Below are 102,347 nucleotides of genomic sequence, written 5' to 3'. Positions count from 1 at the left end.
TAAACTTATAACTTTTAAGAATATATTTATTAATTATTGCCGAACATTAAAAGGAGCCAACAGTGGGTGAGAAATGGATGTTCATTTCCCATTTTCCTAACAAGTGCTTGCTTTATTTGCTATCTTCGACCATATATATCTTGCATTCATCACTTTATATATGAATTTTCTAACATTATCTTATTAAATTTCAATAAAGTATAGGCATGTCTAAAAATAAAAATTTAGTAGCCTTTAAATTTTTTTTTAGTCTCTTGTATATTTCATCATACCTTCAACATGATATACTTGAACAACAAATTTATAACTTTAGTTTCCTATGTATACATATGTTTGATGTAAAAATATAATGATGCAGATAAGTATCATTAAAGAAATTTAGTAACGATAATAATGGGGTTATACTAAGGGATATGAAAAGTTGAAGCAATATCAATTGTTTTGTTTGAGAGCATGTAGACATAATTAATTCTCTCACTCTTTTTAATGTAAAAACAACGAATAACTAAAATCTAATGTAAATTTAGTATAATTACTCCTACAATTCAAGAAGGCAACCTAACAAAAGGCAAAGTATTATATTTAAATTAGCACCGTAATTACAAGCCTACAACAAATTAAAAGAATAAAAATATAACAATGACTAAAGAAAAAATACATATAACTTTTTTCTTTTGTTGTTTTCCGAATGTGGCCACCTATTAGAAACTCATAGTTATTTTTAAAAAAAAAAGACTAAGGAAATTTACCACAAGAAAACAAAACTTGAGAGCATGTGTTTTGCAATTTTTCACTATCTCGTGTGATTTACCCTCCGGCTCAACCTACAATCATTTTCATTCACATAAAAAAGTACATAAATTTGGGATTTTCAAAAACGAAATCAATTAGTACATGAAAAATCTAACTATAATCGGTTTAGAAGAATTGAAGATAGATGTACTAAAAAGAAGAAGGCGTAATATGGCAAAAAATCCAATAACGGGGAAAAGGGAGACAAAATAAGAAGAAAAATCTTTCTGTGCAAAGATTTTAAAATGAGAAGAGGAAAATGCTACTATTTATAGGCCATATAAACAAAGGTAATACAACAGAAAGAGGAACATTAATTATCACAAACATTTATTGCAATCAATTTATATACTAAAAGGAAGTTTTGGGAATGTTAAACTTAGAAAACTTAAGATTGGAATATGAAAAGACTCCATTCTACAATGGAAAATGAACTTATGCAATAGAAAAGGCATTTATGCAATTTAATGGCCCATCATAATGTCAATTAAACATTGTAACCACTGAGCACACGTTCATTAGTTTGAATTGTTCACGTTCATTAAAGTATTTTACAAGAAAGATTGTGGAAAATGAGAGAAAAGTCCAAAAAAAGGAGAAAAAAGATAAATGGCTTGCTTGCCACATCACCTATCTTCGACCATAGCTTTATAATATATATATTTCCCACATAAAGTTTCTGGTCATTTTTTCATTAAGAGATGGACCATCAAAATCGAGAATAAATGCCTAGTACCATGGGCAATTAAAGATCAGAATATTAAAATTTCAACTGCATACACCTCATGAAAAAACATGACCAAAGTTGCTTTTGGTTCCCTAATTGAAATGACAAGACATTTTAATGTTGATTTTTCAACTAAAGAAAACCTTTTTAAAACATCACATAATTCAAAATGGTATCAAAACTCGTAGAGATCCTAGTCATGTCTCACCAACACTCAATCCAAAACTAATTTCACATGCTCCGTGGAAAAGAATCAAGCTCAATCGTGATTGACATAAGATAAAGACACAAGACCATAAAAAAAGTGGACTCTTATCTGACAGAACTTCTAGATGCACAAACATGCAACGATAGGCCATGGGGGACTCATGCAGCAGCTCACATATTCATGTCTTTCAGATTAATAACACCAACAAATTACGAAAGTACCACGGCTAGCAAGATGTCGCAAACTGTCAATCTTACAGAAAGCACATTGAACACGAAGAGCAACTCAAAATATCCATACAGAAACTAACACAATGTTCCACTGATATTGTCCTCAGCACTACTATGAAGAAACAAATACAAAACAAAGGTACTTATACACACAGGCTATCAAATCCCGACGACTCTATGCAAAGATGCTAAGAGGTCCTGCCTGGTTTGAAGAATCTAGACCACGCTCAGCAGTTGCGAGACCAGTGAACCATTTCCTGAAATACAACATTGCAAGTCATTAATCACAAAGCAGAAAATAGATACAAAATGTTCCTTGCAAAATCTGAACAATTAGGAACAGGTCAGACTATTTACTTTCAAAATTATCATACTTTGCCGCTTTAAGGAGTTAGCTATAGTATGTTTCACATAGTCGCCTCCAAAGGAAGAGTATGATTTACAATTACCTTTTAATACCGCTGCTTGAGTTCATCAGAATGGTCAGTCTTCTTGCACTCTTAACAAAGTCGCTGAGAAACAAGTCCAAGAGAAAGGATCATTAAGTTTCAAATAAACAATGGGCACACGCATGTATACACTCACACCTGCTTTCACTGGAAATATCATCAAAATTAATTAATTATCAAAAGCAGAGGGTACTGAAAAAAAATAGGCACCTGAATGGTTCATCTCCAGTGTGTTTAACAACACCTGTTGCATCATGATAGAGCACACGGGTCAGCATATCTGATCTTTCTAGTCCAAACATGCTTGCGAGTCTTCTGTACAGTTCTTCGTAGGATCCCAGAACTGACAGATCAAGTGTACGGCCAACATCCTCTGACTCGAGGAATACTTTGCAGTGACCAATATCGACACCAAGTTCAGCTGCATGATAACCTCGATTCCAGAAAAATGTGGAATTTGATAGATAGTCTTGAACGCCTTTCTGCTCAGGAGAAAATCTTTCATTTTTCAGTTGTATCCTGCCCAAGTCCTTTCCTATTTGGACTACTGGAGCATTGACAGAACAGCCATTAGAGATTTGCTGCTCAGTCAGAATTGGCTGACCAAAGAGTAAGAACCGAGGTGTGTTCACACTATCAGTTTTCTCCAATATCTTATTTGGAGTACCCATGGTAAGCAAGCAAGAGATGTTATCATTTCTGTCATTTTGGCACTTACTAATGCCATTAGGAAGTTGTAAGTCAGCTGCAACTCGCTGGAAACTTGGTGGTAACAGTCCTGACTGTACTTTGTTGCTAAGATGAAGATCCAATAAAGGTACTCCAAATTGAGCATGCCTGGCTCCCTGTATGCCTGCAGTAATGTTGTCAGATAGACAACAGAAAGGACTGCTGGACCTGAGGGGGTTACCTGAAAAAGATGGTAACTGAAATTGGCTGTCAAGCGAGAAATCTGGTGGAAGGCGCAGCTTTTTTCTTGGTGGTGAGAAGGGTGAGAGGTGAATAACTGGCATATTTGAGACCGATTCGACAAGCCAAGGGCTGACATGTTTTACGTTTTGCAGTAAATCAGGTTCATCCCATGTCACCTGCAGTACATAATGGAATAAAGTTTACCACAATAAACTCAGACTAAAAGGTAAGCAGAGCCATAGCTGCACATTGCATTTTGAATTTGAGGACATCAAATAGCGTGTGGATAGAGTTTCTCCTACAACAGAATCATTTAAGAAAGTCCAAATTCGGGAAAAAAAAAATCACAGAGAAATCCCATGTGGATCAGCTAAAACCCCAATTGTGCTCATCGATTCAAAATTCTGGGAGTATAGACCATTCGTCATTTAAGTACCAGACTATAGTCAGTGGCAGCTTTTTCTTGAGCCGAAGGTCTTACAGAAACAGCCTCCCTACCTAAGGTAGGGATAAGGTCTGCGTACAATCTACCCTCCCCAGACCCCACATTGTGGGACTCACTGGGTATGTTGTTGTTGTTGTACTATAGTCAGTGGCAAGATTTGAACTTGTGAGGCGTGTCTAACCCACAATCCATGCCCTTTGTTCTTACCACTGAACCAAAGGCTGGAGCATGTCCAAATTCAAATATTATAATTCGAAAACCATGAGATGGAACAAATGTATCAACTATTTACTAATGACATAGTTTGCCAATGAAATAGCGGTGTCATTTTTTCTTAAGTTCCCAATATATGACACGAGATTATGAGAACATCTCTTGGACAGATCCCTAAAACTCATAACCCTTATGCCTACGAAAGCAATGATGGATAGAGAAAGAAAGTAAACCCTTGAGAATTATAGGGAATCAAGAAGAAGTTACACGGACTATTTATAGAATGATCTTGCAATAAAAGGAAATGTTTTATCTACATTCAGTAAACATGAATAAGGAAAAAGCAGATCTTCCTGGCATTGGGATGTTTTAAAGTAATATGAGCTAACAAAAACATGAGGCAAATCCTAAAACATACTGAGACATTGTAGTCTTACTCAAGCAATCAATTGAAAACCTTGGAAAAGCTCTAAGAAAGTTATGCAAAATGACATCTCACAACACCTTAGAAGTATGGAAGGTAGGCCGAAATAATAATGGGTGGACTGTTGACTCGCTATATGATGTTCAGCTATCAACTAAAGAGCCGATGCCCAAGAATATCAGAAAGACATTAATAAACAACAACACAAACTTTGGCCCCAAATAGAGAACTGAAAGTAGCTGAATTACCTGAAGAAGCCGCCATGGCGAATTGGGCCAGCGGACGGGATCAGCAACCTGAATGGAGGATATAGTTCCCATGAACCAACTGATTCGAGAAGAATCCTCCGTTTCAAAAGCCATTTTGAACCTCATCCCTGAGCACCATTGAATCCTCAGTGCAGTATTCACAGAAGATGCCCTAACACAGAATTCTGGAGTGTTTGCACGGGGATAATAAACAACGTCAAAAGGCTGCCCACCAGCAGCAAGATATGCAGCTTCAACAACTGATTCAGGCCTCACCCTTCCCTTTCCCCTGAAGCTCCCCACAGAAGAAATCAGATTTCCATTCTTGTTCATGTCTTCCCTCAAAAATGCAGAAAATCCACCATAGTTTCCAGCGCCAGAGTTCCATCCAGTTGGGGTTTCAGGCCCACCAATACCGCCCCGTTTTGCTCTACGGATTCCCACACAAAGGTCACCATTTTCTGCCCTCAAAAACACAATGGAATCTCCAGCAACAAGCTTCTTCTGATTCACAAAAGTACTCCAACCAGTTGTTAACAAATGCCTCCTAGGAGTCCCCCTATAAATGTGCCTAAACTTCCAAGTTTCACCATGAACATCTTTGGCTATCACAGTCTGCACAGGCGGGTCAGCTGTGTAATCCAACCTAGGAAATATCGTCTCTGCGCAGTACCTTGGCACAGAGAATCCACCCCCATTATTCGCATCCGATTGAGTCAATGTCTTGGCAAACGAATTGGGCTTTTCAGTTGTTCCTGACTCATTACTACCCAAAATGTCGTCATCATCAAGGTCATTCCCCTTGTTCCCAACTGGGACAAGCCTAATCCTAGCATAAACCTCGTCCGTTTCAGGATCCGCTAAGAACTTCACAGCAGCTACCCTACATAGAAACAACGCAGGGCTTCTCGGTAAAGCCGAGAAATCCACGTTTGTAAGAGTATGCTCAGCATGCCCTTGCGGAAAATAGTAGACTTTCGAGTTGACCAGAGGGATTTGCACCATTCCTCCGGCACAGGCGTGCCATAGCTGCGAATCCACACATTTCTCCAAAACCTCCTTCATTTCGCCTATCCAACACTTCTTTTCCCTTCTCCTTTGTGATGCTTTAGTTGAAAACAATTAAAGGACAGCAATTTCAGAAAAGCTTAAATGCTGCGTACCACAAATAAATAAACTTCAGTAATAAATTCAAGTAAAAGGTACAAAAATGAGAAAAAACGTACAGAAACTAATAAATTTGGATAACATATTCAAGTAAAAGGTACAGAAAGGAGACTCTTTTTTTTATTTTTTTATTTACAGAAATCAGTAAATTTCAACAACAATTTCAATTAGCAGGTCCAAAACAGAGAAAACTAATACAGAAACCAGCCAGGCTCAACCAGTTCAATTAAAAGGTCAAAAAAAGAGGGAATAAATACAGAAACAGGTAAATTTCTAGAAACAAATCCTAGAAAAAGGTCAAAAAAAGATTAAATACTGTGTACCACAAATAAACAAATTTCAGTAATAAATTCAAGTAAAAAGTACAAAAACCAATAAATTTCAACAACATATTCAAGTAAAAGGTACAGAAAAAGAGAAAAAAAAACAGTGAATTTCAACAACAAAGTCAAATAGCAGGTCCAAAAAACCAGCAAATCTCAACAAGTTCAATTAAAAGGTCCAAAACAAGGAAATAAATACAGAAACAGGTAAATTCCTAACAACAAATACTAGTAAAAGGTCAAAAAAAGAGAAAATAAATACAAAAACCAGCAAGTCTCAACCAGTTCAATTAAAATGCCCAAAAAAAGGAAATAAAAAACAGAAACAGGTAAATTTCTTACAACAAATCCTAGTAAAAGGTTCAAAAAAGGAGAATAAATACATAAACTAGTAAATCTCACCAAGTTCAATTAAAATGTCCAAAAAAAAAATAATAATAAAGAAATAAAAACAGAAACTAGTAAAAGGTCAAATTACAGAAACAAGTAAATTTCTAATAACATATCCTAATAAAAGGTCCAAAAGGAAAAAATAAAACATAAACAGGTCAAATTCCTAACAACAAATTCTAGTAAAGGTCAAAAAAAGAGAAAATACATACAAAGACAGGTAAAATTTCTAACAATAAATCCTAATAAAGGTCAAAAAAATAGAAAATAAATACATAAACAGGTAAATTTCTAACAACAAATCCTAGTAAAAGGTCCAAAAAAGAGAAAATAAATACAGAAACAGGGAATATTCTAACAACAAATTCTAATTAAAGGTACAAAAACGAGAAAAATAAATACAGAAACCAGTACTGCAGTAAATAACCTTATACAGTGATTCAGAGTACGAACACACAAAACACATTTACACTCAATAAAAAACGGATCTGATGAAATTAACCTTATTAAAGCCCATCAAAATGGAAATGAAATTATCATTTTTAAAAACTGAAATTAAAGCCTAAAAAAAAACTGTAAAAATTACTCATACGGCATCATCAATACTCTCTGTTAAATCAAATCCCAAACCGAAAGCGCAAGCTCTTATTTCCTTTTTTTCCTACTTATATCAATATGAATAAATGCTTCGCAAAATCAGTAAAAAAAAAATGAAAAAAACAAATAAATGATGAACTTCAGATTACTGGCCTTACTGACCTTTTCAGCTTCAAAATCTCTCACACATTTACACCTCCAACGTAAAAATCGTAAACAACAGAGCCGGCTCAAGGATAAGGCTACTAAAGCATTTGATTTAATTTTGAGGAGCTCCAAAAAATTTAGAACACTACGTTAAAAAAAAAAAAAACAAGTATGAAAAAACAAAAAAAGACAACACTAATCGTTTTGTGTGTGTATATATATATATATATTTAAATCAAAAAAAAAAAAAAAAAAAAAAAAAGGCAACACTAAATTTTTTGTGTATGTGTATATATTTAAGGCCTCATATTAAAATTTGACTTTAAACCCCTAATCATCGATCTCTTTTCAGTGGAGAGACAGAACAAGTACTGATGTGTTATTTTGCGTGTCTGCGTGTACAACAACCTATACAGCATAAATGCATTAAAGTGAATGTCAATGTTCCGTACATTTTTTCCCCTACTCGGATAGAAGCGATTCACCAAAAAAAAACAACATAGAAAAGTTGGATCTTATCAGCTAAATGACGAAAGCAACATGGACTTGTCGCCGGCGTTATACTTGACGGAATACACACTACTTTGTGATCATCTCCGTTACCGTCACCGTCACCGTCACCGTCACCGTCACCGTTGCCGTTTTCTTCTGCAATGAAGAAATGTGTGAATTTTACTACTAGTGGTTATTATTATGCTGCTACACCTATACTACTGTCTGAACCTTTTTTACACATTGTTTGGATGGTTGTTACATTTTTATAATGTATCGTTCCGTCTCAATTTATGCGGCACCATTTGATTAAGCATGGAGTTTAAGAAAGAAATAAAAAATTATGAAATTTATGGTCCAAAATAAGCTGTAGATTTTTGTGTGACTATAAATCATCTGATAAAGTTAAATTGTATCTAAATGTAGAAATATGACATTCTTCTTTGGACAAACTAAAATGAAAAATGTGTCATATAAATTGAGACAGAGGGAGTATATTGTATTATATTATTTTGATGAATATAACATTTGAATAGATTGTACACCCTCGGCCCTAAAAAGATTATGTTAGTTTGATTTGGCTTGGAGTTTAAAAAATAAAGGAAGACTATTAAAATATGTGGGTTTAAAACAAGTCTAAGACAATCTTTTTGTTATGGAGAGAGTATCATTTTTTGTCCTTATATAATGTCACACATCAATAATTTGAAGGATAAATCTATAAAAAATTTAGGGTAAAGATAAAGTTGGTATAAAAAGATAAGATAAAGGATAAAATAAAATTATTTGATAATAAGTAAAAATAAAATGAAAAGAACAAAAGTAACGACGCAATCACCCCAAATCCGTTGTTACATAAAATGAGACTTTTCGTCATTAGCTAATCATGAATTTAACATACGATACAATAAAATTTAAGTTATAATTAAAATAAATAATGTATTTAAACTAATAACACAATACAAATAAAATAGGCAACAACCATCCAAACAAGGGGTTAGAATGTCTTTGTAGTTGTCTATCTATTTTGTTTCTCCTTGCTCAGATCTGAAACCAAATATCTGAAGATAAGAACAAACAAAGAGGTTAAATGTTGTGATTAAATTCATTAAGATTGATGTAATAAGTAGTAATGACATTTGGTGGTTGATAAGATATCGTATCGCGAGGGAAGAGACGTTAAGAAAACGCGAGAAATAAGGGGCACAGTCTTTTTACTGCGAGTGTAGTTCTGAGCAGAACAGTTAATATTAACTTTTGACAAAATTAACCATAGTTAAAAAACAAGTACCGTAAAAGTAACTGACATAAATAATATTTTATTTGTTTCAATTTATGTAGACCTATTTTTTTTTAATTCGTATAAAAATGAATGATCTCTTTTCTAATTTGAAAATAAATTTACTTTATAAAATAATTTACAATCACACAATTACTCATAAATATTATGTCCAATTAAATGGATTCACATAAATTGAAACGAAAGGGGTTGTTTTTACTTTGTCAGTACTATGCCGACGATTCTTGCGTGTTTGTAGTGGATAAAGTTATGGTAGAGTCAATTGAAAAATTATCTCCACTTTACATTAATAAAAGGAGTTTGTAATTTTTTGGTAAATGCATGTCTTAACTCTTACCTCATTAAAAAAAAAAATCCTTCTCTCACTTCTAATATTGCATCATTTTAGTTGTAGCTTTTCTTTTTTATAATTATCTTGTTTAAAAATGACCAACACGTGATAGAGGTTAAACTTGTTTAACTTAAACATTGTACGTATGATTTAGAAGTGTATCGTTCCTTTCTAAAAGGGTTAATATGTCATGTAAACTCAAATGAAAACTGTATTACTCTAAATATAGTTGGTGTAGCAACCGCTCTATTGTCTAAAATTTGTTTTATCTTATATGGCCCAGCAAAGGTAGATTAAAATTTTGAAAATACTATTTAGAGTTTGGATTTTTACCACTCCACCGGTTATGAGATCTAATATTATTCATTTAGTAAAAAATATTACTCCGTTCGTTTCGATTCATTTATCTTAATTTGACTTCACATCGAATTTAAAAAAAAAAAAAAGACTTTTAAATTTTATAGTCTTAAAAAACTAAAAATGTGCGCAATGTATGAAAATGTCCTTTAAATCATGTAGTCTTAAATATGCCGTTTACAATGTTGGGTATAAAGATTTACCAAATATAAAAATGTGACATTTTTTTTAAACAGACTAGAAAAGAGGGTAAGACAGGCAAATTGAAACGCAGTGGGTAACATATAAATTAAAAGTCCTAAATTCAGATAAACCAATAGCTATGTACTACATTCGCCTTGTGGCCAATGGTTTCAGTGATAGTTTTTTATTATCAGCAGTTATGACGGAATGATAAATATTTCTTTACCTTTAATGATAAGTGTCAAGTTTGAACCTTAAGTATGAATTATGAAGTCGCCTTTTGTCGGGAGGCATTTACCCTTCAATGTGAGATTGTTTTTATGTAGTCTAAATTAATCCGGCTCCAAAATAAGTACTAGTACTAAATACCGAATGAAAATAGAAAACGTATTTAATCTTTTCTGGGAAATATTTAATAAAATCAAAATGCAAAGTTCAGAAATCCGTAGTCTTGGTATTGCTACTATCGTGATGCACACGCTCTAAATAGAAGCGTGAGGCAATTAATAGTTCGTCATCTTCTGACCGGCTATAAGATGTAAATACGTAATAGTGACATAAAAGTAGTTTCCTTTTATAGGATCTGTCCCATCAAATCCACAGTTCCTTTTAGTATCTTTTTTATTTACAGTAATTAAATTTAATTTGCTTGTTCTCTTTTCCTTTTCTTTTTCTCTGTCTCTAACAAAGAAAAAGACTGTACTTCTGAGTTGCTCAGATTCTACCAAAGCACTATTCAATTTGTGCTAAATTTACTTGGTTTCTGTTATTTTCCCCTTAGACATGGTTATTTACTGAAAAATATTATTCTCTCCGTTCCAAAAAGATTATCCTAGTTTGACTTAACATAAAATTTAAAAAATAAAGAAAAACTTTTAAAATGTGTGGTTCAAAATAAACCTTAGATATTTATGTGAGTGTAAATCATCTCATAAAGTTAATTTATTTCCAAATATAAAAAGGTGTCAATCTTTCTGGGATAAATTAATAAGGAAAGTAGGACAATCTTTTTTAGGGCAGAGGGAGTAGTAAATACTCCTTTTTTATAATCCATTCTTGGGGACCACCTTTTATTGAGTCGTGTGAATGTCTAATTTAAAAGTTTAAGTTAAAAAAAAGGGCAAAAGACATAAATTGACCCTTAAACTATACCCCAAAAGTAATTTTCACACTTAAACTATTCTGACGACTCATTACACACTTAATATATTAAAAATGATGTTTTTTACTCCCTAATATATTATGACCAGTTGCACTAGGGGAGAGTGTACACACTCTCTTCCCACATCAATGCCACGTCAGTGTCATGTCAAGGAATTTTAAATTTTAAATTATTTTTCTTTTCTTTTAGCTAAAATTTTATTTATAACCCCCCCCCCCCCCCCGCCCCGGCTCTTCCCTTCTTCTCGTGCAATTTCTTCATTGTTGTTGCCTTGTTCTCCAGTCCATTTGAAGGGTAGTTCGTGCAATTTCTTCATTCTCCAGTCCATTTGAAGGGCAGTTGGTGCAATTTTGTTCACTGTTTAACAACAATGAAGAAAATTTCTCCATCCCGTTCAGTAATTTTCTTCATTGTTTAACAACAACGAAGAAAATTTCCCATTTGAAGGGTAGTTCGTGCAATTTCTTCATTGTTGTTAAAAGTCCATTTGAAGGGCAATTCGTGTAATTTCTTCATTGTAGTTACGTATTGTTTCTTAAACTTGGACGAATTTGAGTGTAAATGGGATGATTTGGTGGGGAAGTGGATGATTTTTGGGGTGGCGGTGGTGGGTGTGGGTGTGGATGGTTGGAGTTGGGGATGAAGAAGAAGAGTTGGAGAAGAAGAGGGTGGGGTGAGAATTAATTTTTTATTGTAATTAAAATTTATTTTGGCTTTAATTTTATTCTCACTCTCCTATTATTTAATTATAATTTTTTGTGTGCCACATCAGCTCGAAAGGTGGAATTAATATCATTTTTTTTATATATTATGTGTGTAATAGGTCACTACTAAAGTTTAAGTGTGATATCGACTTTTAGGGTATAGTTTAGGGATCAATTTAAGTCGTTTGCCCCAAAAAATAAAATAATAAGGTACTACTTCCTCCATCCAATTTTACTTGTCCTCTATACTAAAAATATATGTCAACTTTTATTTGTTTCAGTTTAGAAAATTAAGACATAATTTAACACTTAATTCCTAAATTACCCTTATTATTTACTATAATCACTTATTAATGTATTTCTCAAAACATTGTATCTATTATATTTAAATGGTGATATGGTAAAATTAACATTCTATTTTTAGCTTATTTATAGACATGTCAAGTCAATACATGACAAGTAAAAATAGATGGAGGAATACTTCATTTAATTTAAGTTTTCAAAACGCTCACACATGCACTAGTTTTTTTTTTTCTCCAGGTGATGGTGAGATTTGTACTGTCATAACCTCGGATTCATTTTGTTAAATTGAGTTACACGTCTATATGCCCCTTGAGAAAACATACATTAGGAGGGCTTTTTGGACTATTCTACCCCTATTTATATTTTAAGATATTATCTCTATTGAATATTTACGCTATTTATATGTCATCTTTCCATAATTGAGGTATTTGTAGTCTTCAAGAATAATTACTATTAAGTTTAAAATTGGGGGAAAATCACTAATTTTGCTTGAACTACTAAAATGACAAATTTTTTGAGACTCTACTTTTAGAAATCACAACAGATAATTTGAGACGGAGGGAGTAATATTATGAAATTTCACATGTGAATTTGAAACTCAGCTATTTATGAATTTAACCCACCTTCGTCACTTTTTTTTTCTATCAATTACATCATCTTTTATTGTTCTTAATTTCCCTGAGCTTTTAAAATTACAAAAGAAATATAGAAGAAAGAGCTAAAATAAATGAAGTCATGGAAATTGGAGAAGACATTTGAATGAAGCCATGGAAAATAGAAAAGTGACCTTGATTTCAGCCTGCACACGAGCATAAGTTACCCCACTTGTTGCAAAATGACATAAAGCTCTTTGTTTGAGTTCATTAATTAATTTTTTCCGGTTTTGAGTTCATTAGTTTAGATCAAGATCATTAACATGTCATTTATTAGTAATTTCCTAGTTTAAACTCCTGTATGGTTATAAAGTAGGCTTGTACAAAAGGACAGACTACACAAGTTGAGTTGGCACAACAACTAAGAATGTCACTGCAAAACAATAGTGGAACTAATGCAATTTAAGGGATTTTGTACGGCCAAATCTCTTTATAACGACATCGTTTGTCTGAATAATTTTTGGTTATTATAGTGAAATACGATTATAAAAAAACATATAATATAACATAATATAAACATCGGTTCCAAAAATAAAAAGTTGACATTTATAATAAAATATTATCGTAGAGGATGATTGACCATGGTACTTCTACGAATTAGATTATTCGTTAAGAAAATAAACTATTTCGTCCGTGATACATCCTCTGGCAAAAGAATTGTTGACAAAGAGAAAAGTCAAGTATGAAGTATAATTATGATTCTGTGAAGTGCAAAACCTATTCTCGAAATATATACTTCCTCCATCCCATAATAAATATCATCTTAATCAAAAAAAATTATCTCATAATAAGTATTATTTTAAAAAATTAAGACATAATTTGACTAGTATTTTTTTTCAATTTTACCTTTAGACAATAAAGTAACATCTAAATGATGATTGGAAAAGTCACATAGTAACTTGATAATATTAGATTTCCAATGTCAAAAGTTTCTTATGTATGCTCTAATCAAAAGGCAAAGTAATTTATTTTTATTATATAGGGGTAATTTGGTAAACTTTACATTGCATTATTGACTTTTTAATATGCTTATTTTTTATTAAGATGACACTTATTATGAATTGGAGAGAGTATAATGAATTATTGATTTATTTCCCTTCTTCTTCTTTTTTTTTACCACAAGGGGTGAATGCTTGTACCATTAACACGTTGTGAAATGTCAAAAAGGTACAAAATGAACACATTTCTAAGCTCCCGCTAGGCCATAGATTTTGGAAGAGTATTTTGAAGATTTGTTTTCAAATTTTTGTTTGGCCATAAAATTTTGAAAGATTTTGAAAACAAATCTTCAAATTCTCAAATTCTGGCTCAAACCTGTTTTTGAGCAAAGATCTATATTTTGGCCTTTTAAAAACTACCCCAAAATTTTATATTTATATAAAAAAAAAACTCCATCTATTTATGACCCAACTAATTTTATCTATCATGTTCCTCCATTAAAGCCGTGTCTACTATGTTTTCATAATTAAAGCAATCTTTTCTATAAAGTGAAGATTGTTCGTACAATGTGGGATATATATTAAAGAACAGCCAGTTACTACCTTTGTTTTTTTTTTCCTTACACGGATGGATCTTTATATTTTAATTTGAATTGTAGTAGCTAGTAAGTGTATTATTAGCAATTGTTATTAGAATATCATATTCTGCATAATTAGAGGTTAGCAAGTAGGCAGGTTTTGTATGGTTGGGTATTCTTGATAGTTTTTAAAACTTACGAGTATAAGTAATGTTTTATGTTTTCCAAAACAAAAAGTGAAATATGTTTTGAAAATCTATGAACAAACATATTTTCAAAACTTGAATAACTTCACCCAAATCAATTTTTTCAAGATTTTTTTTTGAAATTTATGGCTAAACGCTAGCTAAGAAAGGTGTATCGTTGGCTCATAATATAGCATATGCAAAGCATTACGCGCAAGGACAATAACACATTATTTTTTAAAAATAAAATAAAAACATGATACGACAAGGAAAATGACTTCTCTTAATTTAACCCTCTAGTAATCAAAACTTATCCGGTCTAACTAATTCAGATTTTCATTGCGTAGGGTTCATTTAAGGAGAAGAACGCCATATCATAAATAGTGTTTTAAAAAAAAATAAGCGGGCGTACCAAAAATGCCCCGGGCGACGGGTCGGGGCGAAAGTCCCCAAAGGCGTACGAATCGGGGCGTACGCCCGGCGTTTAAAGTAGTTTTTTTTTGTTGGGGCGTGTTAGGGCTTAAGCCCAGAAAACTTCTTCAAACTAAAACGAAATTTTTTAAATAAGTCCTTAATATAATGCCCAAATTCTCAAAAGTCAACATGCAATTACTCAAATGTTTTAAAAAGGAACTGAAGCATTAAATTTAAAAGTCAAGACCTTTTTTTATTGCTAGAATGCCTAATATATATTCTTTTCCAATTATTTATCTTGTCTTTCTACTATCTCAAAAAAGTAACGAGCAACTTGTACTTGTAAGTGATAATAGAATGTTCTAATTAATTTTTTGGTGAGGGTGGAGCGCATATATATATATATATATATATATATCACTTATTTATATTTTTCTTTAATTTTTTACGCTATTTCACCTATTTAAAAGTATTTATTATAATTATATCATTTTATAAAATACTAAAAAATAAAACCCCATGGGGCTTACGCCGTGCCCTCGTGGCTTACGCTCGAACGTAAAACGCCCCGCCTTACGCCCTCGCCTTTTAAAACATTGATCATAAATTTCTTCATTTTCAAGCTCGAACTTAAAATGTCTGATTGAAGGTCTTGATGGCAACAAAATACTTCTCAAAATATATATTTTTCACCTTGTGTCTGGCACATGTATAGTGTCCCGATGAATCCGTATTACAACGACATAAAGCCCATTAAAAAGGAGAGGCATTTCTCCTACCAATTTTTTTTAAATATTGAGAACTTGAATTCGAAATCTGAACGATACTTTATGGTGACTTCTCAAAATATGCAAAATGACAAGTGGTTGAGAGGTAAGAAAACAACATTGTAACAGACATACCACATCAAGCCAACAGCAAAATGAACTTTAAGAAGCATTAAATGTGATCCCATTACTCTTTCTATATTTCACTTTAACAATTTATCTACCATACTCTACTTCTCCTTTGTTCTGATTATAGGTCTTGTCACAAAACCATGCCTATGCCTACTACTATTCAACAATAGGGTTGAGGAATTGTTCCAGCTATTTGTTTTTGTCGTCAATTTAGGTGGTCCTTCTCAGTTCTCCATTAATGAACTTTTCCTGGTGGACCATATCCTATAGTTTTATGACCGAACACCAAAATGTCAATCAGTTATTAGAAGCACATTCAAAAGTTTATATTAAAGAAGCAAGTTTCTTTATGTAACTACAACTACCAGTTCTGTATTATTGTGTGAAAATATCTATGTTATTCGTTAAAAGTTTAACTCATCCATATTCTGGCTTTTACGAATTTAGCTTCATTCTTGAAATTGCCCTTAATTAGTCACTAGTATATTTTGGCAATCATAATCCTATTATGATTGCACATAATCTCTTAATTTCTAATTTAACCCATCGTTTAATTAGACATTACATCAGTATATCTACACATAAAAGTCATACTTTATGAGTTGTCTGAGGCTCATTTAACTTTAAACCTTAACCGTTTACTTTTAATTTAGATCAACTTTTTAATGATAGCCAACATCTATGTAATTATCATTATACACACACTTATTAATAATTGCCCGTGAAAAAAGGGGTTTGTCAGAGAAATTTGGCTATAAGCTATTAAACCTTTTGGTTGGATATTTTTTATGGGATCTCGTAACAGTACACTTTGTGTTTGAATTAGTGCTAAATTGATGCTATAATTGTCCTTATCGAAGGAGCTACTTCAAAGCTTAGTTCAATCATTTGTTTGTTTCATCTCCAATAATTGTTTGATATGTATTATTCTGTTCTGAAATAATATTGGCAACTATCCAACAAAACGAATTGTTTAATTAAGGAGCCAGCTAACAGAACTTAGTACGGTATTTTAGAAGAATTTGAGGTGGACTCATTCTTTATTTTGCAACTATATCAATGGTTGTTTCTACGACAGAACATTATATTTGGTGGTTAAGTATATTTGAGGGACAAAGTTGGAGGTCAAAACTTATTTGACAGACACATGATTCTTTTTTTTTTTTAAATTTGAGGTGACATTAAATATAATCTTCTAAGTAATCCCTAAAATATTCTTCTAAGTAATTTTGGTCCTTTAAATTTTTTTAAATATGAGCACTTTTGATCTACGTTAAATATTAACAATCCTTCTTGATAGGAACCGCAGAAATAGGTATTTGAAATAGCGGGAACTCACAATTGTCTGCTCAATTTTTCTAATTTCTTCTATTTCTAAAGTTTGGTGTAGCTTTACAAATTCTTCTATATTTTATTTATATTTTGTATTTAGTGCAATTTTTTGTGTTGTTTCTAAGATTTAATAGGACTTGACACTTCTACTTAAACCTTTTTTTTTTTTTTTTAGTTCCCTCAAATCTAACCGATTGAGTTTATTAAAATATTTAATGTCTGGTAAAAATCAAACGTAATTTAAGAGATTGAAATTACTGGTAATACATATTTGAAAAATTACATTTTTTAAATCTATCACAAGCATAAGTAATTATTGTTGTCATTTTCTCTGCTTTTACCTAGAATCTAACTTTAAACCATGCACGAATCACGACTCTATCCAGTCATGTAAAAGCTTTTGCAGTTCAGTGTAATAAAAGACAAAAAGCAAAAAGAAAGAAGAACAAGAAATAAAAGAAAGGATAAAGCTAACTGGAAGTTAAGAGTAAGATAAAGAGACACAAAATCCAAAAAGCTCAGCAGCAGTAACAGCAACAGCAACAGCAACGTAAGAGCAATATAGCATCAATGTCATAGCTCTGACAATTTTTTCAGCTTATCCCACCTTTGCTTTTTGGCCCTTTTCAGCTAACTTATGAGCCTGCTGGCTTTTGCTATCATCAGCTACTTTACTGTTTAGTTCTTCTTTCATTATTCCACGTGCCACTTGCCCCTCATTTTTAGTTTACCAATTCACTCAAGAGTAAATTAGATTAGACTCATAACTGGTTGGGATAAAATAATGATATAACTAATTTTGAAATTAGTTATTCTGAGATTATAGTGTTATTTTATCTCTATGTGAGGATGGAATAACTAATTCCATGATAACTTATCCTGGGATAACTTGTTTTCAACCAAAAGACCCCTTATAGTATAAATTTTGTCTTAATTATTTATGGGTGGGTTTTACAGGTGCTAAAAGTACAATACTCGTTTCACGGTTTTGAATTAATTTTTACAATTAAATTGAAAAAACTAACAAAAAGATTCAATTCTGATTTCATTGAGTCGGTGTTGTTGTTGATTGCGTGTAGGATCGTCCCCCATTTGAAGGGGATTGGGAAAACCTAACAACTTTCGCTTGGCCTCCGTATTTATATTAAGAATTCATTACATATATAAAAATAAAAAAATCGCTGTGAACTCAGTATAAAAACGGGTTGTTGGTTCAACAGCAAAGGTGGAACCTTGCTAAGCTTTGTTGTGCCCTCCTTGACAAGGATTTGAATCCTCTTGGCACCTTTATTAACCTATTGTTTGTGTTATCTTTTACAAAAGCCCATACAACCCTTTGTTTTGTCTTTCTAAGTCTTTTTAATGTGAGATAATTGAAAACCAATAAATTTTAAATCCTGAATTCGCTTCCGCTCTATCACCGTTCCAAGGTCTTTAAGAGAGGCTTTTGCTTTTGAAACTGATGACAATGTTTTGCCGACGCCTCGAATCAAGAGTTTGCTTCTGTAATACTTCTTTTGTTTGGTTTATATGTCTCTTGGTATCATGAATATACATTTTAAAAAAATTCGTTGAAAAGATTTATGCAGTATGTTAAATTGTATTTTATAGTCTAAATTTTCTCTTTTTAATATAATATTATTACATAAATTACTTATTTATTTACTTCTTTAAACGTTTAGTAAAAAAATTGTGGACGCCATTGATGATATATCTCTTGATAGCTAGCACACGTTTATTGTGTTTTTGAAAAATCAACAAAGTCTATAATCATGAAATCAGAGATTAAGCTACATATTGAATCGTTGACAAAGTACACGTAGGCCATAATGTTTTAAAGGATATATTTGTCCCACGTCGATTCTGTAGATTTTTTGGCAACAGATTGTAATAATCCAAAGTTTTAATTTGGATGTTAAACTTTCATTTTCAGTATAACAGAAAGTTGAATGAAAAGATCCCAGTTTGAGTATGGACCAGGTGGACTATTGGACTAGGCCCAGTGCAGCGGACTCAAAATGAGTACTAAACACTATTCACACACACCAATAATTTTGTAGGCTTTTCAGTAAGAAATGATCACATGGGATAACACAGCAAATAATAATTGAGGGGACCAAATGACATTTAATGGATGCGCCATCAGCCAAAGTGGTGATTTCCCTGTTCTTTCCTGCTCACTCTTATATTTTATTTTTAGTAACACCTTGAAATACAAGCAAGACATCTTAACTAATTTTAATTTTTTATTCTATACGGGCCACGCATGACGCAATAGCTCTTGTTTAAATTCTGTTTTTGTGTTAAAAAAGCTATTCAACATGTATAAATAGTCGACGGTGAATCCATTAATTATTGTATATTAACTTGAAGTCAATGTAGAAACTTATAAATTCTAATGCCAGGTAACTCTATCTGTTGTACAGATTGTTAGAACTCACCTGTTATTTTGCCTCTACTGAAAATTAAATCTGAAACCTTATGATTCTCAATCCAGCCACTACGCCAAACCCTTTGGTGCAATTTTTGTAAGTTTATTTTCAATACTTTTGTATATCTGCATTATAGTGTTGTGGGAAGTATAAATTATCTACCTTGTCCAGTATTTGACCTTCATTGAAAAGCTATCTTTTTATAACGGTGGGCACAAGCTTAGTCAATAGAGCTGATGACTCGCGCTTATTAAGAATTTTGTGTTGAGATCAACAATTGGAATAATCATCTTTATCACCATGAAAATTTCAAAAACTATTCGTATTTGTCGGTCAAAATTATATACTCGTTGAATACTTAGTGTAGTGTGTGTCCGGTCCAGAACATCTATCTATAAAGAGCTTCATGTATGAGAACAATTTTTACCTGGGACCAGATCGAGTTGATTATCAAATCATTTCGGTTAGGTCCTCCATCAAAATAATTTATTGATTAAGATATTACTTTTTGAATCGAATCTTATTGGCTATAGCTATAGCTCGCATTATGAAATCTGAAAAACGAATAAGACCTTATTGACAGATAATAGGCATGACCTTAAAGATTTGACCCACATAATAATACTGATGATTACTTTAGTAGGTAATGGAGACATACGATGTGTCAAGTGTATTAAAATAACTTTACTTATTTAGATTATGACCTGTATAAAAGAATTCATCAACTTCATTAAGTGTGTCATTAGACTTGACGTATGCCGTACTTATACATAGTACTATACTATGTTTTGGATCGTGTGAGAATGAGTACTGCTCTTTGCACGTTATACTTAGCTAGAATAGATGAGTGAACTTCATTTTCAAACCTAGACACTGAATTATTATATAACTTGCAAATACTCGCCTACTTATTTTGCTTTGTATCAAATCAATAAGTGCATGGTTTATAATTCAATATATATAAACTTAATTACGAACTCACGGTCGGCTATCATGTGCTATATATTACATCAATACACATAACATAAATTTACTTCATTTGGTGGTCTAAGTAAGTACAAGAGTATACAAAAAATAATTGCAAGAGTTCAGGTAATATGAGGGGGTCATAGTATAGGGAGAAATTCCTCTATAATTGAAAAATAGCTATTGTCATAGAGTTTCAACTACTACAAAGTAAATTTACAGGATGAATACTATTTTTCAAAAACAGGGCCGAAAAAGGACCAGTTAGAACTATTATACTATTGGACAAGGTATTCAACTGAATCCCGAAGAAATTGCACTGTTTGTCTTTCAAAATGGGCTGGTCTTTAATTTTTGTCATTCAAAAACAAACTTATGCCTAGCAGGGTATAAATTCTTTGAGGGCCCAGGACATAACTTGTGAGATATTATGCTCCAGAAATATAAATTTATGCTCGGCAAAAAAAGTTATTTCTATTGAGGGACAAAATTTAGACCAGCACAAAATACGGACAAAAGTGCAAAAGGGAATCTTTCATTGTTGCTTCGGACTGCCGTAATGGACCCCCAAAGAGGAAAGGCCCAGTACAGGGGTAGGTTCCCTATTCAGGGTTCTTATTGGGCCGAGTCCTTTCACTGTGATGGGCTGTTACAATTTGTGGCCCTTCCTTTGGCCCACTAACATTTGGACATGGGCCTAAAGGACTGTTAAAAGGTTTTTATTTTTATTTTTGGGAACTCAGTTGGTTATTCCTAAAAAATTATACCATCCCAATTCTTTGATTATTTTATAATGTATAACCAAAACATTTTTTAAAACCATCCCAATCATGTCGGTTTTTCTTCGGTATCGATACAGTTCGGTTAATTTTCAATTATTTTAATTTTAATGTGTCACCTCTCAAAATACACCATTATTAAAATGTAATGATGCAGACTTTCATAAATCTATTTATTGTACCATCAAATAAAGCTTCTATCTAAACTGAAATATCAACTATCAAAGTAGCAAGGCAATAAATTGAAGTATCTAGTTTCAAACTTTTGATAGGAGTGCGATAGTAATAGAAAAAGTTAAGTTTGGCCGTCAACTAATTGCTTGGTTACTTGGTATATGAGTATGGGCAATTCGCATGAATGCCCCTAATTCGGGGTGGCCTTTAATTTTGCCCCTCAAATTGCAGGTTTTTAATTTTTGCTCTTCGCTTAGAATACCCTGAGGTTCTGGGTTGGAACCCCGGCTCAGGCATAAAAATAAAAATAAAAATTGCAAGGCAAGGCTTTGGAAAAATCTGCCTTATGCGGTATAGGTTGCCTTAAGGCATAACTAATGAGGTTGCCTTATAAGACAGACTTTTTTAGTTATAGGTTGTCTTAAAGCATAACTAAAGTTATGCCTTAAGACAACCTATCTTTGCATAAGGCAGACTTCTCCCAAAGCCTTGTTTTGTGATTTTTTTTTTTTTTTTTTTTATTGAGCGGGGGTTCGAATCCAGAACCTCAGGATATTTTTGGCCACTTTTTTAAGCGAAGGGTAAAAATTAAAGACCGCCCCAAAAGAAGGGAAATCTGCGCAAAAAAAATGTATGAATATGAGACATTCTTTTGAAACTAAATCCAATCCACTAAAGGCCCAAAGTTTAGTGGCCAAAATTCATTTTTATATTTGAAACGTAACATATAAGATATATTTAACATATTTGTTAATAAATAAAATATATGTCATACATGTAAGGCTATTTGGTTCGGTTTGGGAATTTTTTTCGGTTTTTTATAAATTAAAAAGACCGCCCTAATTGTTCGGGATGGTTATAATCTAAAATTAATTCCATGATTTTATTGAAAAAGCCCTATAAATGGGATCGGTATGATTAGGTTCGGTTCGATCGGTCGGTTTTTCATACTTTTTTGACACCCCCAGGTGTATGCCACTGTTTGCTGAATTTTTGTTTAATTCGCAGTAAACATTGGAACTAAAGTAAACACACTAACATAACTAAAACATAATCCCCACAATTGGTATTGGTAAAGAAGTCAAAATCAAAAAAGAATCTAATGCCCTAGTCGAATTGAAGAATTTCAAAGCTCATGCTAATTGAAAGAGCTTTCAACATGGAGTGGAAACTCCATAACGTACGCAAAGAGTTAGCGATCTATGAATATCATCCCAATTCAAGTTTTGCTCTGCACTTAAATGGATAACTCAAACCCTTGCCTTGACCAGTTTGTAGAGGTAAGACTGCGTATACACCACCTCCCCAAACTCCACTTGTGGAATTACACAAGGTACGTTGTTGTAGTAGGGCTGCATTGGACTGAGACAGACTTAAACAGAGCGACATGGACAATGAGAATTAAACTAGCCGATCTCAACTTTGTTTGTGAATAGGGAATTGTTGTTTTTTTTTCTTTTTGGGAAAGGTGTGAGGCTGTGAGCAAATGAAAAGTGGATTGGGAAGCAGAAACGTGGAAGAGGCTTAGTAAAATTGAACTTTGCAACGTTTGAGTATAGATTGAAGTTGCTACTGTTAGGCCTGTAATGCAATTCCAATCCCTAAAATGAATCAAGAATTGGCTGCAAATAAGCAAAATTCAAGAATCCAAAAGCTACAACTCTAGGGACACCAAGACTCATAAAAATATATTGAAGGTCAAACCCAGGGGCTACCAATGAAACCTAACCATCTAATATATCTAGTTCAGTTTTTACATTAGAGGAACTTGCTTCATCAAACAAATGACTCAAAGCTTTTCCTTCTAAACCTCCAATCAAATTACCTAACCTAGACACCTAAAGATTCAACATTTGTACATTAACCTCTTAAAGCAGGAGTAGTAACCATACCACCAGAACCACCCCTGCCCCCATCGAAAATAAAACAATAAACTAAATTAAGCTCCTAACTAAAAGTATAATCATCTCTTCAGTATACACCAAATAAATAACTACTCATAGGAACAAACTCTGGCGCCGGTGACATTGGAGGGCCTTCGATAACATTTGGTTCTGGCAAAATTTCTCTCTTTCTTCCCATCATCACCTTGTAAGGTTCTTCAACTTCAGCTGCTCCATACAGAGATTTTTTTCTCATCTCTACGACTTTCCTGTGAGAGTTTGAGTGCACAGTTGGAACAAACGTAGGACTAGCAGCCGGTCGATATTCCGGGAATAGACGCCCTGAACGGTAGCGGACCCCACAAGCATTGCATAGTGTCTTTGGCCCAAGTGGTCCCTCTCTCCACTGAGGTGTCTTTGTGACTTCACAATGTGTGCATTTTTTGACAAAACCACACTGCTGAACAGAGTTTTTCATGGATTCCTTGGCACTTGATAGGAGTGAAATTCTTCGCTTCTTCTCTTTACCCTTTCTGGCATCGGAAATCTTCTTGGATGCAATTCTTGTAGAAGATATGGGAGCCATCAAAATCCAAGGATTAACAGCTGAAGGTCGCGCACGCTTGGAACGAGGACGAACGGGAATACTCTTTCCACCAGAGCTGGAATTGCTGCTTTCAAGAACTGAAACTGGGCTCTGTGTCTGGAAAGTACCAGTCCCCTGGGCCTCGGTAAATTTAATCTGATAGGATAGCACTAAATTAGGAATTAATGTGATCTAAGTAAAAAGCATTTCTGCACTCTACCACTCTTTTAAGAGTTGATCACAAGAATTTAACAGAAAAAACTGTGCGAAACAAAAGAACTACAAAGTTCCATGAGTTCAGTTTCTAAAACTTCTAATATGCGCATGAATATCCATGCAATACAACAAGTCGTCGGGTTGCTGGTTAGAGTTATGCAAGGTTAGTTATACAGGGTTTACTATTTCATGTATCAGTTAGTCTTCTACCCTGCATAAAATAATAAATTTCATTCCCTCATAACTTATACATGTATTAGTTATGCGGAATTGTAAACTTGTAACCAAACACCGTATTTGGTGTGCTGATATTTACTCATAGCAACTAAAATGCTACCAAACATGGGTACTAGTTATGCTGGTTTTAATACATGAATAAATCATTTCCTAACCAGCAACCAAACGACCCCTTAAAAGAAACTGCTTTCGCAATATATCTTGATGGGCTTGCATGGTAACATAAGAAATGCTACAAGATGAAAATGTTCTACAGACATGACTGGCTCACCAGGTGAATATGCCACAAAAATACATTTCAGATTTTTATGTCACTCAGATGAAATAGTGAGTTAAGACAAAGTTCATAACCCTTTGATCTCATGAATCCTGTTATTAGGCGGACTTATACCTACGAATTTGCTTTCTAATACTCCTCAACGCAACAGATTACCTTGTTTTGTTCACAGAAGCAAGACTACTGTGCTTTAAGAATAATCTTCTCTTTTCTTAATCTTTATGGTCACCGATTCAAGCGCCTTCACAAAGGTTCAATGTCCTCTTATATGAAGCATACAACAAGTTACTCATCATTGAAAGATCAAAACTTCCTATAACAGAAGCGTTACGAAGAAAAAGGAACAGCTACCCGTAACCCAATCTTCTATTGTAGCTTCTACATTGGAACACTTACCTTTTATATGCTGCCAATTTAAGTAAGAATTAAATATGTATTTCATCCTTCCGTTTCAATCCTGTAACATTTTGGAAGCTGATACAGGATATTCCATTTTATCTTTCAGGTTTAGAACTCCATTAACAGGTTCTGGCCTTCACTCATGAAGTTTTTTACAAATGAGAAAGTAGGAGGAATAAAAAAACACAAACAAATAAAATTGAAAAAAGACAGAGAAGAAGAAGAAAGTCTGTTTTTTTCCTTCCAGAACAGTTGTCATACATTAACACTACATTGACGGTTCTTTGTCTATCAAACCTTGGGATTTCCAAAGAGAATGACATTGCTTTGATATAATAATTCCATAATTGACAACTGTAGAGGCTATGCCAGGAACAAGAAGATAAAAGGGTATGTCCGAGTAAAGCCAAATACACTCTATCACATTGCTTTCATATATGAGAAAACTGTAGAGACTTCAGGAACAAGAAGATAAAGGGTATGCGCGACTAAATCCAAATTCACTCTACGTCATTGCTTTCATATGTGAGAAAATTGTAGAGGCTTGGCAGGAACATGAATAAAGGGCATATGCAAGTAAAGCCAAATTCACTCATCAGGAAGCAAGGAGCATTAACAAAAAAGTCTCAAGTTTCAAAATTTGACATTGTCATTGGTTTATAGGCTCCAAATCAAAAACATAGTTCACCCCCCCCCCCCTTTTTTTTTTTTTTTTTTTTTCTAGAACCATGGTGTCGATGGTCAGCTTTCGCACACCTAGACATTCCACGGAATACCTGCCACCTCCAACCAGAAACGGGTACCGGTAACTCTGTCCACCAAGGCTAGGACAAAAGGGAAGAAATCACCTAGTGTTTTTGACCCTTTATTATCAGCAACAAAATAAACCATTTAAAAAAAAGAACTAAACCCCACAACCATAAGCTTGCACCGACTTCATATTTAGTTGCTCCCTTTGTCCCAATTTATGTGAAGGTAACTGGAGTGCAAGGGTCAACACACTTACTTTTGACTATGAATTCGGTTAAAATACTTTAAAAAAGAATTGAGAAAATAATAGTCAAAGAAAAAACTGTTTGACTCCCCCCAAACAGTAACACCTTTAGGTAAAACAGGGACGGAGGGAGTACAACACAACTAAATCGAAAAACATACATGGTTACACAGAGCATTCATACATACAAACAAGCTTTACGAGAAAACTTAAAAACTCACAGGAGGATGAGAATTTGCCACTGCATTCACCCGACCGTTACCAATGTTGCCTTGAGGCATGGGCGGAAAAGCCATAAGAGCATCGGTAGGAATCGGTCCAAGAAACTTGGATTCACTAGCATCCCATTCTACACCTAGTCCATCATCTTCCAAACTTTCCAATGGAAAATCCAAAAAATCGAATAATTCATCGAAGTCTTCATCAACAATAGGCCCACTCGGAATTCCATCAATATAATTTCCATTTTCAACCATAGTCATCTTCTGAGGTACAAAAAACAAAAAAAGATTGTAACTTTGTAACACCAAAAGTTGTAACAATGAACAAAAGTATTCATGCACAAAATTTATACATGTAAACTCACCATATAGATTATTTTTTTGCCAAAATTATCTGTCACTATTTAAGTAAAAAGAATAAGAGTCACGTTATCTATAAGGTTGGATTAATATTACCTATTCAAATTTTATCCATATAAGGTGTACACGAGTTTTTATTTTGCTTATACAAAACCTTAGTAGGTAAGAAAGAAAGTTAATAGAGACATATTAGTATTAGGTTAAATGTACTAGTAAAAATTATACCAAAAATAGGATTCTAATTAGAATCTGATTATATGCTAAAATACTAATTATCAGACTAATAATAAAAATTAAAAATACCCCATTATACTAATTATTCAATATATGGAAATATATCTTTTAATATATAAAATCAAGGGATTGTGCAGAACAGAATCTTTTCATCCAAATAGTAATCCATGACCAAATTAGAAAAAAACACTAATAATTAAAAAAAACATGTGTTTTTATTAATTAATTAATAAAGAGAAAAAAATAATTTTACACCTAATTAAAAACGACAAGGTATTATTAGTCACTTTCCTAAAGTGTAACATCAACCTAGCATGACCACAAAAACTTTTGCCCTAGAAAACAAACACAAACATGTCGGCTAAAAAAATGAAACAAAAAATGCTAAAAAAAATCAACAACTCAGCATTTTCAGTGACCCATTAATCCAAATTAACCGAAAAAAAAAAAACCTAGAAACTCCAAATTTCTTTTTACAAATTTTGGTAAAATAATGAAAAATGGAAAAAAAATTAATTAGAAGGAGAAAAAAATCAAGAACTCAGCATTTTCAGCGACCTATTAAGCCAAATTAGCCATTTGTACCCACAAAAAAAAAAGTAGCTAGAAACTCCATTTTTTTTTTTTTACAAACTTTGGTAAAATAGTGAAAAAATGGGAAAAAAATTAATTAAAAGGAAAAAAACTCAAGAACTCAGTATTTTCATTGACCCATTAAGCCAAATTAGCCATTTGTACCCACAAAAAAAAAAAAGTAGCTAGAAACTCCATTTTTTTTTTTTTTTACAAATTTTGGTAGAATAGTGAAAAAATGGGAAAAGATTAATTAAAAGGAAAAAAAACTCAAGAACTCAGCACTTTCAGTGACCCATTAAGCTAAATTAGCCATTTGTACATTAAAAAAAAAAAAGTAGCTAAAAACTCCAATTTTTTTTACCCAAAGATTGAAAAAATAAAACAAAAAAGGCATAATCATTACAAAGATTAAAAAAAAACTCAAGAAAACTGCATTTTCAGTGACCCATTAAGCCAAATTAACCATTTGTACCAATAAAACTAGCTAAAAACCCCATTTTTTAAAACCATTTGTACCAAAAAATAGCTAAAAACTCCATTATTTTTTTTTTTTTACTATTTGGGGTGGGGGGGGGGTGTTTTCTAAAAAAGATTGAATATTTTGGTAAAATAATGAAATGGGTATGTGAAAAAAGTAACAAATTTTATGTTTTTTGCATGTAGAAAAGAAAGTGTACTTACCTGTGGAAAAACAAAACCCTTAAACCCTTGAGAAAGCCATTGAAGTCAAAGAGGAGTTTCTTTTGTAGAAGAGACGAATAACAAAAAGATAGGGTAAGAAAAGAGGATATAGATATGAGGGGGAAAAACAATTAGATTTTTTTATTTTTTTTTTATTTTTATTAGTAGGGGAAAAAAAGGTTTTTTTTTTTTTTTTTGAAAATGTTTTATGTCTGAATGGTGGGTATTTGGAATTTCAATTTTTGAGACTTTAGGTTTTCGTGCTAAAGGGGTAACTGTCTGTTTCAAAATAAATGTCGTTTTAACTCATTTTGTGCCTCTTATAAAAAATAATAAATATAAGGTACAGTTTATTAAATTATCTCTAATTATTAACAATTTTTTTATAATTAAACACTATTAAGAAAAAATAATATTTAATATATAGGTATAATTGAAAATAATTTCTATTTTTTAACTTGAATTTTTAAATCGACACTTATTTTGAAATAAACTCTTTTGCTACAAGTGACACTTATAGATAGAAGGGAAACAAACAAATAGATTTTTTTTAAAAAATTTATTAAAAAAAAAAAAAACTTTTCTCTTTTTTTAATTTTTTTTTTCCTGGAAATGTTTTATGTCTGAATGGTGGGTATTTGGAGTTTGGAATTTCAATTTTTTTTTTTTAAAGAATTTAGGTTTTCGTGCAAAAAGGTTAAATTATTGAAATAATGGAATCTGATAAGAGGAGGAGCATGGAAGTAAAAATGGTCGGCGGATCATGTGATTGTTTTGGAGGGAGAGACATTTGATATTATTGACATGCCGTAAAATGTAAATTATTCGCCCGGTATGAATTCGGATTAATCGAATCTCATTGCGCTATAGAACATCAAATGAAAAGTCAAAGAAAAAAACAGTCACGGCGAATTCGGATTAGTCGAATCTCACCGTGCTACAGGACATCAATGAAAAGTCAAACAAAAAAAAGTTACTTGTCAAATTTAAAATCAAAAAAAGTTATTTATCAAATTTAAATTTAAAGTACGAATATATATCACTTGATTATAATTAAAATTTTCAATTATATTTATGATCTTTTATTTATTGATAAATTAAATTTTTATTCTTATGATATATGAATAATAATATTTAATTTTAAATTAATTAAATATTCACTTTTGATCTCTTTGCTTGTAGATATTCATAAATTTACCATGATCATTAACTGTTTCACCACTTAAGTATTCATGTGTTATGTTAAATTTGTATTGTTGTTCCATATTTAACGGTAATAACATTTCTAGAAAAAGATAAAAAACATAGGTCTCGTATAAAAGGGCCAGAAAACCCACATTTTGATTCTTTGAAGATTAAACGTCCTAAGTCATATATGTATCACAAAAACTAAAATCAATATTTATTAATAGTTGAGGGATCAAAAGTATTATTATTCCTAATTATAATTCTATTAATTAATATTTATGTAAAGGACATGTATCTTATATTTATAGGTTTGATTTAATACCAAGTACGAATAAATTTTTCAAATAGTTTTGATGGCATGGGACCTAAGTTGGAGTAAATGTTAGTTTCTGATTACGGAAAAAGGGCCAAAATTAACTCTGAACTTTAAAAAATAGTTTATTCATACCCTTTGTTATACTATTAGGCCAATTATGCCCTTACCGTTATACTATGATCCAAATTTACTCCTAATCTAAACGAACTACCACGTGTCCTAATCCTAGACGCCCAACCGATTTCCCCCCAATAATTTTTTACCCCACCCAAATAAACCCAACTCGACCCGCATGAAATTATTTCATCCAACCCGTTAACAATAAACATGATATTTATGATCTTTTTATTTATTGATAAATTTAGATTTTAATTCTTATGATATATGAATAATCATATTTAATTTTAAATTAATTAAATATTCACTTTTGATCTCTTTGCTTGTAGATATTCATAATTTTACCATAATCATTAAATGTTTCACCACTTAAGTATTCATGTGTTATGTTAAATTTATATTGTTATTTCATATTTAATGGTAATATCATTTCTAGAAAAAGTTAATAACATAGGTCCGGTAAAACACACATTATGATTCTTTAAAAATTACACGTCCTGAGTCATATATGTATCACAAGAACTAAAATCAATATTTATTACTCCCTCCGTCCCAATTTGTTTGACACTTTTCACTTTTCGAGAGTCAAACGTGTTATTCTTTGACCATAATTTTTTCATATGTCTTTTAAATTATTAATTATGGAACCTTATAGTACTTTTTACGTAATTTTCAAATATGTAAATTTTATTTCGGGAAATTTAAAGATTTTATATTTAAACACAAAAATAAAGTTATGGAAGAAATGGGTTTGTTAAAATTAAGAAATTCAAAAAGACTTTCATAAAGTTATGGAAAAAGCGTAAAACAAATTGGGATGGGTTTGCTAGAAAGAGGGAGTAATAGTTGAGGGATGAAAATTATTATTATTCCTAATTATAATTTAATTAATTAATTTTTATGTAAAGATCATGTATCTTATATTTATTGCTTTAATTTAATACCAAGTACGAATAATTTTTTCAAATAATGTTGATGGTATGGGACCTAAGTTGGAGTAAATGTTAGTTTCTGATTATTGCTGAGCTGTTGAGTAGGGTCCAAAATTGGTGATTGTCTTTCTGATCAAAGGGTAGACCAGTATTATTCCATTTCTTAAAAAGAATTTTATCTTTTTGGTGTCTCTTTTTCTTTGACCCCATCAAAAAAAAATTCTGACACTCATAATTTGATGGTGTGACAATCCAATAATGCACATGGTTTAATGTTACTGTGTGCCGATTGGACAGTTTTCTATGTTGAAATGCTTTCTAATACAGTATATTTTTTGTTTGTTTTAAAGCATTATTGTGGGAATAAGTTTTAGAAAATAATTGTGACTTGATTGAATTGCGCACACATATATGATATTTGTTGACCTGTAAAAACGTATCATAGAATACCACGAATAATCCTATATGATGGATGCTAGAAATAAATAGTAGTTCACATCAAATATAAATGTTATAAAAGCATTATATGAAAACATCATCACAAATATATTGTACAAGGAATCTATGTTGTATTTGTACTTGTTTATCAAGTTATGAAGGAACTAACTAATAATATACAGAATGAAGTCATAAAGTGCATGTTATTTGTAGCTAACAAGGGTATTGATAAAAAAACTGTGGGTTGTTTTGAAAGTAAGTTTGAATTGGTCTATTTAAAAAGAAAAAAAACCGAAAGATTTTTAAAACAAATTTGTTTGGCAAGTAAAAACATATTTTTATACAAATATCTGCCCTAGGTATTATCAATTGGGAGTTATGATTAGTTTAGTCACTTTAAGTAAAATCTAAGGGATGAGAGAATTCCCTTTTCTTTTATTCCAAGACAAATAGGGGTTACACTCAAAAAGAGATAAAGAGAAGAAGAAAAGAAAAAAAGACTTTGAGGTTCAAAGTTGTATCATCATCTTTTTTTTTTCCCCCTTGTATATCACGGTATTCGGATCAGCTTGTACGCACTTTGATTAATTTCAGGGATACTTGTAATCTCCCATCAACACAAATACCGAATAACTCTATCTATCAACCATTGAACAAATGGAAAAAAAATCACCTCATATTTTTTGCTTTTGTTGAGAATTAAACTTGAAACCTCATAATTCTCAACATACTTCGTTAACTACTAAGTCACACCCTTGAATGCTCAAATTATACCATCACTTTTCTAGTCATGTAGCTTAACTATATTAAACCCCCTTCCCCTATACTGTTTAATTGTTTTTTCATTTTCAATTTTTAAACTCTTCCATGATTTTATTATCATATTATTGCTCCTGCTGGGTGCTAGCATGTTCACTGGAGTAAATATTATGTAACATAAACAAACAAGTACTAATATAAGCATCTACATCCATTTTGTGAGAATGACAAAAATAAACTCTTATTTTTGGAGATAGGTTCACAATGATCTCTCGTAAATATATAATTGAGCAGTTCTGAAACTCTAAATTTCCCAAAAGTGAATTTTATCTCCACCAAATTCCATATTAATTAAAATTTTGCATTGAATGCTCAAATTTTTTCAAGTTTGAACTTTTAGCAAGTTTGTTATCTCGTCAATCACTCAGATGTATAATCCATGTACAAATTCTGGAATTGAGAAAGAAGAAAAGAGGTGGCCATATTAAGGCAATTGCCTCTAGTTTCTGTTCCATTTTGATCAGAGGCCTTTTATATTTTTTTATACAAATAAATGAATAAAGGCAGACGACGACAACAACAACAACATACACAGTGCAATCCCACAAGTGGGGTATGAGGAGGGTAGGATGTACACAGACCGTACATCTACCTTCAGAGGCTGTTTCCGATAGACCAAAAAAATCATCTACAAATGAAGAAAACTGAAACTGACATAGGAAGCATAAAAATTTTCATTGAACTTTTGCTTTTACCCACAAAATTGCATGGTGAGTGTAGTTACCTCCACTAATGAAGGCTTGAGAATCTTACATGCTACCTGAGCTATCTTTTTAGTCTTCCTATTCAATTTTCTTTTTTCCTTTTCTATGGGGTCATTAATGTAGGCGATATCATAACTTAACTTTCGATCTTCTACTTTTTGAGGTTACAAATAGGACAGCGAATAGAAGCACAAAGAGTGCGGCAATGGCAATAAAAATGGCTTCCCAAGAATAAGCACTATATGAATCGTCAAACCAGTTGTCCAGCTCTTCCTGCAAAATAACACAACTGGTTAAGCCTGAAATATTGTTAGATAGAATGCTCTCGTTGAAAACACGTATATTTCATTTCGAATAAGAATAGGGGGTTAAAAAAGCACTCGAAAAGTTAAAGTGTGTAACCGAGTTTTCAGGATAGCTTTAGGGGGTAACTTATGTATTTTCCCTTGGTAATAATTTATTGCATTCAGCATCAAGGGCATGGACCACACTAAAAACTAATTGGGTAACATGGGCACTTACTGTGATAACTTTGTTCTGTAACATGCGTTTGTGTTGATTTGCAAAGATCGTCTGTGCATATTTATAAAGCTCCACGTCGAGGCTGTTTAATGATGTGATCTCCTGAAGCAGTGCTTCAGACACCTGACGACGTCCCTATTAAATTTGAAACTATGGATGTTTAGATACGAGGATAGAGCCCTTGAAAAATCTGAAACGACATATGTAGAACTGTGTGGGCAAACACAATGTACTTGGTTTCATTCTTAAAAGTTTATCAACGCTTGTCAAGGAAAATGTAAATTGCAGGATATTGGAAAACAGAATGCAGTTTGGCTACAATACCTCCTTGGTAAAATTTGCTGGAGAAATTTTCTTTAGAGAATTTACACGTCTTTCAGACTGGCTCTTCCTTAAGTTAGAAATACAGCTCTCATATGCATCCATGAGCTTTCCTGCGGTCATCTATTGTGGCGGCAGAAAAGTTGACAGTTTGGAAGTTAATAAAAAATAATTATTATGTCTCACAAAACTGACACTAATTGTGCGAGGCACTTTTTTGTCTCACGAAAAAGTAGACCCAAATTTTGTGGACCCACAGTTGTAATGATTTAGATCCACTTTTTCGTGAGATAAAAAGATATCTCACACAACTAATGTGAGTTGTGTGAGGCACATAATAAAGTTTTTCGAAGTTTTCATATATTGCAGTTAGAACAGAAACATATCGTTTTGGATTTCATAGCAATGGGCTTACCTTTTCCTTTGTTGCTTCACCTCGTTCAGATGATAAAATTTGACTGGTCTTTTGGTATGAGCTGTTGCTCTGAAGTTTAGGCAAAATAACGGATTAAGATCACAGCTTAATTTGATATTCAAATAGGCACTTAATAAAGCCAATAGGGCAGTTTATTATCACATATCAAGAGAGACAGAGAGCTGACCTGGTGATAATTTGCATCAAAATCAGATTCTACCAGTGAAGAGCTCTGTTCTGTGCAAAACCAAATCATGTAACCGTCAAAACTACAACTAAGCGTCCAACACACCAACTTGAACAACACAAGAATCTAGCAGAAAATGTTTCACTCTTGAAAAATCCATTGTTGAAACATTTCTATAAACTCAACTTTTAAAACATTTCCAAAACTCACCAATTCTGGAATTTTTTATGAAGAAACAGTTTTTTTTTTTTTTTTTTTAAAGTGGGACCAAGTGACGGGTTCAAAACAACCCCCCCCCCCCCCCCCCCACACACACACACACACCGAAACCCCCAAATCAAGAAGAAATAAATATAGAAAAAAAAGTGTATAGCACAGTCACTGCTTGGTTGTTCAAATTGATACTCATCCATTGACATTACAAGAAACAAGGCAATATTTCAAGCCAAGGCATCAATTCAATTCAGTTATATAAGTAGAGCTTCTAACTGACCAGAGTTGTTTTTAGCAGCATGATCTTCATGTGATTTTGATCCACTGAACTGTGAAATTGCCTGAGTACCAACTACATTTGCAAACATGGTGGCTGATTCTTTGTGGTTATCTGTGAGTCCAACATACAACATATCGTCCAACCTCTTCTGCAAAATTTTTACAAGTATCTATCATAATTCCAATCATCATCAAGAAACGGATATAGCAGGGTATATCACAGAGAGTTGAATTTAATTCAGTGTGGATTGGTTACCTTTGCAACCTTAAGCACATAATCTCCAAGAGATTGATACTTCAGTACACAGTGACGAACGTCATGTGCCTCTGTCAGATAAGAGTTGTTTGTAAGTCCTGCGACCTATAAATTAGACACTATCAGGAAGATGAAACAACTTCAAGAGCGTTTGTATGTTATTAACATACTAGGTATGCCAAGTTGTGGTAAATAGATCATGGTTATCATGACATACTAATTGTGACATTGTGAGCAAAGACAATTATAAATGTGGGCACTAAAACAATTATGCAGAAACAGCGTAAAGTTTGTACAGGGTCATCTAATTGTAAACACCAAACAGCTTAACACGCGACAACCCCCTGAATTTACATACTCGACTTCTAAAAACTTAGACATTACATACATATGGGTACATTAGACGCAATCCCCTTGCAATCTGGGTCCAGAAAAAAAATAAAAAAATAAATAAAAAGCATCCAACATCACTCTTGCATACAATAATATTTTTTTTTTCTTTTTTCCCAATCTCTAAGAAAGACTCCCTCCTTTCCTACACCCAAAGAAATGATAAAGAGCCTCGCCTTATATCATTGTTACTTCTGCATTTTCGGCGTTAATTGAATAATCTGTTTTGCAGAGACTTCTCAAAACAATGAATTTCTTATGGTAAGAGACTGTTTCATGATACAGCATCTAACACGCAAGGCAGTATCTGAGACCGGTCTAGGGTCAAGATATTCAAAGTTGAAATCAATTTGCAATTTCATTTCAGTTTGCCAATGTCTTCTGAAAAAAGAAAACAAAAAAGAACCCCAACCACAGTTCCAGTAACCAGTTAAACAATAGTTAACCAATCAAACAGAAGAACAACCTGAAATTTATAGTAAAATACCAACATAAGCATGTTGGTTACCTTCCTCCCATAAGTTCCGAGTTCCTAATTTAAGGTCTTGTACAACTCCAAACAATAAAATGCAGAAAAAGAAAAGGAGGACGGAAGGTTTCAAGTTGTAAATATAAAACCAGGCAATACCTGAAATGTGGCTCCGTTGTGAAGGATGTCCCGAGCAATAGGGTTCTTGATATACTCATGTAGAGGCATCACCATCTCCTCCATATCATACGGATTAATGCTTGTAACATCAGAATGACCATTTTGTTTTCTTGCTTCCCTCTGCAGTCCAGAGATATGCGACACATTAATGATTATGCAAGATGGGAAAACCCAGTAGAAGATAACTCCCTCAATTTCAATTTGTTGTCTTAGTCTGACTGGGCACAGAACTTAAGAAAATAATGAAAACTTTTGAATCTTGTGGTCTTAATTAAAGATATGTATAGTGTACCAAAATGCCCTTTAATCTTGTGGTCTTAAACATATGTGGGCTGTTAAAATTAAAGAGTCGCCAAATTAGGAAAGAGGCATTCTTTTTGAAACAGACTAGAAAGGAAAGTAAGACAAACTAATTGAAACAGAGGGAGTATAATCATTCTAATTGTGTTTTGTAAATTTAAAAAAACTGTTCTGCATCCTGATATTTCGCTGAGATATGATTCCTATGGTGCTAATTAGTTTTATGATAAATTCTCCGAAGTTGACATTCTTTTTGGTTATTTGAAAAGAAATTCTCTAAAGTTGATACCTTTGACAGTGCTAGAAGGATAAGAATACTTCCACTTATAATCTCAATACCGTCTATTGATTGAACACCATTATCAATCACAAATAGACTTTAATTGATAGGACGCAATAAGCTTCCTATATAATCAGAAAACGACTTCATACATAGTGGAAACATAAAATGTCTCTAAATAGACTAAGTAATTTTTTTGGACTAATTGTTGTATAGAAAGAGGAATTATTTAAAATTATTAGCACAAGCATCTGGTACTTAGTTTTGTCTTCCAATGGCAAGGAAGCAGTGAATGATCAGTAAAGGAACCCATTCAATAACATGGACTAGTAAGGAACTATCTGATAAGCATAGTGGCACTGGCAGAGCTAAATACAGTTGGAGCAAGAGGAGGGAAAACTAGATAAGACAATTATGCTTTTCAGGTTGATATATTTGGTTGAATAAGGTTTTTACATATATAAGCTATAATTTGTTATTATAGAGGAAAATTAAGATAGTAAAGCTCAGTGGACTAGATGATGAATCGATAAATGCTGGTAAAAATACATACTCGAGCAAATAGATCTTCTCTCATCCAAGGGACCAAATACTTCCATGGCCAGATATCTAGAGTGCTTATTGTATTCTTTGAATGCAGCCGTCCAGACATTTTAGTGGCGGATGTTAAGTTAGGGTGCACCAAAAACCTAGCTGCCACCTCTATAGAAAACTCATAAGCGCTAAAAACACGGTCAATTGGATTCCTAAGGATTGTCACCACAGAAGTTTCATCCTTGGGAAGTTTGGACATCATGCTGTAGTCGTCATGAGTAACTAAAATCCTGATATTTCGCTGAGATATGATTCGTATGGTGCTAATTAGTTTTACGGTAAATTATCTGAAGTTGACACTCTTTGGTTATTTGAAAAGAAATTCTCTAAAGTTGATACCTTTGACAGCGCTAGAAGGATAAGAATACTTCCACTTATCATCTCAATTCCGTCTATTGATTGGACACCATCATCAATCACAAATAGACTTTAATTGATAGGACACAATAAGGTTCCTATATAATCAGAAAAAGACTTCATACATAGTGGAAACATAAAACGTCTCTAAATAGACAAGGTAATTGTTTTTGGACTAATTGTTGTATAGAAAGAGAAATTACTTAAAATTATTAGCACAAGCATCTGGTACTTCATTTCGTCTTCCAATGGCAAGGAAGCAGTGAATGATCAGTAAAGGAACCCATTCAACAATGTGGACTAGTAAGGAACTATCTGATAAGCATATTGGCACTGGCAGAGTCTAAATACAGTTGGAGGAAGAAGAGGGAAAACTAGATAAGACAATTATGCTTTTCAGGTTGATATATTTGGTTGAATAAGGTTTTTACATATGTAAGCTATAATTTGTTATTATAGAGGAAAATTAAGATAGTAAAGCTCACTGGACTAGATGATAAATCGACAAATGCTGGAAAAAATACATACTCGAGCAAATAGATCTTCTCTCATCCAAGGGACCAAATACTTCCATGGCCAGATATCTAGAGTGCTTATTGCATTCTTTGAACGCAGCCGTCCAGACATTTTAGTGGCAGATGTTAAGTTAGGGTGCACCAAAAACCTAGCTGCCACCTCTATAGAAAACTCATAAGCGCTAAAAACACGGTCAATTGGATTCCTAAGGATTGTCACCACAGAAGTTTCGTCCTTGGGAAGTTTGGACATCATGCTGTAGTCGTCATGAGTAACTAACAAGCGGCATTTTGGTTTTCTGCACCAGCAAAGGAGAAATAGTAAAATTGAGATCAACTATTAATAAATTTTCTGAAATGAAAAAGGTAAGGAAAAGAGGAAGCAAAGAAAATAGATAGAACAAATTGTACAATAGCGCATTAGTCCTCGTGCACACTTCAAGATGATTGATATGATAGCTTCTACCTTGGATACTTTCAAACAACCAGACCTTATAAAATCTGTATTTAAGCTTGGCAATCCATTTATTTCATCTAAATAAAGCTAAATACTTTGATACACATAATTCTCTTATTAACTCTAACTTCCAAAATACACAAACAGGAGTACAACAAATAACCAAATAGATAGAAGTGACCTTATCATCAGCAGTGTTTACTTTTTTTTTAAGACAGCAACATCAGTATTCAGAGGCTCTACTGGAATGCCTAAAGCAATTTGTCATTTCAACCGAAGTTATAAGTTTGCTTTGGTGATGCTCCACTACTACCAGACGTTAATTTCCAGGAAACTGTCTTCTTCTAGCTTCTAACAGAACATCTAACAACTTTGAAAATAGTAATGTCCAATATTTGCTGAACGATTTAATGCATAAAGAATGAAGAAATCTATTACCTTGGATCAAACCTTAACTTATCATACGAACGTGGACACTCCAAAGAACTAGCATAAAGCTTTTTAAGAAAACTGCACAAACACGACAATACCATTAGCTAATATGCAGATCATATTATAAAATAATCCATAGAAACAGTTCTTTTACCAATGAAAATATGTTCGCCCTCCAGTCCTGGGAACATGAAGAAAAAAGAGCAAGTTCTGCAAGACATGTTTGTCATCTTTGACTTTCAAGTCAAGTGAAGAAGACGCCCACTGCTTGACTATGTGTTCACACCGATTGAAGCTATCTTTGCTCTCAGATGCCTTTGTTATGGTAGAAACTGGGCACCAAATAACATTATCAATTTCCAGATAAGTCTAAATCCCCATTCCCCTAAAGTGAGCTCCCATCACATGCTTATGAGCAAATCTTTATGAACTTCATATGATTTGAAGGCATAATGCTTCACTTACAAAACTTCATAGATATCTTTTATATCATCATCATGACAAGTTGACAACATTTAAAACATCAATGTTATGAAACATCCAGCTTTCGATCAGAAGAAGAAAATTTTGAAATCACAACAAGGCCTCAAGAACTCATCTTCACCCTATTCCAAGGTCAAACTTTATGCAAATTGCTTCAAAGGAGAACTTCTTTTTGCTGTTCAAATTTTCTAAACATGACGTTCAAAGACTCAAATAGCTTGTTTTAACACGAGATGAATGTGCTATACTACAATGTCCATGGTATACTGCTAGTACTAGAAATTTAAACAAGTAGATAGTCAGAAAACATACATTTATTCAGGACATTAAAGCCAAAATCTTTCATCCATAACATTAAGTACAAAAAATAATCAATCTATAAAGAGACATACCTGAGAGCAGAAACACCAAGATCACAAGAACCTCAAATATATGAACCTTCTGCCTCATTCCCACCTCCAACCTATCCCAAAAATCAAACTGAAACAACCCAGAGAAAAACTTTTTACAATCAGAATCCTCTCATGAAGTGAACACTCATAATTATTCAACAATTAAAGTAAAGATTCAAACTTCAGCACTTGATGAACAGGCATTACTCCAAATTTTAACACCCACCCAAGTACAAAATCCACAATAAAAGGAGGTGAAAGTGTTCTTCAACATTCAACTAGCTGAATCCACAGGGCATATACATAATAACACACACACACACACACTCATAACTATTCAAAATCCAAGTAAACATTCAAACTTAAGTCGAAATTTTAACACAGCCAAGTATAAAGTGGGACTGTTCTTTAACATTCAACTAGCTGAATTCACAGGACATATACATAATACACACACACACTCTCATAGCTATTCAAGAATCCATGTAAACATTCAAACATTAGTTTAAATTTTAATACCCACCTAAGTATAAAGTCTCCAATAAAAGGAGGGCTGGAGTGACCTTTAACATCCAACTAGCAGGGCATATACATAACACACACACACTCATAAGTATTCAAGAATCCAAGCAAACTGGTAACACCCACCCAGCTATGAAAACAGCAACCAAAACTTGAAACCTTTTTTTTCTCTTTTTTCCCTCGGGGCGGGGGTGGGGGAAGAGGGTTAATTACCTTTAAACAAGCTCAATCCGCTCAAACAAACAAAAAACAAATATATAGAGAAAGAATGCATGAAAAAAAAAAAGAAGAGAATTGATGGTAAATGGGGCTAGCTGAATTCACTGGGCGTGTACATAACATACATACGCACACACTCTCTCATAACTATTCAAGAATCAAAGTTAGACATTCAGAATTTAGCAATCTTAACCATAAAAATGAGCAGTTTCAAAAATATAAACACCAACAACAACCCAGCTATGAAAACACCAACCAGAACTGTGAAAGTTTTTTTTTTCTCTTTTTTTCGTAATTACCTTTAAAATCCAACAAGCTGAATCCACTCATACACATACACAAAAAAAAAAAAAAAAAAAAAAAACACACACACACACACACACATATATATATAGAAGAATGCATGAAAAAAGAAAGAGAGATCTGAGGGAAAATGGGGCTAGCTGAATTCAAGCAAACATTCAAAAGTTAGCATTTTTACCACTATAACTATTCAAGAATCCAAGTAAAGATTCAAACTTTAGCTTTTTAACCATAAAAAATGAGCAGTTATAAAAAAAAAAAAATTAATACCCACCAAAACCCAGCTATGAAAACACCAACAAAAACTTGAAAGTTTTTTCCTTTCTCTGCTTCTATACATAAAATATATAGACACACACAGTCATAACTATTCAAGAATCAAAGTAAAGATTGAAACTTTAGCATTTTCAAAAAAAAAGAGCTTTCATCAAATTTTAACACCCATCAAAACTTTCTCTTTTTTTCTCTCTAATTACCTTTAAAATCCAATGACCTGAATCCACTCATACAAAAAAAAAAAAAAAAAAAAAAAACATATATATATATATATAGAAGAATGCATTAAAAAAAGAGAATAGAGGGAAAATGGGGCTAACCTGTTTATGTAATTTCGATACACACACTCTATAACCAGTCAAGAATCAAAGTAAAAATTCAAACTTTAGTATTTTTAAACATAAAAAAAAAATGAGCAGTTACAAAAAAACTTAATACCCACCAAAACCCAACTATGAAAACACCAAGAAAAATTGAAACCTTATAAATAAACACACACACACACACATATATATAGATAAAAGTGCATTAAAAAAGAGAATAGAGGGGGAAAAGGGGCATACCTATTTATAGAATTTCGAGATCTTGTGCTCATAAATATGTATCTGTGAACCTATTTATAGAATTGGTGGGGTCCACTTCACCGCCGGCAATCGGAAAATTGGAACACTGTTTTGCCGATCGGTGTAAGTAAGGGATTTATGCTATTATTATGTGTGTGTCTTAATTAAAATAAAATGACATTTATTATAATGTCTTTGTAGTAACCGAAGTTAACAGAATTACTCCCTCCGTTCACTTTTACTTGTTCACTTTTAACTTTACACGTCACTTAAAAATTAATAAATAAAATATGTATTTTACTATAATCTATTAATTGGTGTATAATCTCATTGAACTTAGAGAATAATTTAAAAATGAGTAATTAATGTTAAGGTAAAATAAGAAAAAAATTTATCTTTTTTAGATATCTTTAAAAGTGACAAGTAAAAGTAAAAATCTATTTTTAGAAGACGTGTCAGGTAAAAGTGAGTGGAGGGAGTAATAAAATTAGCTATTAGAATATTTATATGGAATTATGGTGTTTTATTATCTTGTTGCTTTTAATGTCTTTTTAGTACTGATGCATTTTCATCTTTTCTTGAGGCGAGGGTTTATCGGAAACCGCCTCTCTATCTTTACAAGGTAGGTAGAGGTAAGGTTTGCGTACACCCAATCCTCCTCAGACCCACCTGGTGGGATTATATTGGGTATGTTGTTGTTGTTGTTTAATTAAAAGGGAAAATGAAGGAGGTCAATATTTATATAGAAAATTATTTTTTTGAAAAATAAATCATGTTAACCATAAATAATAAAATTAGCAATTAGAGAATGTTTGTTAATAGTTAAATTTTAGTTAGAGTAAATTTATTTGATATTTGCAGTAGAGATAGTTATTAGGAAAATAAATTTTGAAAAAAGTTGTTTTATACTTATAATGGAATTGTTTTCTTTGAAGAACCAAACATTTGTTGGATATGAAATGGTAAAATTTAAAAAAGAGCTTTTATGTTTGCGTTATAGACATGGCTTCAAATTGCGGTAAGATGACACATTAATTCTTAAAAAATAAATATTACTTTCAATATTCAAATAGTGAAGGCAGTATTTGTAGATACAATTTTAGCTATTAGCATTTGCAAGTAATACAGTAATCAAATAGTATAACAAGTGAAACAATACTTCTAAATTTTAAAAATATTTAAAAAGCTAGAAAAGGAACACTTTAAATCACAAATTTTTAACTTTCACTAAGAAAAACTTTTAAAAATTAGTTGTAAAATTTACTTCTAAAGACATCTTTTAACTTTCAATTTTTTATTCATTTCAATCAAATAATATTCAAACATCTACAGAGTGGAGTTTCATACTTTGGTTTTAGACTAGCAGTGGCAAGGTCCCACCACTTATGCAGTGGAGTATTTCTTTTTCTATTTTTTCAGGCGACTAATCCTTTAAGGGTCTGTTTGGAAAGTCACTCCGGTAATTAGAATTAGGTGTAATTACACAATTTAACTTATTTATTTGATCAAATAATTATAAAGTTAGGTGAAAATTGGGTATAATTGAGAGCGTGTAATTACACTCTCTAATTCTCAAGGGGGATTGAGAATTGGATGTAATTACACCCAGTAATTACAGAGTTACTTTTTAATTCTTTCTTTTTTTGTTTTGTTTTAATTTCTTTTCTTTTTAAATTTATTTTGTTTTTATTTTTTAATATATTTATCTTTCATTTCCTTTCTTTTCATTCCAACCTTTACTTCTTGTGGTTCCATGTAATTCTTTCGTATTTTTTTATTTTCTTATTTTATTCATTTTGCATAACTGTGTTATTATTCTAATTTTTGAAACTACACCTCTTAATAGTAGAAAGAATGAGTCATTAACAAACTTGACATACAATGAGTGACGTTATTAAAGTAGAATTTCGTTGTGAATGAGGTTATAAACTTATATTTTTTCTTTCGTTTGAATTATATTTACTTAAGTTGGAACTTACTTGTGTAATATTGGAATTTGATATAAGAGTATTATGTTATCAATTTTAATTTTTCAATAAATAATGTTTACTAGTATTTGAAAATTGGAAAAGTAATCCTCGACTCAATTACAAGAGTCTTTTTCTTTTTCGTCATGCAGATTACAAAAGTTGGGTATAAAACTTCAATTTTGTTCTCAATACTCTTTCCTTTTGTTCTCAACACTCTTTCCTTTTCTGATTTGTAAAACTTTAATCCTATGTCTTTTTGTAATTGCATAGCAGTTGTTAGATTATCCATATGCTGGGTCTATCCTATAACTTTTCTTTTTTCTTTTTTGAAAAAAAGGTGTTTTGAAACTTGTGAAAATTATATCATTAAGGATAAAGTGAGAAAATTTTGAGTTAAAATATTTCTAAAATACAAAAGTTGTTGGTCTTTTTTAACAGATTAGAGAGAATATCGCATAGAATGAGACAGAGGTAATAATAGTAATTCGTGGAGGACTCTGCTAGGCTAATAAGTCATAACTTCAAGTAGTATATAAAACTCTATCCTCGAAAAGCATTTTGGTATAAAATGAGCTTAAGACTTGGTGGATAAGGTTACATAGTATATGTGCTGGTAGAAGATAACATGTACTCAATTGATTGAAGTGTCAAATAAACCAAACACTAAAGTTATTTTAGGATAAATTCACAAATAATCACTTTTCAGTTATTGTAATTGAAAAATAGTCACTGTCATAAGTTTCGATATGTAGGGTAAAGATGCCATATAATACCCCTGTAGTAAAATCTTCAGCGGAAGAGCTTAGTAACGCACCTGAACTGTCCTTTTTTGTCATAATTTTCAAATTCCACATGTGAAATTCCAGAAAAAAAAAAAATTCAAACTCCACGTACCTGTCGAATTTAAAACTACATGACAACGAACTTATTTTCATTTCCAAAGTCGAAAAGTGATCGGTCAACTTCTACTTAGAAAAAGAGCATAGAGGTACAGAAGTCCAATGCCTGATGAACTCAGAACACAAGACAAAAGGGCCAACATCCCCACAAGAACAGTTCCCTAGGGTCAAAGCCATCCTTTATCTCTTTCATAGTTACTATTCTTGAAGCTTTCCTCTTTGAGCACATGCATACAACTCATTTTCCCCAACACCCCCATTTGGTTCCTTTGTAAAGAGAAAACATGCATTTAAAAAAGAGAAGCATGTTCCCCACACAATAACTAGAAACAGCACACTTTTGTTGACTATACAAATAACACTAATGCAGCACTCTGCTGATGTGGCTTTTGATTGAATCAAAGAATTGGACAACATTCACTAGTCACTTTACAACAGTTTTCATATAGTGTCATACTGTCATTCATGTTTCCTGTGCAAATGAATAACCCTAACTTCCTGTAAGCATATGGACTAACCTAACAATACACTGAGAATGTTTAAAAACCAGCTGAGATTATACAAAGATCACGGTTTCACTTGAGCGGCTTTGGAGACGTCCAGATGGTTGAGACGGCAAGTCCCTAGAAGATATTCAGGGAGTTCTTCGGGCGTGTTGGCCTGTGAAGAAAAGATAGTAAATGCGCTTTAGTAACCATATCGACAGACTATGATCATCAAACATGCACACTGATAGAATATGAGGACATGAAATTTTACCTGGACAAGAAAAGCCATCTCAATGACTAGATTGTTTAGGTAACCAACAACAAGGCTAACAACACCTCTTGCCACAGTAGATGAGCCAATATCGATACCGAGCTGAAATTACAACATAAATTTTCAGGTTCACATAGTGATGTTTGTCAATATTAGTTTCAGGTTCCACTTATTGTTCTTAAGATAGTTAGCCTATTTGGCCAAGCTTCTGGGAAGCCAAAAATCTTCTATTTTCTTGAAAAAGTGCTTATTTTAGAAAGTGGAGGTGTTTGCCCTAGCTTTTAGGGAAAAAAAGTGTTTTTGAGTAGTAGTAGAAGCTGGAAAGTGTAGCTTTTCCCAGGAAGCACTTGTGAAACAGGCTATACGTATACTACTTTTTTCCAAGAGAACAAAAACTATTCAACTTTTACCACACTGGTAATATTCAGAAATCATTAGACTCAACAACACTATGCATCATTTAGTGCCAAAATACTCTTGTACTTTACCTCTATGTAGTTCTTTCCACGAAAATAATTGATCTCTAGCGCTTGACCTATAAGACAAGCTTTCTTCCCAACACTCTGCTTGACTATCCATGATCCCTGAAAAGTGAATGCTCAAGTAAATACAACCACTGTACTTTAATTGATGGAATACTTCAAAGCATCCCAACAGTTGAGACAAAAATGGATGAGATATGTCTAAAGTGCCACCAGAAATGCTAACAAAAGAACACTGTACAACCAAAAAGCAAACAACTACCAGAACAAGTTACAATCTTCTGCATGGAAAGCAGGACTCTAGGTTAGATGGACTTCTGAATAATAACCTAAGCATGCAGCATCCTTGTGTCTTCCTAGACGACCTTTCTGCAGTTCTCTAGGCCCGAAAAGAATTTTTTTGAAACTGATCCTTTGTACTCCCTCCATCCCAATTTATGCGATACTCTTTCCTTTTTAGTCAGTCCCAAAAAGAATGACACCTTTCTATATTTAGTAACAATTTAACTTTGAACTTTTCATTTTACCCTTAATGAGTAGCCACACAAAAATTTAGGGTTTATTTTGGACCCACAAGTTTCAAGTCTTTTTTTCATTCTTAAACTCCATGCCAGTCAAATACCTTCATACACCTTCACATAAATTTGGACGGAGGGGGTAATATATAATATAGACCCTTGGAATTGAAAGATTTGTTAATATTCATTGCTGTTATTTCTAAGTATAGCTACATTGGCAGAAAACAAATTAATCAATTGAGAATCTAGTTGTAGATTTGCTCAATTTGAGCCCTTGAGAACTGAAAGGATAGCTTTAGTGGGAATAAGGGGGTATTAAATTTGCTTGCTTAAAGAGTTCCTACGATAAATAAGAACCCATTTAAACAGATTTCTGTTTCTTTCAAAGTTGCCTATCATTTTCTTAGAACGAGGACCGAATTGTGGCCTTGTGGGTAACATAATGTTGGTTGCCTTTAAAATCTTTATGGAACCTATGTGTTAAGATACACACACACACACACACACACACATATAGAGAGAGAGATAGAGAGAATCAGCTTTTGCTAAAACATGAGCACAATACCTACTATATGAATGTTGATGTGCCATAACCTTTTGCTAAATGGACTAAGCAACTTACAGAAAAATATGTTAAACCTTATATAAAAAGTAATTTTGTTCACTCCCAATGAGCGAAAGCCAAACCTTGGATATGTATGGTATGAGCTTGAACCTTGAGTTTCTATAAGCATCATCTCCTTTGACAAAACTCTCCAGCAAAGGTGAATCCTCTAAAGGGGTATTCATCATATAGTAGAGAGCAAGAGTGTATGTTGTTAAACCTGGGACCTGAATACAAGTGACACACCAGCAAAATGAAGCATTTTGATAGAAGCTACATAAGAAATCAAAGTATATGAAGGAAATAAGAGATTGCATACCTGTATGTTCACAATGAAGAAGAATTCTGGACCACCCTTTGCTGCATATTTCTGCAGAGAAAAGATAGTGAACAGTAGGCTCATAGGCATTAAACAATATGATCGCTCTATTTTCATTGAATAACAGAAGAAACCTGAACAATTCCTCCAGGTCGACCACCAAGATCATCTTCTCGTTTGTCAGACTTCAACCAATCCGCACCCACCATTTGCATCAAGGTGCCTTTTGCCTTAATCTGTATAACAGAGACAATGATAAACGGCATGGTAACACGAGAAAGTATCTAGACTCTAAAATACAGTAGCATACTGAAAAATAAGTGGCTTTCATAATTAGTTTCTTGTGTTTGGCACATAGAAAAAATAGTATCACAAAAGCATTTATATATAATCTACGCAAACACTATGGCAGGTGAGATGGGGGTAGGATTGCGGTGATGGTGGGGATGGGGATATGAGGTGGGGTGGGGTGGGGGTGGTATGTGATGGAGGGTCGGGAAGAGATAATCAATGCTATGATACTTGTGGAACTTGTTTTCGCTACTTCCACTAGGGAAGTCATTTTCCTCATTTTTAAGGAACTTGTTTTCCTAGAGAAAATGATTTCCAAAGACTTTGACCAACCAAGCATGGAAAAATTGAAAAACATTTTCTACAAAATGTTTTCCTCCATACCAAACACACCCTAGAAATTAACTTCCTGACAGTTGTTTCTGACATCTCCAGAAAAAACTGTTTTGACTCTACTTGACCAGACATGGCATATCCTTTAATCATCAAATTGGCGATGATCAATCAATTACGCGACGGAGACCACAAAAATTGAACCAGCACATGTTTACAGTAAGCTAAGCATGAAAGCTGAATCAACAACGGGACTTCACCTTCTTACGATCATCCAGGTACGTCTCACTACGAATAAGAAAAGTAGAAGGATCTGTTTCAGTATAACTGCAAGGCAAACTACAAGTTGAATCTTTTGGTAGGGTGGATCCAAAGTGGCAAGATGATGTATCTTCCTTCGCCATCTCATGCAGATCTACATAACCCTTCTTCTGAACTGCAGCATTAAAAGAAATATTATGTCCTTAGAACTTCAACATGCAGATTAATAGAGTTCTCTACCATAGCAACAAACATCAAACTTGCCTGCAAGATCATGCAGCTTTTTCACGAAAACTGCAGCAGTTGACATTTTGGGATGACGTGCATCCTGTAAAGTCAAAACCAGCATACAAATGAGGAAATAGGAAGAAACATATCTATAAAAGTAAAGATCTGCAACTAGATGATAAAAAGAAGAAGAAGATGAACAACAACAACAACAATTTAACGTTAAATTTCCAATGACCGTTAGTGCCATGATTTTGTAGACACACAAATGTCTAGCCTGTTTTAAACCACAGGTTTCAAAAGTCTTTCTAACTTTCTTAAACTTTGTCCCCATCAAACGCTGTCACATTAAATGGGATGGAGAGAGTACGGTAGAAAATATGATTCTTTTGGTGGGTGTTCAAGAAATGAAGATGTATTAACATTATTGACAACTAAGATCTGGAGCTTCCTAGGATATTTCATATATCCTTAGTTCAGTCTATATACCGCAGACCAGGCTAAAGACTCTTAGGGGCCATTTGGTCAAGGGAGTAGGTTGGCTATTCCGATTTAAATTTTGGGATTACATTTACCCCATATTTGGTTGGAGGTATTAGATAAAAGTGATATTATTTTTAAACCTAAATCTTGGTATAACTTATATCCAAAATAGAAGGTGGAATAAGTTATCCATGTTATAGTCCCAGTTTTAAACCAAACAACTCCTTATTGTTAGAAGACAGAAAAAAACATGAAGCCTCTATTTAAATAGATAATCACTTGAACCAAAGTGTGATATTGATTCATTACTAGAAGGCAATCGACAAACAGGATTTCACTAAGGAAGTCATGCATCGTGCAGACTCCTGATTTTGTAGGATGCTAACTGTTTATAGAGCAATTCCCTAAGCTTATGGATTAAGCAGGTAATACCTGAGAGTATATCTCTGGGCCAAAATCAGCAGACCAGCCATTTTCTGATTGGTCATAATCCAGTGGCTCACAGACATCAAAGAACTCATCGGCCGCATCATTTAAACCCATCAGGCTCGAAGGTGTTTTAGGTACTTCTTCCTCCGGATCTGCCACATTGTTTCCATTTTCTAACCGGGTTTGCACTTCAAGCTTAATTTCTTCTTCAACTTGACGTAATCTTTTGCTTTTGACAAGCTCCCCTGAGACATCAGAGGGCAAGTAATTTCCTATTTTTGCACTGAAAAGCTCCCGCAAAGCTGCAAATGCAGTAGAAAAAAGTAGTCTATTTGCGTCTGGTAAATGGTCATAAAATGCACATTTGGACAAATCAACTGATGAATTTGACAGAAATAGGAATCACATAGAGAGCACACCAGCTAGTCTCCCTAGCATGCGTATCGTTATAGATCTGGCTGCAGATGTTCGTACATATGACTTCCAGAATTTCCAGTCGATAGCAAGCATATGCTTTACTACTGACCCCTTCCCTTGATTCACAGGTGATATAACATATCCTCCACCTGCAAGGATTTAGGGGATGTTAATGTACTAGAAAATCTGGCATCTAAGCACATAAGTAATTTGTCATTTGTAGTTCATCCATGATCCAAATAGACATCTGGTTCATAATAGCGACAACAAAAAACTATGTGCTTATAATAACTCTACTTTGCAGGCGTACATTACTTTTAAGGCAGGCACGAACATAGCCCTTTTGAGGTGGACACTTCTGGTGAAACACTGAATGGTACAGAATAACTGCAAGAAAGTAACAATTGGTTATGGTGGATTTAGCTTCCTAACTCCGAAGAAGTAGCTATAGACCAATCCTCAATAGAGTTGGTACCGTAGGTTCCGTCGTCCTCCCTTCTCCAATAACGCTGCAAAAGAAGGTCTCTTCTTGTCATGCCCCTGCAAAGTCTTATGTCAATTCTAATACAGAAACAACAAACTTTCTTCAGAATTAAAATATGAATCGTACGCACCAAGGTAGCCAATCCCGATTTAGAAGCTTATGAACTATATCAGTGTGACCATCAAGATGTTCAATCACACTGCCCTTGTAGAAACAGAAATCCCATCTGCAACATAAAATACAATATCTTTTAGTCACAACATAAGAGGAATCAACAAGATGAGAAGCATATCACTGCAGCTTAAATAACTTGCAGATGATAAATTGTAAAGAATTTCCTTTTGGGATTAGTATACGTTATGCCATCTACTTGACCTCTAAGCTATATGATCTATATTAAGTAGTGAACACGATGGAAAGCTTTATAACTTTAAAGGTGCCCATGCAGAAACTCATGGAACTCTTCCGCAGATCCCAAAAGAAAATGTTCAGATAAAACATTATATTTCTGTAAACAGATAAAAAATTTACTAGCAGTGAAGTCTTCACTATAAAAAAAAAATTGTACGTATGGTGACTTTTGCTACGGATGCCCACCCACCTTTTTTTTTTTTGTGGGGCCGGGGGATAAATGAAATTTACCATGGATTTCGCAACTTACTCTGATCTTGAAGGACCAAGTGACATGAGTGTCTGAAAAATGGCCTCTGAAGTTCCATCGACTACACCAACAGCCATTATTGCGGGGTGATCGTCCCACTGCAAAGCATAGAACAAGTTCAGCGGCATTATATATTTAACTGCGATAGTTGCTGGAGAACATCACTTACCTTTCCAAGAGATTCCCTATCTTTAGCTTCCTTAAAGAGCCTAAGACCTGCATGCCCAAGTGATTCAAGACAATTGGCAAACAACAATTACAAAAACATAACATCAAATACAAATGAAACATTCAAGGGTGTCTCAACATAAAGCCAATCATGTTTCTTACTAAAAGCTAATACTCAGTTAAGTAATAAAGCATGACTTGCAAACATTGTCAAAGAAACTATAGACTGACACCCTCAAGAAGAAAACTAAATTGCAGAATATACTTCATAAATCCACATTAAATAGTTCCGAAATTTCCTAAGCAGATGTGAATTGGTATATGAAGGGGGAATTAGAAATGTAATTTAAGCCATTCTAAAATACAACTATAAAATCACAACCTACCATTATCACAACCAAAGATTGTCCAAGGCGAGGGTGCAACAACATCAGACGTCATAGCATCTGTAACTGAGGATGAACAGACAGTCCAATCAATCGAATTCAGACGATAAGACTTGTTGGAACAATTTAACCTGTGTGCAAAACAAAAATGAAAAAAAGTTAAATAATAATAATGATAATTACAGTCCTATCATGGAGCTTAATTTGGAACCTTTTCTTTTTTAGAAAGGTAATACTTTATTGGAAACGTTTTTGCACGACTAGAAAAGAAGCCAACATCTATCCCTAAAAGTAACTTCTACTCCTCTATTCCATTTTTTATGACACTCTTTCCTTTTCAGTTTGTTCCGAAAAAACAACCTTTCAGTTTAGAAACTAGTTAGCTTTAAAATTCCCAATGTTTAATAGTCATAAAATGGCATGGCATGTTTAAGACCACAAGTTCTAAGGGTACTTTTGTTATGTGCCAAAAGACTTTCTTTCTTTCTTAAACTTCGTGCTCGGTCAAACACCGCCATATAACAAAAGGAGTAAATTACTTCTAGGTTATATCCTGAGCAAAAAAAGGGGTAATGCATCAACTAAATGTACCTCAAAGACTGTGAACCCCTGCTTGGAAAATCAACTTCATTTCCTCTGTTCATGTCTGCCTAAATTTACTCATTATGGTGAGTTGCCAACAAGAACAATATAACAGCTCATATTGACCAGTATGTACCTTTAAAGCTGCTTCCTGAAATGCCTGGATCCACTTTGCAGCTTCCTCAGGACTGCTTGCTCCTAACTGTGTTCATGGCTTTCATTTATTCACTGTGCTGCCCAGAAAAAACAAAAACTGAATGGAGGGGGATGATTTCCGTACCTTCAGCTGATCATTATGATTTGAGGTGTTATAAAGTGTGAAAATGAAAAAGACCTGGAAAATGTAAAAGCAAGTTTCAGCATAAAGTCTCAGTAAAGAAACAAGTGCATTTAATCAGAATAATATAGTGTGAGTAAACACTGGAATGAAGATCATACTTTTCTTTGAATGCTCTCTCTGCCATTGTCTGTTACACGAATGCAGGAATCAACAACTGCACTTCTAATAGGATCCTAACAAAAGAGCCAACATGACATATTGCAATGAGTCCTGGTAATATGGAAAATGTGTAATTCCAAGAAGTGAAAGGCAGAAGAACTTCATAAACAGACATATCTCCCACTTAAGGGACCTTGAAACCCTTTGATATCAGAATAAAATGAACATGAATAAGAGTTCACCACTTACAATAAAACTTGGTAGCAGAAACACAACAAAACACTGAATATTTGTTTAATCAACTAAAACGCACATGCGTAAGAGTTTACTACTTACAATACGACTAGGTAGGAGAAACACAACAAATTACTGAACATTAGTTTATAACTCAACCAATTCATGCTATCTGCCAGACATCTCCCAATCAATAAGAAGTCAGATGCCGATCAACATGAGAAGTGCAGAAGACTCTGACCCGCGAGGAGTGCAATGATGACTAGTGAACGGATATACTCACTGATAAAGATCTATGTGCGCACAGTTGAGCACGAGGTATCTTCAGCACAGGGATTAGGCAATCCAGGATTATGCTATAGAGAATCAACCATATAACCAGGAATTTGGGTTCCAAACAAGTGAGCACCTTCAGCTCATAGGCTGTGGAAATTTTCCATTCCTCGCTAATCAAGTAAACTGATCACTTAGGAAATAATATCCAACAAGAGGATTTTCCGGCAATCAAGAAGGAAGTATTTGAACGAGAGGAAACCAATAGTACGAATATCAGCATAAATCAACAGTAAATGCTAAAGTCCCTGAGGTCATTTTTGATTGATGAAAAAGCAATATTTTAGCCTGTTTAATGTGTATCACTTAAGAAACCGAATACTAAGATACTCCAAACACCGATCATTTGCAGAATTTGGACAAAAACAAAGATATGGAATGAGGGGTATAGTTGCCAAAATCATAAATCACAAGATTCCGTACTGAGGCCTTGAGCACATAGCATCAGGATGTTCATAGTTAGACCGCAATATCCTTTACTATACGTCGATGTTAGTCGGACTCTTCACTTTCGGTGCCGCACCCGTGTCGACACGACATGGGTGTGGGATCCGTACCCGATCTGGTCAACTGATTTTGGATACTTTGACCAAAATTGACATAGAAATTCGGGACAGATTCAATGATTTCTTTAATCAAGACTAAAGCTAAGGTGAAATTGAAGAAAATGGAATACCTTGTATATAAAAATTTCTACGTCACTCTGTTCTCTTTTATCTCCTTCGGGGATTCTCCTCTTGATCAATAGTTTTTCCTCAAGTTTTCCACATAATAACCATAATTTAGTTTTTATAATTCTATTTTTAGATATTTGAAGTTTTTTAGCCGAATACCCGCAACCGTATCCATAACTGGATCTGTATCCCCGAATCTTAAAATTTAGATCATGAAGGATCCGACATCAAGATCCACACCCGTATCGGACACCCGCATCCGAGTCCGAATAACTTAGCTATACACAGGGGCAGAGCCACATTTATAGTTACGGGTTCAAAAGCCACCCAGTACGGCAGTAACTTTTGACTCAAAACTTGTACTTGTGTTAAAAAGTTCATTTAATACATATCAACAATTTGAACTCAGTAACCAAAAAGAACTGCGGTCTAGAACCCATAAACTAAAAAATCCAGGCCTCGCCTCTGACTATACAAGCCTCAGCTAGCTTCATGCAAATCCTTTGGGAATCAAAATGAATAAACTACATCTTTTGGGTTAAAGCCAACAAATAAACTGAAATAAAATCTCCAATTTCTCACAACTCCAACTCAGAGAAACTGCAAAAAATTTAAGGATCCATTTGGCCATGAGAATTATTCACTTTTTTTCCGGAATAATTTTTCATTTAATTGCAAAATCAGTGTTTGGGCATGAAAATTCCAAATCTAACTTCGGAGTCCAAATTTGAAAAACAACTTATAACTTGGTTTCCAACTCCGTCTTCGTAATTCCAAATCCAACTTCAGAGTCGAAATTTGAAAAACAACTTATAACCTGGTTTCCAACTCCGTCTTTGTAATTCCAAATAAAATGCTCTATTCTCTCTTTGCAAAAAGTATAACCAAACACAACTCCAACTTCATAAATTCCAAATAAAGTGAAAAATATTTGGAATCTATGCCCAAACGCCTACTTAGTCCCCGTTTGGCCACGGATAGTTTTCACCTTTTTTGGAATTTTTATTCCGGAAACTATTTAGGCATAGAATTGTTACAATTTTCCCCGGAATTCAAAAAACTCCAAAAAGTCATTTTTCACAATTTTCGCTCCAAATCACTCACAAAAATTCAAAAACTACTCAAATTTGTATACATTTCCAAACACAACTTCAATTTCCAAATACCATTTTCAACTTGAAAACAAATAATACTACTACAACATTTTTTCCAAATTTCACAATTCTTAGTACAAGCACAAGAAACAATTCATTAAACAAAAATCAATATCCAAATCACAAATTACCATTTCCCAACCAAGAGATAACATATGTCCATTTACTAGCAAACACTTAAGAAAATAATTACCCAAATACTTTCCTTTTTAGTCCGCTTTTTTGGCAACTCTTTAATTTCAACTTTCCATATGGCAACTTTAAGACCACAAATTAAAGGACATTTCCGTACATTCATTTAATTAACAAGTACAAGATTCAAAAGCCTTTCTTTAATTTCAACTTTCCATATTACAAGTTTAAAACCACAAATTAAAGGTCATTTTGGTACATTCTACGTATCTTTAATTAACAGGCACAAGATTCAAAATTCTTTTTTAAACTCCGTGACAAGTTAAAACCAGACAAATGAACACTTAAAATAAATGATATAATTACCTCATTTTGGGGAGCAGGGACAGATTTGTAACTCTTAAGAACATGATCTTGAAGAATAAAGTATCTCTTTCTTGAATACTGAAGTCCAAATCTATTTGAACGAATTAAATATAACCAACCTTCCATTCTACTACCATCATTCTCTGAAACATTCATTTTCCACCCCCACAAATTACTACTTGTAAAACAAGAAATTGCTGTAAATTTCTGATCCCCAAAGAAAAATGTTCAATGGGAATCAGAGATTTACTTTGTTGTGATCGATTTGTTGGTATAGACAGAGAATTTTTTTTTTTACTCCTGGTTTTTTTCTTTTGTGTGTGTAAAAAATGGTGGTTATATTTGTATTTTACTTGGAAAAAAGCAAACTGAATATGTGCATACGTGACGTGAGACAAAAGTTTGGCTGGCAAATGATGTAAAAGCTCCATTTTGACTATTTTACCCCGAGAAAACGAGACAAATCGTCCCTTAATTATGATAGGTTAAGTTCAAAATCGTCCCTCCGTAAGGGAAAGTGTCCAAGTAATATGAGACGGAGGGAGTAACAGTTTTGGTGCTTTAAGTTTCGCCAAAAGTTAATACTTTTAGTCTCTGATAAAATATTCATCGAACTCTGTTTGTTAGATTTGACGTGAATTATGAAAGAAAAGGGGGAAATTAGAGAGAGCTCACATTTAAAGGTATACATTACTTTAAAAAAAAAAGGGCCAAATACCTCGGGACAAAACTAGCGGACGTCCATCGGTTGTAATGCAAAACCGAGAAAAAACCAATAAACTTGATAATGTCAGAAAATAGTGTCTCAGAACACAAAAACCGACAGACTCTATCGGTTAAGAGAGAGGGAGTCCATCGGCTAGGTAACCAATAGAGTCCGGTGTATTTTACTTAGCCGATGGACTCCTCAATTTTAACCGACACAGTCTGTTGGTTTTTATGTTCAGAGACACTATTTTCTGACATTATCAAATCTGTTTGTTTTTCTTCGATTTTTTCCTATACCCGACAAACGTCCGTCAGTTTTATCCCGAGGTATTTGGTCTTTAGTGATGTGTACATCTAAATGTAAGTTCTCGCTAATTTTTTCTTTTTTTCATATTTCTAGTCAAATCTAAAAAACAGAGTTTGATGAATATTTTGTCAGAGACTAAAAATGATAACTTTTGGCAAACTTAAAGTACCAAAACTGTTAAGTGCATACTTAAGGGACTATTTTTTAATCTACCCCCATAGTCAAGTCACCATTTTTGTTAACTTATGGTTAATTTAAAGAATCAAAACAGCTAATTGCATAATTAAGGGACTATTTTGAAATTTGAATCTACCCTTATAGTTAAGTAACCATTAAATGTCGTTTTCTCCTTTTACCCCTTTGGTTTTGAAAAAAATGTGATTGGTAGTTACCGCAAAACCAATCTGGAAAGTTACAAGTACAGATTTAGAAATCGAGTATGCCATTTGAAGGTAGCTTGAATTTGTCTAACTCTTTACTTATTGGATCTCAATTATTTTAATGTTAAATTTCAGAAATCAGAATCCTAATTCTCAATGCTAATGTTTGAATTAAAAATATTCTTTCTTTTAATAAAATTTTGAAAATGTATATGTATAGCTCTAATTAAATAGATGACACTAATTATTATTCTCAAATGGCGTGACTTTTTTTTTTTCCAGCGATCACGCACCTTACTAAAATTGTGTGATGTTTTAGCATATGTAGTTTAAAAAAAATTATAATATAAAGGAGTAAGCAAACCAAGAAGCTGAGGGAGTCGACATCTACTATATATACATAAAAAATAATTTTAACCCTATATATAGAGGGTATTTTTTCTCTGAAGGGTGTTCGGGTGAACTCCTCTCTAACCACCATCTGGTTTCGACCCTCACTAGACAGAAGGGAGGAGGAAAAAAAAAAACAATATTAATCTTCAGCTATTTTACATTGGACTCAATTTTCTTGCTACAAATTGGTGAATCCTTACATATTTTGGATAACGTACTGGTGTATTCGTAAAACTATTTGTTGCTTTACTATAACCTAACAAAAAAGATTCAAAAGATTAAGATAAGCATTAATTTCCCTAGACTTTAAGGTTTGAGGTAACCAAGTAACTGGTGTACCTACAAGTTGGCCTATTATCTATGGCATTTACGACCTTAGTTTTTTTTCAAATATTGTATACCTTTGCTATTTCAATTAGTGAAGTATTACTTAAATAAAACATCTAAGAAGAGATTAAAAGAAACCTAGATAACTACTCTCATGATTAAGGTTATTACATGTCTTCCAAAAATCTTAAAAACAATAATACTATGTGCTGAAGGCAGTACTGCGTAATAAGTTATATTGCTCTAGATGTGGAACTGAAATCCTATATTAAGTTGTTGTGATATTCAAGGAATATGTATTGGATTTAGTCAACTCAAGTCCAAATCATTACAAATCAAGCCCTTGTATTCAGCTGACTAACACATGAATAAGGAACAACTGATATTCTATACCAAAAAAGAAAAAAATCACTATGCATTACCAGTCTTTGTTTATTCAACTTGCTGCAAAACTAAAATAAAATATAGACAGAAAGGAGAAGACTTTGTTCATAAATATCTCTTTTTGTTTACTTGTAAGATCATACCTACTACATTCAGGTTGGAGACGTTGATTATTATTATAAATAATAAAACAAATCATTAAGTATTCTGTCGTGTGACATAATTAGTTAATAATATTTTCTACGTCCTAATTACTTATAAAGTATGGATCTGAAATTAGTGATCCACAAACACGTTAGATGTTGCAAGTTACTGATTAATTTCTTATAGTGTCATGGTAATTTTCACCCTTTTCCATAGATGATCATCTTATGTCCAGAAATTTTAATTTAATAAAAGAGGTAAGTTTTACATAACATGAAACCAATTAATGGAAAGGGAATAACAATTTTCGCTTCATTATTTTTTTCAAATTTGTTTTTTAAGAATATAGGATTACATATAAAGTCATGATTGAAAAAACAGCTTTATTTATTCATTAACATATGAATCTACTTTAAGACCTGTACATCTTTTATCTTACTTTTTATGATATACTATACAATTATATTTTTCTTTACGTCTTTCTTTTTCAAATTAAAATTGATGTAGGGAAATTCCAACAACCTCCCAACATATGTCCCCTCAATATCCAATAGTTTAATCTTATATATTTATTTCTCTTTAGAAGTAAACAAATTGTATAATGTGACCTTTCACATTTCTTTGCACCACCTAGGTAATTTTACGCCCTTGACAGAAGTTGAATCAGATCATCTAACATGCTCTTATTATTTTCTACTCTTTTTAACAAAAACAAAAAAATGTCGTTCTTGTAATTTTGTTATTCTTTCAAAAGAAACTGTTCATTTTAGCCATGTAATATCTGATATTATTAAATTATGCAAATTTGTTCTCCCTTACACTGGGTTAATTCATATCTTTACCGCTGACAAATCGTGTAGTATTTAATGGCGTATGAGGAATTTTTTGTAAGCAATATCATATTTGAGTAGTTTTTCATACTTAGAATTTTTCTATCTTGTCAATAATACCAGCTTTCAAACAAGGGTGACTCGACTCCTACTTATAGTGGTATATAAAGGGCGGGTCCACAACGTTTTCAACGTTCACTCTCCCTTTTATCCTTTCTAGTTTTCTAAAATGTAATAAAAACACTACTAAAAATTAGGAATTAGGATAGATTACTAAATAGCAAAATTCGTCGGTAATTCTATTTAGCGATGAATTAGTAACATATTATTAGAAAATTTTGTTAGCTACGAGCAATTTGACGACAATGAAGTTCATAGCTAATTTCAGTTTTTTTTGCATTGAAATAATTTAAAGAGAAAACATGTTTCATGGCTCTTACGTCAGAATTACTTATAATTAATGGTTTTACAAAATTTCTTCTCGTGAGCTTTCCAATTCCATCATTAATTTTCACAGCCCTACCCCTTTTATTTTTGTCTCCTTGAAGGGCAAGGTTCGTTTTTCTTGTAAGTTCCCTTACAAGACGTTATGTGATAAAGACTTAAAGTTGCTCCTTTGAATTTAAAGTAGTGAAATTCCAATCAATTTCACATTAGTATATGAATACTTTTATTCAAGCGCGTTGATATGGCACTTTCAAATGTCGCTTGTGGCCATATTGGAGATCTTACATATATAATTTACATGTAAATATTGAGTGCGTATTATATAGTAGTATTAGTTAGAACTCATTGGACTATTAGATAGAGGGGTTGGATTGAATATGAGCGAGAAAATAAGATGAGTTAATAATAAGCGGGTTTGTAACATGTTAAAAGAATACTCGGGTTGAAATAAACTAAATAATGGAACATTACTTGACCCATCAAACTTTTATTAAGTTTTATTATTATTTTTTTGTTTATTTTCTAATAATCTGTTTAGTTACCAAACAAAAATAAACAAAACAAAAAATGTCTTAGGCAGTCAAACAAAAAAGGTTTTATTTATATATTTCGATAAGATTTCTGTCAATTCGGACTATGATCATTTTAGCCCCAATCAACCTAACTTTTAGATGAAATCTATTTGAATAGATCAAAATGAACTAGTTAATTAATAAATAAACGGATCAGCAACTCGTCTAAACTTGAGGAAATTATTTTTATATAGACTAATTTATCACTTCTATTAATATTCTGGAGAAACCTTTGGCTTGTTGTACATAAGCGAAAAAACATTTAGAACTATCAAAACCTCTAAATATTCATAACAAGAGCCGAGAGTCGTTCGGGAACAATCTTTGTTGTATTCATAACAAATGTATCTATTAACTAATCATTCCAATTTCACGTGTAAAGATTTAAGAAAATATATTTAAGGAAAAGAACTCATTTTTCACGTAACCCAAATATATAATGTATCTAAATAATGTATCTCCTTCTATGTTGAACAAGGTAGCTAGGTTTCGTGTTACCACGTAAATTCCACCTCGACTTAGCACTCTTTTTCATCTTTCGAGATTCCAAACATTCCAACGTTTTCCTGTCAGTGCTGTTTTTTTTCCTCAGTAAGCATCATGCTACATTTTTTTTTTTGGCTGAATAGCATCATGCCACTAATTATTACTTGTCTCTGCTATAAAGTCGAGTCTTGAGACAATAACGGTTAATTAATTGTTCAAAAAATATAATGAGTTGTATTCATCCAAACCCGTAAGGCCGTAAGTCCTACTCTATATTCGCTCCTCACGATTAAGTATTTATGTGACATACTTTCTTTTTTTAATTTACAACAACATATCAGTGTAATAAGAGTGGTGTGTATGCAGACGTTACCAAGCATTTTCAAAACATGTTTGAAAAAAATTAGTAGTAAAGAAGTAAATGATGTAGAAAAGAACAGTAACAACAACAAATAATACGATATCGAAAGCAAATTAAAGGACACAAAAGGAAAAGAATGTCATATTTTCCTATTTAAAAGTAATTTCACTTAAAAAAAATTATTTACCTTTAATGTGATAATTTATAACTACACAAACGTTTATAATTTATTTTAGATCATAAATTTTAAAAATATTTCTTTCTTCGGTAAATTATGTGTTTAATTTTACATAGTCACATAAATCAGGAAGCAGGAAGTAATATTACTCTCTGTAAAAGAGGAGTCCAACGTTAACAAGCCTTGCTTTAACTTTTTGTTTCTGTTTCGCAATCATAAGCACGTCTTATTTTGCCCTTGATAATGATGCATCAACAAACAAATATAATTTTATGAATGATAAACTAATAGGATATTTAAGTGAGGGCGATTTCTAAGACATTTAATCATAGTGGAGAGTTTAGTCAAATCAAACATTAATTTCACGTATAGTTACTGAAAGTTTCCCGTTATAAAAGTAAGATTAAGAAACCACTTGTTAATTGTTATTACATTAAAGTTATCACAGTGTGAATTGCTCAAAAAATGAAAAATGATAAGACGACAAAATTTCAAAATTGGTTTGCCACTCTGTAAACTAAACGAAAAGAAAATAAAAAGAATTAATTCAAAGATATATTGTGTGATTGAATAGTTGAATTACTAATTGATAAATTTAATTTTTGAAGAAAATTTTACATTAGATTAAATTTAGATTTGATTTTGGTTTTGGAAATTTATTCATTACTTTTAGAAAATGCGGAATTGAAAAAGAAAAGCACAATTTTTTATTTTTTTATTTCAATTTTGACATACTTTTTAAAAAAAAAAAAAAAAAAAACTTGGTGTGATTTGATTATGTTTAAGGGGCTTTTTGAATTTTGTTTTTTCTGTAAAATTGATTTTGGACATTTTTTTCGTCTATTGCTCGTATTGTCTTTGTCCCTATGTGAAGAAATATAAGTGGCAATCCACAAAGCAAACAACTCAACAAAAGGTCCTTGTCTCTTCTTTATTAGCTAAAATAAAGATGAAAGTAACTCCTTGAAGTAAAGACCATAAAAGCATTAATTTGCTGTGCAAGGAAGAAATATGAAAATTCATAAAGTAGAGTTTAAATCAGAATTTGAAGTTTATGATTTTAAAACTTATCATCGAATTTATAACTCGTTCTAATTATTAAGTTCACATTTAAATATTGATATGTAAAATAAAAAAATTAATATTAAAAAAAGGTCTAAGAAAAATTATTATTTATCCGAACTCGTACGTAATGACAAACATTATTGTCCTGCCAGAAAGAAAAGGTAAAAGCAATTGTTTAGATCTCTATGGATGTTGAGGTGCGGAAGCATGAGGAACAAACATTATTAGATACCTTATAATTCATGTCATAAAATTATTAGTGTTTGTACTTTGTCTACGAGTAGATCTAAATCCAATCAACACATATGTTGTTTTCTTTTCCTTTTTTGTGGAACAAAAACAAATATCAGTGAAATTCTAAAATATCTTATTTGCTTCCATCATCAGTTGTCTGATTTTAAACCAAAGGACTAATCGTTCACAATTTATAGTATGTTTTTCATTCAGTTTCTACTTTTAAACCAAAGAACTAGTCATTCTTTAAATTAATGTCACAACTTGTTGACAAAAAAATCAAGTCAGTCTTGTTTAAAAAAAAATTATGTTAGACGTTGAAAATGTAAGCTAAAGGGTGCTGTTTATAATGATTGGTCTAGGAGTAAACTACAGCTTTATATGACAGTCAAAATGAAAATTGGTCAGGAATCTACGTGCTGACAAATTTGACAGAAAAGAAATTATTTAAACGTCAGTAGCCGTAGAAACCTTGAATTGACGATTCAAATGTTCTGGAAATTGGAAAGTTGACTCAACCTGTCAACCGTTCATTTTGCTACAGGACCATTTAATATTTGAAAAAAAATCATAAATAGTTATAGGTTAAGAGCATAAACGAAATGTAGCTACGGTTTGAGCATTTACAAAATGTTGTTACAGTTGTTGTATCAATCGGAAAAGCTTAATCGGGCGGGCATCAGCAAAAGATATATGTTAAGCGAGTATCAGCTGTATTAGAGCATATTGTATCAGCTGAAATCGTGCGAAGAGTCGTATCATGCATACTATATCAATTTGATAGCTACATTTTGTAAATACAGTAGATATATGTATCTTAATTTGAAATTATAACTACGTCTCATAAAGACAAACTAAATATTTGCTACATCGTGTAATTTTTCATTAATATTTTCTCTTTTCCATTTACATGGGGCAGTTCGAATCGGCTACGAAATGAATAGTTTTAAAATTTGTCGATTAAATATGCTATAGGAGTATTATTTATGTTTTTTTTTTTTTTTTGAAACATTAACTTTAAACAAGATATAACATTTGTCGGGTTATGAAAACGTTTCATTAAAGATAAAATAGAAAATGTAAAATTATTTGTTTCCGCATTTAAAAGATTGTCATTCCTTTTTAAATGGGCAATAAAGTAAAGTATATAACATAAACAGGAAATAAGAGTATTACTTTCTCCGTCTCATTTTAACTGTCGCCTTAACTTAAAAAATTGTCTCAAAATAAGTGTCACTTGAATAATTCAAGACCAAGTTAACAATTGTTTTCAACTATGCTCTTAATATTAAAGTAATAATCCTTTTTAATATTGTTTAATTCTCAAAAACATCTAATAAATAAGGGTAACTTACTATACCGTGTATTTATTGTTTTTCTTGAAAATAGCTAAAATGACATAAATGGGATGGAGGGGTACTATTCATTGACTACTTCATTTGTCGTTGTGTTGCAATTGGAATTTGTAACAAAAACAAACAAGAGAGTTGCTAAATGGCTACACCAATTTGATCTAAATTTGGCCACATTTATGTAAAAATCACTGTAACCTCTATTGTATAATTTTAAATTAAGATAAACTTTGTAAGAAAAAATAGAAATGACATTAAGTAAACATAAATTATTAAATTTGTCCTAAATAGTCATATGAATTTGCTTCATTTGGGTTATTGTGGCCAAAATAGTGTGACCAAAAGACCTTTTTGAACAAAGATGTACTTCATTTCTCGTTAGGTTGGAACTTGGAATTTGTAACAAAAACAGAGATCTATTTCATTTCTTGTTAGGTTGGAACTTGGAATTTGTAACTAAAACAGAGATCTATTTCATTTCATGTTAGGTTGGAACTTGGAATTTGTGACAAAAAGAGAGTGATAACCGATAATATTGACTAGGCACATTTAACAATTCCAATCGTGCTCGTATGAGATACAATTACTAAATTTGCTAAAAGTCCATGTTTGGCCAAAGGTTCTATACCAGATATTGTTGGACTCGAGTCTAATATTTGCTTAACCTTACAGATAAAATATTATGTTCTTGTCAAATGTATGCAAACCTTACGAAATTTTAGAATGTGGTCTAACGTTTTCTCATAAGATTTTCAATTTGCTCAAAAGAAATCTTTAGATCGTGGTCTAAAAGGTTCATAAGTTGAATAGAAATAAGAAAAAAAAAAAGGATGGGAATTTTACATAAATGACTAACATTTAGGGGTTTTAAATTGGACATAGCTACATTTTAGCTAATTACATTTCGTAGCTACAGTCGTAGCTACAGTTGATTGTATTCGCGCGCTACAGTAGACTGTATTTAAAAATCGAATTGTATTCAAAATTCAGTCGAGTAAGATTTCGCTGTATTCAATTCAAATTTCACTGTATTCAAGTCAGATGTACTCAACTAAGTTGTATTCAAGTCAAATGTATTCAACTCAACTGTATTCATTTGTAGCTACTTTTACACTGTATTCACTTTATTATTTTTAAAATCGGTCGTATACAAAAAAAAATATCCTTCAAAACACACCCCCAAACACTGAATTTTGCACAAAAAAATTAACGAATACACTCAAATACTAAATACAAGAAATAAAATTCACTGTATTCATTTGTATACACTTCCAATTTACTGTATTCATTTTGTATACAAAAAGATCTCCTTCGAAATACATGCGATAAACACCGTATACATTGTATGTATACACTCCGATTTGAAATGCAAAATAAAAAGCTCAGATCTGAGCCGCCACCGGAAAATGACCGGAGGCAGCGACGATGAGATACAAAAAAACAGCTTTCTTTCTCTAGAAAAACAATAAAGCTCAGATCTGTTGTTGATGATGAGGAGGTGGCGAGGCGGCGACAGCGGTGAATGACGCCAGATCTGAGCATAGCTCTAGCGGACTTTGAAGCTTTGAAGCCATTAATGTAACTTTGGAGCTTTCTCTCTCTAGAAAAACAAAGAGATTTAAAGATAGAGAGAGAAACAAGGGGACTTCTACTGCACTAGAGTTAGATTTGACAGCGCAACGGCGGTGGAACTCACGGAGATCTCCATGGTGGCGGTGCGGAGGCGGAGAGAGAGAAGCGGCGGTGGAGGAGGTGGTGTGGTGAGAGAGTTGAGGGAGAAGAGAGAGGGTGTTGAGAGAAAATATTGATACAATGAAATAATAGAAGATGGGTTTGAATTAGTTATCTTGTGTAATTAACATACAAAATTTAGCTATGAGATATAATTTGGGCAAAGTATAGCTACTAAATATAAATAGCCTTAATGTTCTCTATACCATGTAGATTTCCCAAAAAGGATCACTTATTACGCAGTTGACCCAAAAGGGACAAGCGTGGGGAGTTACCAAGTTTGGGCCTTTAAAGAGTTTGCATTTGGGTCATTTGCACTCCTGTTCCTATTTTGTGATGGTCTTTAATTTTTGTTCCTCAATGCAAACAATTTTTTCGCTGAACATAAGTTTATATTTTAGAATCGTAATATCCCTCAAGTTATGCTTCACTCCCTTAAATAACTTATGCCCGCTAGGCGCTAGGCATAAGTTTGCTTTTAAAGGCTAAAAATTTAAGACCAGCTCATTTGAATCACAAACTATACAATTTCCCCGTTGGGAAAATGACCTAATAATACCATTTAAGACTCTATATTACAAAATATAAGAATATTTTTCTATATTTACAAAACATATCAACTTAATTACAAAACATAACGGATCTGAAAAATAAAAAGCCCATCCTTCCCCCCCCTTTTTTTTTTTTTCTCTAATCTACCCAGATCTGGAAAAAAACAATCGACCCTTCCCTTACCCTTCTCTATCACAATCTGCTCAGATCTGGGGAAAAAAAAAAAACCACGCAGGAAAAAAAAAACCACGCAGGAAGTATCTGTTACTATGTTTCAAATAATTCCTAATTGTTCTTCCTCATTGTTACCGCTGCCATGATGTCCGCCATTTATGAGGAACACAAGAATGACTGAATGAGGATGGCTGCCCAAAGTAATTTATTCGTTCTCATTATATAGGAAATATTTGATATTCACACTATTTTTAGAACAACATTACTTTTAAATATGAAGTAACAGTAACAAAATTTAACATTAAACATCGATACTTAAATGATTTAGTGATTAATAATTCATTAAATTTGTGAAGATTACCTTTCAGAGGATCAAAAGTGCACATATCCATTAATTGAAGGTTTAACATGCCCAAAATCATGAAGACCAAAATTATAATTTGTCGATCAACCATTTTGCTTAGTCTTGAAAACATGATATAAAATTTAAACACTAGGGGCAATGAAGAATTTCTTATAATCACATTTGTCTACATTTAAGAAGTAAATACAATCTAGCAAATGACAGAATCTTGGAACAAAGGAGCAGGGTATTTTATGAACCAAAAATCATTTACATCCATCAAGTGGAATGTCTCTGAATTAAAAATAAAAACTCTTTAATCGAAAACAACTTCATTTCAACTCTAAAATTTAAACAAGGGAATTATTTTCTTTAACTTGGCCATTCTTCCCAGCTAGAAGTGGTGCAGTGGTATCTTTCTCTTTAACCTGACATGACAACAAAAAAGCACAAATTTTAGCACGAATAAAGTACAATGACTTATGCACAAAGTATAATATCCTTCAAAATCATCGCGGGGAGGAGAGAGGAAGAGAAAATCAGGTAAAATTCATAAATAGCCACTTTTGACCCTTGTAAATGAAAAATAGCAATTATTATGGAGTTTTAAATTCCACAGAAGAAACTCCAGTATTGTTATGGAGTTTCAATTTAGCATTACGTGAAATTGTCTATTTTTCAAAAATATGGTTGAAAAGTGGCCAGTGAACACTATTTTTACGAGAAAAACTTACTTGAGTCAGAGAAGAAATGTCTCCTTGTTTCCTTTTGGTTTCATTGACACAAAAATAGGAATATAATCCCATTCCAATAATAGCCACAAGAATTCCAATGATGTTCCTTGAAGTGAAAGGGTCATGCAACAACGTGTAGCCAAATCCAAGAACCAGACATGTTTTAAGGTGGCCTAACACTTGATATGTCACTGGTGATGTCTTTCCAATCACTAAAAATGTGCTGAAGTTCACTGATACAGCAATCAAACACGATAGCACTATAAATCCCTGCATTTGAGAAAACAAAATGCAAAAATGTGAGCGTAGAGGCGAATCTTGAATTTAGAATTAATAAGTTCGTTGATAGGCGTTATTTGAGAATCTTTACACTCCACAACAATCCAAAGTGGCCCATTGCAAAAAATAACCCTATTATTTAAGTTTTAAAAATTTTAGCCAGTATAGTCATAGTAAAATCTGTGTATATCACTGATTATTACAGGTATTACACACTATCCTGTTTTTGGTTTACACTTGTTATACGTTGAGCATATACTTGCGCCTGTTACAAATTAAAAGGTTATGGCCAGGCTCGTCTAAATTGTTTTAAGTAGGCGTTTGGATATGAATAGAGTGATATTTGAAAAAAAGAAGAAGTAGTATTTGAAACATGCTTTCTTACCACAACAATAGGAGAATATTTGTAGGCAAAAACATTTTGCTTTGTAAGGTATTGATCCAAGAAAGGCCCAGTCACAAATAGAATAGCTGCTTGGAAAGGGGCTGATTGGTACAGCAATTGTGTTGATGAGATATTGAGCCTCTTTTGAATTGTGTTTGTCAGCTGAATTGGAGGGTTAAGGTCAAATCATGAAAAAACATTCACACCACATAACAATGTATTATATATATATATATATTCTACTATGTCAGGTAGCTTAAAAAATAACTTTAGGTAACTGTTTATAATGTGAGATTTGTAGCCGGAAAAATAAGGTAAATAACTTGTTGTAGCAAGTTAAAATACACTAATAGCATAAAAACCTGTTACTCTCAATGACAGAGTCAGGTTTTTAGTAAGAAATTTAAAATATAGAAAAAGAAACACACCAATAAGTCAAGGGGATTTAACATCTACAATATATACTATAAAATAATTTTGATCTTGTATATGCAATGTAATTTTTCGGCGAAGGGGGTTCAAATGAATCCCTTGCACTCTCTGGCTCCCCATGGTTACACTGTCATCAGGGATGCCTCTGTTGTTATAGTTACAGGTTTTACAAAACGTAACAATAACTTTCGCTCAAATACTTGTGTTTAAAAACTTTATTTAATGTGTATAAGTAAGCTATCCAGAACCCAGTAAACAAAAAAAGTTATGGTCCAGGATCCATATACTAAAAATCTTAAATCCGAGACTGTCAGCGTGTATAAGTTAAATATTAAATAAATATGGAGACAAGTAAAGATCATCAAAAGGATACAATTTGCCCAACACAAGTTGTAACAATGGCCAGAAGGGAAAGGACTGTTCCAACAAAATTGAGCTGAAGATCAGTGATGGAGGCAATGCCAACTCCAATCAGCAGAATGAACAGTGCAAACTTAATATTCTTACTGCAAATATGTGAAAGAGAATTATTAATGAACCAACAAGAGTACTATTGCAAATTAAAATATAGAATAAATGATTTACCTGAACTGCTTTTTCAAGAAAAGGGTCTCTAATAGTACTGTAAAAGGTATAATTGCTAGTTTTGTCATCTGCAAACACAACATAATAAATTTAGGGGGTGAAAAAATCAACTCATAATGAATTTAGAGGCGACAAATCAATTCATTTTTTGGTGACCGCCTAAGTTTAAATGAATTGAATTATGATCTAACGTGTTGAATCTGAAATGATCCATCAAACTATTGGATCAACACGGGTCGAATAATGTAATCCCATGGGTTGGGTACACCCAAACTCAAATCAAAATTGAAACATGTGAATTATGTAAATTTAGAAGAACTTAAAAAAGTAATCCAAAAAAATACATTAGCATTCGCTTTTCTCCAAAGAGGAAATCAAGTAATTGCAAAGTTTTCCCTTCAAATGGATTGGTCTTTAACTTTTATCCTTCAAAATCGAACTTATGTCTATAGGCGTATAAGTTCTTTAAGGGCGCTGGCATACTTGTGGATATTATGATGTGTAACTTATGCCCCTATAGGCATAAGTTCAATTTTGAAGGTCAAAAATTAAAGATCAGCCTAATTGAAGGATAAAAAATAGACCAACAGTAGGGACAAAAGTGCAAATGATAGAAAAGGAGGGCAGGTCGGGCCACACTGGACAGGTTGGGCCGTGACGCTTTATTTGACCCAAGCAAGCTTTGGACGAGTTGAATCGTGACTCATTTATTGATTTGATCGTCCGACTCAATCAAAATTTGATCCGACCCGTCCATTTGTCAATTCTAAATTGTTCATCACATGCACACACACATGTTTTCTTTTTTGTACCAAGACAAACATATGGTTACTTTTTGGTTCTTTTTGCTCATATATCATCATTTTAAATAGATGTAAGTATAGTTTGACATTGATATTATATTATACCTGGTAGAAGCCAATGGAATTAAAGCCAAGGCTAAGATTGAGAAAGCCAATGGATACTCCATTTAATATGCCAAAGAGCATCACAGTCTTCATGTCAATGGGCTTGTTCTCAAAGAAATTGAATTTCAGTGCCACATGAAGTGTGCAATATGTCACCATCAGATGCCAACTTGTTAATGTTGTGGCTATAATAAAAAATATATAGACATTAGTACATTACTAATGCGGCGAATGAATAAATAAATAACTGATCTTGAACTAATCACTTAGTACTTTTAATCCATCAAATATTAACAAATTTTAATTTTGGTCCTTGTGATTCCGCAGGGCAGAGAACCCGTTGTTATTTCGACTGTGCTAGAGAAGACTATGAAAAGTTGGAATAGGAGAGCACTCATCTTGGGGTGGGCTACTTAGATGCTTTCAGCAGTTATCTGCTCCACACTTGACTACCCACGTTTACCGTGGGCACTATAAGTAGTACACATAATTTCTTTCTTTCTATACTCATTCTTACATAAGCAATTTGCAGGAAGTAAATAAAGTATTTCTAATTTAGCACATTTAACTTTTAATCAATTGACAAGTGCACTTTTGATCCGTCAAACAATGAATCTTCACAAAAGTAACAAATTATCCATTAAGTGCTAAACTATTCAATTATCGATGTTTATGCTAAAATTGTAATGATATTCCATATTGTGAGAGTGATATAATTCTAAAAATGCTCTAAATATCAGATATTCGCTATATAAAGAGATAAAAAAAATTTGGGTGATTAAAGTTAAATATGCTTAGCCAAATATTACAAGAACCAAAATCAGAATTCATTAGTAACTAAGGGACAAAAAATGCAATTATCCCCTTTTAGAGAGTGCAACTAATTAATTTTTTAGGTACGCACAACTAATATTAGTTATAGATCTGCATGTTATCTTATTGCAAGTTTGGTGAGTACTATGATAAGGTACTTTTTTTTTTTTAATAACATGAAAATGAAATATTACCAAAGGGAAAACCAAGATTACTCATCAAGGCTTTGTTGCAAATAACAATGGAGACTGATGATGCTACTGATAGAAACAGTGCTCCCACCACACCCAACTGGAAACTTGTCATTTCTCCCATCTTCATCAACCAAAATAAACAACAAATATTAGAAGAAAATCATCCCATATAATATTTGTTAATCTTGGATGAACATAAAAAAAACGGACATGCAGTGTTTATCATTCTCTTAAAATATCTGATAATATAATCTGTTACCCTCAACCAGAGGTCTGGAAGAAGCTCTTAGTAGGAAGCGTTTTCCCCTGAAAAAGGTCTTACTCGACCATATCTAGATTAATCAAGCCAGTGAATTCGAAATACCAGATCGTTATATAAAAAGTTATAGTAACAGATATTTCTAGGCTGTAATAGGTTTAGGCTCATAAATATATACTCTTTTGGAAGAAGGTGAATGAATCTAAGTGATTTAATGGAGTTATAACAAAAACAAGAACATGAACTAGTGAAACTTATATAAAGTAATAACTTAATGTCTGCAAAAGAAAAAGACTTTTCTATCTGAGCACACAATATATTTTCGAATGCTTGACGATTTCAACTTAACCTAAACTATGACTAACTACTAAAAAATGAGCAATTCCAACAAATTTTCTTGACAGAATCCATTAGAAATTGGCTTATTGAAATATTTCGATAGACTTTCCATCAGAAATTCTATATTTTTGATGGCATTCCGACGAGAACATCCATCGCACATTTGCGTTCTTCTAGTATAGTGCACTTTGACACTGAGGAGCCAAACTAAAAAAAGACCGAAAATGCCAGTTTTTCTTCTCTCAAGTAGATGTTCACGCTGATCTTGACTTTATATATTTTCATTTTCTATCTTAACAAAACATATGCATGTAAAACACCCTCAATATCAGAAAAAAAAATGGAGATGAGATGTACCTCTTCAAATGGTTATTATACAAATGATGAAGTTAGACTTCTACAACTCCACAAATGAAATTTGAAGAGATAGATTGAGACTTTTTTTTTCTTTTGTTGAGAGCTTTATGGCTTTTATGAGAGAATATATATGTTGATGAAAGAAATTTGCAGTGCCTTTATTTAGACTTATGTTGGAGTGTGGTTGGTGCTATATAGCATAGTTAATTTTAGCTGTGGTTGGTTTTCATATTTTAAGGCCTAACGGTTTTTATAAGCAAAGTCATTATTTTGACTAACATTAGGTTAACAAAAACTCTATTTGTTAACAAGTCTAGTTAGGCTGTTAAAGGTTTTACCAGCCTACCCGTAATCGATTGTAGTCGTAGTAAGTATATACTTAATGTATAATTAGTGCTATATAAGAATACATATTAATTATACATAGACTTCACAGTGATTATACTGGCTAATTTTGTTTTTTAAAATAAAAATTATACTTATATATTCTTGTGGGTTTTGTTGGACTTATATATATATAGCAAAAATCTCTGGTTTTTTTTAATAATAAAGATGGCGTTCATGCTAGTTTGCACGTATTTCGAGATTGATTTACACTAGTAACCACTTTTGTGGCCTAATTTTTAGAAGTTACCCGCTAATTTATAATTAGACTACTTGTTTGGATTTTAGAAAGTCGCCACCTGATCTAAAGTTTAAAATCCAAAAGAAATATTCAGACCATGTGTCTAATTGTGAAAAAGCGCTCACCTTACGAAAATGATCATCCAGTGTAAATAAGTTTGCACTTCGTTATTTTACTGGGTATTTACTCCTACTAACACATAATCAAGGATACTTCTGTCCAACAAAACTTAGACAAACTAATTAACAATTATTCTTATTAAATTAATCCTAAGATACTGGAGTGTACTGGACTAATCATTCACACAAGTTTCAACAATGCAAGATTTTTTTTTTTTTTTTTATTGAATAAACATGCATTTATAATTTATTAGTGATTTTTGCCCCAGTTTTTATTTTAAACTAATACATGTACTTGCTCGTTTACTAAACCTCTAAATAGATCTCCTAACAAGAAACTTTATTATTAACATGATTGTCAACGGCGTGGTTTTATTTTGTTTCATCAACGAATCGAATATGGAGTTTACTTGGTCCAAAATTAAATAACTCTTAATGATTTTTCCTTTCTAGATTACACTGAAAGAGTGAGTGAGATTTGATAATATTTTATTAAAAAATTATTGGCTCACCTAATTAGGAAATTAATAAACAAGTCTTAATACAGAAGCCAGAAAGGTGAAGTGAACATTTCAATATGTGACAATGTACCTGCCAATGCTAGCAAAAACCGTTGGCAATGTGTTTGGTGAGAATATAAGACTTTAATTTTACTCCAAATATGACGAATCTCCAACCATGTGTCGTATATAAAATTTCATATATAAAATGGAAAATAATGTCTAAGAGCTTACAAGATACAACAATAAAATAGTTGAAACTACACACACACACAAAAAAAGAAGAAGCAGAAATTAGCGACAAAAAAACTACCGGTGAAATCCATCACTAATTCATCGTGACGGAAAAAAAATCTGACACTAGACTGTAAAATTCGTCTCTACTCTTGCTTAACAACGGCGGATTAGCGACGAAAAATATATAACACTAAATAGTGAAATCCGTCGCTGATCCTGTTTAACAATGAAATAGCAACGAATTATTAAAAGATCAGTGTTAGTGACGGACAGTTTAGCAACAAATTGTATACAATTTTATAACGAATTCCTTTTTTTTATAGTGTGGTATATTCATTTTATTTTAATAAAAGAAAAGTGTTGCTCCCAAACGCACACACAAGTATACATTTATTATACAACAATGATATATTTTCTATACATATACTTTAGCGATACATATTCTATATGATAATAATATAGTTTCTATAAGTGTGATACATTTTTTCTATACATATACAGTAGTGATACATCTTCTATACAGCTATGATATAGTTTCTATACGTATGATACATTTTCTATACATATATAATAGTGATACATAAACAACAATGATACAATTTATATACATGTGCTGGAATTAGTTGAAAAATGGCTAGAAAATGGAATTATTTTGAAAAGGCTAAAAAATGACTTTTAATATTCTTGGGCCACCGAATGTCAACAGTTTCACCGGGTTGGCAATTTGTGTCCTTTTCCCAAAAAAATATAGAAATCTTTAGAGTTTATGTGCCTACCCAACTAGTTTGGAATTTAAAAAGATTTGATATAAAGAAATATATGATTTCTCTTTAATTTCGAAGTAGATTAATGAAGAAGGGTTAGTTTAGGGAAGGTTGACGTTTAAGTACATTTCAGTAAGTTTGCAAGTTGATTAAGCAGTTGTTACTATTTCAAATGAAATTATTAGAGGAAAAATCTATAAAAGGGGATTTTTCATGGTACGTAGATAACTATTTACAAAATCTAAATCTTTAAGAAATTACACTGCAACTATTATGTATTTTGTATACCTTCCGGGGTATACAATTCACATTTATATATCTTCGGGGGTATACAATTCACATTTTATATACATTCGGGTAAAATTGAATATGCATTGAAAAAGTTAATTCATCCTCAAGGACACTAAAATAATCGAATCAAACTTTTAACTAACTGCTTCTATAGAATAATATCGTAACAATGTAGTTTTAAATGATGAAATTGGATCCTTCGAACCAATATGTGAGTGAAAATGAAAATGAATCACATTACGATAATATTAATCTATAATACATGGAATATGTACAGTATCCTTGACAGTAAATTCATATTCCAGTATGACTTAATTATCTTATATTCAATTTATAATTCATCAACGTTCGACCTATTCCTCATTATCTAAAATTTTAAAATTTGGCCAAAGGGTTCATTTTTTCTTCTTTAGTATGAAAAATGCAAATTGATGCAAAAAAAAGCCTCTAAGGCTTTGGTCTAATGGTTAGAACACAAAGCGTGATGAATGGATTAGACACACGTCACATGATCACACTCTGGTGAGGGGCACGAATGGTAACAACATAGCCGTCACAAAGATAGTGCCTTTCTCTTTTTGTTTTTGAGGTCTAATCAGAAGGTAAATTCCAGACTCCCCTTGTGGGATTACACCGGCACGTTGTTATTGTAATATGAAGGTAAACTCTAGACACTTGCACATCTGATTAATAGCTTTTTGATAGAAGAACCAGTAAGGGTTCAAAAGGGCCAATGGAACTGTCACAAAAGCCTCGTATTTAAGTGAAAAAGAATAAACGTGTCAATTATCCACCGAGTTTCGAACCATGCGTTACTAGCCCTCGGGGATTTTTTCATTATCCCAAAAAACGAAGTGCAGAAAACATTGACTATAAACCTTGTGTATCATCTATATGCACAAGAAACCCTCCAATATCTAATGGTTTAGCGTTCACTAGCTACATAGAATTTCACTACTCTAATATTGAAAGAAAAGATGATAAAAAGAAACAGACACTGATAAAAAGAATAGGCACACCCCTAGAAACAGAAAAAAGAAGAAGAGAAACTAGACGAAAGAAGCAATGTACAAGACATTTGGAGGCGCGTTATACTCGAGTTTTTCCATGCTGGGCAAAATATGCTTTATCTGCATTAGCTAACCGATCTTGGAACATTGCCCATTCATTTCTACATCTCTCTCTGACCTAGAAAATAGAAAGCAATTCAGTTTAGCCACTAGAACCTGAGGCAAATGACTATCATATTTCAAACAAAATTGGAGGCACGGAACGGATATGCTTACCCCTTCCCATGGAGCTTTGCCATTCTCGGGCTGCCCCTGTGATCCAAGAAGACAAGAACAGTGTCAAAAATGAAGCAGGTAAAACAAATCATCAAATGAACTAATGAGTCAGTCGCATAATAAACTAGCGGGAGCTTTGTGCTCTAGTTATATATAGAGCAATGTGTGAAGAAGCTAAAACAGCTGAACTTTAGGATTATACTCCTACCAAAAGAAGCATTCTTTCTCTGAGTTCGCCACTAAGTTATCTTCCACCAGAGAGACAACAAGCAATAATTATCAAATTTATAGCAAGCAGAAGTAACAATCATATATCCTTTAACATAAGTCTAGGACTAACAAGAAAGGGACAAAAAGAAAATGGTTTTCAAATTTTACTTATCAAAGAAAAAAAGAAGTGGGATAAGGTTTCTGGCTTTGAAATGAATATCAAAGAAAAGAAGAAGTGGGATAAGGTTTCTGGCTTTGAAATGAACATTAAAGTTTTGTTGCCGAGACCTTTTTCAGTCGAATTTCAACTGCTATAATCGCCAAAGCAACACTGGACTTCATGCTAAGAAAGACATGCAGCCATAGAGATATCATCCTCTCAAAGAGCCAGAGAAGATTTGAATTCTCATGGGATGAAAGTTTAGTTCATAATAAACTTGGACAGGATGGTACCGGTTGCTTACAATATGGAAATGTAATTGACAAACTACCAATCTGTCTTCTAGTAACCACATAGGTTCTTTGAAAGTTCAATTGACTAACCTGATTCCCAAGAGAAGGAATAACTTGATGAACAATCCACTCTGAATCGACTACGCCAATTTTTTCATGAGCAGGCTGCACAAACGAAGAGATACAATAAGATTATACCCAAGGATCCACCATACTTCAGATTAGTAAATAAAAGACTCCTGATAGAGTGAAGAAGATTAATAATTTCCTTGTCTCTGGTGTTATCAATATTCTCGAGGTGCAGCTCTCCCTCTCTTACAATTTTAACGTGGGGGAAAATCGAGCAAAATAAACAAAAATGGTCCCTTATCTTTGATAGTAGGTTCAAAATAGTTCCTTAACTATTACTTGAGCAGTTTTGGTGCTTTAAGTTTGCCAAAAGTGAGCACTTTTGGTCTCCGATAGATATTTGCCAGAATCTGATTATTAAAGTTAATCGGAACTGTGAAGATAGAAACATTTAACGAAAACTCACATTTGGTAGTTTTGCAGTTTATGTTATTTTGGTCTATCTCAAGAGTCTGATGTAATTTTTGGTCCATTTTTTGTGTCTGGTGTAATTCTGATTAATTTTTTTTTTCCACAGTTCTGGTTAGCTTTAACAATCAAAGTTTGAAAATAATTGACGGAGACCAAAAGTGCTCACTTTTGGCAAACTTAAAGGACCAATACTGCTCAGTTGATACTTAAGGGACTACTTTGAACCTACTACCAAAGATAAGGAACCATTTTTGTCATTTCTCATTCTTGCATAAGAATCGAGAATGTATCTAGGAGAATTACTAACCTCTACACATCTTCTTAGTGCAAAATCCAATCCCCATCCATGCACCAAATCATTCTATAACCAAACATCAAGTCAAAGTACAAGCATTAGTGTAACATTATAGAAATGGACATTGTGAGGAGATGGAAGTGATACCAAGTGTAAGAACTACCTGAATCATATGCCAAACACATCGCCAAGCTTCTCGAGAGAAGACAGGAGCCATTATTTCCACAAAACTGTATATAAAAAGATGGACCAAGACAATAACTATAAGTTGCAAGCTAATGATAAAGGCATCGGAATATTCTGTTGCTGACAATTGTTTGTTGACGAGTCTTGTATAATCAATTTTCAAAAGGAAAAGCTCTACACGTAACTCAATTAGATCATATCGTATATGTGCTAACACAGCAGAAATAGGTTGTCTAGTCATACTCCGGAAAATTCATCTAAAATTTCAATCTAACATCTCGTGAAACACAGACGAAAAAAAAGGTACAGCCAATGGCATGCTGTTCTATTCGGTAAGTGCAAATTTTCTCCTCTTTATCTCTTTTTAGAGTAACATATAAAGAAAGTAAAATCATTTCTACAGTCTTGTAATTAGAGAAACAGTTAGTCCAATAATAGCCAAACAATATAAATATCTCGGACCCTGCAGAAAGATGCTCAGAAATATGTGCTTAATGATACTAATGGTGGAAGAGAAACTTATCAAAGCACACATTTAGTCTAAAGTTACATACTATCTCAAAAGAAAGGATAAAAATGGTATATTAGTTGAGTTTAACCATGACGAATAAGTTCTGATTTAGATCAATATTGATGAACAATAATCTATTTAGAATGTGCATGTTCTCAGAAAATAGCAGAACCAAGCTAATAATGTTATAAGCAAACAATTGAGGGGTAGGTAGGTGAAATTGTACCCAGCGGTTTGCAATTGCATATGTTAGAGAGAGAGAGAGAGAGAGAGTACGCTGCACAAGGAGGCAAATGTGGATCGCTGCACCAGCCTGGTTTCTCTTCTGTATCCCTGTAACCACCAACAAATGTTAACTTTCGGTGGTTTCTTCCAAATTAGGGAAAATTATTATCACGAGGGATAGAAGCTTCCCCTCACCCCCGTGTGTGTGTGTGGGTGGGGTGGGTTAAACACAATGAACATACTTGTGAACTTCTCGGTCACCCCTCCTCTTAGTCATCTGCCATGTGAGTCCATTGTTGGGTTCAAGACCAGGCTGAGAGATGTCTAGACCATGTTTCTTAACTAGTTGAATATATCTGCCATATTCAGGTGACGATATTCACATGGAAGGAGATTATAATGAGAAATCATGACAGAACCATGGAAAGGCACCTACTTCTCTGCATTAAAGCGCTCAACTCCAAGATCTTCGTCCCATATAAATATGTAATCATAGGCAGCTACAACATCGGGATGCAAAAACCTCTTTGCATACCACCTGTCATAGAAAAGCAATAACAAATTATGGATGAAAAGGGAATGGATCTAACTTATGTACACTGATAATATAAAGAACTTTTACCCTATCAATGTATTTTAACCTGTTTTAACATGTAGCCTGTCTTATTTTTCAGGTTACAAAGCCCACTTCTTATACTTACCAAAAAACAGTCCACTTTTTATGGACAGTTACACGTAGTTATTTTTTGCGACCTGATAGTGAATTGTTTCACACTATCAGTGTAAATCAAAAATCAAAAGGATTAGTTATTGTATGCAAACAAGAACATTCTCGTCATTTACGTCCTATACATGGAGCCAAACACGCTAGTAAAAAGGGACTTCCTGAATTGGTAAGAGCTCACTCTCGCATATTATTCTTGAAATGTCGGATAAAAAACAGAGGAGTTGGAATACAAAAAGGTAATAACTAAACTCAAAGTCTTACCATTTTGTCTGCTTCCTAACACTGATGTGAATTGCACGCTTGGACCATTCAAATTGATCCCACTCACTCGTTCGACCATCATAATGGAAAAGCAAAATTTGGAAATCCTCTGAAAACTAAATCCATATACAAAATATAAGACTCAGTATATGGAATACAAGGTCAACTGTCAAGAGAAAAGAGAAATAAATGTAATGCTCTAATCTCTATAATATCAATAATATTAAGAATTGCTTCATTGCTATAACCTTTTTAACCGCTGCGTCAATGTTATTCTTTTGATCCAAACCAACTGTAAATGTAACCAAGTACTTGGGCTTTTTTGTCAGATCCTGCAGATAACACAATTTTTTAAACACAACTATATCCAGAAGAAGCACCGACTAACAGAGAAAATTCTGATTTTTTTTTTTAAAAAAACAATACCCTTATAGATATTTGCTTCATACCTCACTTGGTTCACCCCACAACCTTCGCAAATAAAAATCTGATTCTGAGACCACAATCCCTGGTGGCAATGACTGTGCACCACGAGGATTTGTTGGGACATATATCTGCAAAAGGAAAGCAACCCATCAATAGTTCAGAACAAATGTCGAGGTGTTCCAGATACTATATCAACCATGGAAGTTAGAACAAATATCCTACTTCCATCACCCAATGCAAAATAATCATGTATTATGCATTTATGTCCTCAAATTTCTCTTTATTCAGCAGGGAAAAAAGCTTTCACAAGACCAACACGAAGAAAAGTTTGGCGCCTTCAGATATGAACCATGCATACTACCATAACGATGTACCATTGATGATTGACCCGAGTAGCAGTCAATGTTTCTAGATAATTTCCTGCTACTACTCCCTCAATCCAAACTTTCGTGACATAACTCAGTTTCTTGACAACTAGGCTGACATTTGATATGACAAAATGTTTTTTCCCAATCGAAAGCATTTTCCTTTGAGAATGTTTTACCAAAGAAACACCGCCTTAATTCATTCCGTTATAGTGGTAGATGTGGCTGTTGTAGGAGAGGGCGGAGGGGGTTCACCTATGTGTGGTGGTGATAATTCTAGATAGTAAAGCATAAAACAATCATGTTGGTAAGTGTGAGTAGTAGTAAATATTGGGAGAAGAGACAATTGAAATGGAGATGAAACTGAAAGCTGATTTCAGTATTTCAGACACAAGTGTGAGTAGTAGTATATATTGGGAGAAGAGACAATTGAAATGGAGATGAAACTGAAAGCTGATTTCAGTATTTCACACACACACACACACACATATAGTATATATTGGGAGAAGAGATAATTGAAATGTAGATGAAACTGAAAGCTGATTTCAGTATTTCACACACACACACACACACATATATAAATATCATATCCCAAAGTTTATTCCTCTAAATTTCAGGGTACATCTTCAATGGAAATTGCTAATTTGAGTCACAAACAAGAAACCACATAAGACGCAACGCAGGAAGTATTTAACCGCTCTTAACCAGCAAGCAGTTGCTGGAGGAAAAAGATAAATATCCAATGTTTCGTGAACCTTGAATGTGCAGAAAAACTTTAACTTGTATAGCCAGTAATGAAATACATGAAGTTAAGGAAATCACTCAATCACTTAAGTAGCTGAACACAACCTTCTTGGGTTATGTAAACGAAAATAAAAAAAAAATAAAAAAACATTGGAATCTTGGAATCACTTAACTAGAAAAGTTCATGTAAGGACTAATGAAGCAACTGCACAAAAACAAATACAGCTGTCTAAGAAAGCAAATCAAAATCCCTTTGATATACAGAAGCCTAGAATTCAATTATCCAGAAAGAGAAAAGAAAAAAAAAAAAAAAGCGAGATATGATAAATTACATGAGAACTACCTAAAGCTTTTTCACCATACAAGTTATAGGCTTTATAACTTATAATGTTATTCCATCAATCAACAATCAAAAAAAAAACTTCCATCAATCAACAATCAAAAAAAAAAAACTTTGGTGTTATACTAGATATTCCTAAAGTTTTTTTCCATACAAGATATAGTCTTTATAACTTATAATGATATTCCATCAATCAACAATGAAATAAATACCTTTGGTGTTAAAGGAGTACTACCAGAACCAAGATTCTCCGGGAAACTACGCTCCATAGCACGTCTATGATCATCATTGAAGGCATAATCAAGAGTTGATATTAAGCTTGAAGGTAAATTAATCTGCAAACCACCCGAAGATTGTAATGAATGACAAAACTGGATAGGTTTATACCACAAGAACCATGCAGGTATTGAGCTAAGATACCTTTGTTAGAGAAACAGATGGAAAAGAAATCCCAACAAAGTATCCAAACACCATTCCCATGATAGTGGTGATAACAAGTCTAGCACTATCATTCGATCTTTTGAAAGTCCCACTGTATCAATAGGAAGAACAGAAAGCGGGTTATGTAAGCTATATGTATTAACCATAAGCTCAACTTTGAAATTCATTAGAGAGACATGCAAATATTGTCTATGAACCTGCGGTAAGGGGTTCCCATTTTCACAAAAGTTGCTCAACTCAAAGGTTACGCACTAGGCAGAAACCAATTCCTTGAGCATCCTCCGGTTCCAGAAAGCAATCTTCACATGCCTGAAAGTTTAAATCCCATTAGTCACACATAACAACCACCCAAAAGAAAAAGTCAAACCCAACACCTAAAGTATATCACCTAACCTCACCTAACATTGTGATCAATTGCTAGTAATTTATAAGCACAAAGTTTTATTCCAAAATTGCGGAATCTGATAGCACATATAAACCATAACTATACAGCAATACCGGACAAACTTTTTGGACAACCATTCTCCCAAAAACTCAATATCTCAATTCAATATACTAACTAATCCTCTAAATGGAACCAAGGTGGGCAAACAGGCAGGTTGGATCGGATATGGGAAGGTCGAAAACGGGTTAAGCAAAAACGAATAACATATCCAACCCACCCATATTTAACACGAATAAAAAACGGGTTAACCGACGGATAATATGGATATCCATATTATCCGTGGCTTCGGGAATAGTCAAGTGAGAACACAAGCTAAAAGCCAAAATAAGCTTAGACTCTCAGAAAATAAGAACTCATTAAAAATAACAAGCAGAAAAATGGGTATTGATAATATGAATATACATGTTATCCATATATCCATTTTTTAGTGGGTAGCATCCATATTTTGCCGAAGAAGAACTAGGTGGAGGTGATTAGACAAGACATGACACAACTTCAGCTTACTGAGGACACGACCCTAGATAGGAAGGTGTGAAGGTCGAGGATTAGGATAGAAGGTTAGTAGGTCGCCGATTATTCTCCTTATTAGTAATATTAGTTAGTAATCAAGTGGATTCTTTACTTCTAGGGTTAGTTATATCGGTTGCTTCATTTGCTTTTTACCATGTTATTCTGTTGTCATATTTTTCTCGATTCCATGCTTCATTCTGTTGTCATATTTTTTCTTGTCTTTCGAGCTGAGGTTCTATCAGAAACAACCTCTCTACCTCCACAAAGGTAGGAGTAAGGTTTGCGCATCCTACCCTCCCTAGACCCCACTTGTGGGACTTCCCTGGGTATGTTTTTTTTATTGTTGTTGTTGTAACATCCATATTTGATCCACTTTTAAAAAGTCAGTTATCCAACCCATATCTAGTGGGTCGGATTGGATGGTTACTTGTTTTTTTAAACCATTTTGCCAGCCTTAACAGGAACCAACTAACAATTCTTACACTCTAGTCAGATAAAAGTTTTACAATAAAAACATTTCCTTTCATAAGCAAGTTAAGATGACGTGAAAAAAAACTTTTATGAACCAAGCTTAATATTGTAACTTAAAGTTACAATTTTTTTAAATTTTCCTTAAAATTGGACTCACAATCACTAGCCAATATGCTTTTCTCTCATGCCTTTCTTCGTTCGCCTAACAAATCTTGCTTGCTGATCTGCGCTGCGCCATACATCTCCAGCATCAAAATTCACACAATTTTAAGAAAAACAAAAACCCTTTACTCTCCTATAAATATTACAAAGAAATGAATCAAAAATACAGTAAAATAGCAACAATGCTGTCAACATTCAATTTAAAAATCCATTCTTGACATAGAAAACCTCACAAAAATGTAAATAAACACCCTAACTTGCACTAATTTCCATTTCGACGTTCGGTCATTCAAAAGCATTTAAAAAAATATTCTAAGTTAACTGTTAAAGTTACAATTTCCTTAAAATCTTGCTTACTGTTCTTGGCCATGCATCAAAATTCACACAAGTTTTTTCAAAAACAAACAAAACCCTTTACTCTTCTATAAATATTACAAAGAAATGAATCAAATTTAGAGTAAAATAACAATAATGGTGCTAACATTCAATGTAAAAATTCATTCTTGACATAAAAAAAAAAAAAAAAAAAATCCTCAAATATATAAAAACAAGACCCTAACTTGAACTAAATTACATTTCTACGATCAACCATTTGAAAATAATTAATAAATTTCGTATTTAACTGTTAAAGCAATAAAAATTAAAATAAATGGCAATTAAAAGAATCATATATTGATGAATAAATGTGAAAGAAAAAAAGGTAGGGTTTGAGAGACTTACAATTTGTGCCGATGGGAAATTTTGTTTTGCTATGAATTTGTGAAACTGAAAAAATTATGTAATTTTACTTTGGAATTGTGAAAATGAAAAATGTGTTTTGCTATTCTTAATTTTTTTTTTAACTTACTATATTTATTTGTGCCCTTTATGAATTAACAGAGACTTATCAAATGTTTATATGCTATTTTTAGTACAAATTTATTTTTGAGTACGTCATTGCGCACAATTTTAAATGTTTCTATTAAATACTTTTGATTTAAAAAATGGAAAAGATTTATCTATATAAGTTAATCACTTAAAATAAGCCGTAAAATATCAGATATGTTTCAATTGATGCTGATGCATATAATAAAAAGAGTAGACATATTTTAGGTGATCAATCCATCTAATAATAAGCTTAAAAACACGCGCATAGACTTATTTAGAATATGAACTAAAAGCGTTTGATGAAGACAGGTTATAGTTCGAATGTTTAAATAAATCGAATACAAATTCATAAAATGTAATCTGCCTTTTTATTTCGTTATCCGTGCGGCATGTGTTGATTTAGGCCTGAAAATGTCTAATACTCCTAGTATTTCAATTTATGTGAACCTATTACTATTTGGGGTTTACGATATGATTCTTTGATCACATTTTCCTATATTTTTTTTAAGTTATTTGAATTATAAATTATCATAACTTATAATACTTTATTTAGTTTCTAAATAAATAAATTTTATTTTTATAAATTTAAAATATTTATGTCAAAATTTATGATTAAAGTTATAAAGTTTGCAGTATATAAATGAGTACTCATAAAGCTTATCTCAGAACATTTTAGTAGTGGCAATCTCCATCAAAGTCATACGGACAAGGACGATTAAACCGTGATAGTGACACATTATTTATGAACATGAGCTGACATTATTATCTGAAATGATGAACGACAAAGACATTTGCCAACATGGTTCTTTCATGTTTAAAAAAAAAAAAAGCCTTCCATAACAAATGCTTTTAACTTCATATACTAAATACTCAAACTATAAAGAAGTAAAAACACTAAAAAATCAAGGGAGTAGTATATACATTATTTTTTGGCCGGCCTTATTTTTTTTTTACCTATGTACATATTGTAATTTTCCAGGGAATGAATATCAATTAAATAAGGGTGGCTACATAACTGTTTTGCTCAAAATGAAACTGAAAATTCCAACGGAGGCAAATATTGAAGTGGTTTTTATCCATTTGTTCAAGCCTTGACGGACATAGTTATTCGATAACTATATTAGTAAAACATACCAGGTATCTCTGATAAAATTAATCAAAGTACGTACAAACTGGCCAGACACTTAAGACACAAGAAGAAGTAGCCTCAGGTCCTCCTAGTGAACTTTCTATTGGCGGTGAACAATTTAATCCCAGCATTGAAAGTGAAAAGTACGTGATGACAGTTCCGTTTTGACTTTCAAGAGATAAAGTTAGGTAAACCATCTAAATTTCATTCTTGGAAGCCAAAGTACAGTTTCTTGATCATTTTGAAAAATAAAAAACTTGTGTCTTGCATGTCATGAGTTCTGCCCCACTCTGCTTAACATTGTACTTTTTTCTTGATTTTTCATGAGACTTGAACAACCATGTTTCCATGTTGGAATCAGTTGGCAGGACTATTTCACCCACCATATTTCACATTGATAATCACCTTTTAATAGAGCATATTTCACATTGATAACCACCTTTTAATAGAGTTTAACTTTTATGTATTTGATAAAATATCTTTGTGTGTGAATTGTTCCTCATAAATTAAACAGAGAAATACTAATGAATTTATAACTCGAGTGGGTTTCCCCACCTAATAAACTAATAGTTTGGTTTTGGACTATCAAGCCTATTTAGTTTATAACAATTAGTATCAAAGCAGGTTGATCAACACCTGAATTCGAAGTGCTAGCCTGGTAGAATGCCAATCATGACCAACTGGCAGTGCGCTAGTACTGGTGGTTTGGATCCAAAAGGGGGTGTCAGCTCTAACCAACAAGGTCCAAAATGTAAAAGAAAAGAAAAGAATGATATACCAGTCCTGACCAACTGAGCCAGAGTGGTGGCCGTAATTAAAAGAAGTGGTGTCAACCGTGACCAACGAGGTCATTGATTCTCAAGTGGGCGATTATTGTGTGTATGTTGTCTTTCATTGATTAAAAAAGAAAAATACTAGTAATAGATTTATAGCTAGAGTGAGCTCTCCCACCTAATAGACTACTAGCGTTTTGGGTTGGGCTCTTCTGTTCAGTCTATAGGTCCCGTGTTCAAGCAGATTTTATGTAGTGGATGTTGTTTCATTTACAAGGACATGCTGATTAAAACTTGAATTTTGTTGCAATGACAATCTCAAACTCTATGATATGGATTCTAAACATTGCTAGCCACCGAAAATAGTAGTAGTAATGATCAAAGCAATGCAAATATTTGTGGATGAATTTGTGTTCGTTTCTTTCATTGTTAACAAGAGGATACAGAAAGCCACTTTTGGCTGCCACATTACAAGAGTAACTGTATATTTCTCAGTTTTGTCATTCATAAAAGAATCCTTATTCCCCTTCCTTGCATTGTGAGATAAGGATATGAATTAAAGCCTCATCTTTCTTTCCCACACAAAAAATTCCAAACAAATTATTGGGAGATAAACAAAAGAATTGTAATTTGTAATTTAAACGCGTATGGAGTTCTCAGAATCTTGCACAATGTGAAGGTAAACCCGTGTCATGATGAACGGATACTATCTCCGTTGGACTGCATTTAAGTACATCTGTCCCGAGTTTTGCTCCTGCTGCCTTTAAACCCTTTAATGAAACGGGCTGGTTGAATAGGTTCAACGAAGGTAACTTCGATGCTGGAGGCATTTTCCCATTTGGCAAAAGGTTCTTGAAATCTTCTTTTAGCAATGGCACTTCAAAATCAGCCTTGTTGTGCTTGATCACATTGTTCTTAGCTGCAATATGTGCTCCTGGTTCCATATGGTTTGTGGAAAAGCTCATTTGATTTGGAAAGTTCGGATAAAGACTAACATACCCTCTTAAGTACATCATGTCTATCAAGAATTTCTTCCAAGAAGCTTGCCAACCGTTTGTTCTTGATTTTGGGATTTGAACCGGATTTTGCTTTGGATCTTCCGTGAACCTCATGTTCATGTAGACATAAAATTCCTTCCATTGCTTTGGGAAAAAAACTGCGCCCCAACTACAAGGCAATTGGTGGAGATAAGGTGTGTTTGGATGAATTTGCTTGAAGAACTCTGTTGCATTCCATTTAGGCCTTTCTTTTACAACCTCCACCAAACGTGGCGTGTAAAGAGAGATGGATGAGAGCTCGGGGAGTGATATCTGAGGGTCATAGTGGTAGGCCAAGAGAGCATATTTGATCCAAAGGTAATAGTAAGGGGAAACTTCGATGTCATCTTCGAGTAATAGGCCAAAATCATCATCGGATGAGGGGTACCAACTCTCACTAACAGCGCGAATCAACCCTCCTTGGATGATCCTTCTTCGAAGAGTTTTGGGCCCGTGTGGCCAGTTGAATGAGTTAACAAGCTTTATAGTTGCCTCATCTACCTTACTATCCATGTTGAAAGTAATAGAAACTTGATCGCCTATATAGTACGCGTCACTAAGTGCCTTGAGAAGCCTTGCTAGTGAATTAGCTCTGTTCTGTGTGATGATGTTTATAGAAAGCGCCATACGGTTCCAATCTGCAAGCACAAATTGCATTGTTAGATCAAATGTAGGAAAAAGAAGGGAAATTTAAGGTAGAGTCAAACCTCTCTATAACAATGTCGTTTGTTTCGATATATTTTGGTTGCTATAGCAAAATGCTGTTATAGAAATTATATAATATAACATAACATGAAAGATTCCGTAGAGAATGACTGTTACAGAGAGGTTTGACTGTATAAGATTCATCGAAATCTTACTTGGCAATGCTGTGGAACGAAGATCAGCCATCCAAAGAACCTTAGTGATCGATGATCTAGGTAGAAGAACCAAGTTTGAACTGTTTGTGTTAGCTTCTGTAGCCATCTTGAGAGCTTTCATCACATTAGAATCTGCATCAGCTACCGTGATCACAAGGCTTGGGTTGTGAATCTTGATTAGTCCTTTCATGCTAGCATAGACTGCTTGAACAACGGGCACTTCTGAATTTGAAATCCCGGATAAAGCACCAACACCTAAATCCATAATCTTGAATCTCCTTTCTTTGCATACTACCTTAGGCCAGTTTAAGGCAGCAGCAGCATCTTCACAAGGGCAAAAGTTCCCTCCTGAGACAACAATATACGCCTTTTTTCCAACAGTTGACCTGAACTTTTCAAGAAGAGGCGCGAGGGCTTTGACTTCATCGACAGAGTGGGCATAGAAAAGTACATCGATTTTCTGAGGATTCATAGCTGCCCATTGAGTTATGTAGCCGGTGGAAAGTGCTTTCCACCATTGGTCATCTCGGACTTGAACCGTGTCCTTGAATATTACCGTGGTTTCGGATACATAAGCAAGTCTGTGCTCACTGTCACCCCATGTTTCTTTGTCTTTTGGATCAACTGGTAGCACAAATGAACCAGCATTTCTGTACTTCTGAAGCTGATAGCTGCAATTTTTTTCCCAAGAAAGTAAAATGTTTAGAAACTTCAAACACATTGACAACACGTAACAGCTTATTTATAAAACTAGCTCCAGCACTTGAAAAGTGTTTTTCAGGCTTGATGCTTATATTCAGCTAATCCAAACGAACTCTAATGTCTCCCTGATCATACTAATATCTACTCATCCCTTTAAGGCCTACCCTTATTATGAATCATCTGAAACATTTTATCATTTGATATTTTTCTATGGTGCAGATCATTAATTCAAAGTATGATAATTGATGGATTATTGCATATTTTCAAAACTAAAAATTCCTATAGGTTTCTAATATTAATGAAGCAGATGATATTTAAGTGTCTACTTCATTCAACAACTTGCTTCACATCTCAAGGAATTTTTGAAAAGAGTAAATCAGTAAGGCAAACCGAACTTATCACACCAGAGAGGAACAGGATATGCGACATTTCTGTAGTGTAAATTTAGCAGAAAAAGATTCGTCTTTGAGAAGTACCTAAAAGAACAAAGATGTTCTATTTGATCTAATGGTGCCAATCAATTCTACAACCAAATTCTAATATACTTTTCTATCATCAAGCTGAACTAACAAACGAACTTTAAAGGTACCTGCATAATACAGTCAAACGCTATAACAATATTGTTTTTTTCGATATATTTTGGCTGTTATAGCGAGGTACTGTTACAAAGAACATATAATATAACATAACATAACATGAAAGATCAGTTCCCCATAAAACATAATCGGGATGCTGTCATAGAGAGGTCTGACTGTAACACAAACTTTTCTAACATAATTGAAGTGGAAAGCTTACCTTAAGTGCAAGTCTTCTCCGGTCATGAAAGTGAAGGGCGTCTCGATGAAAAGTGTCTTGACTAATTCAGCAGAAAGAAACCAAGAACTAGAGAGGAAATCTACTTGAACAATTTTGTCCACAGTGATATTATAAGCAGGATCGGGCAAATAAAGTCCGGCTTCTTTGGATCGAAACTTCCTATAGCTCGGGAAAACGAAATCTTTCTGTCTAAAAGGCAAAATCCTACCAATACTTCCCAAAACAGAATTCTTATACTTGTCTGTCCCTGCAACGTGTGCTAAAATCTGCAACATCTTCTTCCCCGGGATCATATCATCGTCTACGATATATACAAGGTCAGCTTCTGTTTGCAAAGCCATTTGGAACCTTCCATAATACTTGAAATCGTAAGTTGAACTTATAAAACTTATTCTTGAGTCATTGTAACTATCGACGATCCTCTTAAGGGATTGCTCATTTGGACTTCCAAATGCAACTACCCAAGCATGATGAAATGGGAGTGTTTGGCCAAGCAAAGAATCAAGCTGAGAACATAAAGTTTTTCTCTTGAAATGGTTTAATATCACTGTGATTTTCGGCTTGTTTGGACCGTGCAAATCCCACTTGGACTTCATTGACATTAACTCAGATAAAGTCTCAGTACCAAGATTTTTGCTCTGAAAATCCCTCATTTCTTTATACAACTCTGTCTTCAACTTGATCATAAGTGCATCATTAGATTTCTTCTGTACAAAATCAATCTTCTCATGTTCACAAACATCAAAAGGACTAACTTGTTTTGGTTGGCTTTGAATATCAGTTCTATTAAAAAGAGCATTATGACTAACAACATGTGGAGGCATAATGAAGTGTTTCCAAGACTGAGCGATTCGTGTAGCCCATGTAAAATCTGGTTTAGTCCTTAAATCTACTGAGGGGCTCATGTAATACAGAAGAAATGTTGCATAAACAGCAAAAGAAAACTGCAAACAAGTTAATACTGTAACAAGTTTAGTTGAAGAACTTTTTGGTGGTCTCATCTTTGCTGATTTTCCTCCCATGTGATCACTCAACATCCGTTCTAACAATTCCCCACTTCTCATATTAGGATTTCTAGCTAACCCCATCTCATATATGGAGCCAAAAGAACTATCCACCTACAAAAATGTCAAAAAACACAAAGTAAAAACCAAAGCTTGGAAGAACACAGCATATTATTTTCAGCATATATACCATAAATATACACGTGGAAAATCTGAGAAGTAGTATAAATATAAGTCCTATACCAATATTTTCAAAGGACTCAGAATCTTGAACCCGTACGTTAAGTTAAAATTCTGGAGCTACCTCTGTTTATACCTAACCAAAACTATACGCTTACCACATAATGTTAATAGTTGAAACAAGTTTCTATGATTGAAACAACAAATTTTTTTCAGCATATATACCATAAATATACATGCGCAAAACTCCAAAAAGTAGTATAAACATAAGTTCTACACCAAAATTTTCGAAGAACTCAGAATCTTGAACTCGTTAAGTTAAAATTCTAGAACAATCTTTGTTGATACTTAACCAAAACTATACACTTACCACACAATATGTCAATAGTTGAAACAAGGTTTTAAGATTGAAATGAGCTCGTTAACACAACCAAGGGGTAGGGGGGAACTTTTTTTTTTCTTTTTTTTTTTTTTCTGTACTTGGATCCTGTGCAAGAAAGTGTACATATATAGGACACATTTAAGTATGTGTGAAAAGTAATAAAGTGGGAATTGAAGGAAGCCATGAGAAATGAGGCAAGATCACATGGGGTTAACAGCTTAAAGCATATAAACAAATGAGATAAGCAACAAGTTACATTGTACTATACTATTTCTTCACATACAATCACCACTATAGACTCATTAATAAAGCCCGGTTTTGTTGCCTTAAAAGAAGGCTCCAACCTGCGTTTTTAACACTCCAAATCTAGACTTTGTACTTAGAGTGTCTTATAGCCTATTTGGCCTAAGCTTTTTTTCACTCTAAAAGTGCTTATTTTTTCAATAAGCGTTTTTTTTTTTTTAAAAGTAAGGCGTTTGGCAAAGCTTTTCGGAGAAAATAAGTGTTTCTGGGGTATAGCAAAAATAATTTTTCAGAAGCTAAAAAAAATAACTTTTGCCCAAAAACACTTTTTTGAAAAGCACTTTTGAGAAAAATAAACTTAGAAGCACTTTTTAAAAACTTAGTCAAATACTAATTGCTGCTCAAAAGTGTTTTTTAAATTAATTGGCTAAACACAAACTGCTTTTCGCCAAAAGTACTTTTTTTAAAAGCACTTTTTAAAATAAACTGATTTTTAGAGTTGGCCAAACAGGCTATTAGATTAGACTGCCCCTCGTCGAAAATACGTATTCGTCCCGGGTGTTTATACAACCAGTTCTAATTACTATTGTTAATTGATTTAATGAAGGAAAAATATGAATTAATTAACTATGATTAAATAACAAAAGTCTATATATAAACACATGACATGCATTTATTGATTTAGTATAAACACCAAGTAGGTACAAGAAGTTCCAATCCTTCCCCTCAACACATATAGAAAAGGTAAACACACACACAATAAAAATAAAAATAAAAAATAAAAAAAGGCACACAGTATATGGAAGAAGAGAAAGCGACGCAAGTGGTATATTATAACCGAGGTTAACGTATTTACTAACAATGTAAAATAAATTAACATAATCAGGTCACTTAAAAGTCAGTATTAGTTGATTAAAAATTTACTACCTACAATCTACTTTTAATGTCGTTTTCCCTAGACAAATTTAATTCAAAATAAGTGTTGTTTTAGAAAAAGGAAGGCATTAAGTTAGTTTTTTTAAATCAAACCTATCCTTGCTCCAGTAAACGATCTATACAATTTTCTAAAGTCTCTCACTCAACAGTTATTATTCATTTTAAGAAGAGATAAAATGTCACTTTCTTCTATTTAAATTATAAAGGATTATGTCACCTATTTCTTCTAATAATATTTTAGTCAAACACCTTTTATGATAAATGCTACTGTACAAGAAATAACACTTTAGTTGTAGTAATAGTACTTTTTGTGGAATAATAGTTATTCAGTTATCAACTACAGTGACTTCCATTTTCAATTACTTATAATACAAGAAAAACAATCTGAAAACGGATTACTTTAAGCAGGAAAAGGCCCCGACTGCGATTATACTCTAAAAAATAGAAAGACAAAATTAAACGTTGAAATTAGGATATTACTCAAAGTTCTAATTACTATTGTTAATTGATTTAATGAAGGAAAAATATGAATTAAGTAACTATGATTAAAAGACAGAAGTCTATATATAAACACATAACATGCATCTATTGATTATGGAAGTATAAACACCCAGTAGATACAAGTTCTTATCCTTCCCCTCAACACATACGGAAAAGGTAAACAAAAAAGAAGATAAATAGCACACAGTATATGGAAGAAGAGAGAGTGACGCAAGTGGTATATTATAACTGAGGTTAACGTATATACTGTACTAGTAATAATTTAAAATAAATTTACATAATCAGGTCACTTAACAACCAGTATTATTGATTAAATTATTTACTACCTCTTATCTATTTTAAATGTCGCCTTTCCTAGACAAATTTAATTTAAAATAAGTGTTGCTTTAGAAAATCAAGAAGACATTAAGTTAAATTTTTTTAATCAAATCTATCCTTGCTCCAGTAAACGATCTATACAATTTTCTAAAGTCTCTCAACAGTTATTATTCATTTTAAGAAGAGATAAAATGTCATTTTCTTCTATTTAAATTATAAAGGAATATGTCAGCCATTTCTTCTGATATTATTTTAGTCAAACACCTTTTATGATAAATGCTACTCCCCACGGATCAAAAAAAGTTATCTACTTAGCCTTTTTTTCTTGGGTCAAAGAGTGTTCACTTATGAAATCAAGAAAAAATTAACCTTATATTTCAGATTTGCCCCTATTAAGTGTTATGAGATCAAATCCCAATACCTATTTAATTAGAGACAGTTTAGTCAAATTACTTATTTTTGTCTAAAAGTTAGTATTTTCTTAAAAGGTATGCATATAGTTAAGTGGACACTTTTTTTTTATCCGGAGGGGGTACTGTACAAGAAATAAAACTTTAGTTGTAGTAATAGTACTTTTTGTTGAATAATAGTTATTCAGTTATCAACTACAATAACTTCCACTTTCAATTACTTATAATACAAGAAAAACAATCTGAAAACGGATTACTTTAAGCAGGAAAAAGCCCCGACTACGATTATACTTAAAAAAAATAGAAAGACAAAATTAAACGTTGAAATTAGGATATTACTCAAAGTTCAGGTATATATTTCACTTGCAGAAAACTCAAAGATGCACAATTTCCAAAATGTTAAAACCACTCAGAATCTCAAATTGTCAAACCCCAACTTCCAAGAATGCAAAACCCAAAATTTAAAATGATTTTATTACTTCACTTCCTTGATTTCTTATAATAATCTAATACTATACTTAAGCACTAATCCCTCCATTTCATTAGCGTGAACATATTTGACCGGGATGGGCTTCACGTTTAATTATAACTTTTTTTTGAAATTTGTGGTCGTAAACATGTCATACATTTGTGTAGCCTATAAAAAGTTTAAATAAAATTATTTTCAAATTTAGAAAAGATGTTTGACAATAACTTAGGACGACTGGTTCTCATGTATTGCTCTAACGCAACGACTCAACAGCTACGAGAGCTCCCAAAAACGATGAGACGCATGCGCTATGCGTCGAGTAATGCTTGTGAAGCAACCACAAAGATGAAACGTACTAAAAAAAAAATAAGTTCACATAAATTAAACACAAAGGGAGTAATAATAGAAGGTAGAAAAAAAATATGTAGACGTTACCTTGGGAATAAAGAAAAACGACAATTATTAGAAACAGAATAATTGAGAGCCTTTTCTTCTTGAGCAAATTAAGCTTTAAGCAAAACCTCAAGCTTACACCAAATGCAGCTACCTTGTAATTAGCTGCCGTGTGGAGTATAATTTTTATGATCGACAAAATAGATTGAGTATGAAGAGATTTATATATTGTGGAAAACATACGGAGTATATTATAAAGAAGGTGGCATATGTTGACTTTATAATTAGTATGAACATACATACGTATATTAACTGTACTACATTTTAATTTTGAGTAGATGAACATTGCATGCAGCAACTTCATGTTATTGCCTTTTTACCAAACTTTTGTGCCAAGTTGAAGGCTAGATATTTTGCTTGCATGAGGGACAAATTCTTATAAAGTTTCTTCTCTTTCTTTTTCGAGGAAATTGCATATATGCAGCGAATATAATGGGTTTTTTTTTTTTTTTGGGGGGGGGGGGGGGGGGGGGGGGGGGGTTGTTTTTATTCTTATGAAGTAGCCTTGTTGTATAGGGAAAGATTGCATTGCAAAGGGGAGAGTTCAAAATTAAGGAAAGCTGATAGTATTAGGACTAAAGTGAATTTCTTTGATTTGAATACGTAAAACCGGCCGATTTACGCAAATACCCTCTTTTTAGGTCACCGATTTTTAGTTTTTGTTCATATTTCTAAAAAGTTGCGCAAATACAACACCCGGGAATTACCTTTCAAGACAATGTTAGACTCGGATCTAATGTTATCTGTTGATATATTGTTCAACCTTACACACAAAATATTAGATTGTCAGCGTTCGTAATAACTTGCAAAATCTTAGACCGTGATACGTTTCTTTCATAAAATTTTCAATTTGCTCAAAAGAGATCTTTAGATCGTGATATAAAGGATACAAAAGTTGTAAGAAAAAAAAAAGAACTATTTACTAAACAACTGTCTAAAAAAATAACCAATCAAAATTGTTGCATAAAACCCTATATTAAACTCATTGAAAATAGTTAAAACAGAAAATGTTGCAATTACTCTAAAATATTTGTATAAGTTAAAGTAAAATATATACCCCTGAAACGCTGCATGAAGAGGAAGCAAACAAAAAGTGAAACTTTAATTCTTGATGAAGAAAAGGATTTGTGTTAATTAGAATTTACTTATTGGTATAAAAAATTGGTTTGGCCACCCTTGGATTCTTCGAGCTTTGAATAAACTGATAGACATTTACATGAAAATAAGGTTTCTGTCTGTTGTCTTTTCTCGAGATGATTAGCATACTGAGCAAACCCAAAAATATAATTTAATTGCAAGAGTAAACAAAAGAAATAAAACAGTGAAAATTTACCTGTGACATCAATGCATGTTGGCGTCATGGCGTGGTATATCGTTGAAAGTCAACGTAAATGTAGTACACGGTATATTAAACTAATTAACATATATTATTTTGGTCAACGATTAGATCTATACGTAAACAATTCTCTGAAGCTAGAACACGAAAAGAGAAAAGCTTTACTTTAATTCGTTAAATAATAGGGAGTAATTCATCAGTTTTCGATTTCTTTTTTAACCGACATCATTATAAAGTACCTAATACGAAGCCTGCTCACTTCTTTTTGAAATGTATAGCAGGAAATAGTGCAATTCAACTATATATGGTTAACTCAACCTAGCAATTGCCTCTTGAAAAAGGTTTAGGGGTTTGACCATTCATTGAACAAATTAAAGAAGAATTAGACAATATATTTATTTAATATGGATTTAGTTTATGATAAATAAAAGGGATGCCATAATTCCCTAATGATAAGTTCCGGTACGCGTACACGTGAATAAATCCAATCTCTACATGGAACTATATGGTCAATTGGTCAGTCTGGAACTCTAATTATTATACAAGAATTTAACTTTTGTATACTTGAGAATGTAAAAAAAAGTCTATCAGGCACACTTAAAACAAACGCTACTTAATATAACAAGTTAAAATACGTCACTGTGATTTTTTTTTTTTTTTACGTTATCAATATACTTTGTATAAGTTAAATCCATTCTAATTAAATTATGGTTCAAGAAATTCTAAAGTTAAAATAGTCAGGGACTCAGGGTTGAACATGAGAATTATGGTAAGGGTTGTCTAGTTCCATATGGTCTAACAATATACAGCAATTAATGTGTTTGAGATCCAAATCTAAGCTTCTTCATGGAAACTCTTTCCTATGCATTAGAAAGACATAAACTATGTTATGCTTTTAAACTAGAAAAATAAAGGAACAAAGTGAGTACTCATTAACTCAATAATATAGGGAGGGGTTCTATGGCCCATTACAGTTTTTTTTTTCCGGTCAAACCACTCTAGAGATTTTTATTTTTACACTTAAAATTTTGCAGAAATCAAAACACAAAATATTTACATTGGTTAATTTTTTTTCTTTAAAATATGACGAGAACTAAGAAGCTCAAGCAGGACTTTTTTGAAATCATAAAAGAGAAAAGTAGTATTGAACTAGATAACGTTAATTATTTGGACTTCCAAAAGTCCAAAGTGCTATATTTGGTGTTCATTGTCCAACTCCTGCTAGTGCTTTATTTGGTATCTTTTGTTTTTATAGTAGAAGTACACGATTGACTGTTGAGAAAACTTTTAGGGTTTTGACTTTTAATTTCACGGAATATAGAAGAAGATATTAAACAATGTACGATTTATTTTAATGTAGATTTAGTTTTATGATTATAAAAAGGATGCCATAATTCCCTAATCATAAGTGGGCGGTAGGTACACGTGAATGGATCCAATCTCTGCAAACCACTTCATGGTCATTCTGGAACTCTAATTTTAAAATAGAAACTTATAAAAAATACTACGCTATCAGTGTACAAACTACAAAGCTTAATTTGTTACAACATGTTATTTGCTTTATTTTCGGATTACTAATTCTACTTATTATAAATTATTCAAATAATTATCTCTTAAATAACTTAATAATTATACAATAAAATGATTCTTTATGCACTTTAGTCAAAAGTGAGCACTTTTGATTTTTGTCAAATATTGTACAAACTCTAGTTGTTAGATTTTATTGAAACTATCAAAAAGAAAAAGGATTACCATGAACTCACATTAGGAAATTTTTGTAGTTTACGTAATTTTTAAAGCCAAGTCAAAAGAGAAAAAAAACTCTACTAGTGGTTTGGTTTGACTTGGTTTTGGTGTTTACCATAATTGGTTTGGTTTGGTTTCAACTAAAAAAAGTCAAACCGAACCAAACCAACCCGACATTACTTGTATTCAATTTTTAAATTATTTTATACACAAAAATATTTATTTGTAATGTAATTTATAAATATTTCTTAAAAATTTTCGTAGTTTTTTTTATCTATTATCATATTATTCAAGCTTGAACTTAGAATTTTTTTGCTAACTCAAATAAAGTTCAAGCCAAAATTAATAACTATGACAATAATTTGGATATCTATTCTTTAGTTTTGCATAATTGATTTAGAGAGTGAAAATACATAACTTAAGTTTTTTTCTTTGTCATGTAATTAATACTTATTTAGCCATACTTATTTTAGTATGACTTTATTTTTAGATTATGGTCATTTTCTTTATGGCTTGTTAATTAGCAATATTTAGATTTTATTGCTTTTGTTGAATATTTTAATCAACGTTTCTTCCACATTTTGTGTTATTTTCTTAAGAAATACCTTAATTATATAGTTGTATCTTACTAGGACTAAATAAATATTTGAAAAAAGTTATATCTTTTGTAACTATTCTAAAAAAAAACCCGAAAAAACCAAATAACTAGAAAACCCGAGGTTGAAAAACCAAAACGGTCCATGTACACCCCTGCTCAGCTCTTTGAGGTAGTTTTTGCTACTTTTAATCTATTTTTGGTGGCTTATGCAGTTTTCAATATTGCAATTTTTAAGATTTGACGGAACTTCTTAGTGTTTTTGGTTATCTTTTTTCCAAGATTGTAATAGCCAGAATTTGTTAAATATTTGACAAAAATCAAAAGTGCCCTTTTGATAAATATAAAGAATATATTGTCATTTTTCCCAAATATAAAGAATCATATTTGTCATTTTTCTCCTTACTGTAAATATTCATCTACATTATAAGCGTTATTAAGAAAACCTAAAATTGAAAAAGAAATCATGGATAAACATGAGATTTATGATTTATGGAAAGGGCTGTCTAGCTAGTTGCATAATGCATATGGCCTAACAATATAGCAATTAATGTGTTTGAAATCAAAGTCTAAGCTTCATCATGTGATACTATTTTCTTTGTTAGATAGACATAAACATATACAATTTGTCCATCTCTTGGTCAAGGTGAAGAATCTGGTCCTCAAGTGGGTGTTTGATTTGATAATAAGTGGAGTTGTTCCTAAAATGTATCTTCTCGAGGCATTTCACATGCTATATGGAAACTTCTCTGTCCTTCGAATTTTCATAGGGAATAATATTATACTCGTTTAAGTTCTAAATCATAAATATAGAGGGTGATTTGTTTAAGTTCTTGATTTGAGCCTAATGTTGCCTATATGTAAGGTCAAAAACACTTGTCTTTTTTTGGTCTAATTGGTGTAAAAATCATATACAATCCAGCTTATATATATGGTTTGCCTTCCAAATTTGGACTATGTGGACTTTGCGTCTGTCTTTTTGTCTTTTTACTTTTTATTTATTTAAATATTCTCTATAGGGTTAGACCCATGAAGGAAGAAGAGGGAAAATAATAGAGACTTAGGGTGTGTTCGGTATGGAGGAAAACATTTTCCGGAAAATATTTTTCAATTCTATCATGTTTGTTTGGTCAAAGATTTTAGAAAACATTTTCTTTAGGAAAACAAGTTCCTTAAAAATGGGAAAAATGACTTCCTTAATAAAAGTAGAGAAAACAAGTCCACAATGAATTCCACCAACCACCCAACCATCAAATCCCAACCACTCCCACCACCCCACCCCCACCCCAACCGCACCACCCCCTCCCCCCCCACCCCCCACCGCAAAAAAATTAATTTTGTTATGAAAAAAGTTTTAATTTTTTTTTTTTTTTTTGGTTTTTTGCACCACCCACCCCCACCTCTACCCTCCAACTACCAAACCCCAACCACTTCCGCAACCATGCACCACCCCACCCCCCCAACCACTCCCACAACCCCTGCATCACTCCCCCACCGTCGCACCCTACGCACCCCACCCCCCCCCCAACCAATAATTATTATTTTTAAAAAAAAATTCTTTTGGGTTTCTACACAACCACATCCCTCCCCCCCCCCCTCACGCACCCCCTACACCCTTCCGAATTTTCTATTTCCTATTTAATTTAACCTTTATTAAAAAATTATAAAAATTGAAAGTTTGTGTGGTTATTGGAGGGGTTGGTGTGTGTAAAAATACGAAAAAAAGTAACTTTTAAAAAAAATTTAAGAAATATTTTTTGGGGGCGGAGGGGGGGGGGGGGGATCGAAGGGATGTGGTGGTTTAGAAAATCCGAAAAGAAAATTTAAAACTTCAAAAAAAAAAAAAATTTGGGGGGGGGGGGGGGGGGGGGAGGGATGTGGTGGTTTAGAAAATCCAGAAAAAAAAATTAAAAACTTCAAAAAAAAAAAAAATTGGGGGTGGGGATGGGGGGTTGTGGGGGTTGGTGTGGTATGGGTCCATGTGGGGGCGGAGGGGGGGGGGATGTGGTGGTTTAGAAAATTCAGAAAAAAATTAAAAACTTCAAAAAAAAAAATATTGAGGGTGGGGGGTAGGTGTGGTATGGGGTGGAGTTGTGAGGCTTGGGTGGGTATTTTCCTGAAAATGTTTTCTACCAACCAAACGAACATGAGAAAATAAGTTAGAAATTCCCTTATTTTCCGCTATCCAAACGAACATGAGAAAATAAGTAGAAATTCACTTATTTTCCAAGAACACATTTTCCTCCATACCGAACACACCCTTAGTAGGAGTTGAAACTACTATTAATTGAACTAACGACGAATTAGGGGTGGGGGTGGGATGTACGGCTCATTTTTGTTCTCTTCTCTGTCGGCGAGGGGATTCAAAGAAAGGTAGCTTGCTTCTCTTCTGAACGGACGACGACTTATGTTGGCCGTTATATATACTACTGACACCAACTTGTTTGAAATTGAGTCATAAGATTATTGTATACAACAAAATTATATTGTACTCCAATACTTGTGGTTCTACCCTAGTCCTTATGTAGTGTTTTGGTCGTCGGGGGTAAGTTGAGACTTTGGGAAAAAGAGTTGTTATTTTGAAAACATGAAAAGATTAGTAATTATTATATCAAAAAGTGTATATATGTTAATTAAAGTTTGGGGTAGACATTACATTATCACGCTATCTATCTATTAAATCAAGTTGAAGATTTCATATTTGTCTTATTATTTTTATTTATTATTTCCAGGATCATTAAGAAACTTTACATATTACTTTTTTTTTCCTTCTTACAAATGGGAATTCAAACAATAGACTGCCTTGACAAATGGCTCAGAATACCACTGTTAAAGAAGTGCGATGATAGGCAAATTTTAAGTCGTGCGATTCTGTTGAATATATACATAATATACTTCAACTACTTCTATTGTTATAATGTAATTTATATGTAAATTATTATGAAAAATTTAAATTCAAACAATGGTTTTCTTTTAATTTGTAATCACAACATCTTATGACCACCATGATAATTCGTTTTTATTTATCAACATAACACTTCTAAGCACGACAATTTGAGTTGGAGTACGATGATCAAAGAATCTAAGTTATTCTTCAGATTATTTAAGATAGAATTTATATATATGGAAATGATATAATAAAAAAGTAAAAGAAATTATAATTTCTTATGGTCAAAAGTCACTAAGAAACATTTGAAAATATCATCGTCAGTAGAAAACTAATTGACACAGTAATAGAGACATTTTAATGGACAGTTGGTATTATGAAAGTTCAACTTTTTGAACTTTATTAACTATTACATTAAATATCGGGAAAATTGTGCCTATATATCTTCGACCAAACTTAATTACCGGCAGTAGTCTTAATATACAAAACATATACACTGATATGTATATATACGTATAATATATGTATATTAGCTGTATAGCGTATGTATATTATATATGTAATAATATATGTACTCTATTAGAAATATAAGGATACTTTTTATATTAAAAGTATAACAAAATGACCTAATAATACAATTTACTTAAAACTCTATTTAAATTACAAAATATGAGGATACTTTTTTCTTATTTACAAATTTAAGTACTACTTATTGTATTCAAAATTACGTATTCAAAGTATATCGAATTTTTTCAAAATTCTTTTCACCGTATTCAAGTCATACCACAATTTTATTCATTTATAGAAACTTTTATGAAAGAAAATATGATTTTAAATTTAGGATGATTGAGTTGAATTTTCCCCAAAAAAAATAACGAATACACTCAAATACTGAATACAAGAAATAAAATTCATTGTATTCATTTGTATACACTTCAAATTTACTGTATTCATTTTGTATACAAAAAGATCTCCTTCGAAATAATATTCCAATTTGAAATTCTTATCTCCTAGTATAAATTTTCACACAAATATTACAAAAAAAAAAGTAGCTTTCTCTTTAAGAAAACAATAAAACTCGATATATGTTGATGATTAATTGTATATAAATATAAATATTGGTTTGTATCTTTCTCTTTGAGATATAGAGAGAGAACAACGAGTGTGATCCTTGTGTGTTTGGAAATTTGGTTATTAAATTGGAGAGAGATGATGGAGAGAGAGAAAATGGAGGAGGAAAATGGGAGGAGATCGTGAGGGAATAGAGAGAAAATAGTCTTAAATATTTCAATATAAATACTAGTTATCTTGTGTAATTGACATACTCATATATCTATACTAAATGTGTCCCAATGATAGACACCATTTTCGGACCTAAAATTCATCTTAATATAAATTTTCAAACAAATATCATTTTAGATTAATTGTATATAAATATAAATATTGGTTTGTATCGTTTTGAGATATGTGTATCAAATGCGGATAAATTTGTATAAATTATAAATTAGTTTTCAAAAATATTGAAAAAATATTGAAAATGTATGGAATATGCTAGATATCATTTTAGATATATGGACAATGTGTATGAAATGCGGATAAATTGATATGAATTAGTCGATATGTGTAAACTTATTATACATACATATATACTTTCTCATAATCTATACATACTTTGATCAAATTTTATACAATTTATATGTACTTTATCATAATCAAAATATACATACAACTTTTATACATATTTCATACATAAAAATTACAACGAATTTATACAATTATACATATTGCATACAAAAATTTATAAATATTTATTTTTTGGTGTATGAACTTTGTATGGAATCTGATTTGTATCAATTACAAATTTATTATACATATTTTCTCAAAATTTATACATACTTTGATTAGATTTTATACTATTTATATGTACTTGATCATAATCAAAATACACATACAATTTTTATACATATTTCATATATAAAAATTATAACGAATTTATGCAGCTATACATATGGCATACAAAATTTATTCATCTATGTTTTCTGGTGGTATGAACTTTGTACATAAAAAATACCAATTAGAATGGACTTTTTGAGTAAAAGTTGGAGAAAATTATAGAACAATATCTCTTAATTTTGAATGCGGAGAGAAAAGTG

General features: G+C 32.7%; 7 protein-coding genes across 13 annotated transcripts; all 7 read right to left on the bottom strand.

The window, feature by feature from the left end:
• Positions 1 to 1,888: 1,888 nt before the first annotated feature.
• On the bottom strand, positions 1,889 to 7,984 carry LOC132065311 (auxin response factor 18-like). Of its 2 annotated transcripts, XM_059458640.1 has the most exons (5): positions 7,322 to 7,984; positions 4,649 to 5,803; positions 2,617 to 3,494; positions 2,407 to 2,469; positions 1,889 to 2,214 (listed from the first exon to the last, which is right to left on the bottom strand). In XM_059458640.1, exons 2-5 carry the CDS (start codon positions 5,711 to 5,713, stop codon positions 2,133 to 2,135), a joined length of 2,088 nt encoding a protein of 695 aa, XP_059314623.1. In that variant the 5' UTR covers positions 5,714 to 5,803; positions 7,322 to 7,984; the 3' UTR covers positions 1,889 to 2,132. The 2 variants fall into 2 exon arrangements, with proteins under 2 accessions (XP_059314623.1, XP_059314625.1); XM_059458642.1 differs by lacking the exon at positions 7,322 to 7,984 and having other exon boundaries at positions 4,649 to 6,579.
• A 15,137-nt stretch (positions 7,985 to 23,121) lies between these two features.
• LOC132065308 (GATA transcription factor 11) lies at positions 23,122 to 28,276 on the bottom strand. Of its 2 annotated transcripts, none has more exons than XM_059458635.1 (3): positions 28,119 to 28,276; positions 26,268 to 26,531; positions 23,122 to 24,079 (listed from the first exon to the last, which is right to left on the bottom strand). In XM_059458635.1, the coding sequence occupies exons 2-3, from the start codon at positions 26,526 to 26,528 to the stop codon at positions 23,426 to 23,428; spliced, it is 915 nt and encodes a 304-aa protein (XP_059314618.1). In that variant the 5' UTR covers positions 26,529 to 26,531; positions 28,119 to 28,276; the 3' UTR covers positions 23,122 to 23,425. The 2 variants fall into 2 exon arrangements, with proteins under 2 accessions (XP_059314618.1, XP_059314619.1); XM_059458636.1 differs by having other exon boundaries at positions 26,268 to 26,528; positions 28,119 to 28,251.
• Positions 28,277 to 32,493: 4,217 nt separating this feature from the next.
• LOC132062253 (protein-tyrosine sulfotransferase) lies at positions 32,494 to 41,359 on the bottom strand (the record flags this gene model as incomplete). Its single annotated transcript, XM_059454859.1, has 13 exons — positions 32,494 to 32,905; positions 33,155 to 33,289; positions 33,479 to 33,598; positions 33,891 to 33,959; positions 34,078 to 34,127; positions 34,571 to 34,718; positions 34,826 to 34,930; positions 35,844 to 35,984; positions 37,924 to 38,209; positions 38,806 to 38,877; positions 38,954 to 39,131; positions 39,675 to 39,762; positions 41,315 to 41,359. Coding segments are annotated over 13 exons (1,581 nt in total), but the record flags the coding sequence as incomplete, so codon positions are not given.
• Positions 41,360 to 44,782: 3,423 nt separating this feature from the next.
• On the bottom strand, positions 44,783 to 55,458 carry LOC132065307 (protein ENHANCED DISEASE RESISTANCE 2-like). Of its 3 annotated transcripts, none has more exons than XM_059458632.1 (21): positions 55,164 to 55,458; positions 52,270 to 52,344; positions 52,112 to 52,165; positions 51,968 to 52,033; positions 51,841 to 51,899; positions 51,250 to 51,380; positions 50,865 to 50,911; positions 50,696 to 50,793; positions 50,165 to 50,260; positions 50,026 to 50,090; positions 49,866 to 49,937; positions 49,553 to 49,699; positions 49,137 to 49,435; positions 48,258 to 48,321; positions 47,993 to 48,168; positions 47,243 to 47,344; positions 47,109 to 47,159; positions 46,873 to 47,016; positions 45,674 to 45,769; positions 45,186 to 45,287; positions 44,783 to 45,086 (listed from the first exon to the last, which is right to left on the bottom strand). In XM_059458632.1, the coding sequence occupies exons 1-21, from the start codon at positions 55,317 to 55,319 to the stop codon at positions 44,994 to 44,996; spliced, it is 2,193 nt and encodes a 730-aa protein (XP_059314615.1). In that variant the 5' UTR covers positions 55,320 to 55,458; the 3' UTR covers positions 44,783 to 44,993. The 3 variants fall into 3 exon arrangements, with proteins under 3 accessions (XP_059314615.1, XP_059314616.1, XP_059314617.1); XM_059458633.1 differs by lacking the exon at positions 55,164 to 55,458 and adding an exon at positions 52,607 to 52,629; XM_059458634.1 differs by lacking the exon at positions 55,164 to 55,458 and having other exon boundaries at positions 51,841 to 51,895.
• Positions 55,459 to 66,282: 10,824 nt separating this feature from the next.
• Positions 66,283 to 71,581, bottom strand: LOC132065306 (UDP-xylose transporter 1). Its single transcript, XM_059458631.1, has 8 exons — positions 71,417 to 71,581; positions 70,462 to 70,582; positions 69,455 to 69,639; positions 68,547 to 68,614; positions 68,335 to 68,467; positions 67,530 to 67,691; positions 66,866 to 67,135; positions 66,283 to 66,559 (listed from the first exon to the last, which is right to left on the bottom strand). The coding sequence occupies exons 2-8, from the start codon at positions 70,580 to 70,582 to the stop codon at positions 66,482 to 66,484; spliced, it is 1,017 nt and encodes a 338-aa protein (XP_059314614.1). The 5' UTR covers positions 71,417 to 71,581; the 3' UTR covers positions 66,283 to 66,481.
• A 3,223-nt stretch (positions 71,582 to 74,804) lies between these two features.
• Positions 74,805 to 83,426, bottom strand: LOC132065305 (uncharacterized). 3 transcript variants are annotated; one of them, XM_059458627.1, is made up of 15 exons: positions 83,271 to 83,426; positions 81,160 to 81,271; positions 80,942 to 81,053; positions 80,734 to 80,856; positions 79,096 to 79,200; positions 78,895 to 78,978; positions 78,647 to 78,762; positions 78,095 to 78,196; positions 77,901 to 78,014; positions 77,710 to 77,766; positions 76,900 to 76,966; positions 76,749 to 76,802; positions 75,992 to 76,066; positions 75,239 to 75,274; positions 74,805 to 75,140 (listed from the first exon to the last, which is right to left on the bottom strand). In XM_059458627.1, exons 2-15 carry the CDS (start codon positions 81,177 to 81,179, stop codon positions 75,042 to 75,044), a joined length of 1,164 nt encoding a protein of 387 aa, XP_059314610.1. In that variant the 5' UTR covers positions 81,180 to 81,271; positions 83,271 to 83,426; the 3' UTR covers positions 74,805 to 75,041. The 3 variants fall into 3 exon arrangements, with proteins under 3 accessions (XP_059314610.1, XP_059314612.1, XP_059314613.1); XM_059458629.1 differs by lacking the exon at positions 83,271 to 83,426 and adding an exon at positions 82,546 to 82,915; XM_059458630.1 differs by lacking the exon at positions 83,271 to 83,426 and adding an exon at positions 81,361 to 82,064.
• A 2,295-nt stretch (positions 83,427 to 85,721) lies between these two features.
• Positions 85,722 to 90,730, bottom strand: LOC132062894 (uncharacterized). The gene is made up of 4 exons (XM_059455366.1): positions 90,289 to 90,730; positions 88,714 to 89,852; positions 87,217 to 87,887; positions 85,722 to 86,994 (listed from the first exon to the last, which is right to left on the bottom strand). Exons 2-4 carry the CDS (start codon positions 89,820 to 89,822, stop codon positions 85,976 to 85,978), a joined length of 2,799 nt encoding a protein of 932 aa, XP_059311349.1. The 5' UTR covers positions 89,823 to 89,852; positions 90,289 to 90,730; the 3' UTR covers positions 85,722 to 85,975.
• Between the last annotated feature and the right edge of the window lie 11,617 nt (positions 90,731 to 102,347).

The sequence above is a fragment of the Lycium ferocissimum genome, chromosome 7 (assembly GCF_029784015.1).
Source record: "Lycium ferocissimum isolate CSIRO_LF1 chromosome 7, AGI_CSIRO_Lferr_CH_V1, whole genome shotgun sequence".
Lineage (NCBI taxonomy): Eukaryota > Viridiplantae > Streptophyta > Magnoliopsida > Solanales > Solanaceae > Lycium > Lycium ferocissimum.
Note: the sequence above shows the minus strand (reverse complement) of the source record. Positions and strands in the feature narration are given on the sequence as shown.

Bases quoted from the DNA above. Each gene is read 5' to 3' on its own strand.
- LOC132065307 (XM_059458632.1), bottom strand. From the start codon at position 55,319: ATGAATGTTTCAGAGAATGATGGTAGTAGAATGGAAGGTTGGTTATAT. The intron at 45,770-46,872 runs GTTTGGCTTTCG...TTCACTTTTCAG, and splicing joins TCATACCATACATATCCAAG to GGATCATGGATAGTCAAGCA. The intron at 45,087-45,185 runs GTAAAATTTCAT...TTTTCTTCACAG, and splicing joins AGATGGCTTTTCTTGTCCAG to GCCAACACGCCCGAAGAACT.
- LOC132065306 (XM_059458631.1), bottom strand. From the start codon at position 70,582: ATGGGAGAAATGACAAGTTTCCAGTTGGGTGTGGTGGGAGCACTGTTT. The intron at 68,468-68,546 runs GTAAATCATTTA...ACATATTTGCAG, and splicing joins TTCTTGAAAAAGCAGTTCAG to TAAGAATATTAAGTTTGCAC. The intron at 67,692-68,334 runs GTATCCTTTTGA...CCTCCAATTCAG, and splicing joins CAACTTGTGTTGGGCAAATT to CTGACAAACACAATTCAAAA.
- LOC132065311 (XM_059458640.1), bottom strand. From the start codon at position 5,713: ATGAAGGAGGTTTTGGAGAAATGTGTGGATTCGCAGCTATGGCACGCC. The intron at 3,495-4,648 runs GTAATTCAGCTA...TATGTACTGCAG, and splicing joins CGCCATGGCGGCTTCTTCAG to GTGACATGGGATGAACCTGA. The intron at 2,215-2,406 runs GTAATTGTAAAT...GTTGTATTTCAG, and splicing joins TCAAGCAGCGGTATTAAAAG to GAAATGGTTCACTGGTCTCG.
- LOC132065305 (XM_059458627.1), bottom strand. From the start codon at position 81,179: ATGGGAACCCCTTACCGCAG. The intron at 81,054-81,159 runs GTTCATAGACAA...CTATTGATACAG, and splicing joins ATGGGAACCCCTTACCGCAG to TGGGACTTTCAAAAGATCGA. The intron at 76,067-76,748 runs GTTAGTAATTCT...TCGTTTGTGCAG, and splicing joins CACTAAGAAGATGTGTAGAG to CCTGCTCATGAAAAAATTGG.
- LOC132065308 (XM_059458635.1), bottom strand. From the start codon at position 26,528: ATGACTATGGTTGAAAATGGAAATTATATTGATGGAATTCCGAGTGGG. The intron at 24,080-26,267 runs GTGAGTTTTTAA...CTATCCTATCAG, and splicing joins TGGCAAATTCTCATCCTCCT to ATTAAATTTACCGAGGCCCA.
- LOC132062894 (XM_059455366.1), bottom strand. From the start codon at position 89,822: ATGGGGTTAGCTAGAAATCCTAATATGAGAAGTGGGGAATTGTTAGAA. The intron at 87,888-88,713 runs GTAAGCTTTCCA...AAAAAATTGCAG, and splicing joins GGAGAAGACTTGCACTTAAG to CTATCAGCTTCAGAAGTACA. The intron at 86,995-87,216 runs GTAAGATTTCGA...TTGTGCTTGCAG, and splicing joins TCGTTCCACAGCATTGCCAA to ATTGGAACCGTATGGCGCTT.